The 144,179-nt window shown below is 40.1% G+C and overlaps 1 protein-coding gene across 2 annotated transcripts; it reads left to right on the forward strand.

Moving 5' to 3' along the window:
• The first annotated feature begins 8,031 nt into the window (after positions 1-8,031).
• On the forward strand, positions 8,032-101,548 carry LOC125102548 (uncharacterized). 2 transcript variants are annotated; one of them, XR_007128149.1, is made up of 6 exons: positions 8,553-10,161; positions 11,013-11,080; positions 12,037-12,122; positions 67,959-68,058; positions 68,405-68,542; positions 100,283-101,548. XR_007128149.1 is itself a non-coding variant. In XM_047733866.1 (4 exons), the coding sequence occupies exons 1-2, from the start codon at positions 8,375-8,377 to the stop codon at positions 10,039-10,041; spliced, it is 606 nt and encodes a 201-aa protein (XP_047589822.1). In that variant the 5' UTR covers positions 8,032-8,374; the 3' UTR covers positions 10,042-10,161; positions 11,013-11,080; positions 90,035-90,195. The 2 variants fall into 2 exon arrangements, 1 of the variants encoding a protein (XP_047589822.1); XM_047733866.1 differs by lacking the exons at positions 12,037-12,122; positions 67,959-68,058; positions 68,405-68,542; positions 100,283-101,548 and adding exons at positions 8,032-8,515; positions 90,035-90,195 and having other exon boundaries at positions 9,577-10,161.
• Positions 101,549-144,179: the final 42,631 nt, after the last annotated feature.

A 144,179-nucleotide genomic window follows, 5' to 3' on the forward strand; every position in this document is an offset into this window, starting at 1 on the left:
CACATCCCACTCCAGCCCAAGTCTCTAGTTTTCCTCACCCATTCCTAGGAAGGGTGAGGCTCCTCCTGGCTTTAAAGCGAGATATCACCAAGTTAGAATATCAAGAATCTTTCAAGAAACTTTAAACTCCAGTCCCACTCCTTTATCACTTTTTCTTTTCTTTTCTCATTTAAACATTCCCGCATTTAGTAGCGCCCACTCTGCCAAGAATGGCATTAGACTTGTTTATTTATTTAAGTTTCTGTTTTACTTAGTGGCTTTTTCTTGGGAAGCGTTTGGGAATTCACGGTATATTTAAATCCTTTATATTTAAGAGAGCAAAATTTTATATTATCGCTTAGTCCCTCATATTTACTAGTCTGTAAAAGCACACCCTTTTCAGAGCCTCCCTTTCCTTTCAAAGCATGATGATAATTTTAAAACGTTAAATCGTGGGATGTTACTTCTATATGTCTTCAACGATAAAGATTTAGCTTTAAATCTCCTAAAAACTTCGCAAGGTGAAATGTTTTAAGATACAATAAAATTTCTATTGCACTTTTTTTTAATGTCTCTGTGATTTAACCTAACTCCATATTTGTCCTCCTTTAAACAATTTGCCACTACTTTTCTCAAGCTTTTAAAGAGCCAACTTGTTTCTTTAAAGCAAAATTTAAAAAAAAAAGTTTTAATTGAATAACATCAATCATGCATCCATACAGTTTAGAGTTTCAACTCGATTTTTTTTGGGGGGGGGGTCAGGATTAACCCCCAAAATGGTTTTGGTGCAAAATATAGTGCAGAAGAAAATTCCTGATACATATTGTTCTTAGATTTTTGGTATAAAAGACAGGACAAGGGTTGTCTTTTTTCGCGCTCAATTCAACCTCCACAACTTGTTACCTCTGACTTCTCGCTAAGCTTTCAATGGGATGATAAGGAATAGCCTTGCCACTGTGATCTTTTTACCGTAGCTCCGGCGGAACGCCGGGTTCCTCCAAGGTAACGAGAAGAGCCGGGGGCAGAGCAGGAGGTGCCTAGACGTATCCACGGTCTAGCCTCCCGACTCGACCCCAGCAGCCTGAGTCAAAAACGCCTGGGTAACACCCTCAAGGAAGAGGGCTCTTTTAAACTCTTGAGAAACAGATTCAACTGGAAGGATATGTTTTGCATTTGTAAAAGAAGGCTTGCAAACAGTCTGGAGCGGGGCAGACCCCGGAGGGCGCCCCAGGCGGGTAATACAGCCTAAAATGTTAGCGCAAACCTGATTTCTGTAGGATAGCGGCAGGGGAAGCAAGCTTGGGAGAGCAAAGAAGCCACCTGGAGGGCTTGGGCTGGGAGTGGAGTGGATGGATTGGCGAGGGGGTCGGTTGCAAACATCGCTGGAGGCTGCAGCTAGAGCTCCGCGCGCTGGATGTATGAAACCCGCACCAGCAGCCTGCAAGGTCCCAGCGCCCGGCTGCAGGCCCAGACGCGAAGGAGCGAAGCAAAGCGCCTTGGGATAGCCTTTGAGACCTTGGAGAAAGCTGCGAAGCCAATGGGTGGAGTCACCAGGACCACAGGCCTGTACGGGTCCCGCCGCCCGAGAAGGAGCGGCTCATCCCGAGAAACCTGAGGCCGGCCGCCTGGGACGAACGCATTTTCCAGACGTGAAGCTTGCCTTGTAGGTGGGTTCTTGTCCATTTATATGCTCTGAAGCTCAATCTGATATAAAAGGGACTAGACGGCCTGCAACGGCGCCCTCAGGATCATGCAGCTCAAAGGTCTCCTCTGTCCCTCTGTCACTTCTTTCACCTTTACCCAGGGCAGAAGGGACCGAAGACCCCGGAGCTCACAGACACCAGAGTACTTATGTCCACATAGACTACAGGCTGGAAAACTGAGCCTCGCAGACACCCAGGATGTCAGATAGAACGTGACTCTTACGAATAATCCAGGTGTGTGCTAGGTGTCCAGGGCAGAAGGAAGCGTTGGTCCGTTTAGTACAGGTCCAGACTAGGCTTTGGGAACCCTGGCAATAGACCCGCACGGCCGCTCGCCGCCCCGGATTCGCGCTGAATCTGTCCAGGCTTCCGGACCTAACGAGACCAGCTGCACCCAACCCCGCAAAGCAGCTAGTCGAAGACCTCACCGCACTAGAACCCTTGCTCCAGGAGAGGGGGCGCCCCACCCCTCCCAGAAGCCTGAGGGAAGGGAGGCCAGAGTCCGCAGGCAGGAGGATTCCTGACCTTCGGTGTGAAGGCGAAGCCAACGCCTTTAGAAGGCGTTTTCTCAAAAGCGTGGCTTGCGCGTGTCAGGACCATTCCAGGGCCTTGCACTTTGCTTGTCGACAGAGCAAAAGAAACGGGACAGGACGCGAATTGGCAGAAGAAAAGCTCGGTGGAATACGTGTGCGCGTGTGCACATGTCTGTGCTTGTGTGCACGTGAGTACCCCCGTGCGCACTTGTCTGTGTGTGCACTTCTCAGTATGGGCCTGTGTGCGCGGATGCGCGTGTGTGCACCTGCGCACGTGTAAACGTGGAGGGGTGCCTAGGTACAGACAGCATGCGCCTCCTGTCACTTTAAGAGAGAAAATGTCTTTTCCCAGGTTGTGCTACATTAAGGAAATGGTTAAAACTAAATTAAGCTGTCAGCCCTCTGGCAAGACTAGCCAGGCTCTATTTCAAATAAAAGCCACCCAGGGAAGAACATTATCAGAGTAGGTCTGTCTCAGAGACTTGGCGAGAAGGGAAAGGGCATACAAGCCTTGCATATCCAGGTCTGGGAGAATGGTACCTAGTGGGCTGTATCCAAACAGATAGCAAAGTTAACTCTGGGGTAGGGCGTGGCGGGGAGGGAGGATTAAAAGGTATGTCTGGTTCCTCCTGTTTCTTTTTCTCTTTTTTCTTTCTTTCGCAGTTTAAAATTGGATTGTTAGAAAGATTCTTTTTTGAAGCTCATTCTTTCTGTAGACTCTATTATCTATGTTTAGATACAGCTTACTATTTCTTATCTAGGTTACTATTATTTATATTATTGTATTTTGTTTTCTATTTCCTATTTTTGTGTTTTGTTTATAAGCAATTGCTTATTTTTAATTCCAGATTTTAAAGTCCTATGTGCCAGGATTTCATTCTCTAAATAGACTAATTTTTCTTTTTTGTTTTTCTTTTTTCTTTTGCACTTGACAATCGCTGTAAATTTCCAAATTCCTGTTTGATTTCCCAGACTAACAATTCGACACAGGGAGGTTTACCCTGGCATACAGGAGGGTTTGTGTTTTGCTCCCTGAACTCGAGATGCACCATGTAGTTTCTGAATTTCCAAACAGGCAAGATCTGGACTTCCTTCCCACGCATAGAAAGACATTTTATTATTCGCTAAATACTAGCCTAGCAAGAAATAGAGTAATACATAGGAGAGTCGGGGTGAAGGAAGGCCCAAATCAAGCCCCAAGAGGGATACTTATTTGGCTGTGTTACTTTGTAACTTGATCTGGGAAGGAGCCATATCCTAATTGGGGGCCAGGGATGCCAGAAGCCGCCCCGAGTCACAGGACCGCACCACACACGTGGGCTAGGGCTCGCTGTCTCCTCCCGTTCCCTTCCTTCTTGTACATACTCTTCTTCGTGCCTCTCCCTCTGATTTGGGTTAATAAAAATAACAAATTATAATCTGCAAGATTCCAAAGTCTACAGGAGTAAATGCAGGCAGCCAGGGTCTGTCTGGCTGTGCTCTCACGGGCTTCTCTGCCGAGTCGCGGGCTCCAGCTGCAAACCCAGGCCCCGCGGAGAAAGCGATACAGAACCGCAATACCTCACTGCAGCTTCTGTCTCAAATAGCACACACAGACAGCACCTTCGCACGGGTTGGAGCCTGTTTACCATCTTCTCTTCAACAACCAGTCTGTTCCATAATTCTGATCATCTGAGACTTGAGTCCGTCTACAAAAGAACTCCACCAGCCTATGGAAGAGCCCTTCAGGGCTCCAGGAAACCCAGAGAGATTCTCCTGTAGTGTTGGTTTTCAAATCAAAGCTCATTTCTCATGAGTCTTAGAGGAGGTGCAAGTTTTGGTAAAGCCAAGGGAAAGTGTGCTCTGAGGTTAATCTTGTCTTCATTCCCCCTTCCACCAACCTCCAAGTTCTCCAGCTTGGAGAAGGGAAAGGAAGGAAGAGAAGAGAAGAGAAGGGGCCTCTGACCTACCAAAACCAGGGTTGAGAGGTGCCCAGAACAAAACTCACTGCACTGGGCTCATGAGCTTCCCCATTCATGTCCTATTTTCAGCAGCATCTGCTCTGCCTCCAGAATATACTGCAATTATTTTTCACCCTGTGCTGAAAAAAATCGCTGCTTCACTTCCTCATTCACTGACCCACACTCCTCCCACAGCCATACAGTTAGGGGTTAGTAATAGAAATGTCCAAGAAGGCCACACTTTTTCTATCACTAAAACCTGATTCAAATATAAGGTGGCTTGAAGGAAGTAATGGAATTAATATCCAGATGTAAATGAATACATAAGGGTACGTAGTTGGACCTCACTGATACCAACATTGCAACAGATTGATTTGGATATATATCAAACTGAGACAGTGAGTGGGGAGATTAAATTATATCCTCAAATAGTTAATGGACATTTTAGTAGCTTATGCTATATAAAATTATGTTTAAATTGATTTTTAAAATATGTACCTTCATGTTCTTTGAGTTGAACATGTAATACTATTTCCCTATAAACAAAGATTATCTTAGCCTGATGCTTTACTAAAATGAATTGAAAATGGAACTGAGCATCCCTAACTGTTCCATTTAAGATTACTAGCTAGGGTTTTTAACTTTTTATAAAACTTATTACATACTCTAATAGGCTGTAAATTGGCCCTGTTCTCATTTTTCACAACTGTAGATACCAAAGTTCTTAGACAGTGGAAATTTTGTGCACATTTATATAATCTGCTGAAAGTATAAACAATGAAGAATGTGACTGGGATTTATTCATATTTTTGTACTGACAGATGAGACATTTCAGTTTCAGCTGAATGAAAGGATTTTTAACAGTAATTTAAAGGTAGCACAGGAACTGCCCCAAAAGAAGTGGGCTATTGAAAAATAGTATTAGCAGTGGGAATGAACCCTGAATTTAAACACGTGGGCAAAAAATTTGACAACAAACTATGACGTTTCTGCATGAGTTCTGGTTTTGTTTTCTTTTCATTTTTAACTGCGTGGACTCTTTCATCCAGTAAGAAGTATATCATGAACAACTGAGATCAATGAAAAAATGAAGATCCAGTTCTTTTCCCTCTAAAAATAGAGGGAGAAATACAAAAATATTAAACTTTGTCTTAAATAAAATAATCTTCCCGGAATATATTTCCAACCCGGGTTTTCAGGAAGAGCCAAACTGAGAATCTTCAAGCAAAAGCCTAAAGAATGGTAATAACAAGAGGAACTCTACCCAAACATTTTGATGTTTCGGAAATGCTGCTTGTAAAGAATCTTTGGCATGTACAATACTGCATTTCCAAATCCAGCCTCATGAAGAAAGAGGGAGGGAAAAAACCCATCTCAGGCCATTTGTAATAGGTGATGTAAATTCAGATAACTAGCATTTCTAGAAAGACTTCTGCTTTTTTATGCTAACCTTTAGTCTTTGGTGTGGGTTCCTTCTCATATTACATAAAATGTACTTTAAGAAGCACTCACTACCTGCTACAGATGTACAGGAAAAACTGAATTATGATAGTCGGAAACATATGGCAGTTGCCTATTGCACAAGGAAGGTACATATGAAAGTTATAAATTTCTTTCTTTAAGTCAGCATTGTAAACGCATTTTATAGGGTTCACAGTATGTATTACATCTGTAGATTTAATTTTTGAAATATACGTTTTTGGAGATATTTGTGGTTTGGGATTCTAAGAGAAAGAACTCATCTTGATGTGTTAGAAATAAAGGGAAAACAAAAAACAAAAAAATAAACATGTGGAGAAGCAAATACATTTCCTTTAATTTCCCAGCTGGTTATACTGAAAAGGACATCAGACCTTCTACTGGCAAAGGATGACTCACAGCAGGGGTACTGCTCATCAGCAGAGCGTTCTAAATTTACTGACACCCCCCTTCCTAGAAGCAGAGATGTCAACTTGGGGAAATCCGGGTTGGGGCGGATATAAAAACCACCAAATTAAGAACTGGATCACAAATGTCAAAAATGCAGCAGTTCATTTTACTCTTGAGAAAGAAAAAAATGCCCAACTACTTGCTGATCTTTTCCCATCAAAAGCTTAGATTTAATTTAATTTCATTTAATACCTTTAAAACTACATTGATTGCAATCATAATATTATATATTCAGTATTATCAGTGGACACCAAGTATTATCAACTACCAAAGTATCATCCCTTAAGCCTTCAAAGTTATTTTAAAATAATCCCTCCTATTTTCTACCTGTAGCCCCCTGTGGTATCTTTAAATTTAATTTTAATTTGTGGATTTTAAAACTCACAGTTCTCTTGTTCAAGTTTATTTGGAGAAATGTAAAAAGCAAGTTATGAGAAAGGACTCGGTCAAAAAAGGAGTTTAAACGTACTTGTTTAAATACCCTAAAAGTGCCTGTAGTGCCTGTAGTTTAAATACCCTAAAAGTGCCTGTAGGCAAGTGCCTACAGGTAAGGTCACTGTGGGTCAGGTCAAGAAAACCATCCTCAGAATTTCACTGTGAAAGTGGAAGGCTGATCTACCCTTTGTTGTGCTAGAGTGAAATTTACTTGGGTGTAGAGATAATGCAAAATAAAGCAGACCTGCCCTTCCCATCATAAGTTTTATTTGGTTGTATTTTGAGTTTCCCTTTATGATCAACTGTTGAGTGGTCGCTTGGATTTTCTCTTCTCTTCCAGTTCCTGCCTTACCGAAGGCTAGTCACGGCTAGGTTTTAAACTACTTGGTCTGAGCGGGGGTGGTAAGAAATTGAGCTTTCATTACTAGGGGCTTCCCCATAGGGCGGGGGTGGGGAATCTGGAGGCGCAGAAAAGACAATCAGATTCTTTTCCATCTATTCACAGAATTTTGTGAACAAGGAGAGTGCCAGGGTAATTTCTGATTTCCTTCTTTTCCAAGTGTTAGGTCACTTCTGAACTCCCACCCAGTCCTTCCCAAACCGTTCTGCGCCCTCTCGTTAACATTTATAATTAGACCTCTATAAGGAGACCCCCAAAACAGCATTTATAATTCATTATTGTTTAGTAACAAAAACAGCAATAACGGTAAAAAGGTATAAAGATATCATTTCAGTTTCCGGGACACCCTAGAATTTCTGGGACGGATCCAGCTGGTAAAACATTTAGGAATTCACATTCCCGATGAGGTTCCACGCCTAAAATTAAAATCCAGGCTGGGTTTCTAACGCTCATTTTGCTTTGGTCAATATCTGCGTTTTCTTTCATTTTGTTTGCGTTCCCTTCGGGTTTGGTGCTTTTCCCCCCTCCTATTGCCGAAGACAATCTGATTTACAGTTTGACTGAGAGTTGCATTTCTGTTTAGAAGGTGAAATGTCCAAGTCAGTTAGCCAAATTACTCCCCGACGGCTCCAATATTGCGCCAGAGTCCCAGAGTCAGTTATTTTTATGTCTGACTGTATTTCAAATGTGCAGGGTGATAAATAAGACCCGCCTCGAGCTGCAAATTATCTCACTGTGTTGAAGAACAATTGACAAAAATTAACCCAGCCAAAGCGTTGGGGTTTTCGCGAGCCGCTGGAGCATAAATCAGCATCGCGGGCGGCTTCGGGAAGCAGCGCGCTCGGAGCCGCGCGCCCGCAGCCTGCCGCGGCGACTTTCAGCAGCCGCTGGGCTCGCCTGGCCCGAGTGAGTGGGCTTGGTCTCGGGGATCCGAGCAGGAACAGGACTCGGTCCCAGGTTCAGAGCATCCCAGAAGGGACACACTGGCGGAGAAAGGCACGGCTAAGCCTCAGCGACCCCCCAATTCACCTTCTCGAATTCTCCAGTGGGGTGTGTGTCTATTTGTGTATGTAAATATCAAAGAAGACTAAGGGAGGCTAACTTGGCACGGGTGTGTGGCGGGGAGTAACCTCGACTGTGTCTGGATCCCGGAAGAGTTTCTCTGCTCAAGTCACTTGAAAGGCATATTCGTCTTAGCTATTAACAATTAAACTCTTTTTACGGGAAATCAAGGGTGGGTGAAGCTCTGCGGCGGCGCCGCAGTTGCTCGGGGTCCAGAGCCCGCCTGCGCATTCACTTCCCAGTGCACACGCCCCATTCCAAAACCCCCGCTCCCGCCGAGCCCGCGCCCTCCTCGTCCGAGCATGGTGGCAGGCCCTGGCGCCCCCGGACCTGTAGATCAGGAAGGCCGGGGGCGCCCGGAGCAGGCGCCGCCAGCCCTCGCCACCTGTTGGAATGGTGAAGCCGGAGACCTCGCACTGCCGGTGGCGGCGACGCGCGGCTACGGGCGGACTCGCGCTCAGCGGCCGAAGTGAATCCCGGCCGCGGTTTCTGTTGATAAGTAGAAAGAACAACCCTCTCGGTGATAAGTGCACAGTAAGTGCGAACAATCAAGAGATCATTTCCTGGGGCGTCTGTTCTGAAAAGGCCCCCGCTGTTCAGTGGCCCCCGGGAGTTACTGATTAGCGTGTGCGACCGCGGCCCCGCGGCGCCTCCCCTTGGCTAAAGAGAACGGTGCGCAGCCTCGGCCATCGCCCCGCGCGGTGTCGGGCCCCTGCGAGGGAACGAATAATAAGGATCATTAAGCCCCTCTGAAACCTCCCCAGACCCTTAAAGCCGCACCACCCTACCCGGGCAGCCTTGGAGGCGAGGAGGACCCTAGGGTGAACAGCTATGGCTAGTGTGTCTGTGTACGTGCGCGCGCCCGTGAGCGCGCGCGCGAGCGTGCGTGTGTGGCTTCGTCTCAGGCTACCCATCTGGGTTACCGCAGTAGAGCCGAGGAGGGAATGGGGGTGGTAGGGGGAGAAGGCTATTCTTGTCTTCTATTTGAATTAAGAATTCAGTTTAAAAATTGGGATAAGGAGCAAAATGAGAAAAAAACCTAAACGCCCCTCCCACCCCCGCAGGGAGCTTTAATTCTGGGGCGGCGCAGACCACACTTCTCTGCGGACCGCGCCCGGGGGTTGGGCGCCCACCGCGCTTGCTGGCGAAGTTCTGCAGCCGCGTCTAGGAGAGCCTGGGCCTTGTGGCTCGGAGGCTCCGCGACGCACGCCCCTTCTCGCGCTCCGCCCCGCGGTCACGGGCCCACGCCGACCTCTGCAGCCGCGCCGCCCACCGCTTCCTCGCCCCGGGGCGTAAACCCGAAACCACCCGGTCCTGGGGCATCGGCCTGCGTCCTGGCCGGTGGCCCGTCCCTCCGGAGCATTCAGGGACGGGCTGGGGGGTGGCGGCCGACCGAGCTGCGCTCCCGACGCGTTGCCGCCTGTATTTGTTTCGTGACCTTGACCACGTCCCAGCCCTAACCTCCTCAAAGTCACAACTGGGATAGTAAACCTTGCGGGGTTCGCCCGCTGGGTGGTGGGGTAATATATTCCGGTGGGGAGGAAGGGGGCTTGGCGGAGAGACTGTCAACTATCCCGCTGTATGTCTGTTTTCAGCCCGCCCCAAATTTTGAGGTAATTCAGGCCCTGGCCTGCGACCTCCTCCAGGAAGGGGGCTCATGGGCGTTTAGGCTCCGCGGAGCCCGCCATACTGGAGGCGGGTGGGCGCAGGCGGAGCGCCAGGTGGGGACACAGGGCGCCTTTGGCAGCGTCGGCTGCACCGCCCCATCCCGGCCCGAGGAGGAGCAGCCTCGCCCGGCACGTCCCGCAGGCTCGGGCCCAGCTTCGGCCCCAGCTTCGGCCCCGCGCCCGGTACTCGGCTCAGAGCTGACCCCTCCACCTCGCTGCCGCGGGCAGGAGCCGCGGAACTCCAAAGACCCAGGCGGGAGCAGGAGCTGGGCGCCGGCCGACGCAACTCAGGCTGAGAGGGAAGTCGCTTATGTTGTCCGGATCTGCGGGCGCGACGAAGGCGACCCCGAGTCGCGCAGGGGACCCAGCCTCAGAGAAGGCATTGGCTTCTGAGTCTGTCAAACCTAAACGGAGAGGCTCTAAAGGAAGAAGTCTCCCAACCCTTCGCAAAAATAAAAACCATCTGGAAAAGAAAGCATCTACTGGATGGAAGGAGACAATTGCAAATGAAAGGTAATTAATTATAAGGAGGAATCTGAAAGGAAGAGCAGCACATGTTTTCTTTGCACTCAAGTGCAGGTAAACCCAAGTTTTAATTATATAAAGCAACCCTCAAACAGAAGGCTTACGTCTCCCCAAGCCCTGGGGCAGCCAGCAGAGATATCTCAGTCAGCTTCCCATGACCTCTTACCAGATACGGGTTAGGAACGCACTTCTCCCCCATTGTCATTGCCATTTAAAAGCCTAGAGTACACCATCTAATAACTTTCTTGATTTCGTTCATTAATAAGATTCTCTTTTGTTTTGTTTTGTTATTGCTGTTTAGAAAGTCATATTTCACAAGTTTTTAAGTAGGTCAGCTGTTTCAAACTGCCCCATCTTGAATCCTCACAGACCAAAAAATGAATGCAACCTAACCTGTGTATGGGGTAGTGATCTAAGATGGTTATGGGCTCTCAGTTGCATAGTGAATTCTAAAGAGACTTCATTTAAAAAAATGAAAAACATTTTGGGGCAGTTACAGTTACATTAGTACATATTGTGGAAATAAGCTTGCAGTTAGAGAAAAGCTATTAGAAACAGCTGCGATGTTAATGTTTCAAAACCCAGAGTACTCAGTATGCTCAGTATCTACTTTTCATCGTAATTTTTTCTTGGGCATTCACATAATGCACTACTCTCTGTGTATAATATAAGACACTTGTTTAATAAAGCAAGTGATTGTCTGTGTCGGGGAGATTTGGTCCTCTCTCCCTCTCCCAGTCCATGTGCAGAGCAGATCAAAGACCTGAATTACCTCTCTCTTTCCAAAGATAGCCAGATGGTGTCTTGATTTTTTTCTTCTTCTTTTTTTTTTTTTTCAGATTCGCTAGCAATAGAATTCAAAGGACTAAAGAATCTGTGTGATGCTACAGATGAAAGCTCTATCCAGGTAACATGTTTTAATTAATATCATGCCTACCTTATCTTATTCCACTTAAGTTTTGAGGAGTCTTGTGAGAATCCATCTAAGAAATAATATGAAAATGATGAATAAGTGATTAGAACAAGATAACCTAGAAATCACAATCTTGGGTCAAGAGCAGAAGAAAATAAGAACCCTGAGATGTATGTGGAGTACAAGACACCTATTAAAGAGGAACTTTAAATTTGTCTCTGAGCCTCCTAGGAGCAAAGTGAAACATGGCTCTCATTGAGCACAAGGAGAGATCATAGAAGTTCCTTACAATATGCAAAGTATTTTTCTCCAAGGTGGTGGTGGTGGTGGTGATGGTGATCACAATGATACTTGAATTTTCCATTTATTGTTGTTTTATCAAGATTTTATTTATTTGAGAGAGAGAGAGAGAATGCATGAGAAGTGGAGGGTCAGAGGGAGAAGCAGACTTCCTGCTGAGGAGGGAGCCGGATGGGGGACTTGATCCTGGGACTTCAGGATCATGACCTGAGCCGAAGGCAGTTGCTTAACCAACTGAGCCACCCAAGGCGCCCCTCAAATTTTCCACTTGTGAGACCAATTACCGCCCCCCCCCCACACACACACACTTGGGATATTTTTATTTTGTTACAGTTAAAATAAAGCTGTTTCTCTACATAGAGGCAGTTTGGTGTCTGGAAAGAACTTGGGAATCAGAAAGACCTGAATTCAATGCTGGCTTCTGCACTTAGGGTTCTGCTGTAACCCTTGACAAGGCACTTAATCCCTCTCTCTGAGAGCCAGTTTTCTTTATAAAACAAGGACAATCTATCCCATAGGCTTATAGAGAGGGTATTCCGGGGCCTGGCACTAAAGCGATTTCTTTTTTTAATAAGTGTTAGGTTATTACTACTGTTTTTTATTGTCATTAACATAAAACAAATGTTAGTTTCCTTCCTCCTTTTCCACAGCAATATAGTATTCAAGAGTACTACTACTTTTGGGCTTCAGATCAAGTAAGAATACCAAAGTTTGGACTTGAAGATCTGCTAGTACAGTTAAATGAACAAGGTCTCTGAGCTCCCTTGCCCTCCTTACTTGCCCATAGTGGTTAAATTTCTGGAAAGAGAAGAGGATGTTGGTAAGATAGGCCTTGCTCTACACCAGTAAGTGTAGGAGTGGGTTAGTCCCTGAGGCTGCAGGTCCTCTGGTGGGTTCTCTACAGCAGCCGCACTACAAATCACCAGTGAATGGCAACTGTCAGGATCACTTGATGTTGGGACAAGTCACTGCATGATTGAGTTCCAAGAGGAGGTAGATAGATCTCTGAGTATTATGTTGGAGGGGGATGGGAGCATGAAGGTTTTACAGGTCACTACGGAAAGTCAGTATTCTATTAAATATTGGGGGTTAGGGCCAGGAGCAAAATACCAAGTGACACTCAGCTTTCCCCCATCCTCCCTCACCCTGTCTCCTACGGTGTAGACCTTCTAAACTGAGTACTTGCTAAGAACCCAGCACGTGTTCTAGGTTTTACGGAGACAAGTTCTCTGTCCTGGACCCACCAACTAAGATTATCCAGCCAACTGGCCTCTGAGATCTTCTCTTTCTGTCCCTCTTCCTTCTTCCCTCTTTCATCTGCTCAATACCCACTAAACTGTCACACTTCTCCTCCTGCTAAATCTTGCAGGTTGTTAATGGGTTAAATATAATCAATCTAGTGTATCTAAGTGTCTGTGTTTTCTGAAGTTAGTTGTATCTTAGAAGAGTACGGAAATGTACATGTATGCGTTGGACCTGCTCTGCTAGATTATAAACTTGCCAAGCTCATGAACTTCCCCAAGTTGATGCATTGATTGGCTAAATCTAGAACAGCAGGTGATTTGTTTCAGGCAGCCCCTTGACTAAGCTGCCAAGAAGCAGTATGGCACAGCAGGGTGGGCAAATACTCAGATTTGGAAGTAAGGGGCTCAAGGCTTTGTTGGCTCTGTCACTGGCTCTATGAACTTGTGTCATCATCTAACATCCTTGGTTTTCACCTGAGGTATTTAGAGGACGTGATCTCAGTGATGCCACATGACTGATACTTTATGATTCTAAATCCAACTGCAAGTGATCTCATCTTCCTCTGAATGAGCCCTCACAGCATTTTGTTTCTCTACCTTTTGGACACATAACAGCCTTCCTGACATTAAACTTATTAGGAACTATTCCTTATCTCTCTATCATACCATAAGCCAGCTCCATGGGTGCAGGAGCAATGTCCACATCAGTGTTTCCAAAAGAGCTAATAATTATACTCGATAAATAAATTTACTCAATAAATAACTTTCCATTATGCATAACATCCACTACTTTGGTGTGAAAGAGGGAAAGCCAAACCTTTGGAAGGCTGGTGAACATAGGCCTCCTTCTCTGCCAATTCCTGCTGTCTTACCTTCGTGCCAGCCTGGGTGCACAGGGAGCTTTGTGTTTCTCATTTGTGGGGGTACAGGCCAAATGATCTAGAACAAATATCCAGCCCTTGTCCTTAGCAGAAGCACAGACTGTAACAGAAGGAAAACAGGCTTTATAATGACAAGAGCGAGAGGCATATGAGGAAGAATTTCTCCTCCTCATGATGAATGTAGGTAGCAGGTATGGAGCAATGTGGTAGGCAGCCAGCAATGTGGTCTGCCCGTCCCATGAAGTGGGGTTCAGCAAGGCCTGCTTCTTTCTGTGATTTTCTTGGCCATGTTTGCCAACTCCCTGAAGCTCTCCCAGGGAAAGGGAGGTGGGAAGGAGGGCTGAGAAGACAGCCACCTTCTGCTAGAATGTGTGCATCTGGATTCCTCTTCTGGGTTTAACGGATTCCAGAATATGGCTATAGGCAGAACCAGCAAGCTGTCTTCTAGAACAGTCCTGGTAGGAGAAGGATACAGTAAATTCTCACAATTTCCTTGAAACTTGCACTGTTTGGATCACTGGGCCTGCAGCCCTGCTCCTTCCTCAGTCCTCAAGGCTTACCTTAAACTGGAGCTTCTCCAAGCCACCCTTCACGCAGTGGCCCTCCCAGAGCCTCAGCCTGCCCCAGCTGGCTCAACATTCCTGCTCTTCCACCTTGGAAGTCTGGTGCTTCTGGAGCTTCTGCTGCTATTGCTCACTGCCCTCAAGTTACTGATAGGCTCTCCATGGTCATCCACACTTCTCATTGCCAGGACTGGGTACACTCTTAGGTTTTGCACGTTGGAGGCCCTGCTGATGTTTACCTTTTTACCTGTACTGAACTGAGCTATGGTGGTCCAGATGACTTGCCTTTTCCTCCTGCTGTGAATTCCCCTTCTTCCTTTTCCAGACCCACCTCCACACAGCAGTGAAAGTCCCTTTTCATAAGTTAGTGCACTCTGGCTATTCCTTCTAAAGGCCTCCTCCTTGATTGGCCAGTCCAAGGGTGCAGAATGGTACTTCCTGTGCACCTCTCCTCTTTTGGGCCTTTGCAGCTGCAAGAAGTCCTCGTTTATCCACATATAAAGTGTGGAATCTGTTCCCCTTTGGGCCAGTTAGGTTTCCTTGAGCTCAGTTGTGTGCATATTCATTGCCATCCATTTGTGGTACATTTATTATGTAAGCTCACACTTACTTATTTTAGAAAATTTCAACATTCTAGAAGTTGTTTATTAGTCACAGAAATGAACACTAACTGCAGTCTCAGACAATTCTGAATAACAGTGGGATAGGCCAATACTAGTTTATTTCTCACTTAAGATCCCCATGTGGGTGAGGTGGCATCTTTCTTCCAATTGGTGACTCAGGGACCTAGGCTGACCCCTTCTTGTAGCTGTGTCATTTAGAACTTGACTTCCAAGTTTGACGTGGAAAGGAAAGAAAGAATGTGTGGGGAAAGTATACCCATTCTTAATTACCTCAGCCTGGAAATGACACTTGTGACTTCCAGTCACATTCTGTTGGCTAGAAATCAATCTCATAACACTGTGTACCTGCAGAGGAATCTGGGAAATGTAGTATTTCCCTTTTTTTCAGGAACGTCTACTTGATCTCTAAGTAGCTTTTTCTTTGTCACAAGTTTTGAAGGGCAACTCCTCTCTTTTCTGGGCAAGAGAACTTCCAGACTAGTATGCCCCATACTCAAAGGACAAGGAAAATAGAAAACACCTTTTAATCAGGCATAAACACTAAGATGAATACCATAGGCCAATATTTGGATTTTGCTCTATGGAGCTAGTTCAAGGACAAAGTTCTCTTTGAGGTCAGGGAGAATTACATACTGTGAAATTGAAACCAGGTATCTGGAGGGAGATGGGGATGTAAGGAGCCAAAGGATATCCCTTTATTGTGGAAACAGCCATATCAGTGTGAAAAGCCCTAAATCCATCTATTACAGATTTCCATAGTCTTTTTATTACCAGAGTTGTTTCCAGTGACTTGGAACTTGGGAAGGTTTAGCCAACAATCTATGGTGATATTCCAAAGTCCAGGAATTAATCATGTCTTTTCTGGCCTTTTACTTTTAGGCCTAATCCATACTATCAGCACTCTCCCTTCCTTCTCCATCTTGGTTAACATTTTATTTGTATCTTTAATGATTTAACAGATGTCAAACTTTGTTATGGATTTGACAAGGGCTGACATTGCTCAAATGTCTTTGCCCAGGTCTGGCCCATTTATGAGGGGATAACAGACCACTGATGTCATTTTCATGTGCTTTGATGGAAGTTTTAGTGTCCCAACTCCCCTGTGGAAGGAGTTTTACACTTCTAAAGTGGCTTCAGCCTTATTGTTAAGTTCTTTTCCCAACACGCTTTTGTATTTTACCTTCTCACTGAACAGCTTTTGTAATACAATTTTAGGATATTTGGTTCAACACCACTCAGCTCAAATTTTTCCAGATGAGATGTATAGTTAAGAGAAGAAAACTTGAAATATTCATCTTCTAGGGGAGATGATGGACATTGTACATTGATCTGTATTTCTAGTCTTTAGAGCTTAGAAAAAAAAAAGAAAACCTTTGTGTTATCTGTCCTTAGAACAGTTGCGTTTATTATAGCCTGACATATTATTTTCATTCCTGAACTTACATGTGAGCAGGTCTTAGAAGTTCTGCCAGAACCTTAAAAAACCACTTGCTTAGTTAATATTCACCAGCCATGTTTAAAGCACCCAAGAAAGGTCTAGCCAAAGAGAGGAACTAAATGGAAATCCATTGAATACCAGAGACATGTTGTGAACTCTGCTGACCACAGAGAAGCCCTGGCCTTCACCTTCAAGAGTTTATAGCCACATGAACTGTGTGAAAAATTAAAAAAAAAAATTGTATTAAAAGGTCAGGAAAAGTATGGTCTGAGGTGAACCAATGAAAATACCTGAAGGAAACATAGGTAAAAGTATTTGGCTGATATTCTTTTAGGTGGAAGTATAAAATATGTCCAAGTAGGAGTCAGCGCCAAGTAAAGGAGTAAGAGTTGAGAGGTTGTTCCTGGTGCAGATCCTTTCACTAACTGCTTGTGTGACTTCGGGGAGGGGGGCAGTTCTTTAACTTTTATGAGCCTCCTTTGCCTCAGCTGAAAAATAGAGCATGGTGGCCCCTGGCAAAACCATTAACTGATGGTGTGGATCTGATGACACAGTGTATTTGAGAATGCGTTAAAATGGTGAGGTGCTCCTTCAAGTAAGGGCAAAAAGAGACCTTCATTCTGCATTCTCAACTCTCTCTTCTTCATCTGTCCCCCACCCATCGTCTACACCCAAACTGCCAGGACTCTTTATTGCAGCACAGGAAACAACACTTTTGGGTGGAAGTGGTATGGATGTCATAGTTTTTTGTAAGCTATTTGGCACCACAAGTATATGTAAAAAGCATAATTTGAGTAAAGACCTTTTTTTTCCCCTAAAAATTTGCTTCCAGATGCTGAAATCATTTACTGTGTGAACAGAAACACAATTTAGCTCCAGTAGTATGTGGCATTTGGTGGAGACACTAGATCATTTGTCTAAAAATCAATTTGCCACATTACCAATTGCAGGAAGCCAGCAGGCCTATATCCTTTACCCCGTGGAGGAGCATTGGTAAAGAGACTTTCCACTGGTACAGGTAGAGGCAGGGGCAGATTATTCACTTGCAGAAATAGGAAAGGCTGTAGAGTGTGTTTAAAAGGAAGCTCATCCATTCACATCTGAATTGAGCCTTAGAGAACTGCTTCAGCATCTGAGATATGACTCACATGAGAAGTTGATAAGTGAGCTACTTTATCAAATCATCTATGAAAACTACTGGTGTGAACAATCACCAAAACTAAACTTTCAAAAAAAAATTCAGCAATAGCTCAGTGAATTTAACAACTGGGTCAGACCGGTAGAGGGTGACCATCCATTGGTTTAAAAGAAAGTGGGTTGTGTCTGCATTGCTTTCCTCATTGTGTGTGTGTGTGTGTGTGTGTGTGTGTGTGTGTGTGTGTGTGAGAAAGAACATACTGCAGTAGTGATTTTTAGGCAATGGGGGTTTTCAAAGCTGGGTGAGAGTTAAGATCATAGTTTTCAATAGTGTATGCAGTTTGGAGCAGGATCCAGAATGGCTTTTGAGGCTAGGACAAGAATGGAGGCAAATGGTGGGTGTGAAATGGCCCACAGAAGCCAAGTGTATAGATTCCATGTCACGAATACTGTGGTCCAGACACAGAGAGGCTGGTCACATTTCAGAAGCACACACAGTAGGTTTAGACCTCTGCTAAGAAGTGGCTCTGGAGCTCCCCAATTGGTCAGAAATGGGGGTTGATGGCATCAGTGCCAGCATCTGAGAGCAGTGCAGGACCAAGGCAGTTGATGCTGGATTAGAAGCCAGGAACCTCTGGTTCTGGCCCCTGTGCTTCCTTTAAATTGATGTAGACCAGTGCTTTTCAAATTCTATATGAAGGACTCTTTTTTTTTTTTTTTCCATTTCAATCCGTTTAGGACTGACCCATGGTCTTGGTGTACATGACATACACTCAGCTTGTGCCACTTCTGACTTACCAGATAAATTAGGTGACACTTGAACTGGTCTACACTCAATTTAGCAAGATGACTATATCAATCCTGGGTTTGCACATCTCAGAAATGTCACAGTGTTGTAAATCTTAAAGTGTTTATTCTTGATTTTGATCATCTCTCTTTTTGAACTAATAAATAAGTTTAGGGACTATCACTAGAATAGGTATTTTCAAAGTTGTTTTCTAATTTGACATTTTACTGATGCAGATGTGGGAGGTTAACTCATCTTTCACATACTATGATGCTTCCTTTATGGGTCATGGGTAGAGGATGAGATTGTGAAACTGCATAATGGGCAATGCTTCAGAAAAGAGAAATTTAAAATGCTGGTTAAGAAGATACTGGTTGTCTTGCCATCTCCATTTGTCCTTCCCCTTTGGTGGTAGAACCACAGTCTCTAGCTGTGGAAGAGAAACTGCATTTCCCAGTTCTTTGTCATGGGGAGTGGTCATTTGTTAAGTTCTGGGCAGTAGCATGTAAGCAGAGATGGTGTGACACCTCCTGGGAAGCCTGAAAGGGAAAGAACCAGAATATGGACACAATTGCTAGGGCTCCATCATTGCTATGTGTATCTGCCTTGGGATTGGAAGCCCTGAAAAGCCCAGCAACAAGACAGCTAGAAACTATGTCCCTTTCTTCACGGACTCCATGTGCCACACTGGGCTGTAAGATCAGAACGGGTATGTAGGAAGGAAATAAGATTCTGTACCTTTTTTTTTTTTTTAAGTTTTATTTACTATTTATTTTTTAAGATTTTATTTATCTGAGAGAGAGAGCATGAGCAAGGGGAGGGGCAGAGGGAGAGGGACATGCAGACTCCCCACTGAGTGGGGATCCTGACCCGCGGCGAGATCCCAGGACCCTGAGATCATGACATGAGCCAAAGTCAGACACTTAACCGACTGAGCCACCCAGGCGCCCCAATAGATCTGTATATTTAAAGACTGTTATTTTGATATTTATTTGCTGAACCCAATCCTAAGCAATGTAACTACAATTTAAAAGTCCTAATATTTTTTATTTATTTAACAAACATAGCTTACTTTCTGAATTCTTTTTTTTTTTTAATTTTTTTTTTCAACATAACAGTATTCATTATTTTTGCACCACACCCAGTGCTCCATGCAATCCGTGCCCTCTCCAATACCCACCACCTGGTGCCCCCAACCTCCCACCCCCCACCCCTTCAAAATTCTCAGATCGTTTTTCAGAGTCCATAGTCTCTCATGGTTCACCTCCCCTTCCAATTTCCCTCAACTCCCTTCTCCTCTCCATCTCCCCTTGTCCTACATGCTATTTGTTATGCTCCACAAATAAGTGAAACCATATGATAATTGACTCTCTCTGCTTGACCTTATTTCACTCAGCATAATCTCTTCCAGTCCCATCCATGTTGCTACAAAACTTGGGGATTCATCCTTTCTTTCTTTCTTTTTTTTTTTTACAGCTTTATAAACATATATTTTTATCCCCAGGGGTACAGGTCTGCGAATCGCCAGGTTTACACACTTCACAACACTCACCATAGCACATACCCTCCCCGATATCCATAACCCCACCCCCTCTCCCAACCCCCTCGCCCCATCAACCCTCAGTTTGTTTTGTGAGATTAAGAGTCACTTATGGTTTGTCTCCCTCCCAATCCCATCTTGTTTCATTTACTCTTCTCCTATCCCCTCGACCCCCCATGTTGCATCTCCTCTCCCTCATATCAGGGAGATCATATGATAGTTGTCTTTCTCCGATTGACTTATTTCGCTAAGCATGATACCCTCTAGTTCCATCCACGTCGTCGCAAATGGCAAGATTTCATTTCTTTTGATGGCTGCATAGTATTCCATTGTGTATATATACCACATCTTCTTTATCCATTCGTCTGTAGATGGACATCTAGGTTCTTTCCATAGTTTGGCTATTGTAGACATTGCTGCTATAAACATTCGGGTGCATGTGCCCCATCGGATCACTATGTTTGTATCTTTAGGGTAAATACCCAGCAGTGCAATTGCAGGGTCATAGGGTAGTTCTATTTTCAACATTTTGAGGAACCTCCATGCTGTTTTCCAGAGTGGTTGCACCAGCTTGCATTCCCACCAACAGTGTAGGAGGGTTCCCCTTTCTCCGCATCCTCGCCAGCATCTGTCATTTCCTGACTTGTTAATTTTAGCCATTCTGACTGGTGTGAGGTGATATCTCATTATGGTTTTGATTTGTATTTCCCTGATGCCGAGTGATGTGGAGCACTTTTTCATGTGTCTGTTGGCCATCTGGATGTCTTCTTTGCAGAAATGTCTGTTCATGTCCTCTGCCCATTTCTTGATTGGATTATTTGTTCTTTGGGTGTTGAGTTTGCTAAGTTCTTTATAGATTTTGGACACTAGCCCTTTATCTGATATGTCATTTGCAAATATCTTCTCCCATTCTGTCAGTTGTCTTTTGGTTTTTTTAACTGTTTCCTTTGCTGTGCAAAAGCTTTTGATCTTGATAAAATCCCAAAAGTTCATTTTTGCCCTTGCTTCCCTTGCCTTTGGTGATGTTCCTAGGAAGATGTTGCTGTGGCTGACGTCGAAGAGGTTGCTGCCTGTGTTCTCCTCGAGGATTTTGATGGATTCCTTTCTCATATTGAGATCCTTCATCCATTTTGAGTCTATTTTCGTGTGTGGTGTAAGGAAATGATCCAATTTCATTTTTCTGCATGTGGCTGTCCAATTTTCCCAACACCATTTATTGAAGAGGCTGTCTTTGTTCCATTGGACATTCTTTCCTGCTTTGTCGAAGATGAGTTGACCATAGAGTTGAGGGTCCATTTCTGGGCTCTCTATTCTGTTCCATTGATCTATGTGTCTGTTTTTGTGCCAGTACCATGCTGTCTTGATGATGACAGCTTTGTAATAGAGCTTGAAGTCCGGAATTGTGATGCCACCAACTTTGGCTTTCTTTTTCAATATTCCTTTGGCTATTCGAGGTCTTTTCTGGTTCCATATAAATTTTAGGATTCTTTGTTCCATTTCTTTGAAAAAAATGGATGGTACTTTGATAGGAATTGCATTAAATGTGTAGATTGCTTTAGGTAGCATAGACATTTTCACAATATTTATTCTTCCAATCCAGGAGCATGGAACATTTTTCCATTTCTCTGTGTCTTCCTCCATTTCTTTCATGAGTACTTTATAGTTTTCTGAGTATAGATTCTTAGTCTCTTTGGTTAGGTTTATTCCTAGGTATCTTATAGTTTTGGGTGCAATTGTAAATGGGATGTACTCCTTAATTTCTCTTTCTTCTGTCTTGTTGTTGGTGTAGAGAAATGCAACTGATTTCTGTGCATTGATTTTATATCCTGACACTTTACTGAATTCCTGTACAAGTTCTAGCAGTTTTGGAGTGGAGTCTTTTGGGTTTTCCACATATAGTATCATATCATCTGCGAAGAGTGATAGTTTGACTTCTTCTTTGCTGATTTGGATGCCTTTAATTTCCTTTTGTTGTCTGATTGCTGAGGCTAGGACTTCTAGTACTATGTTGAATAGCAGTGGTGATAACGGACATCCCTGCCGTGTTCCTGACCTTAGCGGTTAGAAAAGCTTTCAGTTTTTCTCCATTGAGAATGATATTTGCGGTGGGTTTTTCATAGATGGCTTTGATAATATTGAGGTATGTGCCGTCTATCCCTACACTTTGAAGAGTTTTGATCAGGAAGGGATGCTGTACTTTGTCAAATGCTTTTTCAGCATCTATGGAGAGTATCATATGGTTCTTGTTCTTTCTTTTATTAATGTGTTGTATCACATTGATTGATTTGCGGATGTTGAACCAGCCTTGCAGCCCTGGAATAAATCCCACTTGGTCGTGGTGAATAATCCTTTTAATGTACTGTTGAATCCTATTGGCTAGTATTTTGGCGAGAATTTTTGCATCTGTGTTCATCAAGGATATTGGTCTGTAGTTCTCTTTTTTGTTGGGATCCTTGTCTGGTTTTGGGATCAAGGTGATGCTGGCCTCATAAAATGAGTTTGGAAGTTTTCCTTCTATTGCTATTTTTTGGAACAGTTTCAGGAGAATAGGAATTAGTTCTTCTTTAAATGTTTGGTAGAATTCCCCCGGGAAGCCATCTGGCCCTGGGCTTTTGTTTGTTTGGAGATTTTTGATGACTGTTTCAATCTCCTTACTGGTTATGGGTCTGTTCAGCCTTTCTATTTCTTCCTGGTTCAGTTGTGGTAGTTTATATGCCTCTAGGAATGCATCCATTTCTTCCAGATTGTCAAATTTGTTGGCGTAGAGTTGCTCATAGTATGTTCTTATAATTGTCTGTATTTCTTTGGTGTTCGTTGTGATCTCTCCTCTTTCATTCATGATTTTATTTATTTGGGTCCTCTCTCTTTTCTTTTTGATAAGTCTGGCCAGGGGTTTATCAATCTTATTAATTCTTTCAAAGAACCAGCTCCTAGTTTCGTTGATTTGTTCTATTGTTTTTTTGGTTTCTATTTCATTGATTTCTGCTCTGATCTTTATGATTTCTCTTCTCCTGCTGGGTTTAGGGTTTCTTTCTTGTTCTTTCTCCAGCTCCTTTAGGTGTAGGGTTAGGTTGTGTACCTGAGACCTTTCTTGTTTCTTGAGAAAGGCTTGTACCGCTATATATTTTCCTCTCAGGACTGCCTTTGTTGTGTCCCACAGATTCTGAACTGTTGTGTTTTCATTATCATTTGTTTCCATAAATTTTTTCAATTCTTCTTTGATTTCCTGGTTGACCCATTCATTCTTTAGAAGGATGCTGTTTAGTCTCCATGTATTTGGGCTCTTTCCAAATTTCCTCTTGTGATTGAGTTCTAGCTTTAGAGCATTGTGGTCTGAAAATATGCAGGGAATGATCCCAATCTTTTGATACCGGTTGAGACTTGATTTAGGACCAAGAATGTGATCTATTCTGGAGAATGTTCCATGTGCACTAGAGAAGAATGTGTATTCTCTTGCTTTGGGATGAAATGTTCTGAATATATCTGTGATGTCCATCTGGTCCAGTGTGTCATTTAAGGCCTTGATTTCCTTGTTGATCTTTTGCTTGGATGATCTGTCCATTTCAGTGAGGGGAGTGTTAAAATCCCCTACTATTATTGTATTCTTGTCGATGTGTTTCTTTGATTTTGTTATTAATTGGTTTATATAGTTGGCTGCTCCCACGTTAGGGGCATAGATATTTAAAATTGTTAGATCTTCTTGTTGGACAGTTCCTTTGAGTATGATATAGTGTCCTTCCTCATCTCTTATTATAGTCTTTGGCTTAAAATCTAATTGATCTGATATAAGGATTGCCACTCCTGCTTTCTTCTGATGTCCATTAGCATGGTAAATTCTTTTCCACCCCCTCACTTTAAACCTGGAGGTGTCTTCGGGTGTAAGATGAGTTTCTTGTAGGCAACATATAGATGGTTTTGGTTTTTTTATCCATTCTGATACCCTGTGTCTTTTGATTGGGGCATTTAGCCCATTAACATTCAGGGTAAGTATTGAGAGATATGAATTTAGTGCCATTGTATTGCCTGTAAGGTGACTGTTATTGTATATTGTCTCTGTTTCTTTCTGATCTACTACTTTGAGGGTCTCTCTTTGCTTAGAGGACCCCTTTCAATATTTCCTGTAGAGCTGGTTTGGTATTTGCAAATTCTTTCAGTTTTTGTTTGTCCTGGAAGCTTTTAATCTCTCCGTCTATTTTCAATGATAGCCTAGCTGGATATAGTATTCTTGGCTGCATGTTTTTCTCATTTAGTACTCTGAATATATCATGCCAGCTCTTTCTGGCCTGCCAGGTCTCTGTGGATAAGTCTGCTGCCAATCTAATATTTTTACCATTGTACGTTACAGACTTCTTTTCCCGGGCTGCTTTCAGGATCTTTTCTTTGTCACTAAGACTTGTCAATTTTACTATTAGGTGACGGGGTGAAGACCTATTCTTATTGATTTTGAGGGGGGTTCTCTGAACCTCCTGGATTTTGATGCTTGTTCCCTTTGCCATATTGGGGAAATTCTCTCCAATAATTCTCTCCAATATACCTTCTGCTCCCCTCTCTGTTTCCTCTTCTTCTGGAATCCCAATTATTCTAATGTTGTTTCGTCTTATGGTGTCACTTATCTCTCGAATTCTCCCCTCGTGGTCCAGTAGCTGTTTGTCCCTCTTTTGCTCAGCTTCTTTATTCTCTGTCATTTGGTCTTCTATATCGCTAATTCTTTCTTCTGCCTCATTTATCCTAGCAGTGAGAGCCTCCATTTTTGATTGCACCTCATTAATAGCTTTTTTGATTTCAACTTGGTTAGATTTTAGTTCTTTTATTTCTCCAGAAAGGGCTTTTATATCTCCCGAGAGGGTTGCTTTAATATCTTCCATGCCTTTTTCAAGCCCGGCTAGAACCTTGAGAATCATCATTCTGAACTCTATATCTGACATATTACCAATGTCTGTATTGATTAGGTCCCTAGCCTTTGGTATTGCCTCTTGTTCTTTTTTTTGTTGTGAATTTTTCCGCTTTGTCATTTTGTCCAGATAAGAGTTTATGAAGGAGCAAGTAAAATACTAAAAGGGTGGCAACAACCCCAGGAAAATATGCTTTAGCCAAATCAGAAGAGATCCTGAATGTGAGGGGGGAGAAAGGGGATAAAAAGGGGTTCAGAAAGAAAAAAAAAAAACTATTAAAAAAAAGAAAGCCGATAAAGAAAAAATATAAAAAGAGGAAAAAATATATATATATTAGATAAACTATTTAAAAAACGTTAAAAAAAAGAAAATGGTAAAAGTTAAAAAAATTTAGCAGAAGAAGAGAAAAAGAAAAAAAAATTGAAAAAGAAAAAAAAAATTAAATTAACTGCAAGGCTAAAAAATCATGGCGAGAAAGCCATGAGTTCCGTGCTTTGCTTTCTTCTCCTCTGGAATTCCGCCGTTCTCCTTGGTAGGTGAACTTGGTCCTGGCTGGGTTTCCCGTTGATCTTCTGGGGGAGGGGCCTGTTGTAGTGATTCTCAAGCGTCTTCGCCCCAGGCGGAGTTGCACCGCCCTTACCCGGGGCCGCGCTGAGTCATCCGCTCGGGTTCGCTTTCGGGAGCTTTTGTTCCCTGAGCGCTTTCCGTAGAGTCTGGAGGACGGGAATAAAGATGGCGGCCTCCCGGTCTCCGGCCCGGAGGAGCCGAGAGCCCGGGGCCCCACTCCTCAGTGCGCCCTCAGAGAACAGCGCCAAATGACTCCCGTCACCCTGGCCTCCGGCCGCGCTCCGAGCTGACCGAGCCTGCGACTGGTTCAAGGCAACCCTGAGCTGAGAGTCACTCCTCGGCTCTGTCTCTGCAGCCGGCTTCCCCGTTCTAATACCGGTAAGCTCTGCGACACTGAGACACCCCCGATCCTTCTGCGACCCTGCGGGACCTGAGGCCGCGCTTACCCCGCCTGGGCTTCACCCCAGTTAAGCCTCTGGAGCGATGTCCCTCAGCGAACAGACTTTTAAAAGTCCTGATTTTGCTCCGTTGCTCTGCCGCTCGCCGGGAGCCGGCCCCTCCCCCCGCGGTCTATCTTCCCGTCGCTTTGGATTCACTTCTCCGCCAGTCCTACCTTGCAGAAAGTGGTTGATTTTCTGTTTCTGGAATTGCTGTTCTTCTTCTCTTCAATCTCCCGTTGGATTTGTAGGTGTTTGCAATCTTTAGATAAGCTATTTAGCTGATCTCCCGCTACCCAAAGTAGTCTCAGCCTGCTACTTCTCCGCCATCTTGACTCCTCCCTAAATAAATAAAAATCTACTTTCTGAATTCTTAAGATGAGAATTTAAAATGTGATTTAATCTTTGTATGATTAATAAGAATCAGGACACCTGGCTGGCTCGGTAGTTTAGCCTCTTCCTTCAGCTCAAGTCATGATCCCAGGACTCTAGGATCAAGTCCTGCATTGGGCTCTCTGCTCACCAGTGTGTCGGCTTCTCCCTCTGCCTCTGCCTCTCTCCCTGCTCTTGCTCTCTCTCAAACAAATAAATAAAATCTTAAAAAAAAAAAACAAGGATCACCACAAAAAGCTATGATTGTATGTGCCAACATCTAGGAGATCACAACTACCTGCTTATTAGGACCGTGTTTATAGGATTGCTTACCTTGTTGGCTCCGCCTCTCCCTACTTTCAAAAGGCCTGCATCTAGAAGGTAGAGCAATCTGTTTCACAACTTTTCCTGCCTCCAGATAGCTGCAACATGGAAATCAAACATATTAAAACTGGGTAGATCAATTCCACATCCATTTATTAAACACTTGCTAATGCGCCGAGTACTGAGCTAGATGCCAGGCATACACAGATAAATCAGTAAAATTCTTGCTCCCGAGTTGTTTAAAATCCAGTGGGACATTGTTAATGATATCAACAAAGTATTACAGGAGCATGAAAGAGGGAGCTACTACTTTGTCTGGTGTTGGAGTGGGGCTGTTAGGAGAAGTGGGGAAGGCTTCATGGAGAAGGTGACATTGGACCTGGGTCCTGATGTGGGATACTACCACAGGCAGAAGTGCTGATCAAGTCACTTGTAGGGACGCAGCTCAGGAGAGTCATGGCAGAGTAACTTGGCAGAGCATATTGGGACAGTAGCACAGGAAAGCTGGAACATGTAGCTAGAAAGGGAATCTGAAGCCACATTTAGAAGGACTTCAAATGTTTTATTTGAAGATTTTGGTCTTTGTGGGAAGTTGGAAGCATTGAAGTGTGTTATTTGTTTATTTGTGTGATTCTTTTTTGTAATTTTCATTTTAATTAAATTAATTAACATATAATGTGTTATTGGTTTCAGAGGTAAAGGTCAGTGATTCATCAGTCTTATATAACACCCAGTGCTCATTACATCATGTGCCCTCCTTAATGTCCATCCCCCCACCTCCACGCCCTCCAGCAACCCTCAGTTTGCTATGATTAAGAGTCTCTTATGGTTATTTGTGTGATTCTTAGCTGAACACTCTAATCTTAGGGAAATAAATCAGACAACACTGTGAAAAGATATATTGAATGGGAAAGAATCATAGGAATCTACTGCAGTTTATTATATACTATGATTATATACTATAATCTACTACAATATCAATGAGAACAGGACTCAAAATATTGGCCATGAGGGAGAGAGATGCTTGTGAGATACGTTTTTAAAGAAACATGAAGACTTGGAGGGTGTTGGTTATATGTGTGGGATGAGGGAAAGAGAGGAGTCCGTTCCAATGTGGGTAATGATACTGATATCAGACTCAAAAGGAAAATCAATTTTAGAGAGAAGGGTAACTTTAGTGCATCAGAGCATGTTAGGATAATGCCTAAGAGACATCAAAGTTTAATGTTTTTTTCCTCTGCTATACTTAGCAAATGGTGCTCAGTGATGCTCAGTAGTGCTCAGTATAGTGGCTTCTGCATAGTAACAAAAGTATGCTGAATTAATGACTAAAGAATTTGACTACTAGAAAGGTCTAGGGAGGAGATAGGAATTTGTAGGAGATAGCAGCATCTGTGAGGCTTGAACCTGTGGGAGTTGATGGAATGAATAATCAAAAGCATGAACAGAAGTGAAAAGAGAATTTAGGAACCTTGGGAAATCTTACTAAGGAATAAAGAGGAGAGCTAGTGAGGATATCTCAGAAACAGTGATCAGATAAAAATGTGTTCTAGAAAACAAAATAAGACAGTTTCAAGATTAAGATAGTGGTGATTTCTACTAAGTGTCACCAAAGAGGAAAGTTTCCTGAGGACTAAGGTCAACAAATTTGGAATTAAGAATGACAGTGATCATATCGATCAACTTCTACAGAGTGATCTCTGTAGAGCAATTTCTATAGCCACATAGCCCCACCTTCATTTCTGATTCAGTTGGTGAGGAATATTTACATTTTTAGCAAGTTTGCAGGTAATACTACTGCTGCCAATCCAAGTCCATACTTGGAGAACCACTACTATAGCATACCAGAGAGAGAAAAAATTGGATTATTTGAGGATGAAAGAGAAATCGTTTCCTCCTAAACTAAAAGTGACCGAAAAGTGGGAAAAAGGGAGGGGGGCATTCTACTCACTAATTAAGACTTCATCACCTCCTGGTGGAGAAATAACAGAATAGATTTTCCTTAAATATTTGAAGCTGAAGAATTTTTGTCAAGACGTGTGACTTCTTTAAATTTCTGTTTTCTGTTTCGTATATAATAAAAGTAATAATAAACCAACCTTTGTGCATTGTTATTGGGAATAAATGAAATAATATGACAGTGATATGATAGCATTCAGCTCACTGTTCGGTGCTCCAATAAGAAATTGTTGAGTCGGAGCATATACATTATTTTTCCAAAAGCAAAATAGCCTGTAGATACATTAATGTATCTGGTTATAATTAAAATTGACTATACGAATTTCTAGCAGCCCTCCAAAATATGTTTCTGTAATTGGCTCTCCATTGCTATCTATAAATTATAAATAGAGCAAGCATAAGGGGCTTGATGTCTGTTTTCAGGGACAGTGGAATTTAATACTACATACCACAAAGCTTTTTCCTTCTTTCTCTTTGACCATGTGCTGTTCCAAAACTTCTGTCTCCCGAAATATTTTCATATGGCCACTTTTTAAAATAAACCTTTAAGTTAATCATTTAACATTTATTTCACTTAAGTGATGAGTGAATATAAATCACTAAAATGTGTTTAGTAAAGACTGTGAAAATCTATATAAATAAAAAATGTGAATGTTCGCTGAAGAATTTAATAGGAAGCCAAAACAAATACTGTCAATATTCTTTATTAAACAAATGAAGTATTCCTTTAAGTCATACTGTGTTTAAGTAATGAATTCACAAGACCAGGTAAATAAACCAAGATCATGAGAAACAAAATTTAAATATGTCTTACAGATATTCTAATCTAGTACTTTTCTTTAAGTAGGCAATAGTTATTGAATGTGCTTCTTTTGATTATATAACAATGATATTTTAAAATTGTATATGCATATTAAGAGAAGGAAAATATCAATGATAATATCAACTTCATATAGTTGTTCTGAAGATTAAATTAAAGGATATTTATAAAATATATACATTACTTGGAACAAAGTAAACATGATAATAACAACAATAATAAACATAATAGCTGTTGATATTTTTGTCTGAAGTTATGGTTAAGTCATTACTACATTTGCCTAATTTAATCACTATCACTTTACCATAATACATATATGTATTATCCTTAACCTCATTTTACAGATGAGGGAAATTAAGACTTAGTGAGGTGAAGTAACATCCTAAGTAACATAACTAGAAAGTAGTGGAACCAGTATTAGAACCCAGAACTTCTAGCCCCAGAGCTATCCCCTCCTACCCATTACCACCACAATATAGCTTGTCCCTGTGATGGCTGTGTACAGTATGCATGAATCTAATAGAAATGTTAATAAGAGACTAATACTAAATATGCATCCAATGCATTTAATTTGAAGTATTTAATCACAAAGCATGCTTGAAGTTAACTTGAATATAGAAAATGTGTCTAAAAAGAGATGGTGATCATGTAGATAGATACTAAAACTGGCCAAATAAAATGGTACACACATTTATCAAATCATGTATCTGATAAGAGGCTTGTATCAAGAATAGATAAAGAACTCTAATAACTCAATAACAAAAAGAAAATCCAATTAAAACTGGGCAAAGAATCTGAACAGACATATAAATGGCCAGTAAGCACAAGAAAAGGTGCCTAATATCATTAGCCATCAGGAAGATGCAAATCAAAAGCACCATAAGATACCATTTCATATTTACTAGGATGGCTAGAATCAAAATGTCAGAAAATAACAAGAGATGGTAAGGATGAGAAAAAATTGGAACTTTTATAAACAGCTGGCAGGAATGTAAAAGAGCACATAGCCACTTTGGAAAACTATCTGTCAATTCCTTCAATGATTACACAAGAGTTAACATATGACCCAGCAATTCTACTCCTAGATATGTACCAAGGAGAAATGAAAACATAACTCATCCAGAAACTCGTATACAAATGTTTATAGCAGCATTATAATGGCCAAAAGGTGGCAATAATCCAAATTTCAATTTATTGATGATTGAATAAAAAGGGTAGATCCACACAGTGGAATATTATTTGGCTGTGAAAAGAAATTAAGTTCTGATACATGCTACAACATTGATGAAACTTGAAAACATCATATTAAGTGAAAGAAGACACACAAAAATTTGTTTCTATACATGAACAATGAACTATCTGAAAAAGAAATGAAGTCCATTCATTGTAGTATCAAAAACAATAAAATACTTAGGGATAAATTTAACCCAGGAGGTGAAAAAATAAATAAATTTAACCAAGGAGTTTTGTGTATGCTGAAATCTGAATGACATTGATGAAAGAAATGGAAAAAGACATCAATAAATGGAAAGGTACCCTGTGTTCATGGATTGGAAGAATTGATATTGTTAAAATGTCCATACTACCCAAAACCACCTACAGATTCAATGCATCCCTATCAAAATTCCAGTGACATTCCATATATAATGGAATATTACTCAGCCATAAAAAAGAAGAGGATCCTGCCATTTGTGACCACAAGAATGTACCAGGAGGGCATTAAGCTTAGTGATATAAGTTAAACCTAGAAAGAAATATACTGAATAATTTCACTTGTATGTGGAATCTAAAAAAGCTGAACTCAACAGGAAAAAAAGAATAGGTTGATGGTTTCCAGGGGCTTGTGGAGGAGGGGAAGTGGGGGAAGTGTTAGTCAAAGGGAACAGACTTCTAGATATAAAATGAGTAAGTTCTGGGGATTTAATGTATAAAATGGTGACTATACTTAACAGTACTGTATGGTATACTTGAAAGTTGCAGAGAGAGTAGATTTTAAATATTCTCACTCCTGCCCACACACACAGAGGTAACTATATGAGGTGATTGATGTAATTAACCTTATTGTGGCAATCATTTCATAATATTTACATATATCAAATCATCATGTTGTACACTTTGAACTTACACAATGTTATATGTCATTTATATATCAATGAAGCTGGAAAAAAAGAAACCAGTCAAAAAGACCATGTATTACATGCTTCTGTTCATATGAAATGTGCAGAACAGGAGTATCTGTAGTGACAGAAATCAGATTAGTAGTTGACTAGGGTCAGAACGTTGAGGGGTTGGTGACTTGTTAGGGAGATGACAGCTAAGAACATGGGTTTCTTTTTGGAGTGATTAAAAGGTTCTAAAATTGACTCTGATGATAATTGCCCATATTTGTGAATATGCTAAAACACATTGAGTTATACACTTTATATGGGTGAGCTGTATGCAAACTGTATCTCAGTAAAGTTGTTAAAAAATATTTGAAACACTATTTGTGTAGGTGTATGTGTGTGTATATTTAAAAATATGTTGAGCTGGGGCACCTGGGAGGCTCAGTGGGTTAAAGCCTCTTCGGCTCCAGTCATGATCCCAGAGTCCTGGGATCAAGCCCTGCATCGGGCTCTCTGCTCAGTGGAGAGCCTGCTTCCTCCTCTCTCTCTGCCTGCCTCTCTGCCTACTTGTGATCTTCATCTGTCAAATAAATAAATAAAATATTTAAAAAAATATGTTGAGTATAAGTAGACAGCACTAGACAGTGCCAAAGATTTGACCACAATATTATTAAAACACTAAATATTGGTAAAATAATTTTTAGAATAACAGGATAGAGTAAAAATCCAAAACCTGATATTTTTACATATAAAACTTAAAATATACTTCAGTCTTACAAAATAATGGGTAATGAGGGAATATTTCATAAAGATAATATTTCATTAATTAAGATTTAGAAGAAGAATTCAGAGCCACACTCGAACAAAATAAGCTTCAGGTGGAAAACAACACTATAAATGGAAAAATAAGCAGCAAATATGGCTATTTATCAGATTTTTAGAAAAATAACTGAAAGCAATAGAATTTAAATTAAAAGCAATAGAATAAATAAAATAAAACATAATGCAATAAATTTGATCCTATAAAATGAAACCCTTCCTTAAAATAAACAATTCATTCTTCTTATGGCTGAATAATATTCCACTGTGTATTTTTGCCACATCCTCTTTATCCATTCATAAATCAGTGGAACCTTTGGCAGCTTCCATATCCTGGCTACTGTTAATAATGCTATTATAAAGGTAAGGGTGCATGTAACCCTTTGAATTAGTGTTCTTATATTCTTTGGGTAAATACCCAGTAGTATGATGGCTGGATCGTAAGGTAGTTCTACCTTTCTTTTTTTTATTTATTTATTTGACAGAGATCACAAGCAGGCAGAGAGAGATGGAGAAGCAGGCTCCCTGCAGAGCAGAGAGCCCCATGCGGGGCTCGATCCCAGGACCCTGAGATCATGACCCGAGCCGAAGGCAGAGGCTTAACCCACTGAGTCACCCAGGCGCCCCCTACTTTTAACTTTCTGAGAAACGTCACTGTTTCTGCAGTGGCTGCACCAGCTTGCATTCCCAACACCAGTGCACGAGGGTTCCCTTTTCCCCCACGTCCTCTCCAACACCTGCTGTTTCTTACGTTGTTGATGTTAGCCATGCTGACAGAGTTCTTGAGTGAGACCAGAGATGGTACGTAAAACTGAAGAAGTGGATAAGCTCATGTGTGGATGCTGAGCCCAGCAAGCCTGGAGACGGGACCAGAGGGCTGTAAAACCAAAGATGCCAAAGTCAGATGTGGAACCAGAAATAAGGGCAAGGGCAAGAAAGCCAGAAGCAACCATCTTGCTTCATAATCATCTGAGATGATTATGTATATGGAGTACATAGAGCAATAGAAAGAGATTCTCTCTCAACCTTAAAACAACCACACACACATAAAGTTAACATGAAAAAAATCAGTTTTTATGAAGCTATCACAAATCTGAGATCACAGGGCAACCAATTAATCCAAACCCTAAGGAAACACAGGTACCTCTAAGGAGAGACAGCACAGGGGCAATTAGGTTTCACTAATGCAGATCTTAGCAGACACTGCACAAGCTGGTAAGAAAAAGTCTGCCAAAATCTTCAACAAATTGCTTAAGGCCAAGTATGGGAAAGCATGAGAATACAGGATGCCTGGAAACAGAAGAAAACAGTGGAAGTAGCACTGCTTTCAGACTCTGCTCCATAGACCTCAAGATGTGCTCACCGAAACAGTGACAGCCAAGTGAGTCCTGATAGAAGCCAATCTGGGGCCTGGGGAAGGGGAAGAGCAGCCACAGTAGAAAGGTCATGAGGACCTGGCTGGGTCCTTCTTTTCTATTTCGTTTCTAAGGAACGGAACTCTGAAGCTGCTGGAGAGGGCAGCAACCCTGATTGCACTTTAGGGTATAGTGAAGACCCATTACAGCTGGTGGAAGGGAATGAAGAAATCTCTCTGAGGGAGGGGCAAGAACACTTCTATCCTAGACCATTACAGAGGTCTTCCACAGCTGGGAGCTGGGTCTTCTTCATCACCAAGAAGACCCCACCCTTGCAATCCAGTGACTCAGTTCATGCCTAAAACTGAGGCTTAATTTTAGAGCAAGAGTAAACATTTCTCTCAACCCCTAAAACGCAGCCTAAAAATCAACAGCTAGTAGCAGTCCACTGCCTGGAGAGGGGCAAGGGTAAGCAGAAAGGAAAAAGGAAAGACCTAAAGGTGAGGGTGAGGAAGAGCTTCTGGCAAACTAGCCACCACCCTAAATACAACGTCCTTCTATGGGAATTTGAAACACATGGTGCACGGAGTGTGACCTTAGCAATAACATCCTCCACAGCTATTTAAATTTCTGACTAAATTCGCTCAGTGCCCCCCCCCCCCGCAACTAAAGGCCTAGCAGAATAAAAAGGTATGCCCATTTCCATGCATAAAATCTACTTCCTTAGGTTTCGACAAAAACTACAGGGCCTACAAAAAAGTGAGAGAAAATACAACATGATTTCAGAAGACAAAATAATGGACAGACTAGACTAAGATATAACAAAGATGTTGGAACTATTGGGCAGGAAATTTAAAATGATGAATATGTCAAAGGATCTAGCGGAAAAGGTGTATAATATGCGTGATAAGATGGGTAATATTAGGAGAGAGATGGAAACTAAAAGAATGAAATGGAAATGCTAAGAAAAAAAAATCACTTCAAGAGAGATGAAGGATGCCTCCAATGTCTGCTTGAGTCATCAGTAGAATCAATACAGCCATGGGAGAAATCAATGTACTTGAAGATAGATAGATAAAAATCACCCAAACTGAAAAAGGAGGACAAAGAAGAGGGAAAGGGGAAGCAGAACAGAGCACTTAAGATCTGTGGAACAATAACAAAAGTCTAACATATGTGTAATTGGAATCCCAGCAGAGAAGAAAGTGAGTAGGACCCAAAATACCTGTTCTTAAGAAGAAATAAAGACGAGGGTGCCTGGGTGGCTCAGTCAGTTAAGCATGTGACTTTTTAATTTCAGTTCAGATCATGCATGATGTCAGGGTCATGAGATCGAGCCCCAGGTGGGCTCCACACTCACTGGGGAGTCTGCTGGAGATTCTCTCTTTAGAAAGAATATTATTAATATTAATATTTTATTATTATTGCTAATAATCATATATTAAAACTCTCAGTCAAATGGAGGAATAAACCAAATACATTTTCAAACATTCAGGCTCTGAACAATTGTATCCTGCATATGTTCTTTGTCAGGGAGATATGGAAGAAGGTGTTCTATCAAACCAAGAAGCACACCATGAAATAGGGAATACTGAATCCAGCTAACAGATCCAATAATAGAGGGAGGGAGGATCCCCTTTTAACCCAGAAGAAGAACAGTGCCTAGTAAAGTAACTAGTAAAGATTAGAGCGGGTCAGAAGGCTCTGGGATACAATTCTGGTAGAAAGTGTGATGTGTTTTAATGTATTAAAAGGAGAATTTGACATTTGGGAACAGATAAGCTCTCCTGAAATAACATTTATATGGTCATAATAATGTAACTGACTATGGATCTAACTAAAATATGATATAAGTAGACTGCTTGCTTGCATTCTCTCTCTCTCAAATAAATAAATCTTTAAAAAAAAAGAAATAATGGCCAATAATTTTCCAAAATTAATCAAAGATTCCAGTCGACAGATCCAAGAAACTCAGAGGATATCAATCAGGTTAAAAACAAATACACTGAGTACCTGAGTGGTTCAGTCTGTTGAGCCTCCGACTCTATGATTTTGGCTCAGGTCATGATCTCAGGGTTGTAGGATTGAGCCTGGCATTGGGCTTCCCACTCAGTGTTGGATCTGCTTGTCCCTCTCCCTCTGCTCCTCCCTCAACTTGCATGAGCTCTCTCTCTCTCTCTCAAATAAATAAATAAAATATTTTTTTTTTTAAATGCACAAAATACCCAAATATAAGTGCATTATATTCAAACTACTGGAAACCATGGGCAAAGAGAAAATCTTCTAGGCAGCCAGAGAAACAAAAGAAAGATTATCTACAGAGGAACAAATCTAAGAATAACAGGAGATTTTTATCAGAAACTGCAAATCATGAGGTAAAATGAGTCATATTTTTTAAATGTTGGAAGAAAAAAAAACCTATCAGAATTTTGTACACACACTAATTTCTTTAAAATATGAAGAAGAATTAATGACTTTTCCAGAAAATAAAAAATAAGAAAATGTGTTGCCAGAGGTCTGTGCTAAAATAAATCCTAAGGAATGCTATTCAAGCAGAAGGAATGTGACACCAGACAAAAATTTGGATATACATAAAGAAGAGTGCTGGAAATGAAATAAATGACGAAAAATATAATTCACTTTTCTTAATTCCTTTAAGACATAAATCATGGCCTAAAGCAAGAACAGTGGCAATATACTATATGTATTATTTAAAAGTATCATATAAAATTTAAAATGTATGACAAAAAGAACACCGAGGATGGAAGCTTTAGCCAAACAATACTGTTGAGAGTGGACTCTGATTAGCTAAATATCTAAATTTTAAACCCTATGGAAAAAGCATTTTATAAAGAGGTATAAAGAAAAAGTCAATAGTGAAGATGAAAAGGGAATCACAAAAAATATTCAATTAATATAAAGGAACAGAGAAAAAATGGAAATAAGAACAAATGAAACAAAAAGTGGCTAGTAGGCTGGCAGACTATAATCCAACCATAGCAAAGATTGTATAAATATAAGTCATTTAATTATACCAATTAAAAGACAGGATTCTCATATTGGATACAAAGCAAGATTCAGTTCTATGCAGTCTATAAGAAACCTACTTTAAACAGAAAACATAGATTGAGAGTGAAAGAATGAGAAAAGATAGACTGCACAAACTCTAATCAAAAGAAAAAGAGTGGGGGCACCTGTGTGGCTCAGTGAGTAGAGCATGCAGCTCTTGATTTCTGGGTCATGAGTTTGAGCCCTATGTTGGGGATAGAGTTTACTTTAAAAAAAAGAAGAAGCTGGAATAGTTATATATACATATATATTTAAAAAGTAATCTCTACAACAAACATGGGGCTTGAACTCATGACAATGAATTAAACAGTTGCATGCTCTACCAGCTAAGCCAGTCAGGCACCCCTGGAGTAGCTATCTAATATCAGAGTAGATTTGAGAACAAGTAATAGTATCAGGGATAAAGAGAAATGGTTCTTGATAATAAATTAAGGGTCACTTCATTAAGAGGACATAATAATGATCAATGTTTATATACTCAATAACAAAGCTTCAAAATCCATACAGCAAAAACTGATAAAACTGAAAGAAGAAGTAAACATTTACAATTATAGTTGAAGACTTGACACTTTTCTTTCAATAATTAACATAACAAGTAGGTAGAAAATCAGTAAGGATATAGATCTGAACAATAGTAAAGACTAACTTGTCTTAATTGACTTTAAAAAAAAAACACTCCATCAACATCAGCAAAATGCAGTCAACTACACTTAGAATATTTACCAAGATTGACTATGTTCTGGATCATAAATCAAATCTTAAACAGATTTAACAAAATTGACATTAGGCAAATTATGATCTCAGACCATAAGGAATTAACTAGAAATCAGTAACAAAAGATTTTTTAAATGATAGTAAATTCTAATCCTTGCTTTGCTTGTTAGAATTTTGTCATCTTACCTCATTCCTACTTCTTTTATATTTTAAAACTATTGGTTGAGTAAGGTAGAGTCATCCACTTTATAATGAGGAAGTCAACAACAGTTGGTTGGAAGGATTCCTGGTGTGGATGGAACAGTCGGTGATCAAGGACAAGCAGTTACATTTGGTCAGATAGAGCAACAGTTCAGATATCCAGACAGAGGAGGAAAGGATTAAAAAGCATCATCAACTAGAGTTCAGAGCTAGAAAGTCAGGACTTAAAATGCTAAGACCAAAGCCTGTGGCTTTTTAAGGTTAAAAAGCAAGGTCAACCAACAGATCATCTTAGGGCTTTCAATTGGATTCTGAGGCAATGATTTACCACGTGTCCTACTTTTCCTTAGTGGGAAAAAAAACTGGTCTCAGAGCTTGGTTTATTTGTCATGCAGCAGTTAATACCATTGGAAGGGAGAAAGTTTGCCTTCTTTTATTATAAATGAAAAGATTAGTACCTTCTGGAAGTTTTGGTCTTAAAGAATAAACAAACTTTGGGTAGAAGCTTGGACACAATAAATTGCAAGGGTAGAGTAAGAGAATTTTGAATAGTGTGTTCTTCTTATGGGCAAAGGGTCAAGTTGCCCAGAGCAGCTAATGGGTTGATAAAGAGAAAACTGATCCTTGTGGGTTCTCTTCCTCCAAGTAAGTCTTCCAGTCCCTCTTCCATTTCATTATATGTGAATCACCTGGGATCGCCACCATTAAGAGACATCTAAACATGCTTAGGATCCTAGAATGGCTTCCCAGTGTCTGCAGAATAATGTCCAACCTGTGACCTGTACCTCACATTCCCATGCAAACATCTCATCACTTCTTCACCAATGCCTGTATCACTGTCACACCAAAACTTAACACTTTGTTAAAAAGACTGTGCTCGTTTAAGCCTCTATATCCTTCTGACCTGCTATTCCCTTTAACTCATATTCTTTCAACCACTTTTTACCCACCAAACTTGTATTTATCTTCAAATTGTTATCGATTGCCAGTTTTCTATGAGTGTCATTGCTGCCCCTTCTCCCCAACAGCAATCATTCACTGTTCCTTAGATCTTTGTCCATAACTTATTACACTACATGCTTTTTAGATTTCAGATTTTTATATTCAGTTTTAATTTTTATAAAAGTGAGAAAAGCACATGAGTCAAAGATGCAATAGCTCTACAGAATAGTATGAAAATAGCAATTCACTGTTTTCACTATTTCTAATTCCCCAGTAGAAAAATTTCAATTTTGGGGCTGATTACTTTGTACTTGCCTTCATCCTGCTAATTCTTTTTTTTTTTTTTTAAGGCATTACCCATTGTTCTTCAGAGTAGAAGATGAGAAATTAGGTCTCTATCATACCTCTCCCTTCTCACACTTGCACTCTTTACATCTCCACTCCTCAGAATATAGTTATATCATAATTTTAGATCCATAGTCAGTTACATTATTATGACCATATAAATATTATTTTAAGTGAGCTTATCTGTTCCTAAATGTCAAATTCTCCTACACTTTCTACCAGATTTGTATCCCAGAGCCTTCTGACCTGCTCTGATCTTTACTAGTTACTCTCTAGGCACTGTTCTTATTCTGGGTTAAAAGAGAATCCTTCCTCCCTCTATTATTGGATCTGTTAGCTGGATTCAGTATTCCCTATTTCATGGTGTGCTTCTTGGTTTGATGGAACACCTTCTTCCATATCTCCCTGACAAAGAACATATGCAGGATAAAATTGTTCAGAGCCTGAATGTTTGAAAATGTATCTGGTTTATTCCTTCATTTAACTGAGAGTTTTGCTTAATATATTTCAGACTGGAGGGGCACCTGATTGGCTCAGTAGTTTAAGCATCCAACTCTTGATTTCCCCTAAGCTCATGATCTCAGGGGCCTGGGGTTGAGCCCAGAACTGGGCTCTCTACTGGTTGTGGAGTCTGCTTGAGATTCTCTTTCCTCTCCCTCTGCCTCTCCCCTGCTCGCTCTCTCTCAAATAAATAAATCTTTAAAATATATATATATGTACTTTTATGTATTTCAGATAGGAAACAAATTTTCCTCGAAATCTGTTATACCCATTGTATCCATTATTTATATCCATTTTCTTCTCTTTTCCATGTTACTCTTGATAAATCTAACTTCTTGATTTTTGATCCTTTGGGTGCAATCTCTCTTTTCCCACTGGAAATTCTGTAATGTTTTTATTCCCAGTGTTCTGAAATTTCATGGTTACTTTGGTGTAGGGTTTTTTTTTTTCATGTTGAACATTAGATTGACTTTTTCAATGGAGAAGCTCTAGTCCTTTAGATATGAAAATTTTTCTTGATTGCTTTATGGATTTCCACCTTACCTTTATGTCCTTTTTGAGGGATAATTTTCTGAAATTCCTTCTGTATGATAGTTGAACCTCCTAAACTGACCTTTTAACTTTTTCTCATCTTTTACTTCAGTTAATCCTTATGCTCTACTTTCTTGGAAATTTTCTAAATTTTATTTTCCATCTCTCCTATGTGATTTTTATTTCTGCTATTATATTTTAATTGCCAAAAGTTCTTTACTTTTTCTCTAAATATGGTTCTTTTAAAAATCCTTCTGTTTTGGTGTATGAATTAACCATCTCCTATTTCTTTTTTTTTTTTTTTAAGATTGCATTTATTTATTTGACAGAGAGATCACAAGTAGGCAGACAGGCAAGCAGAGGGAGAGGGGGAAGTAGGCTCCCGGCTGAGCAGAGAGCATGATGCAGGGCTCGATCCCAGGACCCTGAGATCATGACCTGGGCCGAAGGCAGAGGCTTAACCCACTGAGGCACCCAGGCATGCCCCATCTCCTATTTCTTATCTTGTTGTAGAATAGTAGTTATCTTCTCTGTGACTGTTAATAATCAATTTTTTCCTAAAGTTTTCATCTCACTGTATTGTTTCTTCTAAGATGCTTTTTCCCCCTGGGTTTACATCTGCTATGGAGGGAATTATGTCCCCCTAAAATTTATATGTTGAAGCATTAATCCCCAATGGGACTATATTTGGCTTTTAGGTAATTAAATTTAAATGAGGTCATAAGGGTGGGGCTCTAATCCAATGGAACTGATGTTCTTATAACAAGACACATCAAGAGAGTTTACTTTCTCTCTGTGCCATGTGAGGACACAGCTAGGTGACTGTCTGCAAGCCCGGAAGAGAGCTCTCACCAGGAACCGAATTGGCCAACACTCTAACCTTGGACTTCCCAGCCTCTAGAACTCTGAAAAATAAATCTCTATTACTTAAACTACCATTTTATGGTATTTTGTTATGGCAGCCAGAGCAGACTAAGACAGCATATTTCATAACAGAAATTTTTCTTGGGTATTTGGTAATCCTTGACTGCTCCAGCACCCAGATATGGTCTAATGGGACTTGATGCTCTGGCTTCCCAAGTAGCTGCACGGAAGGACCTGATAATATATCCAAAGGTGCTGAAAAGTTAACAGCTCTTAGGGCACTCTCTGACCAATGGAAGACAAGAAACAGAAATGAACCAGCACATAAATTGCTCACTTTTCTCCCTCTTTCCTCTCAATAACAGACTCTTCCAAGTTGATGTGGTTCCATGTAGACTCTGGAGAAATACCATGTGACCAATTATCCAGCCTGTACTTTCTTGAGAAGTTGTGATGAATTGGCAATGCACCTCCTTGCGCTTGCTTTCTTTTTTCTCTGCCTCTTTCCTTCTCCCTTTTTTGTTTTTTTCAGTGGGATTATACTCTCCGAAAATGTGGCAGCATAGTACCTTTGCTTCAGGATCTGTTTTAGGTTAGAGCAAAGGTCTTCACATGTTAGTGTTCATAAGAATTACCTGGGGAATTCAATAAAATTCATTTCTGATTCAGTATTCTTGGGGTGGGGCCTCAGGTTCTGCATTTCTAGCAAGCTCCCCAGTGATGCCAATGCTTCTGGTCCATGACCAGATTTTGAGTCACAAAGCCATAGAAAGCACAGGATAAAGCACCTGCTCTGAGAAATGTTGTAACAACCTCTGGTATGCTGTGGCATTAAAATTATTAAATCTTTCATTTCTTGTTAATTGGGCTAAGGTGCAGGTAGATGACATAGCGTTAGGACATTGTGTCTCCTATACTTTAACATTATGGGAACAATCCATAATTATAAGGATTGTGGTTTGCGTGGCTGCTTTTGACATCATCAGAAGCCTTGCAAAAAAAATTATAGGCTAAAGACAATTTTTAACCTATGTCGTGCTGTGATAGCCAGAGGACCTTATGGCAGCTTTAGAGAAACTTTCATCTCCTGCAGCTGTAGGAGTGACTAGGCTGAAAATTGGGCCTTTGATATGAGTATAAGGGTAGCAAGAATGCAAAGAAAACTCAATAGTTTTTCTATATCTAAATCTGAGGCCTGATAGAGAAAGAATTGGAATCCTGAGAACTGGAATGAGAATGTTCATGTGAATGAGCCTGAGGTCTATTAAGTCCCAATTTCTCTGAATGCCCTGGCCATCAGAAGCAAGTCCTTACTTCTTGCCAGAGGCCAGGAGCCTCCTCTTCCCTGGACAGTATGCGAAGACCTCACCTTACAGATAATACCTCAGAAGATGATGCTGGTTGTCATTAAGGTCAACCCCCTACCATATTTCATTGCCTCCAGCTAAGAATCTGAGCTAGATCTCAGCACAGCCTGAGCAGGGAAGTACAAGGCTGCTTCAGGAAGAAGCATTCACATGCCAAATGCACCATAGATAGCCACAGATACCAGCAGGAGCATGGAAATACATGTAGGATTTCTAGGGGACTAACTAGGAGAAGGCACAGTATGTAAATGGGTAAGACAGAGTTCATTGTCATGGCAATCTCACATATGACTCAGGATTCAGTGTTTTGGTAAGTATGCCTATCGCTGGTCTTAGTTTGCTGAGATGGCTCCTGAGAGATTGGGCATGGCAATGGCTTATCATGAACAAGGTATCAATGCTAGAACAAAGATCATGTCTCAAATCAATGCTCACCAAACTTATTCCATGGAAGGGCCAGATAATAAAAATTTCATAGGCTATAAGGTCTCTGTTGCAACCGCTCAAGTTTGGTGCCCTAGCAAGAAAGCAGTCACAGATAATACATAAAGGATTGTGCATAGCTGTATGCTAATCAAACTTTATTAACAGAAGCAAGCTATAGACTAGATTTTGAGCCCAGGCCTTAGTTTGCTGAACCCTGTATTATATGAAATTAAAAGCAGCATGTGATAGAAAGAGCTTGAGTTTTACAGAAAGGTAGATCTGATTTCATTCCTAGTTCTACTTGCTACTGTGTAATTGTGCAAGTCATTCTATTTCTCAAGCCTCAATGTTCTCATTTGTTAAAGTGCGCCTTGTAACCTTTTGTATTTTTGTGATAATTAAATGAGATGGTGAGATCATTTTTTGCAAAATATTTGACATAGTATAAATTGAAGAATTATTTTATCTTTTTTTTTTCCTTTTCTTTCTGAACAGCACCAGGCACATAACCCAGAACATTTTAGATATTCAGTCAGTGCTGTTTAAAGAAAAGAGAAAATCAGCAAACTGCTTTCTGCTCATGAGGGACTTTCCTAATATCTTTCCTCTCCTTCCTATAAATTCACAGATCATCTGTGTATGAACTGTATAATGTACTTCTAATAGTAAATCATTAAATTAGGAGTTGCCATAAATCAGTCCCATGGCTTTTTTTTTTTTAAGATTTTATTTATTTATTTGACAGATAGAGATCGCAAGTAGGCAGAGAGGCAGGCAGAGAGAGGAGGAAGCAGGCTCCCCACTGAGCAGAGAGCCCAATGTGGGGCTCAATCCCAGGACCCTGGGATCATGACCTGAGCTGAAGGCAGAGGCTTTAACCCACTGAGCCACCCAGGTGCCCCCAGTCCCATGGCTTTCAATCAAGTGAGTCAGTTTTCCAAAAGTCTGATCACAAAAGAAGTTGATCACTAACTTTCTGCTTGGAGCTCTGTTGCTCAAAGGTATCAGGCTGCCTGAAGATCTTCCCTAGGTCTTCTCTGAGTTTGGGAGAGTCTGGGCTATTTTTGAAGTTTGTGGTATATTAAACAATAAGGAAATGCCAAATGGAGTTAAAATAATGTGATACAATGTATTTTAAATATTTGCGTGGAATAAAGCTTTTAACTCTCAAAATTAAATGTATTACATCCCCTTTTTAGTGTAGACTGTCACGGGTCTGAATATGATGTCCATGAAGACTGTGGGACTGGGGCATATCAGCTTCAGGATTCCACTTCCCTGAGCTTGACCCTGCTCAACTCGTAAGACTTCTAACTTGTTGGCACTTCAAAGCATTTTCAACAACTGTTTTATGCTTCTGAGAAATAGTTCCCCACTTCCATAAAGTGCATCTGGAAATATTGGTGCTTTTTGGGTAATAGCTTTCATATTTCAAAATTAGATCTGATAACTTACTCTATGGTGGAATGAGAAAAACAGAAGCTCAGCCAGAAGAAATACTATAAAATGCAGTTCAGGTTGATAGACCTAAATCTATGCATAGATAATAAGTATCATCCCACTTGGAGAAAGATGTTTTAGAAATAAATGCTACTCCTTTTATGAAGTTTGAAGAAATGATATATACACAGGCAGCATTAAAAGAAAATATCAGCGGTATTTTTTTTTAATGTGGGTTGGCATAAATTATCCTGGGAGTCCTCCAGAACTAAAATGCTTTGCAATAATCTTTATGAGTGTGTTCATGCCCTCAAAACTGAGTAATAAAGACTAGGGGGACCCAGGCACAGAACCTTGTTGTATACAAGGCGTTCAAGAGATGGCCAAGGAATGTGTCTCCCTTATGGTTACATACGCTGAACATCCTTCTGGCTATCAGAATTCTAATTCTATCAACAACTATTTTTAGAGGATTGTATTGTGTCAGATACCCTCATGAATGTTCATTTAAGGTCCTTGACCTTTAGAAGGGTTACTGTTTCTTATTTATCGCTGCAGCTATACTGCTGAGGACACAAGTAAGAGCTTGCTAATTATTTGTGGAATGATTTTGAAGGCATATGCTATTTTATTTGATTCTCACATCAACCCTGTATGAGATACATGTTATAAACCCAATTTTATAGAGTAAAGTGGAATTAGCTAGTAAGTAGTGAAGATTTCATTTGGTACGAACTGTACTGAGAGGTCAGAAAGGCAGAGTATTGTGATACAAGCATCTGTGAAGCAGGAGAGCGAAGCTCTTATCTCATGGAGGAGTCTCAAGGACCAAGAATGAGTCTCAAGGACCAAGAAGAGTGAGTAAAGCCTCCTTTGTACCTCTCCACTGATAATTCTCTGCCCTGTAGAGATCCAGATCTACATCTCAGGCTGATTCTGTGTTCAGAGTGGCTTGGTAGGTATCTAGCTAAATTCAGGGGACCAAATAGAAAGGAGTCTCCAACTCCTCTGCCATCTTGAAACTTTAGGTTTTTATTAAGTGAGGATACAGGAAAAACTCTCAGGAGGGAGAGAGGTCCCAGCAGGGTTGCCAACGTGGGCCCCCCACTGACAGTCTTTTATTTAGAACTGACCAGGGAGCTTTTGGCCTTAACATTCTTGTGACATGGTGGTTTGAGTAAGAACTGATGATAACATCGTTAATGGCTTACTTCTCTTTAGGGTCTGGTTATTCTTTGTTGGTCATAGGTGACTGTCATAAAAATAAGACCCCTCCTTCCTCCTGACACCTGGGGCACGGTGGTCTGGTTTGTTCCCTTATCTCTGGTTTCCTTATACCTCCCCACCTTGGAGATTTCTGTGAGTCTGATGACTAACCCCCTACCTATCTCACCCCCACAGGCCCCTTACTCATATGGAATTGGCTTGATGGGGCTTTCTTTGCATATAAAAAAGCACAGTATCAACAAGGGGGAGCCTGCCTCATATGAACATATGAACATATGAACAGATGAACAGAAGGATGAGTAAGTGGGTAGCTTTGATCCAATTGAACTTAAATGGTCATGATATTGTTATTCCATAGTTATGTATTCTGTATCAGACACTGGGATAGACAGCGGCTTTTATGTTGTCTCTAACTCTTGTACCTGTGATGTTTTCCTGGAAACTTGGGCCAAGATTTCAATGAGCAACCTGAAGTGTTTAGATTGTATTTTAATTATTTGTTTTTCTGTCATATTTTTCCTTTTAAAGCCATATATTCAAGGGCAAAGACCATGTTTTTTAATTTAATTTTATTTATTTTATTTATTTGACAGAGAGAAATCACAAGTAGGCAGAGAGGCAGGCAGAGAGAAAGGAGGAAGCAGGCTCCCCGTAGAGCAGAGAGCCTGATGCGGGGCTCGATCCGAGGACCCTGGGATCATGACCTGAGCCAAAGGCAGAGGCTTTAACCCACTGAGCCACCCAGGAACCCCAAGACCATGTTTTTTAATGAGAAGCAGCATGATATGATCGAAGGAGGTGAGGTTTTGCAGTTAAATACATTGTCCCATTTTATGGGCAATGAAACCTAGGATGAATCAGATGGAGTAATTTGTCTAGTCACTGTAAAGCGGCGAAGCCTGGATGAGAATCCTGGTTAGCATAATTCAATAGCTCATAGCATTCCCTTCCTTCATATTCCTGAGCAATGACAAAGGATCAAATTATGTGATGGTAATGTTGTTTGGTGCTAATATATAGTTGGATCCTTTCTGCACTGGTCACAACATACATCTAGATTTATTGATGTCTCATATTCTTATACTTCAGATCTGGGAAGAATAAATCAGACAGTGAAGCACATTCAAAAGAATAACCAACAGATTAGTTGCTGTGTACAAATGCTTGAGGTTCACTCATGTTAATTGTACTGTAAAGCTTGACTTTCTGTAAGTGGTGTGCTCAAATCCCTGTTGTAGCTTTGACTGAAGCAGGTCCTACTTCCAGATGGTAAAATCAGGCTTGTGTGGTTTGAGAAGTCCTGCAAAAATCTGACCTACGATACTTTCTAATCAGGTTGAGCTATGACTGATCATACTATCTGAAAGCTTTCTTTACTTTTTTTTTTAAATGACTTTATTTATTTATTTGACAATGAGAAAGAGAGAGAGAGCACAAGCAGGGGGAGCAGCAAACAGGGAGAGGGAGAAGCAGGCTCCCTGCTGAGCAGGGATTCCCTCTGAGGGCTCAATCCCAGGACCCTGAAATCATGACCTGAGCTGAGCCACCCATGCACCTCTGAGAGCTTTCTTTTCTTTTCTTTCTTTCTTTCTTTTTTTTATGATTATTTATTTATTTTTTTGACAGAGAGAGAGAGAGATCACCAGTAGGCAGAGAGGCAGGCAGAAAGAGATGCGGAAGGAATCTCCCTGCTGAGCAGAGAATCCGATGCAGGGCTTGATCCCAGGACCCTGAGATCATGACCTGAGCCAAAGGCAGAGGCTTAACCCTCTGAGCCACCCAGGCGCTCTCTATGAGAGCTTCTTTTCTCAGGGACATGGCAGGCACGGTTTTGTGGAACCTGGTAAAGGGATGCTTTAGGCTGACATGGAAGAGCCACACCAGCTAAAGGAGACCTTTGGCAGACTAGGCCCTTCTGCGGCAAGCAAGCCAGGTGTGGGGTACCCCCTGCGAGTACTCTAGATCAGTAATTCTGCTGTTGATTACTTTTCTGACCTTCTGTGGAGATGATGTGTGCAAGAATTCTACCCCGAGCAGACCAAAGGCTAATGTTTCAATCTTGTTGTGGAGCACTGACCACAGACCTGGGTCCTTGCTGGGTGATCTGGAACAGTATTCTTCCAGTTCAAAAGAATGAATTGGAAATTTGTCTGCATACACATTCATGAAGCAGTCTAATGTGTTCTGGCAGAACTTACTCATAAAGGGCTTCATTTGGGAAAGCTAATAGAAAACCCAACATCCAACCAGAATATTTAAATTTATTTAGCCATTTATTCTTTCATTAAACAAGTATTTATGGGCTGGCAACCATGTGCCAGGTGCTATTCTGAACCATCTCAAAGATGAATGAGATACAGTCCCTGCCCTCAAGCTGCTCACAGTCCAGTGAGGAGACAGATATATTAACAGGCAGTTCTAAAACAAGGCAGGATATTATCGGCAAACAGAAAACTGGAGGAGATGTTATGGGAGCACCAAGAAAGGATCTCTAAACAAGCCTGGTGTGCAGATGGGGTTTCAGGGAGACTTCTTGGAAAAAGTGGCTCTTAATTTGTCTTAAATTTGATGCTGTACTATACCTAGCCAAATATAAGGAGAAGACTGGTCCATGTAGAAAAGCCTGGAGCAATTAAGCACCAAGCAGCAATGTGCCTTTTTTGAAAATGTCATGGAGTTTATTGTTGCTGGAGCCCAGTTAGGATGATTATAATATGCCCAGAAGACATAGTATCTTCTTTTATTTAAATTCATAGCCATATCCGTCCCTCTTAAGTTCTAATCTGGTGTGATCTACAGGTATTCATAACTTGAATGATAAATCAGAGTACAAATAATGAAATTTGAGTGTTCAATAATCATTACCACAAAATAACTTGTGCTCTGTTTCTGGATAAAGATGCCTAAAGCTTGATAGGCCCCATCTGGTTTCTGCAGGGGCCAGAGTGCTGAATTAAAGAGAGATATAACTGAAACCACCATCCCTGCATCTTTTAGGTTTTAGGGATGGTACTAATTTTCACCATCCCTGCTGGTATGTGATACTGTTTTTGATTTACTATCTTGGTCCATGAAACAAGAGCAGTTTCAAAGGTTTCCATTTGGTTTTCTCCACTATGATAGCTCTTGCTCCAAAAGCCAAGAACCCAACATGGGGATTACTCAAACTCCCTAATGTGTCAATTCCAAAGATAAGGTAGGGAACTGAGGAAATGGCTACTTGGTGGGTCCATGGAACTTGAAAGTCAGACTTCGGCCATCACATAGCATTTATTACCTGGCATCTAACATGGGGACCATGATGATGTTCTGAGTCTCTGGGACTCAATGTCACTTGAGACTCTGAATCCAGTAGCCTTGATAAGTTGGTACTTCCCTCTGCTCAGTGTACTCAGTCATCCAAGTATATGACCATAGATCCCACTGGGGAAGAACTGGGGAAAATCACTACAATATGTACTTTTCAGGGTGTTACAGTGTTCTTCCTTGTAGGGACCCTTTCAGGTCAGGGGATTCTGGATCTGAAAACTGAGCAAGGAATTGTAACTTTTTTTCCTGATTGTAGAAGTTAGGCACCACCCATGTTGACTGGCCCATTTTGTCCCTACGGGTGCCATTAACCATCTCCATATAGATCAAGACCCCTTGGAAACTCCTTTAGTCTTGCATGTCATTATCATTATGGTAACTTTTTTTTTTTTTTTTAGTGAAGTGTAGTTGACACCTAATGTTACATTAATTTCAGGCGTACAATGTGGTGATTTGATGACTCTATATGTGATAATATGCTCACTCTAAGTATTACTGCTGATCTGTTACCACAGAATGCTCTTACAATACCATTGACTGTATTCCCTATGCTGTACCTTTTATGTCATGACTTACTTATTCATACCCGGAAGACTGTATCTACCAGTCCCCTTCACCCATTCTGCCTATCCCCTTCACTCCTCCTCCCCTTTGGCAATCATCAGTTTGTTCTCTGTATTTATGGGTCTGTTTCTTTTTATTTGTTCGTTTGTTTTTTTTAGATTTCAAATATAAGTGGAATCATATGGTATCTGACCTATTTCACTTAGCATAATAGTCTCTATGTTGCCACATGTTGCCACAAATGGCAGTGATCTCATCTTTTTAATGGCTGAATAATATTCCATCGAATATATATATCACAACTTCTTTATCCATTCATCTGTCAATGAACACTTGGCTTGCTTCATCATCTTGGCTAAATAATGCTGCAGTAAACATTATGGTGTGTATTTCTTTTTGAATTAGTGTTTTTGTTTTCTTTTGGTAAATACCCAGTAGTGGAATTACTGGATCATATAGTGTTTCTGTCTTTAATTTTTTAAGGAAACTCCACACAGTTTTTTTTCCACAGTAGCTGTACCAGTTTATAGTCCCACCAGCAGTGCATAAGAGTTCCTTTTTCTCCTTGACCTTGCCAGTACTTGTTATTTCTTGTCTTCCTGTTTCCAGCCATTCTCACAGGTATAAGGTGATAGCTCATGTAGTTTTGATTTGCATTTTGCTGAGTGTTAGTGATGTTGAGCATCTTTTCATGTGTTTGTATGTCTTCTTTGAAGAAAATTTTTAGTTAGACTATTATTATTATTTTTTTTTTTTTTTGGGTGTTGAGTTGTATAAGTTCTTTTTATTTTTTGGATATTAAGCCTTATCAGATATATTGTTTGCAAATATGTTTCCCCGTTCAGTAGGCTGCCTTTTGATTTTATTGATGATTTCCTTCATTATGCAAAAGCTTTTTTATTTTGATGTAGTCCCAGTGTTTATTTTTGCTTTTGTTTCCCTTGCCTCAGGAGACATATCTGGAAAGACATTGCTCAGGCTAATGTCAGAGCCTGTCTATGTTTTCTGTCTATGTTTTCTTCTAAGAATTTTGTGGTTCCAGGTCTCTCATTTAGGTCTTTAATCAATCCATTCTGAGTTTATTTTTGTATGTGGTGTAAAAAAGTGGTCTAGTTTCATTCTTTTACATATAGCTGTCTAGTTTCCCAGCATCATTTATTGAAAAGACTGTCTTTTCTCCATTGTATATTCTTGCCTCCTTTGTCATAATTGATTGACCATATATGCATGGGTTTATTTCTGGGCTCTCTATTCTGTTCTACTGATCTATGTGTCTGTTTTTGTACCAGTACTATGCTGTCTTGATTATTATACCTTAGTAGTATGTCTTGAAATCTGGGATTTTGACACCTCCCGCTTTGTTCTTCTTTCTCAATATTGCTTTGGCTATTTGGAATCTTCATTGTGTAATTGCAACATCTTGGTTTTTGATGGTTAAATACCTAGCCTCCAGTACTTTAAAGCTTCGTTATCTCCCATAAATATTAATGAGCTCAGTTCTGTGATTACCTCTACTTCAATCAGCCGCAGCATACAGAGGAGAGCTACCATGAATTCCTAGTGATGGTCATGCCCCTTCAACCACACATTTTTAATGGCCTTAGTAAATGATATGTTCTCTAGAATACTGTCTTCTGGCCTTCTGATATATTCATTCTAGCACGCCCACTTCCCCAAAATGAGAAGAGACACAGTTTCAACAGTCTCAAGAGGGCGCTGCAGAGGCAATATCCTCTGATGCATCCATCCAGATGGCTCTAACCCATATTTCAGGGTCTCAGTTTTTCCCAAGCAGGGTCATTAGCATAACAGACTTGTCCCGGGTAAGCATTCAAGCCATCTCCGAAACTCTGATATTCAACTATCAGAGCTCCAGGATGCTGCTCAGCTGTGACTGCTCTTCCACTCCGGGAAATAAGGGCCTCTTGGTAAGCTACCAGAGATATGCTCTGGCTCTCATACTTGGCTTTTAACTGCCTTCTAATGGATCCCAGTTTCTCATCATTCCTCTCTAGGATGTCAAAACAATCTAGCAGTAAGTGATCACCTCCTTAATTCTTGTAGTTACTGCTACCTCACATCTTTCAAATGCCTGGATTGTTTCTTCTGCAAGGTGTTTACTTCCACTCATTTTCCCAGATAACCACTAGTGAATTTTTAGCAATTGAGCTGCTAACCAGTTCAGGGACTATCTGTGCCCTATTTATTAAAGAGGGCACTTGTTGTGATGAGTACTGGGTATTGGATATAAGCGATGAGTCACTGAATTCTACTCTAGAAACCAATATCAAACTAAAATTTACATTTTAAAAAGGAAAGTATGGCATCCTCTTTGCCCCCAGGTGACAAATAAGCCAGGATCCATTTCTCATCTCACCACCTGTTTTCTCAGACCCCCTCAGTACCATTTACATTAGTTCATGCCTATTGAAAGCAGATGCCAGGATGGAATTAGACATGCAAGAGATTTATTGGGAGAAACTGGAGAAGGTGGAGAGAGGCTTCAGACCACATGCAGGTCTGACATCTATGGAATGAAAGAAGGAAGAGAGAGAAGGAAATTGGACTGGAAAAGAGGAGTCTTGAACTAATGAAGCTAATGAGGAGTCCTCAAGCAACATCACCCCTGGGGAATCCCCACCTCTTGCTGGGTTGGGCCTTCTTGAGTACCCCCACTGTGTTCAGTCATCATCAGGGAGGAACCCATGGGAAGTGTGTTCTTGGTGTAAAAACAGCCCAAAGAGCCAACAGTGGAAGGAAGGGCATCAGCCAGTCATGCTCCCAGCAGTAGTAGGTTTGAACAGTGCATTTTTGTTCCTACCTTGGGGAATCTGTTCCACAAAGCAAACTTCCTAGCAGTCATCAAGGAGGTGGTTGATGAATCAGGGCATTAAGAGTTTGAGGAAACACTAGCTGTTTGGGTTTGAAGTAGCTCAAGTAGCAGGCAAGATAAAGAAGGGATGGGGCTCAGCAGGATCACAGGACTAATGATGTCCTGATTTACCCCAGGAGAACTACAGCAGACGTTAGTGGTGGTTGATGAGCCATCAAAGGTGGGCTTAAGGGCCCAGTACCAGCAGGTCTGCCCAGATTTGCATTTTGCCTTCACCCAGTGATGAGTGGTTCTATGTCCTGAATAAGTTACTGTGCTGCATAAACCCCAATTGCCCCTCCAATCTATTCTCCATTCCACTCTGCTCTGTATCCTAGAGGCTGGCCTCTAGGGACTATATCACCAAGTGCTCTTGCCCTCTGGTTTTCCATTCGGGTCAGCCAAAGGAAAATGCTTTAGGAGATCAGAGAGAGGGAAGAGAGAGGTCAGGGTATTTATTTCCAGCCACCTGCCTGCCAGGTCACAGATTGAGCATGATTGTGTCTTTCTATCAAAGGCTTCAGTTTCTGCTGGCTGGCCTTATAATATTCCAGCCAGGGATAGTAAAATCTTCCTGATAGGGTTAGGCCCTTACCATTATTTAACTTTGCTCACAATTTTGTCAATAACCTCTTTATTAAACTCTATTCGCCCCTTTTGAGGACGCCATCTTTCCCTGCTTGGAAGGATCTTAACTGGTACAATCCTTTTTTATCTCTAAATCTGTTTCCTCATTTATAAAACAGTGACAATAATAGCACCTATATCACAGAAGTTAAGTGAGGTAATGTAGGTAAAATTCTTGGCGGAGCACGTAACACATAGTAAGTGCTCGATGAATGTTAGCTGTCTTTATCATTATATTATCATTGTAATTATTGTTTTTATTCAGGACCCAGTCATTGGGACCAAGATAAGAATGCTGAAAGTTGGAGTTTCCCACCCAAAGCTCCACTCGAGTCAGGATACTTGGCAACGTATAAGTGCAACAAAAGTTTGGGTCCCATTAGACCCATTATGTGATAAATCCTTCTTTGCCAGTATCTCTGTGACTGATAAAACTCCCAGCAGGATCGTTCCGATCATTATTTCTGAGTGCATTTGTAAGGCCAAAGGTTAGTACTCCTCCCATTTATTAATCCCTTGCTGCAAATTAAGCTAATTTAGAGAAGGAATTCTTTTTTTTTTTTAAGATTTTATCCATTTATTTGACAGACAGAGATCACAAGTAAGCAGAGAGGCGGGCAGAGAAAGAGAGGGAAGCAGGTTCCCTGCTGAGCAGAGAGCCTGATGCGGGGCTCAATCCTAGGATCCTGGGATCATGACCTGAGCTGAAGGCAGAGGCTTTAACCTACTGAGCCACCCAGGTGCCCCTAGAGAAGGAATTCTTAATCAGTAGCAAGAGATAGAGGAAAAAACTCCTAAGAATATAAAAAGGCACTACTGCAACTTAGGGAAGCATGGCTTATTTCATCCTAAATACTTTATAATTCCCAAATATGGAATATACGACAGTGGAAAGAAAGCACTATTTAAAAGAAATGCTGCAATTTGTATAATTATTCTCATAGCCTCTGTGGCTTAGATCAGTTAATTTATTTGGTCATTTAAGAGATAACAGCCTTCATGAAGCTGGGTTACAGATTATATCTCCACATCGGCCTCCTAGCACAGAGGAACATTCTTCTGCATGATTGAAATCTGTACTCATTGCCTGATGTTCCAACTTGCACATGAATGATGATGATCATAAGAACAATGGAAAGTGGGGGAATGTTTGGTACCAATCAATTCACACAAGAAGAAGAAAAATCCAAGTGCATGGTTTGCTCTGAGTGGGTAAATAGTATTATTTTCCTATACAAAAGGCTGTTTTTTATTTTTTTTAAAGATTTTTATTTATTTGACAGACAGAGATCACAAGCAGGCAGAGAGGCAGGCAGAGAGAGGAGGGGAAGCAGGCTCCCTGCTGAGCAGAGAGCCCCATGTGGGGCTCCATCCCAGGACCCTGGGATCATGGCATGAGCCGAAGGCAGAGGCTTTAACCCACGGAGCCACCCAGGCGCCCCGAAAAGGCTGTTTTTTAAAATGTGATTGGACTAAATTGTCATGTGAAGAAAGAGCAATTTAACAAACATACAAGTTCTAGTGATGTACCATTAATGTTTGTATTAGTTTCTTAGAGCTACCCCAAACTGGGTGGCTTAAAACAACAAAATCCTATTATCCCACAGTTTTGGAGGCTTGAAGTCCAAAATCAAGGTGTCAGCAAGACTATGTTCTCCCTGAAGTTTCCAGTGGAGCATCCTTCCTTGCCTTTTCTTATCTTCCACTGGTTGCCAGCAATCTTTGCCTTTCCTTGGTTGTGTCAGTCTAAATCCAGTCTCTGCCTCTGTCTTCATGTGGCCATCATTCCCGTATGTCCAAATTTCCCTCTTTTTATAAGGACACCAGTCATACTGGATATGGGCTCACCTTACTCTCTATGACCTCATCTTCCTTGATTCTATCTGCAAAGACTCTGTTTCCAAATAAGGTCATGTTCATAGGGTTCTGGGTGGACATGAATTTTAGGGGGACGCTACTCAATCCATTGCAGTGTCTGTTATGCTAACTACTCAAGAGTTGGTTCACCTCTAAGTGGCTGTTTTAAGCTTTTTTTTTTTTTCTTTTCTTCTTTGATAGTTAATTTCTATCTTTTTAAGCCCCTCTTCTTTTCCTTATTTGACTTGCTCATCTGGGGAGAGAAATTTAAGTTACATCATTTTGGCAATTATACAGCAGGCAGGCTTTGTCTGTGGGACTAGTGGTTTGTCACTCCCCACCCCTACCCCATGTGGTATAAAGTGATATTTTCACTGTCTCTTTGCTACATGGGGGATATGGGTTATTGAGGAGAGGAGATTGCTGTGAATGATGAGCCATCAGCAAGCTTCTCCACTTAGTGTTTTATAGTCCATAGACCTCAATGAGATGCCCTGCCCAGTAATTCCCAGTTCTTTGTTGCCTACCCCACAACTACCTCCTTCCTTGCATTCTCTTCCTTGAAGTTACTCCTCAGAGGACATCCTTGGCAAACAGACTTCCTTTCAGCCCCACCTAATATATCACTTTAAAAGAATCCCACAGTTCTTTCCCATTTCCCAGCAGATGTATATTTACCATAAACGAACATGTAGGATGGATGGTTTATTGGGCAGAGAGGAAACATGGAAGCAGAGAGCAGTAGAATCTTACACATTTCCAGCCCCTGCCTGCTCAGCCTCATCCCTACCTTTCCCCAAGTAAGGAAGAGTTGCTCAGCTGATTGTTTGGTCTGAGTTGACTAACTGGTGGTCTAATGATCAGAGTTCTTGTGTTCAGGCTTATACACTCATAGGCTCTCTTCTGTGGCCCTCCGTTGTGCTGCTGGTACAGTGAGCAGGCCAGATGCTCTCTTGCTGCTCCATCAAATCGTGCCTCTACTTGTCAGACATTACTTTGATTTCTGGACCAGATCACTGGTCAGAAGATGCTATGAGCCTAATGCGGGTTAGGGGTTGGGAATAAGAAGAAGCTCTACTCAGTTGCTCAGAGGATGCTGCCTACACCCTCCAACCTAAGTGTATCTTCACTTTGCACTGGACGTAATTGGCTAAGCCGATGAAAACCAACACCCCTAGCGTTTTGCACTTGGCTTTCCGGTTACATATGTGCATGCTAGCACTCATGTCTCAGCAGGAGGAGCGATTGTTGGAGAAGAATATGCATATTTTGGATCCTTTAGCCAAGTTATCCCAAACAACCCAGCAACACCTCTCTAACAAGTCTGTTACAGACAATGTCTAAAATAAGAGAGCTGTATTGTTGAGTTAATGTACCTAGGCCATTTATTAGTTCAAATGATTGGGAACTGGCCACATTGTGGTAGCCCACGCGTGTTCCCAGGTAGGCCATTGCAAAGGTGAAACTGTGTTCATCGGTTATTAAAGATATGCAGCATGTACTTTGGAAGCAGCTTTGCATTAATCTATTGCATGGATGTACAGCAAAAGAGAATATCATTCTTTTTTTTTTTTTTTTATAAACATATATTTTTATCCCCAGGGGTACAGGTCTGCAAATCGCCAAGTTTACACACTTCACAGCACTCACCATAGCACATACCCTCCCCAATATCCATAACACCACCCCCCCTCTCCCAAACCCCCTCCCCCATCAACCCTCAGTTTGTTTTGTGAGATTAAGAGTCACTTATGGTTTATCTCCCTCCCAAACCCATTTTGTTTCATTTACTCTTCTCCTACTCCCTTAAACCCCCATGTTGCATCTCCTCTCCCTCATATCAGGGAGATCATATGATAGTTGTCTTTCTCCAATTGACTGATTTCACTAAGCATGATACCCTCTAGTTCCATCCACGTCGTCGCAAATGGCAAGATTTCATTTCTTTTGATGGCTGCATAGTATTCCATTGTGTATATATACCACATCTTCTTTATCCATTCATCTGTAGATGGACATCTAGGTTCTTTCCATAGTTTGGCTATTGTAGACATTGCTGCTATAAACATTCGGGTGCACGTGCCCCTTCGGATCACTACGTTTGTATCTTTAGGGTAAATACCCAGCAGTGCAATTGCAGGGTCATAGGGTAGTTCTATTTTCAACATTTTGAGGAACCTCCATGCTGTTTTTCAGAGTGCTTGCACCAGCTTGCATTCCCGCCAACAGTGTAGGAGGGTTCCCCTTTCTCCGCATCCTCACCAGCATCTGTCATTTCCTGACTTGTTAATTTTAGCCATTCTGACTGGTGTGAGGTGATATCTCATGGTGGTTTTGATTTGTATTTCCCTGATGCCGAGTGATGTGGAGCACTTTTTCATGTGTCTGTTGGCCATCTGGATGTCTTCTTTGCAGAAATGTCTGTTCATGTCCTCTGCCCATTTCTTGATTGGATTATTTGTTCTTTGGGTGTTGAGTTTGCTAAGTTCTTTATAGATTTTGGACACTAGCCCTTTATCTGATATGTCATTTGCAAATATCTTCTCCCATTCTGTCAGTTGTCTTTTGGTTTTTTTAACTGTTTCCTTTGCTGTGCAAAAGCTTTTGATCTTGATAAAATCCCAATAGTTCATTTTTGCCCTTGCTTCCCTTGCCTTTGGTGATGTTCCTAGGAAGATGTTGCTGTGGCTGAGGTCAAAGAGGTTGTTGCCTGTGTTCTCCTTGAGGATTTTGATGGATTCCTTTCTCACATTGAGATCCTTCATCCATTTTGAGTCTATTTTTATGTGTGGTGTAAGGAAATGATCCAATTTCATTTTTCTGCATGTGGCTGTCCAATTTTCCCAACACCATTTATCGAAGAGGCTGTCTTTGTTCCATTGGACATTCTTTCCTGCTTTGTCGAAGATGAGTTGACCATAGAGTCGAGGGTCTATTTCTGGGCTCTCTATTCTGTTCCATTGATCTATGTGTCTGTTTTTGTGCCAGTACCATGCTGTCTTGATGATGACAGCTTTGTAATAGAGCTTGAAGTCCGGAATTGTGATGCCACCAACTTTGGCTTTCTTTTTCAATATTCCTTTGGCTATTCGAGGTCTTTTCTGGTTCCATATAAATTTTAGGATTATTTGTTCCATTTCTTTGAAAAAAAAATGGATGGTACTTTGATAGGAATTGCATTAAATGTGTAGATTGCTTTAGGTAGCATAGACATTTTCACAATATTTATTCTTCCAATCCAGGAGCATGGAACACTTTTCCATTTCTTTGTGTCTTCCTCAAATTCTTTCATGAGTACTTTATAGTTTTCTGAGTATAGATTCTTAGTCTCTTTGGTTAGGTTTATTCCTAGGTTTCTTATAGTTTTGGGTGCAATTGTAAATGGGATGGACTCCTTAATTTCTCTTTCTTCTGTCTTGTTGTTGGTGTAGAGAAATGCAACTGATTTCTGTGCATTGATTTTATATCCTGACACTTTACTGAATTCCTGTACAAGTTCTAGCAGTTTTGGAGTGGAGTCTTTTGGGTTTTCCACATATAGTATCATATCATCTGCAAAGAGTGATAGTTTGACTTCTTCTTTACCGATTTGGATGCCTTTAATTTCCTTTTGTTGTCTGATTGCTGAGGCTAGGACTTCTAGTACTATGTTGAATAGCAGTGGTGATAACGGACATCCCTGTCGTGTTCCTGACCTTAGCGGAAAAGCTTTCAGTTTTTCTCCATTGAGAATGATATTTGCGGTGGGTTTTTCATAGATGGCTTTGATAATATTGAGGTATGTGCCGTCTATCCCTACACTTTGAAGAGTTTTGATCAGGAAGGGATGCTGTACTTTGTCAAATGCTTTTTCAGCATCTATGGAGAGTATCCTATGGTTCTTGTTCTTTCTTTTATTAATGTGTTGTATCACATTGATTGATTTGCGGATGTTGAACCAACCTTGCAGCCCTGGAATAAATCCCACTTGGTCGTGGTGAATAATTCTTTTAATGTACTGTTGAATCCTATTGGCTAGTATTTTGGCGAGAATTTTTGCATCTGTGTTCATCAAGGATATTGGTCTGTAGTTCTCTTTTTTGATGGGATCCTTGTCTGGTTTGGGGATCAAGGTGATGCTGGCCTCATAAAATGAGTTTCGAAGTTTTCCTTCCATTTCTATTTTTTGGAACAGTTTCAGAAAAATAGGAATTAGTTCTTCTTTAAATGTTTGGTAGAATTCCCCCGGGAAGCCATCTGGCCCTGGGCTTTTGTTTGTTTGGAGATTTTTGATGACTGTTTCAATCTCCTTACTGGTTATGGGTCTGTTCAGGCTTTCTAGTTCTTCCTGGTTCAGTTGTGGTAGTTTATATGTCTCTAGGAATGCATCCATTTCTTCCAGATTGTCAAATTTGTTGGCGTAGAGTTGCTCATAGTATGTTCTTATAATTGTCTGTATTTCTTTGGTGTTCGTTGTGATCTCTCCTCTTTCATTCATGATTTTATTTATTTGGGTCCTTTCTCTTTTCTTTTTGATAAGTCTGGCCAGGGGTTTATCAATCTTATTAATTCTTTCAAAGAACCAGCTCCTAGTTTCGTTGATTTGTTCCATTGTTTTTTTGGTTTCTATTTCATTGATTTCTGCTCTGATCTTTATGATTTCTCTTCTCCTGCTGGGTTTAGGGTTTCTTTCTTGTTCTTTCTCCAGCTCCTTTAGGTGTAGGGTTAGGTTGTGTACCTGAGACCTTTCTTGTTTCTTGAGAAAGGCTTGTACCGCTATATATTTTCCTCTCAGGACTGCCTTTGTTGTGTCCCACAGATTCTGAACTGTTGTGTTTTCATTATCATTTGTTTCCATAAATTTTTTCAATTCTTCTTTGATTTCCTGGTTGACCCATTCATTCTTTAGAAGGATGCTGTTTAGTCTCCATGTATTTGGGCTCTTTCCAAATTTCCTCTTGTGATTGAGTTCTAGCTTTAGAGCATTGTGGTCTGAAAATATGCAGGGAATGATCCCAATCTTTTGATACCGGTTGAGACTTGATTTAGGACCAAGAATGTGATCTATTCTGGAGAATGTTCCATGTGCACTAGAGAAGAATGTGTATTCTGTTGCTTTGGGATGAAATGTTCTGAATATATCTGTGATGTCCATCTGGTCCAGTGTGTCATTTAAGGCCTTGATTTCCTTGTTGATCTTTTGCTTGGATGATCTGTCCATTTCAGTGAGGGGAGTGTTAAAATCCCCTACTATTATTGTATTCTTGTCGATGTGTTTCTTTGATTTTGTAATTAATTGGTTTATATAGTTGGCTGCTCCCACGTTAGGGGCATAGATATTTAAAATTGTTAGATCTTCTTGTTGGACAGTTCCTTTGAGTATGATATAGTGTCCTTCCTCATCTCTTATTATAGTCTTTGGCTTAAAATCTAATTGATCTGATATAAGGATTGCCACTCCTGCTTTCTTCTGATGTCCATTAGCATGGTAAATTCTTTTCCACCCCCTCACTTTAAACCTGGAGGTGTCTTCGGGTGTAAGATGAGTTTCTTGTAGGCAACATATAGATGGTTTTGGTTTTTTTATCCATTCTGATACCCTGTGTCTTTTGATTGGGGCATTTAGCCCATTAACATTCAGGGTAAGTATTGAGAGATATGAATTTAGTGCCATTGTATTGCCTGTAAGGTGACTGTTATTGTATATTGTCTCTGTTTCTTTCTGATCTACTACTTTGAGGGTCTCTCTTTGCTTAGAGGACCCCTTTCAATATTTCCTGTAGAGCTGGTTTGGTATTTGCAAATTCTTTCAGTTTTTGTTTGTCCTGGAAGCTTTTAATCTCTCCGTCTATTTTCAATGATAGCCTAGCTGGATATAGTATTCTTGGCTGCATGTTTTTCTCATTTAGTACTCTGAATATATCATGCCAGCTCTTTCTGGCCTGCCAGGTCTCTGTGGATAAGTCTGCTGCCAATCTAATATTTTTACCATTGTACGTTACAGACTTCTTTTCCCGGGCTGCTTTCAGGATCTTTTCTTTGTCACTAAGACTTGTCAATTTTACTATTAGGTGACGGGGTGTAGACCTATTCTTATTGATTTTGAGGGGGGTTCTCTGAACCTCCTGGATTTTGATGCTTGTTCCCTTTGCCATATTGGGGAAATTCTCTCCAATAATTCTCTCCAATATACCTTCTGCTCCCCTCTCTGTTTCCTCTTCTTCTGGAATCCCAATTATTCTAATGTTGTTTCGTCTTATGGTGTCACTTATCTCTCGAATTCTCCCCTCGTGGTCCAGTAGCTGTTTGTCCCTCTTTTGCTCAGCTTCTTTATTCTCTGTCATTTGGTCTTCTATATCGCTAATTCTTTCTTCTGCCTCATTTATCCTAGCAGTGAGAGCCTCCATTTTTGATTGTACCTCATTAATAGCTTTTTTGATTTCAACTTGGTTAGATTTTAGTTCTTTTGTTTCTCCAGAAAGGGCTTTTATATCTCCCGAGAGGGTTGCTTTAATATCTTCCATGCCTTTTTCAAGCCCGGCTAGAACCTTGAGAATCGTCATTCTGAACTCTATATCAGACATGTTACCAATGTCTGTATTGATTAGGTCCCTAGCCTTTGGTACTGCTTCCTGTTCTTTTTTTTGTTGTGAATTTTTCCGCCTTGTCATTTTGTCCAGATAAGAGTATATGAAGGAGCAAGTAAAATACTAAAAGGGTGGCAACAACCCCAGGAAAATATGCTTTAGCCAAATCAGAAGAGATCCCAAATCGTGAGGGGGTAGAAAGGGGATTAAAAGGGGTTCAGAAAGAAAAAAAAAAAGAACCTTTTAAAAAAAGAAAGCCAATAAAGAAAAAAATATAAAAAGGAAAAATATACATATATATTAGATAAACTATTCAAAAAACGTTAAAAAAGAAAACGGTAAAAGTTAAAAAAATTTAGCAGAAGAAGAGAAAAAAAATTGAAAAAGAAAAAAAATATTAAATTAACTGCAAGGCTAAAGAATCATGGGGAGAAAGCCATGAGTTCCATGCTTTGCTTTCTTCTCCTCTGGAATTCCGCCGTTCTCCTTGGTATAGAAACTGCACTCCTTGGTAGGTAAACTTGGTCCTGGCTGGGTTTCTCGTTGATCTTCTGGGGGAGGGGCCTGTTGTAGTGATTCTCTAGTGTCTTTGCCCCAGGCGGAGTTGCACCGCCCTTACCCGGGGCCGGGCTGGGTAATCTGCTCGGGTTTGCTGGGTTTGCTTTCGGGAGCTTTTGTTCCCTGAGCGCGCTTTCCGTAGAGTTCTTTCAGATAGTGGTTGATTTTTTGTTTCTAGAATTGCTGTTCTTCTCTTCAATCTCCCGTTGGATTTGTAGGTGTTTGCAATGTTTAGATAAGCTATTTAGCTGATCTCCTGCTACCTGAAGTAGTCTCAGCTGCTACTTCTCCGCCATCTTGACTCCTCCCCCACCGAGAATATCATTCTTCATGGCTCAGGCTAATGTGTTACTAAGTGGTTATTAGACACTAGTGCTTATGTCTCTGTATAAAACTTCATTTTTACAGGATACCGTAAGTTTTTATTAAACTTATTCAGTGACAAGTTTGGAAATTGTGGCAATATTTTAGATCCTGTCATTAATTGTCTATATATAGGAATCTAGTTATTTGTCTTATCAAAGAGAAAGGTTATTATAATTGTGAAGACTATCATTTATGAAAGGTCTGTTACAGGATCATTGGCTAAATCAGAATTTAGAAATGAGGCTCACAGGGCGCCTGGGTGGCTCAGTGGGTTAAGCCGCTGCCTTCAGCTCAGGTCATGATCCCAAGTCCTGGGTTCAAGCCCCACATCGGGCTTTCTGCTCAGCAGGGAGCCTGCTTCCTCCTCTCTCTCTGCCTGCCTCTCTGCCTACTTGTGATTTCTCTCTGTCAAATAAATAAATAAAATCTTTTAAAAAAATAAATAATAAATAAAAAAAATAAATAGAAATGAGGCTCACTTTTTTTTAAGATTTATTTATTTATTTGTTTGTTTGTTTATTTATTTGTCAGACAGAGATCACAAGTAGTCAGAGAGGCAGGCAGAGAGGGGGGGGGGAAGCAGGCTCCCCGCTGAGCAGAAAGCCCGATGTGGGGCTTAATCCCAGGACCCAGAGATCATGACCGGAGCCCAAGGCAGAGGCTTAACCTACTGGGCCACCCAGGTGCCTCAGAAATGAGGCTCACTTTAAGTTAAGCTAAAATATATATTTAACTGCAGAAGCCATTAAAACCAGCAGGATTATTAACCATCTTAAATGGATTGGCTGAACAAACCTAAATTTAAAAAATCTTGGGGAGTCTGGGTAGCTCAGTGGGTTAAAGCCTCTGCCTTCAGCTCAGGTTATGATCCCAGGGTCCTGGGATCGAGCCCCACATCGGGCTCTCTGCTCAGTGGGGAGCCTGCTTCCCCTGCTCTCTCTCTGCCTGCCTCTCTGCCTACTTCTGATCTCTGTCTGTCAAATAAATAAATAAAATCTTTAAATTTAAAAATCTCTATATACAACTTTGACCTAATAAAATAATTGTTTGCTCTATTTAATAAGAATAAGAGTATTTATATATATATATATATATATATATATATATGATTTTTTAAAATTCTATTTATTTATTTGACACAGAGAGAGACATCATAAGTAGGCTGAGAGGCAGGCAGAGAGAGGAGGGAAGCAGGTTCCCTGCCGAGCAGAAAGCCCAATGCAGGGCTCGATCCCAGGACCCTGAGATCATGACCTGGGCCGAAGGCAGAGGTTTAACCCACTGAGCCACCCAGGCACCCCAAGAGTATATATTTTTAAAAAATTAAAATTTTACTTATATCTAAGTTAGCCAGTTGGTTACTCTTTTAACATTTCTTTTGTTCCAATATGATATAAATAAAGATTAAAAAAATATATAAACAAAACTATTAGAAATATTTTGTCACAGATAACATACAATTATTATTATTATCATGGCTGACAGACACAATATAGGTAAAAATTTCCAGTAAATTCAGAAGGAAGAGATAACTGTGATTTCGTGGGGCCATTGTTCCAGAACTTAAGTGTACTCTTTGATGGGACAAACTGCTACTTGTTTTTACCTACAGGACATTAAGATTCATTGCTCTGAAATTGTTAGTAAAAGTGCATTAGTAATTGCTTATCTATAAGGTTATCTTTGCTGCGACAGACAGCAAAGTTCTTATGTAGCTTTTATTTACAAATATACATGCGACTCCCACAATGTGTAAAAGGCAGCATATCTTTAAGTAATTTTGCTTCTTTATGACTTTGTCAGTGAACTTTCAGGAAATGGCAGAGTAGCTTCCTTTTGAGCCCGAGGAAGCAATGCCTGTAATCAGAGGCCAAGGAGAGTCCACTGGGGGGAAACTAAAGCCCGCAAAAATTAAATACTTATCCAGGCGACCCAGAAAAATCATTAAGCACAAATCCTCTGACTCCCAAGACAAGCTCTTTTTGACCCTCATTTATGATGTCACATGCCTCCCTATGGCACTTTCCGAACACGCCTCTCCTGGTGTATGCTTCGGCACAGCTAGCTTTATTGAGGCTGTTAACCAGGCCTTGAAATGTGTGTTCCACTTGGCGGTGTTAGGCAGTTTCAGATGTAGGATCTGAACCAGGTCCTTACCACCACATAGCGACTTCAGTCCTTTTGGACAACTTCAATGGAACAACACTAGAAAATCCTTGCACGGATCATGAGCAACGTGTGACCCCCAACCTCTTCTCAGTTCATGTAATCTTTCATCTCTTCCAGGGTATCTGGACTGGATTGTTGTTCCCATTTATGCTGCCTCATCTCTCAGTGGTTTAAAGAAATAGTTAACTATGCAAACATGAAGATTGCAACTGAGAAATATTCAAAAAGTGTTTGTATTGCTTGCTTTTTTTTTTTTTTTTAATTTGGCTTAATTGCTCAAGGTGAATTAACAAGATGGCTACCAACTCACTGCGAATGAGATCGTGTGAAATCTGTCAACCTACTCCAATCTTGCTTCTGGATCCTGTGTTACTAGAGTTCTTCCCATGGCCGAGGCATCGTTCTTTCTTGTATCCATGGCTGTGTCTGTTAAGACCTTTCATACAATAGCCTCAGAACTCTGGTTGCAATTAGGGTTTTGATTAGCTGTCAGTGATGTCATAGCCATGGTTATTTTAAATCCACTGTGCTAAGTGTTTTCCTTTTCTTAATGTACTGTAGAAATTCCATTGCTTGACAGCAATAAGACACTTCAGGCACTACATTTCAGGGCCAATATTGCACTTCTCATGGAGTTAAGACACTTGGCCTTCAGCCTCGTGACTTATAACACAATCTGAGTTATGCTATAATCACCCAGATATATACATGGCCTGTTGTGTTTTATGGCTTAAATGGAACCTGTCCCAGCGCCTCATCAACTGACAAGGTGGGAATATAGCCCCGAATGACTGTTCAGATTCCCACTGGGAGTTGCTTTTGGTCAGATCTCCTTTTGCTATTCAGGGGTTACACTGAAACTATAGAGGCCTTCGGTATATTTACCACACAACAGAAATCAAAACTTCCAGCATCTCAGGTCTCGCTGCCAGACTGCCCAACTTAGGTTGCCAAATATCTCCCTCTCAACACATTTATTGAACTTTAAAACGGCAGAACACCATTGAATGAAGTCCAGTAATTTTTATAGGATATATTTAAGTCACTAGACTTTGAAGACTATTCCAACATTAATTAGAAAGTTTCTGTGTCTGGATAACATATTGTTAACAGTTATTTTGCAAGTGCTAATGGCAAGATGGAAGATTTCCAATAATTTTATTGAGGAAGTAGCAATTAAAATGTTGAGCACTACAGGGTACATACAAAATAAAAATAATTTTGCAAACATGGCACTGTATTTCATGACAGAGATGGAGATGTACTCTTTCTTTTCACACAGATATAACGATTTTGCCTTTCCACCTGTTTTTATTCAGAGAAGATCAAGAGGTCTCTTTTTTGTTTGTTTGTTAATATTTAAAGGCAGTGTGAAATGCCAGCGCTCCAGGCTGGCTTGATATTATTTACCACAACATCATGAAATGATTTTAAGACAAGTTGTTATCCATATTTCTTTCAATAACAAATATCATTAAAATGAGCTCATTGGCTTTGTGTGACAATTTATGACTCTGGAAACGCATGAGCTGTCTTTTCTAAAGACTTTCAAAGACCTCATCTAGCATGGTTTTCCTCCAGAGCTCTCTTGGGTGACCACCCAGCTTCCAGACTCACCCTACCACAGTCAGCCAGCATCTTCAGGTCATTAGCCTGTCAGAACCCTGACAGCAGAATGATGGACAGCAGGACGTGGCAGGTGGGAGGGAGAGCCCTCGAGTACATATGGTGTCAGGGGCAAGACCTAGAGGATTAAAAGAACTTGCCCATGGTCACACAGCTGGGGAGCAGTAGACAGTACATGTAGACTTGGTCCAGGAGTGTGCCATCTTTACCACATTGCTTCCAATCATTTTAAATTTAGAGTGAGAATTGTCAATTGTACAATCAAGACAGAATAAAAATAAACTAATTTTCTGTCAGTTTGGTGACATTATATTTTGAAAGGGATTTTAGACCAAGAGCACAGCTGCTTTCCAACTTTACTTGATCACCACTTTCTTTTTTAGGCATATTCTGATTGCTGTATAACTTGGACCCAGGTTTCCCTCATTCATTTGGTAAAATAATTCTTTTACCTGTATTTTTAATTTTGGTTTAGATCTATAGTTGGAATGCTTATCAGGACTGGCTGATGATATCAACACTATGCTATGCTGTAATATCACTAAAGGAAGTTTCCTGCTAAAATATTTTATTAAGGTTCTGCTTTTGGGGGATTGATATGTACTTCCCTTGGTTTTCCTTTGTGGATCATTTCTTAAAAACACCTTTTCTCTGAAGGATCACACAAGAGCAGTAGGATCAGGAATCAGTTTTTCTTTTTTCACTCAAGAAAAATAAGCATACAGAAACCGAAGTTATCTAAGAATTTTTCACGCATTTTTGCTAAATCAGGGATTTTTGGAAACATTTTTATGAGTCAGTCCTCGGAAAGAGAGTAGTTCTTATTAATGGGGTTTCCTCTGTTTTAGCTTATATACTTATGGAATTCTTATATTCTCATATTACTTTATTTACTCAGTCTTACGAATTCTAAATATTAAAGTAGATTATTAGATTTATAATTAATTTTCTTAACTATTTCGTTTAATAACCTATCAATATCAAGGGCATATGAATATCAGTTGAGTAATGCCTTCCTAGAGATTCATAATCCAAACTAAAATACTAAAATACAACCTAAAATACTTCTTTATGTTGCCATCCTATAAGAAGATTGATCATTAGTTGCTTTATTGCCTCTTATGAGAGGATTTACTATTTGTTATTTATTCCTTAGTAGATATTCTTGGTTCATAGTGAGTGAATATATGACCACCCCACCTTTGCCTCACAAGGGACAAATATGTCCTTTCTTCTTATGCTCAATGTGTTATGATCTCTTCACTTAATGGATGTTCAAAAAACTTCTCACAATCAGGTGGGCAGCTGAAGATATGTATTTAATTCATGTATTTTTTTCTTCAAGAAAATCAATCCCGATTCTTGAGTCACAGAGACCCTTGTGTTTAGAAAAAAAAATATATTATTGATTATACACAGATGACATTGAATATTTTTCTGATTTTTCCAAGTGATTTTTGAAACTTCCAGACCATGAAAGAGAGTGAGGCTTCTGCTTAAGAACCAATATCAGGAATAGATAGTAAATGTTCAGTGAATTTCAGCATTAAAATGTCGCTCTTCTATTTTGCTAATATACCTCAAAGAACATGTACAAAATTGATTTTGAAAGACAAGTTTTTAATGCTAGAAATAAAACTTTTATAATAGAATTTGGTTATAAAGGTGACCCTAGAAAATAAATAATCTTCCTGTTAGTGGTTGGGCCCCCTGGGAACCAATTAGTGAAATCTTGGTGAAAATTTTGTGTCAGGTTCTGAAACAGTTAACGTCTGAAAGGTGTACATTTATCCCCAGGATGGATGTAAGTGCATTTGATGGGATGAGTGTCGTTAAAAAGAACTTGGAATAATTGTTACCTATACAGGAATCACTGGAAAAAACACAAGTTACCTGTAACTGAAAGCTTTTATGACCAATACTCCAGAATTCTTGCTTCTTTCCTCTAGATTTTGTTTCATGTCCTCATGATGCTATAGCTGTTCTATCAGATGTTAAGCACCAGAGTTTGGACTAGACCCAGTGTAGCCAATGAGAGGCAGTATCCTCTAGAATTTGATGGTCTGGGCTTTGAAGACTGACAGATGTGGGTTTGGTTACTGTTTCTGCTTTCCAGTCTGTGTGAAGTTGGAAAATCCAAGTGTATATGACTTCCTCTTACTATATTGCTTCTAACCAGAATGGTAAGACAATTACAGGGACTGAAAGGGCAAACACTTTCAGAATATATTAAAAATATGCATTTTTTTAATGGAAAGGGCTCTTTATTTCAATAACCCACCAGTCTTGTGATCTTGTCAAATTATCTATGAAGACAGTTTTTGATGATGTTCTTATTGAAAGAAGGCTAGCAGTGGTGAAGACTTCTAGATGATCAGCCAAAGCTTTTCTTTCCTTTCCAGCGCACATAGCCAGATGACGCTTCCCAGACTGTCTTATACTAAAGTGTAGCCAGGTGACTGGGTTTTAGTCAGTGGATGGAATAGCAGTGATCTGTAGTATTTCTGAGCTTGGTGCATAAAAAACCTCCCATGATAGATAGATTCTCTGTGCTCTTTTCCTTCACAGGAATTGATGTAGAGGAGTATGGCAACATCGGAAGTTGTGTGTTAAAGCTGGTGGAGCCACAACATGGAAGGAGCCTAGGATCCTGAATCAGTGCCCAGAGGTGAGCCACGGTTAATCAGGAATACTCATTTTGACTGTGCATGAATGAGAAATAAGTGCATGAGGCATTAGAAGCTTTGTTTTTGTTTTTTTTTCTTAATACTAGTGTGTATTACCTTAACTAATATTCTGTATAATTAATATCTCACATAGAATTTATTTTCTTTCATAATTTATTACACGTTAATATTAGGAGTTCTGCTTATCAGCTTTCAATGATGTCATTGCAGATGAGTGAAACAGTTCACATTGAATAACTATGTTTATCCATTGGACGATATCATCACTATACTTACTTTTACTGTTTTTTTTTTGTCATCCCTGAATTTACAAAAATACATGAGAAGCTTGTCCAATTTCAGTTTTTCTTTTACTGAGGCCATGGATCCCCCCCATCCCCACCTTGACACCGGAATTCTGCCTAAAATGAAACAGCAACAGAACAGAGGTCAAGAACTTAGAAAGATTCATATGGAAGAAACCAGGTACAGCTTGATTTAATATCAGTATTTCATGTGTTCAGAGAGTGGAGTTTCAGGCTACAAGATAACAGCCCATCATTTTTATGCCCTTCCATCTGTGAAAAGCTGTTCCTCAATGCACAGTGTATGAACAACCTAGCAGCTTTTCATTTTAGGCACTATATTTTGAAAAAAAGAGAGAGAGAGAGTAAGAGAGATCTTTTGATGCATAACCAAGAACACTTGAAATCTATGGAGTTTTAGGGCCAGACTCACAAAGAATTCAGACTTGCCCCTGAAACATATTTGTAGAGAAAGGTACAGAACACAAATCTTTAAAACGTTGCCTGCTGCATATACAAAACAAAGGTTATGCCCTATACCATCCACCAGTGAAGAAACAAGTGTGTGCATTAAGAGATAATAGAATAGGAGGAGCCACAGGAATAGAATAAGCATTTTAAAGGAGGTTGGCAGGGGGAGGAATAAATAGATGGAACATAAGATTTTTAAGGCAGTGAAAATACTCCGTATGATATTACGAGGGATACGTGCCATTATAGATTTGTCCAGACCCGTAGGCATAATACCAAGACTGAATCCTAATGTAAGCTATGGACTTTTGGTGATTATGTGCCAATGTAGGCTTCGTCACTTATAACAAATGTACCACTCTGGTGGGGGAGACTGTTAATGGTGCAGGCTATGCATGTGTGGGTGTAGGGAGTAGATGGGAAACTTCTGTACCTTTTCTTAATTGAACGTAAAATTGCTCTTTAAAAAAGTCTTTAGGGGGCACCTGGGTGGCTCAGTGGGTTAAAGCCACAGCCTTCGGCCCAGGTCATGATCCCAGGGTCCTGGGATCAAGTCCCACATTGGGCTCTCTGCTCAGCGGGGAGCCTGCTTCCCTTCCTCTCTCTCTGCCTGCCTCTCTGCCTGCCTGTGATCTCTCTGTCTGTCAAATAAATAAATAAAATCTTTAAAAAAAAAAGTCTTTAAAATTTTTAAAGAAAAATCCAAGATGTAATGTATTAACATTTACAGGGTGAGGTTTTGTTTAAAAAGTATGAATAATAATAATAATACAGATAAATCCCATTAAAACAAGTCCCATTGTAAAGCATAAAATAAGAGGGACCCATATTCTCATATTTCTAACAGAACTCCTGGAATAATGCAAGGCAGTAGAAAAACCAGAGGTTTCTATCCCTATCTGTCTTCCTCTCACTCCTGTTGTATTGTACACATCAGTGCAAACCTTGGACTAGGGTTCTTAGGTACCATCCCAGGTTAGGGAGTCATTAGGCAGGGACCTAGCCTCCCATTAAGGTATCCAATAGTACCCATAAGCTATAAAACACTGAAGGACACTGTGGCAACAAAAAGACCAATTAGTCTGAGGATGGCTCTCTCTCTCTCTCTTTTTTTTTTTTTAAAGATTTTATTTATTTACTTATTTGAGTAAGAGAGAGCACGAGCAGTGGGGGAAGGGACAGAGGGAGAGGAGAAGCAGACTCCCCGCTGAGCAGGGAGCCCAACGTGGGACTGGATCCCAGGATCCTGGGATCATGACCTGAGTTGAAGGCAGACGCCTAACTGACTGAACCACCCAGGTTCCCCCAATGGCTCTAATAGCTCCAAGCCTAAAGACAGGATTGTTGCCCCTTTTAACGCACTTTTGTAGTCAAATTTTTCCATGGGAAGGCCTTTCTCTGTGAACTCTTTAGGAGTCATAGGAGCAACTTTTCAGAAAATTAGCACTTTTGTTGAGTCATACCTAAATCATAACAACATGAAAATTCCAACAAGTATAGCTTTTTAACTGAACCACCTTTATCCCAAAGATGATTCTATCACATCTCTTCTGTCCCATCTCTCAGTGTAGGAATTGCAAGCCTCTTCAACACGTGATTCAAGTGAATCATGATATGTATTTTTTTTTAAAAAGATTTTATTTATCTGACAGAGAGAGATCACAAGTGGGCAGACAGGCAAGCAGAGAGAGAGAGAGGAGGAAGCAGGCTCCCTGCAGAGCAGAGAGCCCGATGTGGGACTCGATCCCAGGACCCTGAGATCATGACCTGAGCTGAAGGCAGAGGCTTAACCACTGAGCCACCCAGGTGCCCCATGATATGTATTTTTTTAAAAAACTTTTAAAGTGTAAAGAGATGTGTCTCTGAGATGGTCTTTTGAGCTGCCATTCATTCATTCATTCATTCATTCCACTTTAACTAAACACCTGCTATGTTCTAGGCCCTAAGTACTGTAAAGCCTTAAGGAATACATAAACAAAAAACAATCAATTAAAAACCAAAGCATCCAACAGTTCTTGGGTGTTTTGAAATGAAGTGTTGAATGTCCATCATTTTACTTCATCCTCCCAATAAGCCTACAAAGGAGGTACTAGTAGGATCCTTATTTTCCAGAGGAGCAAACAGGTATAGAGTTGTTAAGTTGCCCACCCAAACTGGAAAAGGGCAAGAGCCCAGGTTTGTTCTACCCTAGCATGTGTGCTTCAATCTCCAAACAATAATGTCTCCCATGGACTCTACTCTGGGATACTATTGTATATTCTACTGATGGGGATACATGTGCAAGCAAGTAATTTTAACACATCAAGGATACACAATGTGATACCAGAGCACAGCAGGGAAAGAGAATAAATGTGCACTGGGGAAGTGGGAAAAAGAAGTGCGATGACATGGGAGTTGCAGGATGGAGATTCAGGGACAGGCACTCTAAGCAGAGGGGAATTGTGTTCAAACCCAACAAGGCATGAGATGGTTGAACGCGGATGAGATTCTCAGCATGGAGGTGAGGCTGAGCAGGTAGAGGCCATATTATTAAGAATTCTAATTGTACCAATAAGCACTGGGTGATGTATGGAATTGTTGAGTCATTATATTGCACTCTTAAAACTAGTATAACACTGTATGTTAACTATACTGGAATTGATATTTTTAAAAAAAGAATCTAAATGCATAGTATGTTGAAAAGGCCCCTAAGCAGAAATATTAGGTGGATGGCTTCCCTCACTGCCCCTGCCCCCTGCAAACTTTTTGTACTGATGGAAATGGACAGAATAGGGCAGTGCTGATGGGTCGACAGAAAGATGACCTTTGTACTTTCATTTTTTGTTTTCATTTCTGAGGACTTTATTTTAGATCAAGGAGTGAGATTTATGTCTTGTAGAAGGAGTCATATATACATAAATCCTGATGACATCTTCCATGGCTTCCATGGGATTCTACGAACTAGTTGCTATGTTGGAAACTTTGCATATATTATTTTATTAATCCTCAAAAACAATTTTTTAAAGATTTTATTTATTTGTTTGACTGAGAGAGAGATCACAAGTAGGCAGAGAGGCAGGCAGAGAGAGGGGGGAAGCAGACTCCCCACTGAGCAGAGAGCCTGATGCTGGGTTTGATCCCAGGGCCCTGAGATCATGACCTGAGCCGAAGATAGAGGCTTAATCCCCTGAGCCACCCAGGTACCCCAATCCTCAAAAAGATTTTTGAAATGATGCTGCATTTGCATTCTACTGGTAGATATCTATGGGACAAATCTCCATTTCATTAATGGGAAAATAGAGGCTCTGAGACTTTAAAACAGTTGCCCAAGATAATAGGACTATATGTAGCAAGGAAAAAGAAAAAGGAGTACCGGTAAGCATGTCTGTGTGTTTTTTTTTTAGAAAGTTTCAGTACTTCTGTAATCACACTTAATATTTTCAGTCTCCTCACTAAAGAAAAATAAATTTGCAATTAGACTATGAGCTCTAAGGGAAAAATACCATGGGCAAACACAAAACAACTCTCTTGGATTAATAGCAATTTACATAGCAAATCTAAAGAGATTGTGCAGTACTATCAGATAAATACTTTTTTTTTTTTTTGTATTGTTGTCTGGAACCATACACTGACTGCTTGCCATTCTCTGCAGTGGGAGTTCAGGCAGCATCCAGCCAAAGTAAAATAGATTTTATAAAATCAAATTGATTTTTTTTTTTAAATTTTTGCTGTTTGCCCTCAACGTAGCACCATTTCTCATATACTTGAGGCTGACCTAAGGTTGGGAAATTTGCCAATCAATTGTTCAGACTTCTTTCTTTATTTTATAATCCATAGGATACTATTGACCAACACAGAAAAACATCTGTTATAAAGAAAGCCAAAAGCTACTAAGAACTTAATAATAGATGGTCACCTTGTCCTTTTTGTAGGCACTCCAGAGTTGGATATTAATTTCAATCAACCCAGTTATCTTTAATTAATTACATTCTTCTAGAGGTTGATGCCTCACGTTGTCCAACTTTTTACAAGGTAAATAGGATAATTTGCCTAACAATTCCAGCATTTGGAGTAGAGCTGGGGAGGGAGTTAGCAGATACAGCACCACTCATTTTCACTCCTTAGCCGAGGGTTGAAGTTCAGCCAGAGGTCTTGTAGAATAGGAGTTTTTAGAGGATATTTAGTGAGGTCCCCATTGGAACATTATCTATATTGCAGACAACCGTACATCATTTGGTAATCATGGGCAAGTTTCAGCTTGGGAAAGACCTCATGTTCATTAGCTTTATGTAAAATGGAGAGGTCCCAATTTTGAGAATGCCAGCATACTTCTAGCCTATCAAATCCCTCATGTCAGGCAGGATTATCTAGTGGAGGAGTAGAGGTAGGGGAAAGGGAAAGGAGCTCTTGGGCCATGCCTGGACACCAGGAAGTTTTCACACACCCTTCTTGGCAAGGATATCAAATGAGGGTTCCATGGCTTCCAAAGTCTCTTAAAGCTTTAACACACTCTGCTCCTAAGCTCTGTCATTTGATTTCTCAGTTGAAAGCAGGGCTTTAGCTGTCTAACCTGCATGGTAGGGGAGAGAGAGGTCCCAAAAGAGCTACCCGCTGCTGTTGTCATGAATTCTCCCTGCTCCTTACATTCGGGTTCAGCCAATGGGAGCTCAGGAAGCAGTCACGTGTTCTGCTAGCCAAAGAACTTTTTTTTTAAAAAAAAATATTTTATTTATTTATTTGTCAGAGAGAAAGAGGGAGAGGGAGAGAGAGCACAAGTAGGGGGAATCAGCAGGCAGAGGGAGAAGCAGGCTCCCCAAGGAGCAGGAAGCCCCACGCGGGACTCGGTCCCAGGATCCTGGGATCATGATCTGAGCTGAAGGCAGACGCTTAACCTACTGAGCCACCCAGGCATCCCCAGAACACTTGTACAAATGGCCTGACCCTCCAAGCTGGGCTATAACTACCCGTTTCTATTACTTCAGATCTTGTAGCAAATCCTCCTTGCCCTGCTCATTCACTGGCTTTCAAACTCCTGGGGACACAAACCCATAGTAAAAACCAAAAGACATTTGATACATAACTACACACAAACATACAACTTATACAAAAATTTCATTAATAAAAGTCAGGCAGGAATGCGGACAATAGTCTTAGCTGCAGTTTTATTGTAAATCTGCATATCATTAGCAGAGGAATGTACATTGACAGGTAAGCTTTGTCCAATGAGAATGCATTAATATAGACGAGAAAGGGATTTGGAGAGAGAGGTATTGAGGAACACATGAGAAAACTGGATCCTAGCTCAACTCACAGATTTGAATGACACCCACTGTGGAGAAGCTCAGAAATTTTACTTTCTGGAGGGGTTGCTTCAAGGGTTCAATCATTAAAACAAACTTCATTTTACCAATGGCTCTTGAGGCATTGAAGACAGGGCAGATGAAGTCTTGCTGGAATTTCATGCAAGTTACCGTCTGACTTCTCTGGTGCTGTCTCAGTATAACAATGAGAAGACAGAGAGAAACAGAAAACATTCACACAGATCTTGCTGGAAGAATGCTCACCCAGCTAAAAGACTGATTCACTGGGAGCTCAAATAGCCAGCCCAGGACGATATGCCGAAATAAATCTCTGTGGGGAAATGGAAACTGGCTATCTGATGCATTTACAGTGTACAATTCTGTCTCTTTATTGGAAGAAATTCATAAAACTCCATTAGAAGGCTCAGAAATAGGGATCTGCTTTAGCTTAAATCTTAAACAATATCAGTAACATGGAGAGTTATTAAAGAATGCTTACCTTCCAAAGAAAATAAATGGGTTGCTTGACACTAAAGTCAAACGCTTGAAACAATATGAAGAAACTCAAATTTTGTAGTAATAAAAATTTTAATTTCCAGTAACAGCTAGCAGCTACTCTCTAGCTTAATAGGATTATTATTATTACCACGAATGACCAGTTTGAGTGGAGACTCTGGGACATGGATATTCATGCTTATCTTGCCTTTTCATGGGTGAGTTAACCACCTGTACCTACATAAAGATGTTTATTCCCATTCTTGCAGCATTTCAGCTTCTAAGAATGTATTTAACCCGAGCATATAACCACAAATGTGTTCAAACATTGATCTATGAAGATGTTTCTTGCAGCATGGCTTGTAATAGAAATAGTACAAAAAAGAAGAAGAACAAATTTTACTTGGGAAGGGGCTTATATGGCTACTCTCACACCTTTACCTGGTGGATACCAGCCCACTGCATCCACCTTAGCTCTGAGGTGCTCCCCACCATCATCTCTTACCTGAACTACTGTCACATACCCTAACTGGTATTGGGGTTGTCCTCCTCCAAGACATTCTTCGACAGCAGCAACACTGATCTTAAACCATAAATCAGATCAATGTCATTCCACTGCTTAAACGGTCTTGGGGCTTTCTGCTGTGCTTGAAATAAAATCTAAACTTGTACCATGTCTTCAAAGTCCCTGCAGGAAATGGTCCCATCTGTTCTTACTTGTGTTTGTGCCTCCTTTGTTGTTTGGTTTTCATTTCATATTGAAATATAACTTAGAGTAAATGCACAGACAGGTGTGGATAACTTGAATTTTGACAAATGTATTCACACCTGTATCATGATATAGAACAATTCTGATACCCCAGAAAAATACCTTTCTCATTTAACCCCTGACATACTCCCTTACAAGGGACTGTTATCAAGATTTCTATCAAGATAGATGAATTTTGTCTATTCTAGAATTTCATATAAATAGAAGTGTATGGAATCATCTCTTTTGTGTCTGGTTTCTTGCAAGCCACATAATGACTTTGAGATTCATCTATGTTGTTGGTTCTAGGAGTCCGTTCATTTTTATTGCTGAGTAGTATTTCATTATATACCCCCAAGGTGTTAATTTCCTGGCTACCTTTGATAATAGCCTATGATACTCTTGCCTGTACTCATCCATCTCCAGCCATGCTGATCTTTGCTCTCTTGAACAAGCTTCTTTTGAATCATTAGGGTCTTTGCATCAGGCGTTCCTTTTGCATAGAATGCTCTTCCCTCATTCTTGGCATGGCTGTTTTCTTCTCATTTCAGGTCTCCGCTGAAGTCCTCCCTTCCCAGAGAGGCTTTCTCTGGCTGGCCTTTATAAAGCACCTCATGTGAGTTTTTTCTATTATTCCTTTTTTTTCTGGTATAACACTGATCATAATTTGCAATTGTTTTATTTATTTTCCTAGTCACTAGTTCTTTGTCTTCCCTTCCAGAATTTAAGCTCTCTAAAAGCAGATACAAGGTCTCTTCTTCATTACTTGTCCCCAGCGCTTATTGAAGTATCTGGCATATGGAAAGCATTCAATAAATTTTGGGTAAGAGCAACTTGATTCAAATAAATATTAATTATTTAAATTTGAATTATTATTTCAATAGCCAGTAATACCCTTGAGGAAAAATATATGTTATAGAATATTTAGGTTAGAAGGCAGTTCAATAGGTAAGTTACATAACAGTATGCATGGCATAAACTCATTTTGATAAAAATAAAATTTATATGTGTCCGTCTATAATTAAAACATTTACTCTTTATCTCTAAAAAAATAAATAAATCTTGAAAAAAGGGGCACTCTGGATGACTCAGTTGGTTGAGCGATGGACTCTTGGTTTTGGCTCAGGTCATGATCTCGGGGTCCTGAGAGTGAGCCCCACATAGGGCTCTGTGCTCAGCAGAGTGTCTGCTTGAGATTCTCTCTCTCCTTCTCCCTCTGCTCCTCCCCCAACACTAGAGTACACTCTCTCTCTCTAAAAATAAGTAAACAATCTTTTAAAAAAATACCTAGTGGTGTAATTTTTATCTTCTTCATCACGCTTTTTATATTTTCCAGAGTCTATGCAATGAATATGAATGATTTCAATACTTGCAATAAACAATCTTTAATCAGCGGCTTTCATCTCTAGTTCAGTGCCCTGTTGACCCCTGTGTCTTCCTGGGCCTGGATTGCGTTAGGCAGGCACAGGTTGAGTCCTGACTAGAGGGAGTTCATTCTCGGTATTTTGTGAGAGTTAGAGGGTGGCCTTTTCAGAAACAGAGAAGTCTGAAAGCAGCTCCAGGTTAAATATTCTCTTCTGTCTAGTGAAGGGGGTCACCCCTTTTATGGAAAAGACCAGATAGTAAATATTTTAGGCTTTGTGGGACATTCAGTCCCTGTGGCAATGAGTCTGTTGTGCCTTAGTGTGAAAATAGCCAGAGAAAAAAATGTAATTGAATGGGTGTGGCTGTGTTTCAATAAAACTTTATTTCCAAAGACAGCTAGATTTGGCCCAGCGGTCCTGGTTGGCTGACACCTGATCTAGTGTAACATCTCAAACTTCACTTCTTCATCTGTTCTGTCTGGCAGAGTCTAACCATCAGGCTGTGCTATTCGCAGGCATGAGCTCTGCTGAGCATATTACTTAGGTTTCACGTAAGTTTCGGTTTTCATGCTATAACAAGGATAACACTGGTACTTATCTCAGAGAAGCTTTTGGATACTTAGATAAAGTAATCCACCTAAAGCACCTAGCCCAGAGCCTGGCATACAGGAAGTGCTGGTTCTGTTACTGTTCACCCCCATGTCCATCCTCAGTCCTGCTCTGCCCGGTGCCTGCAGCTGGCGTCTCCTGACCCCTCTCGCTGCCTGGCCCCCACCTAGTAGCCCAATGGGAGGTACGGGCTGGAGATTGCAGAGCAGGAGGAAAGAGAGGGTTTGAGGTATGCTTTCCCTCTCCCTCCTGATTTCAACACTGCTTTTCTGTCAGCAGCTGGGTTTCTCCCCATGCATGGCTCCCATGGCCCCAGCTCTTTCTCAGTGAGCTCCAGCAACACCATTTCCTTCCCTTGACCTTTCAGACTTCTCACTGTTGCTAGTCTCTGGATGCCTTCACACCCTTTGCTTATTCCCAGCGCCTAGATAAAAAGTACCTTCGTGAAAGTGTGTTTATTTGAACCTTGCAAGTGAATTGTCATTTGAACCAGTTCTGTTCTCAGCTGACACCCTGGCTAAAATCCTGCTTTTGGTTAGGGACAAGGAGGGGAGTGTTAACAATGGCGATTACTGTGGCATTGTTATAATTATCGACTACTTCAAAACTTTTTTCAAGTCCAAGTCTTTGAATTTCTGGTTTTCAGTATACTATCCATTGTCCTGCTTCTGAGTCTTCCCAGTGTATCTTCTACCAACTAACACTGTGATGTTTGGTACTTGGTTCCTGAGGCTCGGAGAAACCTTGAGAGGTTGACTAGTTTATTTCCTTGCTTCAAGGTATGAAACCTGTTTCAAGGGCAGACAGGAACCTACACTCTATGCCTTTCATCCTCTTCATGTAGGGTGAACTAAAATACAGTAACATAAGCCCAAAAGTCAGTTTTCCAGCAGTATTAAAATCACTCATCATGTACAGTGACATACCTATTCTCATGTCACTCTTCTTCCAAGTGATGGACAGGAATAGGGTAATGGACAAGGGTCGGATAACAAATCCTTGTAATGCAAGACTTTTTAGAGCTAGAAATCCCTGACCAGGTGTTTAAGGAAGTAGTCACAGGTCTGGGGAGGCTAGCCTATCTGTGGATTGGGCCCCGGTATAGAGGCTCTGAACTTGGATTATCCAGGAGGCTTCTCCCTGCTACCTTCCTGAAACAGGGCTGACTACCATCGTGGCTCCTTGGGGCTATCTATATCTGACTTCTCTTAATTAGCTCCAGATATTTTGAGTTGGGTTTTTTACCACTGTGTTACTTCTATTTTTCAAAGTAAGTCTAAGAGAAACTATATTTTCAAAACTATGCATTTAAATAACAGAATATAGGACGTAACTGAATTTGACTTTTGCTTCAAATCACACTGTTGACCACATCTGCAAACTGGCCAATAGGTGTCAAGAAAATCATAGTATTTTAAGGTTATAAAATGAAACCTACATGATCATATATATGCCCACATACATATGCACACACACGCATATTTATTTTGTCAGCTGTGTTTTCTTGGAAAGGATTGTCCTTTACTCTGAGATATCTTCTGCTTCTTTGGTGTTAAAATCATCTTTCTTCAAAAAAAATCATCTTTCTTTTATGAAGTTATAATAATGAGTGTAATAACCACACGTGCCAGGCACTGTGCTAAGTGCTTTGCCTGTAGTGTAGCCGGTAATTCATCTGTAATTTTTAGGAGAAGCCTCTGAGTGGAGTACAGCTGTCATCCCCATTGTAAAGAGACTCTAGATGAAGCACAGAGTAGAGAATTGTCTTGTGCATGTGTTGTTAAGTGGCTGATTTGGTTACAACATAGATGGTGTGGCTCTAAGGTACTGTTTTCTGATATTAGGTTGCAGTTGTTTTTTGTTAATGTTCTTATTTGGGAAAGCTTACTTGTCTTGAAAAACCCAAAGTCTAGGAGCCACTAGACTCTCCTCTCCATTCACCAATACGGGCTCCAGTACCGCTTTGCATGTAGCCCTGGCAGAAGGGGATAGTGTTGGGGGACGCTGGGGAAGCCATGTCTGGATCTCTGTTTTCCCAAGGGGTCAGCACAAGGACTGCAAAACTAGGCGAGATTCTGATAGGACCACAGAGCTGCAGGAACAAAAGGGCTGACGAGACAGGCTTTGTGGCTTTCATGACACCATGGTGGGGTGTTTTACCTTGGGCTGTCACCATCCCCATTGCAAAGAACACCACCATCACCATAAGAAAGCAAACCTTACTGAAGCAGCACATGCTGAGAAAATGTGGCCATGGTCCAGGAAGCTGTTTCTAGAAACCACACCCAGCTGAGAGCCCTCACCCCAGCTGGAAAGTCTGGTTATTGTTTGGATCAGCTCATAAGGTCCCTGTGGGACTCCTTTGCTCTGTCTGATGGTAGCCGGAGAGCACAGGCTCTGGGAAGTGGGGTCTCTCATGCTGCTACGTCCCTCACCTACTATGGGGCGATGTACTCTTGCCAGGTGTGATGTTGTGAGTATGAAAGGTTACATTGTCTCAATTTGTCTGGGCGTACCCCCAGAGTTTACCCTAATAGAGGAAAGATATTCTAAGTGAAGCTTTTCCTAGAGTTGGGGATCGAGGGGAATTTGGAAGCCACCTCCTCCATCCTGCCAGAGCAGAGAAGTACATCTACACTAAACCACAAATAAATGAACTAAAATCCAGGCAGAATGTTGGTTCTCTAGTTACATAGAAACATGAATCATCAGACCAAACAGTATAATACATAGCGCAGAAAATTCTGCTTTTCAGTCATCGTCCACGTGGGTCACCAAAAGGGCAAATATATACATTGAGCAAATGCATACATTGTATGTGAAGACAGCTCTTGGGTTTCCAGCGCTGCACTCTCACCCGGGAACGTACATCCCCTTATTCAGATCTAGCCATGCTCTTTTTATTGGCACAGCAATAACGCACTGCTCAGAGCTGTTCTTTGGTGTTTGCTTTTATTCCACACCAATAATGCAATGCTTGAAGCTGTACTTTAATGGACCTTTTTTATTAATAGTAGCTGCCATTGACCGAGCTCCTGCTTTGTGCCAGCACCATTCCGAGGAATTTACACTCACTATCACATTTATTTATTATAACAGCTCCAGGCTACAGGAACTGTATTCCCATTTTAAAATAAAGAAATGAAGCTGAGAAGTTATAATTTCTCTAAGGTCGTGAGGTCAGGACCACAGCTGGGATTTAAACTAAGCAGGTCTTGCTTAGCTCCACTCTCTTTCTACTACACGAAGCCACTCTCTTTTCAAGCCATTATTCTCCAATCTGTGTGAAATGATTTTCTTTTCTTCACAGTACAGCTATGAAGGTATCCTGAGATGTCTCTGCCCCACGAGTCCTGTGCAGCCTATGGGCTGGGTCACAGGACCAAGCCTGGACTCTGGCTGCTCAGCAGATATTGGTTAAGATTCCAGATCCAAAGCCTTAGAGATCTGGTTCTGCCAGTTAGTGACAAGTAGGTGTTGGCAAAATTGTTTTTATGATTGCTTAAAGAAACGCGTTTTCTCATTTCTCAACCAAAGAGAAAGTTAGTTGATAGAACTTTGGTTTGAGAACAACTATGTCACATGGAAAGCATCTTGATTTTGATGCTTTAGTTTTATGTCAGTTCCCTATTGGGAAGGCCGATCTTACGATAGTGGAGTTAGGCTCCAGATCTAAACCGAAGGAAAATTGGGATATGTGATGGGTTTCAGTGAGTCAGGTTGATCTTGGTCTCCTTCCACAGTACAAATTTGTTTTTCTGAAACGGTCCATGCCTTTGGTCATACAGCAGATAATCTAGATAATAGGCTTGAGAATTTTTGATGATGCTTATGTCATGCTTAAATGGAAGATTTTACTTTAATTTGGAAATATAACCTAAAAGCAGACAGGGAACAAAATTGATAATAGTTCCTATGCTCATGGAGTTTATAGCCTGTTGCAGGAAGATAGACAATAAGCAAATACTTAAAATACATGGTATATCGAATGGTGCAAATACTATGAAGAAAAGAAAAGCAGGAAAATGTGGAAAGGAGCGATGGGGTGGAAGGGATATTGCAATTTTTTAGTGGGTTATCAGTGAAGGCCTCACTGAGAGGGTGACCCTTGAGCCAAGACATGCAAGAGCAGAAGGAGTGAGCCGTGTGGATATCGGAAGGGTATTCCAGACAGAGAGAACAAAAGTACCCAGGCCCAGAGAGGGTGGCTGGCATGTTGGACAGTTGGCAGGACGGCCAGGATAAACTGGGCAATGAGAGAGTAATAGGTCAGTGAGAGAGGCAATGGGTCTATGTGGCTTTGTGAACCATGGTATAAACTTTGGCTTTTGCTTTGTGCTGAGGAAGCCACTGAAGGGTTTTAAATAGAGAAAGTATTTAAATATTAATAGGATTCTCTGGCTGCTGTGTTGAGAATAGATATTTATGGGGAATAGAGGGCAATCAGTGTATTAATTTAATATGCTATATAACAAATTGCCACCAAGTTACTGGCTTGGAGTAACATGTATTTATGACCTTATCTGTGAGTCAGGAGTGGGCAAGTCCAGCTGGGTTCTCTCCAGGCTGCAGTAAGATGGCAGCTAAGTCTGGGTTCCCATGTGGAGGCTCTGCTAGGGAAGGGTCTATTTTCAAGCTCCCTCAGGTTGTTGACAGAATTCACTCTCAGTTATAGGATTCATGTAGTTGTCTTCTTCAAAGCCAGTCATGGAGGAAAAAAGAGGGAGTGAGCAAGGTAGACAGACAGACAGACTCTAGAGCAATGTCCACTAGCAGTATAGAGTCTTATATAACATAATATGAACATGGCAGTGACATCCCCTTACCTTGTAAAATTCACTGGTCAGGAGCAAGTCATAGGCCCTGCCTATACTCAGGAGGAGATTACACAAAAGTGTGAATGCCAGGAAGTAGGGGAGAATGGAAGCTACCTTACAGTCTGTCATCACAATTAATAAAAACCAATTAGGAGGCTCTGTGAACACCCCAGGCAAGAAATGTAAGAATTTGACTAGATTAACTAAAGGATCCATTTTATAATCTTTACTGATTCCTCTGGTGCTGATAATGGCTTGGACTGAACAAGACTAATTTGGATGTGATAAGGTTTAATGAGATACTTCTGCAGTGTTGACAAATGAAACAGAGTCCTTTCTCATTCCCACTCCGCCATGTCTTCTGAATTCATCTTCATGCAAAATCACATCATTTTTCCACACTCTGGTCTAAAGTTCCATTGTAAATCTGAGGGTGCTTATTTGATTAGGTCACTCAATAGCACAACACAAAAACTTTGGGCCCAACCTTGCCTGTAGATATGTGAGGTAACTGGAATATCTCTATCAGTACCTCAGTCAGGGCCAGAATTGTTACAAAGCCACCTGGCTTTTTTCTCTGTAGCCTCTTGCCTTTCCACATAAAATGAGTGGTGATTTTAATGTTTCTGGAATTTTGTGATATTTCTACAGGGCTTTCTTTCTTGGGGAAATATACATGACTCTATTCATTAGCACTTCTGGTCAAGACATTTTAGTTAGTCAGCCAGCAAGTCTGTCAGATCCGTTTACCCTCTCTCCTCTTCTGTCTGTCTTCTCAAGTTCTTCACACCTTTAAAGTTTCTTAGAAATATTTTTTGATTCACCTCATCCACAGATCTAATTGCTTCATGCCCACACAACCTAGAATGTTTGCATGGAGACAGCTCTCTCTTGTAAGAACTTCCCACAGCTGGGGGCGCCTGGGTGGCTCAGTGGGTTAAAGCCTCTGCCTTCGGCTCAGGTCATGATCCCAGGGTCCTGGGATTGAGCCCCGCATCGGGCTCTCTGCTCTGCAGGGAGCCTGCTTCCTCCTCTCTCTCTCTCTGCCTGCCTCTCTGCCTACTTGTGATCTCTCTCTGTCAAATAAATAAATAAAATCTTTAAAAAAAAAGAAAAAAAAAGAACTTCCCACAGCTTGTAGCTCCTTATCTTCCATAGTCAAGAAAATCCCTCTGACCCCACACTTTTATATCCCCCAGCTCTCAGTCTGTTATCCACAATCACCAATCAAATGATTATTTAATATTTCCCATAAACATACAAGGCTCAGTGGAATAGACTGTGCCAAAACCTCTATGAAATCAGTGTCCTGAAGATTTCCCATTCTGATGTCTCTCTGGTTGTTATAAACACATTAGGACGATAACTCCACGTTGGTGCCACAGAAAAGTACCGTCCAAGAGGGCAGCATTGCTTCCAGACTTTTTAGAAGGGGCTGTTTTAGTCATGTAGCTCATGTGAGTCAGAATTCAGACCCTTCATGGAACAGTCTACACCAAGCAGATCTGCCCCGACACACTGCAGCTCTCCTTTAAGCCAAGGAGCGCCTCTGGGCTGTGTGAGTCATTCTTTTCCAGGTTCTTAAGGCTTAGATAGAGATTTGATAAAAGACAGTCTAAGTTGCTATAGCTGGTTCACTTAACCCTTCATTTGGAAGTCTATCACTGCAGAGTTTTCTAGCTCTTGCCAGAAAGACATCCCAGCAAAGCACCTGGATATCTTACTGGAGATGTAACCAGGCATTCAAATAGTACTGGATGAGAAAAGGGAAATTTTGCAATTGTTTCCTCAAGTAGCTTGAGAGAAAGAATAAAATAAAAGGTGTGAGTTTTGGGGCTCCTGGGTGGCTCAGTTAAGCATCTGCCTTTGGCTCCAGTCATGACGTCAGGGTCTTGGGATCGAGCCCAGCATCGGGCTCCCTGATCGGCAGGAAGCCTGTCTTTCCCTCTTCCACAATCCCTGCTTGTGTTTCCTCCCTCACTGTGTTTCTCTCTGTCAAATAAATAAATAAAATCTTAAAAAAAAAAAAAGAGTGTGAGCTTTCTAGACAGTCAGACTGACATTGGAATCATAGGTTACTATGGGCAAGTTTCTCATTTTCTCTAAGTCTCCATTTCATTTGTGTAAAATGGGGATAATAATACACCGCCTATCATTCTTGATAGAACTAACTATGAACCACACCCTTGCAGAGTCCAGACACCTCAGAAAGCATTTGCCACTTGTGACGTAGGTGATGATACTTCTACAATCAGAGCTCATCTGCTAGCCTGCTTACATGAATGCTTCATATTTGAGCAGAGTCAACATGCTTGTGTCAGTGGCCTTGCCCCTGGGAGTCATACAGATTCAGAATTTGTCCTGCTGTCTTCCGCTTCCTCCAGTCTTGGATAAAAGAAGGCAATAATACTTAAAATCAGTTTTAAACCTGCTCATAAAATGTGGAAACATTCTGGAACTGGAAGATTCTTAAATCTGTTGGGAACTAAGATGGAGGCAGCAAAGATAATTAAAAAAAAAAATGCACAACTTAGCTTAGAAGCCACCAATATGGTCAAACCTGACTCGTTCATTCTTATGTAAGAAGAATCCAACAGATAATGTCCAGGAAGGCGGGGCAGGATTTGGGGCTGGATATTTTAGGTTTTCTGGGCCATGCCAGTCTTCTCAGTTTTCTCTCTCTATACTTTCTTGCATTGAGAAGCTGATGTCAGGAAGGAGTGTGTGGTGTGTGTGTGTTGTGGGGGCTGGGGCTGGCAGTGTATTTCATTTAAGAAACAGTAAGGTGTAAGACAGAATTAATGATTCATTGCTTTGTATCTTATTCAGTGCTTAAGCAGTCCATATTTTCTGCAATATTGTCATGTTACCTTGGAATTACAATCTAAAGAACTTGAATTGTGCCCCATATACTGTATCTTTAGTTAACTAAATATTATATGACCAACTACAAGAGAAATATGGAAAATCACTGTCATTGATTGTTGATTTTTTTTTTAACCAAGAAGTAAACAAACAATCTTAAAATAATCTGAACTGTGTCTGGATCTCACTTTGGTATACAAGTATTTTTTAACAGGTTATTTAAAGGCAGCTATCAACTGGGTGGTCTTTTTATTGTATTTTCTTTTCCAAAGTTAATTGGCTATAAATTCACTTTTAAAAATCTTGCTATATATTTAGCCTTAGCATAGGGAAAAAAAAAAAAGAAAGAAAGAACCTGCTATCTGACATTATGTCACATTATTAAGATTCATGACTGGTCAAACTCTACTCATATCTGAAACTTATAAGTCCTACTGTCATTTCTAAACAGTTGCACATGAATGTACAAGATTAGCAGCTTGCTCTTAAAAGGAGAGAGCTTTCCAAAGAAGACACTTAGGTGGCCAAGAGACACATGAATAGATGTTCAACATCATTAATCCTCAGGGAAAAGCAAATCAAAACCACAGTGAGATGTCACCTCACACCAGTTAGAATGGTTAGAATCAAAAGGTAAGAAATAACAAGTGTTGATGGGGACGTGAAGAAAACCCTAGTGGCCCATTGGTGGGAATGTAAATTGGTGCAGCTACTATAGAAACCAGTTGAGACATTCCTCAAAAAATTAAAAATAGGAATATCACATGATCTAGTAATTCCACCACTTGGTATTTACCCAAAGGAAATGAAAATACTAATACACAAAAAAAAACCCACCCCTACCTTTATTGCAGCATTATTTACAGCCACCAACATATGGATGCAGCCCAAGTGCCCATCGATAAATCAATAGATAAATGGGTAAAGAAGATGTATGATAGTATATATATATACTATCTCATATTTATGTATGTATATATGTCTCATACATATAATATATATACACAATGCGTATATACATATATAATGTATATATGTGTGTCTGTGTATAGATACAATGGCATATTACTCAGCCATAAAAAGGAATGGAATCTTGCCATTTGTGACAGCACAGATGGACCTGGAGAGCATTATGATAAGTGAAATAAGTCAGTCAGAGAAAAACAAATATATGATTTCACTTCTAGGTAAATTCTAACAAAACAAAACAAATGCATAAACACATAAATAAAAAAAAAACCCAGATTCTTAAATACAGAAAACAAACTGGTGACTGCCAGAGGGGAGGTGGGTCGGGGGAGGGTGAAATAGACAAACTTCCAATTTTAAAATAAATAAGTGATGGAGATGAAAAGTACATATATAGTCAATAATATTGTAATCCTATTGTATGGCGACAGATGGTGACTACACTTATAGCGAGCACTAAGTAATATACAGAATTGTTGAATCGATATGCTGTACACCTGAAACTAATATAGCATTGCATGTTAATTATACCTCAATGAAAAAAGAGTGAAAGAGCTTTATACTGATTCTGTTTTATTGTTAAGCATCTAAATGACACATGAGGTATAAGACAAATTCCACGATATTTGTAACAGCTTCAGATATTAAATGAGCTAACATTTTGGGTGGTTCTAACTACTGATGTACGTTTTTGAGTCAATTAGAAAAGTATTGCTATTTCTATTTTAAAGAATGTGTCATTAGAATTGATTTTTAAAATGGGGTCACAGATGATGGCTCTTCGGTTACAATGAACATAAACCCAGACAACAGCCAAGAGCAAACAGATTACCAGCCCGTGCCCCCAAAGTGGTTGTTCTCTTTATGACCGTCTTGAAAAATCTGGTGTTGAGGGTCAGAAATGTTAGAATTGGGAGAAAATAAACCCATCAGGTAAAGGAACAAACTAGAAACCTGAAACCTAGAACCCATGGTTTGGACAGGGGAGGATTGTGATTTTAAAATAGCAGACAATATTTTTTTTTAAAGTTAAGAATAAAAACCTGGAGTAGATGTGTGGCCATTCTATGTTCAGCTTCAGACTTCATCATTAAAGAAAGGAGTAAGAGAGGATGTAAGGGCGATCTGGCTATAACATCCATCACCCCATTGATGGCTAGGGTTGACTTGGCTGATCTGGCTGGCCAGGCGGGTGTCTCCTCCCTCCCTCACCGCTCCATGTATGTCGCTCCTGAGGCTGTGTGCTCAGTGGAAGGGGATGACTGTTCCTCAGTCAAGGGTACAGGAGTGGCTGTACACCCCTGCTAGAATCTCCAAACAAGCTCTCCAAGTCCGTGTGTAGGAGAACATAGGGTAGTCAGGCTTCCAACACTCCAGACACATCCAAATGAGCTACTGCATGTCTGCCTTTCTTAAAAAAGGAAGAAAATAAAAGCCAAAAACAAACAAAAAGAAGAAGAGAATTTTAGGAAGAAGTCATGAAAAATGGATCCCAGATTCTTCTCTAGCCTCATACCAGGACGAATGCCGTAGACATCGTCCCCATTTAAATCCTCCTGGGTAGCAAGTCACAATAACTCTTTAAGTTACTCCCTGCAATATTAAGTAACTCTTACTGTCAGAAAGTTCTTCCTTATAGCTAACCTCCTTTCTCATGGTGTGTGTTAGAAACCATTTTCTCTTGCGTAGTTTCAGTGGAAATAAAATAGGCCAGATTCTAACCTCCATGGGATAAGGAGAAAGGACTGAAGGGGAAACAAAGTTTAAATGTTGTTGAGAAGGGTGCCTGGGTGGCTCAGTGGGTTAAGCCTCTGCTTTCAGCTCGGGTCATGATCTCAGGGTCCTGGGATCGAGCCCCGCATCGGGCTCTCTGCTCAGCGGGAAGCCTGCTTCCCCCTCTCCCTCTGGCTGCCTTTCTGCCTACTTGTGATCTCTCTCTCTGTCAAATAAATAAATAAAGTCTTTTAAAAATAAATAAATAAATAAATGTTGTTGAGAGTGTATTTCCATATGTGATGAGCTTATTCCAAACATTCTTGGTAGTGTCCTTCATAATGGATTCAGAGCAAAGATAATGGCTTTGGACCATAGGATTTAGTCCTGTGTCTCAAGAATTACCTGGGTGTCTGACAATCACTTAGTGTACTTGTGTATAAGCTGGCAAATTCAAGGCTGTGCATTAAGCAACACCTTCATAGATTTTATTCAATCAATGTGAACTTTTATTTATTTGATGCCTACAACCAAGTGAGAATGTTTAACTGGAAGCATGCGATTATTCAGATGCTCAACCTTAGTGTAAAAATATATATATATGGAGTAGGTATGTGCTAATAAGGTAGGCTTGGGGTTCTTCAAGGTCCAGAACTATTGGTTAACTGGGGGAGATACCATAAATCAAAGGGAAAAAAGAAAGTACTTATGGGTGGCTTCAGGGTCCTGTGTTCTGGAATGGCTTTGTCTATATGCTAACATTATACTGGGATAAATGCTTTACATCTGCTGCTACCTCACTGTCATATTCAGAAGAGGAACAGTGCTTTCTATAAGTATTTCAGTTCCTACAGAAAACACCACATAAATATATGGTAATGTATTATTATCATTATATAGAGCAGAGGCCAAAAACATCTTGCCAAAGTGATCCTCTAAAATTTTACACCTATTTCATGCATTAAAAAAAAGAAATGTGCAGCATATGCTTTCACTTATTTTACGATTAGCTCATCAAATTTGTGTTCTGTGAGGACACAAAGCCAAAAAGCCTGTGTCTCTCAAGACCTACCCCCGCCCCTATGCTTGCCTCCCTCCTCATCCAGCATTGTTTTTTTTAAAAGATCCGGTCTCACAGGTCCTCAGAAGCAAAATTAAATTCAAACAAAATAATAATAACTTGCATTTGTGTTGATCTTTAAAGTTTACAAAGAGCTTTCGCATAATCTCATTTGATGCTCACAAGTGCTCTCTAGGGTTTGCAGGGCAGGGAATAATAGTCCCATTTTATACTTGTGGAAACTGATACAGAGAAGAAAGCCTCATGGCTTGCTTCAAATGATGCAGTTAATAACCAGCAGAACTGGGTCTTAAACCCAAGTCATCTGGACAAATCAGTATTACCTTCTCTACTCTGACCAGGCTGCTGTGGTAGATGGAACTCTCAAATGACCCTTAATGGGGCGCCTGACTGGCTCAGTTGCTTAGGTGTCTGACTCTTGATCCTGGCTTAACGCATGATCTCGGGGTTGTGAGCTGGAGCCCTGCGTCAGGCCCCATTACAGCATGGAGATTCTCTCTCTTGAAAAAAGTAAATAATAAAAATAAATGAAATGAAATGATCTTTAATGACCCTCACCTTTATAAAGTCCCCTCTCCTAGAGCATCCATGGAACCTGGAAATAATATTGCTCCAGTGACTATGTTACTTTCTATGCGAAAGGGGTTTTGCAGTTGTAATAATATCCCAAATCAGCTGACAGGAAGATATGGAAATTGTCTGGGTGGGCCTGACCTAAACATAGGAGCCCTTGAGATATGGATCTAGAGGTAAGAGATGGAAAAAGTCAGAGAGATTTGTAGCATAAAAATGATCTGATGGGGTGCCTGGGTGGCTCAGTGGGTTAAGCCTCTGCCTTCGGCTCAGGTCATGATCTCAGGGTCCTGGGATCCAGCCCCACATCGGGCTCTCTGCTCAGCAGGGAGCCTGCTTCCCCCTCTCTCTCTGCCTGCCTCTCTGCCTACTTGTGATCTCTCTCTGTCTGTCTCAAATAAATTAAAATATAAAAAAATTATTTAAAAAAAAAAGATCTGATGCGTGGGAGATTTCTCGGTTGCCGGCTTTGAAGAAACTTTCCTCCATGAGCTGGAATTCTAGCAGCTTCCAGGAGCTGAGAGACCCCGCTGATAGCCAGCATGAAAATGGGGACCTCAGGTTTTCAACTGGAAGGAACTGAACTCCATCAATAGCCTAAATGAGCTTGGCAGTGAATTCTCTGAAGCCACTAGATGAGAAACCAGGCTGGCCAACGTCATGATTTTAGCCTCATATGCCGTGAACAGAGAACCCAGTTACATCAGGCTGAACTTTGGATCTACGGAACTGACATCAGATCTACGTCAGATCTACAGAACTACAGACATCAGAAATGGGTGTGGTTTTAAGCTGCTAAACATATGCTAATTTGTTACACAGCAATAGAAAACTAATAACCTGCCACTCATAAGTATTTACTGGATGCTTATTACATCCAAAGCAGTCATTTTTATTTCAGATCATTTTATTTTATGTCTCTGTTGAGAGCTCAGTTTAGACAAAACCAAACAAACAAAAATCCCAGACTTTCTGTGGTAATATTAATATTTCTCCTTACTTGTGGGAATATCAAGAATTGCAGTCCGCTTGAGGGTAAGCAGGCCTGTGTCCCTTATTCTGTCCATGGAGGAAAATGGACATAGATATCTCTTCCAGGACAATGGCTTCAATTCTCCATGTTCTCTTTCCCTGCTGCAGCAAACCCAGAAGCTCTGGATGAGCAGGAAGTGTTCTATGACGAGGAGCACCTGTCTGCCTGGGTCTGGGGAACAGAACTTCCCAACAATTAGCTCTGAGCATATGGAGCAGCTGAGATATAAACGTTTGTTCTTTCCAGCCTCTGTGATGGCTTCATTGTTTGCTTGTGTAACACGACCTCTCCTATCCTGATTGACACGTTTGCCTTGACGGTACTGGACGAACCTGAAATACTGAACCTCACAAACCCTGACGACCATCTTGCTACATTAGCAATGGAAGCCAAGTCAGCCGTTCTCAGGACCTTCTGCTGAATATATTTTGGGTAAAGAAAAAATAGAGCTGTATGTACCACCGTTTTTCCCTCCAAGTAGGTGAGAAGTGAGGAAAGGGACAGGAGAAGTGGGATAAGACCTAGGAGAAAAGGAAATCAAGAAACAGCATGTGGCTCTCTGACCAAGCAACTGACTGGCTACAGTTAGACTCTCTGAGGTCCCCCAATATCCATTAAGACAGACCCACTTTCCATAAGTCATTGAAACAAGTCAGCCATTAGCGTAACAATGGGTTAAAATAAAGAAATCATTTTATTGATTAAATGAAGAAATATTTTCAGATAGATTTGTTCTCTAGATTTGCTGGAACACACTATCCTGAGTTGGGAGAAAGAAAGCAGGACTGTAAGCAATCTTTTATGTGGGTTTTCATACTTCATATTTCTAGGTTTTATTTTTGCAGAAGCCCTACAGTATAGGTCTGTAAATAGCTAAGTTGAAGAAGCAGCTTTTATATTCCTATCAGAACACAGTCACTAACAAAGGTAACAAAAGTCTTATCATTTTGTTCGCAACTATTCTTATAATCATTCATCAGCTATCTTTGTTTTTTAAGCAGAAGGGTTAGATAAAATATTTCCTTCTTATTATTAATGTTTAAGATCATTAATGTTTAAGAATTTTAAGTGAAGAAGTTGGTCTTCTTAACCATACACAACAAACTTATTTTGAAAATAACTTTTTTGGGGGTAAATTCCATATGACTGCTAATAAGTAGAGGTCAAAGTAAGCATCCGTCAAAAACATTATTTCAAGAAGTTTTGATATGAAGCAGGAAAACTCTACATAATGTTTAAGCTCTTGGTTTCCAGGCTCATTTCATTATCACTATTTCCCATTTATTCACTAAACAGATTAATCAACTCTGTAAGGAGTTTTTTCATCTGTTTGTGAAGTTTCATTTTTTCTTTTTTAAAGATTTTATTTATTTGACACAGAGAGATCACAAGTAGGCAGAGAGACAGGCAAAGAGAGAGAGATGGAAGCAGGCTCTTTGCTGAGCAGAGAGCCTGATGTGGGACTCAATCCCAGGACCCTGTGATCATGACCTGAGCCAAAGGCAGAGGCTTTAACCCATTGAGCCACCCAGGCACCCCTGTTTGTCAAGTTTTTCAAATAGATTTTTCTTTTTTCTTTCTTTTTTTTAAAGATTGTATTTATTTATTTATTTATTTATCTGAGAGAGAATGAGAGAGAGAGAGAGCATGAGAGGGGGAAGGCCAGAAGGAGAAACAGATTCCCTGCTGAGCAGGGAGCCTGATGTAGGACTCGATCCCTGGACTCCAGGATCATGACCTGAGGCAAAGTCAGTCACGTAACCAACTGCGCCACCCAGGCACCCCTCAAATAGATTTTTCAAACTAAAAGAGAATTTCTTTAGAGACTTGAGAAACTCTTTTAAAACTGTTGATTCTGGGAACCCAAAACAAATAGACTATTTTTCTTTTAGTTACTTTTTTTTTTCTTAAGGTAGAAAAAAAGAGAAAGATAGTCTCAAAAGCATGGTTTGATTTTCCATACCTTTGTGAATCAATTTTTTATATATCAATGTAATTCTGAAAAAATTAAAAGTTGAATATCCTTCAAGATCTCTCTCTCTAATATTACAAAACTAGCATCTGCAATGGAAGATATGACTTCCATGGTATAATAAATGGGTATAGATTTTGAATTCTGAGGACACTCTCAACTCCAAATGCAGTGAACATTTGGAGTAAGGAATGAGCCTTACCAAATCCAGTTTTTGGCCTAAGGAGGGGGAAGAGTACATCAGAAGGATGAAGGAGAGCAAGACTGCATACATTTAGTATCTGGTACCTTATGAAGTTTCCCATACTTTCCCCACTGCAATGTTCGAGTTCTTCATCAATATGGGAATTTCAAACTAACAGATGATTTTTCCTTAAATGATCAAAATCTCCATTCGGAAAATACGTGCAATAACTAACCCTAATCTGTCCACAAAACAAGAGTACCATAGAAGGCATAAAGGGCCAAGCTTTTAAGTGTGAGTTTTTTCCTTTCCTCCACAAAAGAAACATACATTTAGTATTTCTTTATTTAAAGACATGCCTGCCCACAAACATCTGAGAAACATCTGTAGACAAAATGCCAAAATGCATAGTCGAATTTTGACTCACACCTCACCACCCACCAAGACCCCTGTCAACTCACAATAAACACCTTTCTAGCATCTGCCCCAGAGAAAGAAACGCCACATTACCCAAAGGTCAGAGCAAACAGATGTCACTTATTGCAGACCCTAATCATATCCATATCCAACCTTAGGAGGTCTGTAGTGAAAGCCGACTTCAGGAGCAGAGGTTCCTTCAGCTCGAGACACTCATCTCTCTGTCCTCCCTCCCTCCCTCTCACTGGAGCAAGGGGGCCTTAGAAGCAATTGTCTCTGGGGCTGTCCCGCACCCTGATGACGCATCCCATGATTGAGCACAGAGGTAAGAGAAGCAGCAGGAAATTCTTCATGGTTGGCCAGCGCCTTAGCAGTCTTCCTCCTTCTCATTTTGACCTATCTGGAATACTCTTTCAGGGGAAGGTCCTGCATCAACCTCTCTGATTCCCTGTGGCAGACTTAGGACGGCTCTTCACTTCACTGTTCTCACAGCCTTTTGTATACATCTCTATACCTCCATTTAAAGCCTTCATCCTATGAATAGCATCAGTTTACATCTGTGACCCCCATGAGACTGAGTCTCAGTTGGGGGAAGAAAGAAGGGAAGGAAGCAAGCAAGCAAGCAAAGGGAGGATAAAGGATTTATATGAAGAGGCTTAATGAAGAGACAATGTCAGCAGTACAGTTTAGTGGATGTTTTTTGTTTTGTCTTTATAAACCAGTAAAGCATAAAGCTCAATTCAACAATGATATGTGCAGTATCTGTAAGAGATATTTATTTATCTATTTATTTATTTCAAGATTTTATTTTTTTAATTAAGCTCCACACCCATGGTGGGACTTGAACTCACAACCCCAAGTTCCAGAGTCACATGCTCCACCCACTAAGCCAGGTGGATGTCCTCTGTAAGAGATTTTTAAAAGAAGACAAATGTGGATAATTTTTTTTCTCCTTTTGTCTTCTGGTTTCTGGTTGAATTTGGCCAATGAGAGACAATGGGAGGAAGTTAGAGGGTAGAAGGCATGGAGGAAATGAGATCAGGATATAGCTTCTGCTTTAGTTGCTAGCAAACCTCTACTAAAGGCCACAGTCTCTATCAGATGACCCCTACTCTCTCCTTCCCTTGTCTCTTTAGCCCTATGAGTGGTACCAGCTTCCCAACATTGCTAGTCCCCGAGTACTGACACTGTCCCTTATTGATTTTCCTCAACCTTGCTCATATCTTTGTAAATAGCCCTTTATTTCATTTGACTCCATTATTTGCTTGAGAGTGCCATTTGCTTTCTTATGGGACCCTGACTGAGATAGTAAGACACATTCTCTACCCTAAGAGTTATTTGAGTAGGCCAGTGAAGTTAAATGCACAAGTCAGGATCTTCAAGCAGAAATACAATGAGGAATCATAAATAATTTAGAAATTAGAAGACATGGAAGTTCAAATCTCATTATGTAAGTCTGTACTTGAAAGAATTGAAGAATTCCTTCTCATGACTGCAAGTAAGAATCTGGAAAAGGTTTATCGTTGAATGTGATACAAAGATAAAGCAAAAAAATTGAGAAACATAGCTCACTTTTCGCAACAACTTTCAGTCTGCCAGTCTCAAGCTCAGGTGGATGCAGACACAATATGGCTATAGCCTGGTGAGTCAGCTCTTCCCAGTTTTTGAGACAACTTGTCCACATCTGTCCATACACAAGGTGTTCCATTCTAGTGACTAAGATCTGGAGGCAGTTATGCTGTCATAAACCTAGTACCTGGTGATCCTGGACTGGCTTCTGTGCTCCCGGAAATCTTCTCTCTATCCTTATGACTGAACATCTGTTTTCTATGTGTTTGTGTACCAGCTTTTCCCTACTTGGACTAAAACCTGAGTCTGACCCTTAGACCAAAGATTGAGGCCTTCCAGGAAAGTCTTGTTGACTTCCCTCCCTGTGAGACAGAACAGTGCTCTAACAATGGGCTGTGCTCCCACAATGAGAGCAACCACTTCTACTTATTATCTATTTTTGCCAGGGGCTCCTTTTATATTATTGGTAAGTCTCACCAAAACCATCCACGGTAGGTAGCATCTTTCTGTTTTGCAGATAAATCACAATTCAGAATTAGAGATATCTAATGACTTAACCAAAGCTAAATGGCTAACAAGTAGAAAAGGCAGGTGTCTCTTATTCTAGAATTTATGATATTCCCACTCTATTTCACTGCCTCCTGTCTGGAACTTTGACACTATTCATTCACTACCACATGGGATAGTCAGAGATCAATGCCAGACCAGACTAGACCTGGCTTGGGACAATAGGGGAAGAAGCAGACTTTGCTCCATTGTCCCAACTCCAACTAGAACAGCTTTATTCTCCTTGCAGACATTAAGATTTCACTTTAGATCATACAGTATTTTTATGACAATCCTATAAAGCTCCAGCATTATCCCAAGGGCTTCTTTAAATACATTTTAAAATAGATGCACAAAAATGTAGGTTTTTAGGGATGTTTTTTCATACAAACATAAGAACCCTGAAAGCTCATTAATGTTGATTTTTAGAGAAGTTCAATTTCATGCCTGATCACCAGAATTTATAAAAGTGAAGTATAATATCCCTGAGAGCTTGAAAATTTTATTTAATTGTAAGCAACTCTTGTTTGCTCGAATTAAATGATCCCATTGAGGGATCATGGGGCTTCTTGATTTTCTTTCCCTTGCCTTCTGAGTTTTTCAAGTAAAATCTATCATATAAAAATAATTATCCAGGGGCACCTGGGTGGCACAGTCAGTTAAGCATCTGCCTTCAGCTCAGGTCATGTGGGATCGAGCCCCCTGTCGGGCTTCCTACTCAGCAGGGAACCTGCTTCTCCTTCTTCCTCCCCCTCCCTGCTTGAGTTCCCTCTCTAGCTGTCTCTCCGTCAAATAAATAAATAAAATCTTAAAAAATATAATTATCCAAGGGGGGAGAGTTGTAAAAAAATCACTGTGTACATAGTATTTCTATGTACATAGAAATATGTACATAGTATTGGTCTTCACACAGTATATCCAATTTTCAAATATCCAGAAGTTGTTTTTATGACTCTTGAGTTGTTTGTTGATTATTTGGAAAAATAAGAGATGTCTTTTCTGAATGCAAGTTTCTTTAAAAGAGTTGATGAAGGGTCTCCTTGTTCCTTCACATCTCTTTTCTTCAGGTCTCTATGTAAAAGTTATTTCCAGGTTTGCCCATTTGTATGGACTTCTCTGAGTCCTTTCAGTATGAGGAAAGACCTATTACCATCATACACAGGCAATACTGTATACAGGCAAAGCAATGTAGCAGCTATAACAAAGAGCCAACATGTATGATGGTTCAAATACAACAGAAGTTTATTTCTCATTGACATAAATTCCAAAATAGATGTGTCTGACTGGCAGATGCCTTTCTTTTTTTTTTCAAGGGCCAACATAGGGGCCCAGGACCATTTTTTCTGTCCCTCCGTCATATTCAAAATATCAAAGGTGTCCACACATATTTGCCTCAAAGCAATAGTGTAAAAGAGGGTACTGCAAGGAAATGGTAAAATCCTGTTTACGTCCCAGTGCCTGGAACTTGGTCATAAGGCCATATCTAAATACCAGGGAGGCTGGGAAATACAGTCTAGCTGTGGGTCCAGAAAAAAGGGGAAATGGGTTTATTGAGTCTACAATGTAGATTCAGAGTCAGACCAGGGTGCAAATTCTAGCTCTGCAAATACTTCTTATGTAAGTCTTCATGCCTCAATTTCCTTACCTTTTAAGGGATAATAAAACCTATTTCAGCAATTGTTGCTAAGCTTAAATAAAATAATACATCTACAATGATTAGCACATAGTATTTTTAGTGGCGTCTGAAAGGCCGAGATACATTTTGTATTATGGTGATACAGATCTGTAAATTTATGGATTTTTACCTGCTCCCCAACAAGCTTTGTGATATCAGAAGGCCCTCCTTAATATTTTGAAAATTCAGCAATATGTTACAAATGCATCCATGTTACCTAGTAACCTCTAATTAAACACTAAAGAAATACCATAAATTATTGGTAACGTATCTTGTATTGATTATCCATATTTCAAGTTACCCCTACCAATATTTTATAAATTATACTGAGAAATTGACTTTTTTTCTATTTCACCATAATTGTTTTGGTGAATGGATACAGATTGGGGGAAATACAAATAATGGTCACAATTTAGTTCAATCATGATGATGGCTTTTAAACCCTGTGACCACAGTAAGGGCATAACCTTTTAAAATTCTCTTCAAAGGTGAAAAGTTTGCCAGTCTTAAGTGTTAAACTGTCACATATAATCCAGGTTCAGAAAGCATTTTGCCATTTCAAAATCAGAAATCACCCAATAACCAAAACTTTAGCATAAATGGAAAGAATTATTAGAATTACTTTTTGATCGGCTGTGCAAATCATATATATCCACCCACCCTTTATTCCCTAGATAAATTTTATCTTTTATGTTTCTTTATCTTATAATTTCTTTTCTTCTCCTTCTTCTTCTACTTTTTTTTTTTTGGTACCAGCAGCAGTGGGATTTTTGCCAGAACTGAACTCAGCCGCTTCTCTGGGAATGTTGTCCAGTTGCTAATTTCACTACCGGAACTGTGTTCCTTTGCGTCCTGGCCTATTTCCATGCATGCCTCCACTGGAATAAAGGGTCTGACAGTTCTGTGGATAATGGTAAACATATGTAGCCAATGCTGTGCAGTTCTTTTAGAGCCAGAAAGCATTAGTAGGTATTTCAACTGCTGGCAACAACAACAAAAAACCAACGTAAAGCACTTCATCAAACACCAGAACCCAAAGAAAACTACACATCAATGATTTTAATACACAGCAAGTTTCTTCTTTCATTCTTCCTTTTCTAAATAACTAGTTAATTAAAAATGAAAGTCAGACTATTATGACAACCTAATTCCAAACTGTAAAACTACAGGGGGAAAGGCTGGGTTGAGGGGGAAAGAGAATATTACTTGTTTATTTTGGATACTATTCCCATTTCAAGTTAGGCTTTTTGATTCTTTAAGTGTACAAGAGAACTTTGACTTTCCTGAGTACACAAGGGAAAAATCACATATTGTGATGTCATTGCCTTGAGGATTTCCCATACCACTGAGTACATTAGTCACACTGTCAATGTTCAGGAGATATAAAAGAAAAAGGGGAAAAATATCTTCCTATGAGAATTAGTAATATTTTTTCTTTGGATACATTTATTCCAAATTGTTTCCTAAATTCCAGTGGAATTTAAGAGAGCTATCTTAAAATACATCATGACATCTGTAGTAGGTAATCTCGTGGTATTATTTTACCAGCTTGATAAAAACATTACTATGTGATGGTAAATAAGAATTAAAGGAAGACTGCTTTGGGTGGTGTCCTATTTGCTATATAGCTCTGACCCTTTCAGTTGTTTTATTATTCTATATTGTGTATTGGTGATTGAAGGAAGACATATTCTTCTAATTATACTAAAAAATGGTAATCCTCCAGGGCGCCTGGGTGGCTCAGTGGGTTAAAGCCTCTGCCTTCAGCTCAGGTCATGATCCCAGGGTCCTGGGATGGAGCCAGCATAGGGCTCTCTGCTCAGCCGGGAGCCTGCTTCCCTTCCTCTCTCTCTGCCTGCCTCTCTGCCTGCTTGTGATCTCTGTCTGTCAAATAAATAAATAAAATCTTAAAAAGAAAATGGTAATCCTCCAAGGTTCTTATCTATGGTATTAAATGGATATGTGTGTCCCTGGCCCCTTGATTGTTTGCTCTTGTCATTCCAGCTTAGCAGCTGCCTCCTCATTTGCCTAGAAAACCATCTGATGCCCCTCACTGTCTGCTTTGTTTCCTGACTTCTGGCTGCCTAGAGTCCCTTCCAATATAATGGAGGACCTGTCTGATCGAATGGTTTTAAGAGATGGGGTATGGTGATTCAACCTTAAGCATGGGCTTTTCTAAACTTAGAATAAATCACCCGAATCAGACCAAAAGGTGAGGAACCAATTGTAGAGACCCAATGAAAAGAAAATCAGAGATATTTATTCGACCAAGAAGAATTCTACTCTGCTGCAGTTGAATCCAACATTAAAATGCTCAGTTGGCTCAATTCCCTGGAGACCGACAGAGTGTAAATAGAGAGACTTACGTACACCTATTCAAACTTTTTGATACAATGGTGTAAAGCAAGTCAGAAACTTGAATTTCATTCTAATCACCAGTTAACCCTGGATACCCAAGTGGGATGGAGAATAAGCTTCAAAAACGTTGAACCATTTCACAGTTGCCCAATATTGAGTTAGATGGGGGTTTCTCAATCTTGGCACTATTGATATCGAGGCCAGATAATTCTTTGTTGTTGGGGATGAAGAGCTGCCCTGTGCATTGTAGGGTGTTGAGCAGCAAACCTGGCCTTTCCCCACAAGCTGACGGTAGGACCTTCACCCTCATTGTGACAATCAAAAATATCTCCAGATATTGCCACGTGTCGCCGGGAGAAGGAGAACAAAATGGTCCGTGGTTGAGAAACACTGAATTGGACATGTCTGTGTCTGGAGTCTTTGATCGGAGTGTCCAGGGACTGGCCTTTTGCTTAAGCAACAGTTTCAAACTGTAGGAGTAGTGACCAGAATGCTTGACCATTGGGAAAAGAGAGAGAGGCTGTGAACTCCTTAGAATGGGGCCACTCACAAAATAAACAAGCAAACCAACTGTTTCCCTTACTCCTTTTGACCTACCTCTTCCCCCAAATAAAATGACTAGTTTTCCCTGGAATAGAAATATTCTGGCGATAATAAGCGCATCTATTTAATTCTTACACATTCCATCTCTCTAGAGCCACAGTCACATAGATACAGGTATAGGTCGGCAGACACAAAAAGTTCCTGAAGTACTTTCCTCCACAACCTTAAGTGATTCTCTCAACTACCTATTAAGTCAGACAGGCTGGTGATCTGGTGACTCTCATTTCTCCTCCAAGGAAACCAAGTCTCAGAGAGTTTAGGTAAGTTCTTCTAGATTGTAGAGAAGAGTTTGTTTCAAATCCCTGATTTCTACTGTTCCGTCTTCTTTAAAAAATGAAGGTTAAATAGAAACAGGGGGCATATGCTTGGGCCATAAATATATCTAGTTATGTATCCCACGACCAGAGGAAGAAAAGCATCTCTTTCCCTGTGAGGGAGGAAGAAGTTTCAGTGCGTATTGCCTAAGGTTACCCTTGGATTATGTACTCGGTGGAATTCACATCAAATATTTATCCGTGGGGCTCTGGGAGCATGTTCTACCAGGAATAAATAAAATAATACCTAATTCTCTCTCCCTCAGCATCCAGAATTTGGATCGAATTTGAAGAAAAGGAATCATTTTCTCAACTGTGACAATGCTTGAAACAACTTCTTGAACTCATTTAGCTGTCGCTGCCACTGATCCTATTGTTTTGTTTTTTACATCATCAGATTTTGATCAAAGGGTTCACAAAAATTAGAAATACAGAGAGCAGAACACGCTGTGCGTCAGCTGCTGTAGAGAACAGATGAAACAAACCCCGGGGTTTATCGCGGGCCTGGGACTAACCCAGCCAGCAGCTTCCAATAGAGCAAAGTCGCAAATAATTTCAAATCCTTTTTTTGAGCTTTTGTGAAAATAAAGCTGGGTGCACACTAGATCAACAAGCACTCTCCAAGATGCAGGACAACCCAAAGAAGACCCTGTTATCTGGCTAGATCAAATGCTGCTGTTTCAACATTAGATTGTATAATAAATGTAAGCGACAAAATAAGGAATGAACTTTTTCATGAGTTCTGAAATGATTCTACTTGTGTCCTTTTCTACCATGATTATCAAGGAGTGTGGTCATCTCATTTGTAGAGGTTTTACAAGCGTTTTTGGTACAACTAATGCCTGTTCTTTTTTTTTTCTTTTGAAAACGGACAATACAGAGAAGCAATTAGAAACTGTTGATGACCTTTGTCTCTAAGAATGTATATTGCTAATTTTGAGATATTCTATTCTGGTATTTTTACTATAGATTGTCATATACAGTTAACGTTAAACATAAGTATGTACTATCTGATATTTAAGAAGCATGTAAGCCATGAGGTGTAATAATAAAATGCATCCCTGAAAATAAACTCAAACCAGGGACCAAAGAGTCATTGCTAATTTGGCACTTTCCCCTGGATTCCTCCCCTACTATTTGCCTGCTTTGCTACCTAGTCCTAAACCTAAGGGTAACCTTTATCCAGAGGTTCCCATTTGGCGATAATTTTATCTCTCAAGAGACTTTCTGCAATTTTGGACACATTTTTGGTTTTCGAAAGAGGAGTGGGGTTTACAACCTGCGTCTAATGAGTAGAGACCTGGGCTGTCGCTGAACATCCAACAAGGCATAGGTCAATCACTGACAACCAGGTTACCACTTCTGTTGTCAATGGGACTAACGTGGAGAAACCCTGTCTCTTCCTGTGTGTTGGATTTATCACGACCCTGCTTAAAACAATAGTTTTGTCACACAAATGATCTAAGTAATTTATCATTTAATTTTGCTGGTTTGGGGGGCACCTGGGTGGCTCAGTCGTTAAGTGTCTGCCTTTGGCTCAGGTCCTGGGATGGAGCCCCACATCAGGCTCCCTGCTCAGCGGGAAGCCTGCTTCTCCCTCTGCCCCTCCTCCTCCTTGTGCGCTCTCACGTGCTCTCTCTCTCTCTGTGTCAAATAAATAAATAAAATCTTAAAAAAAATTTTTTTGCTGGTTTGGGATTTTATAAAAATAGTATCATACTGTATGTAGTATTCTGTGACTGCTTTTTTTCTCAACAGTTTTCTTTAGTTTTCATTTATAATTTTACCCATTTATTTTCACTGGTGTATACTACTTCATTGTGCGAAGATGCCACAATGTATTTTTTATTCTGTCATCAATGAGTATGTTGTTTTGCTTGTTCATTGCATATATGAACAATGCTTCTAAAACATTTTCACACAAATCCCCTTAAGCACATATGGAACAATTTCAGTGAAGTGTGTATCTAGGATTCAAAACTCTAGGTTGTAGGGGATGTAACCATTAAATGTAAAGGATAATGCAAATTTCGATGGGACTATTCTGATTTATATTCTCAGCGGCAAGGTTCATGATTTTGCCTTGCTCTACATTTCTCCAATATTTGGTATGTTTTGCTAGTTTTTGCCAATTTAAGGAGTATTGAAAGGTAAATCAATGTGGCCTCAATTTACATCTCCTGAATTACTGGTGAGATTAAACATCTCTTTATATGTGTAGTCACATGTCTGTTTCTTCTCTGAGGATCTTGCTTTTCTCTGAAGTTTATTAGTGTTTTCCATCTTATTTGTCAGATGAAAAAGCCTTCCCCATTGGCTTATGACATTTCCTTTATTGTGGAATATGTTCTTCTATATACTAGTCTGTTCTAAAGTTATCCATTTTGTTTCATTTATCTGTCACTTCTTTGCCAATATCATATGGTTTTAATCACCAGAATTCTATATTACATTTTATTATATGGTAGTGTGAGTGCGACTTCAATATTTCCTTTTTCAGGATTTTATAACCCATTGTTATATCTCTACTTTTATGGCCTAGTTTAATATTAAAATCATTTTTGATAAGCTAAAAATATCTATACATTTTTTATTGGTAAGTAATTTATCTTGAATATTTAGTCTCATTCAGAAACATGACATGTCTTTCTCTTCTTTCATATCTTTTGAATTACTTCTGTGGTTTACTTCATAAAAGTCACACTTTTTGCTAGTTTTTTCCCCTAACTATTTCATGTTGTAGGTTACTATCATGAATGGAATTTTCTAACTAGTTATTACTCACATAAAGAAAATTTATTTTGGGGGTGCCTGGGTGGCTCAGTGGGTTAGGCCACTGCCTTCGGCTCAGGTCATGATCTCGGAGTCCTGGGATCGAGCCCCGCATCGGGCTCTCTGCTTTCTCGGGGAGCCTGCTTCCTCCTCTCTCTCTGCCTGCCTCTCTGCCTGCTTGTGATCTCTCTGTCAAATTAAAAAAAAAAAAAGAAAGAAAATTTATTTTGGATATTTATCTCATACTTCACCACTATGCTGAATTGTCTTCCTTATTTCAAGAATTTTAGGGGTGCCTGGATGACTCAGTTAAGATTTCTACTATTGATTTCTGCTCAGGTCATGATCTCAGGGTCCTGAGATCGAGCCCCGCATCTGCTTGGGATTCCCTTCCTCTCCCTCTGACCCTCCGCCCCTCATGTGTGCTCTCTTGCTCTCTCTCTCTCTCTCTCTTTCGCTCTCTCAAAATAAATAAATAGCATCTTTTTTAAAAAAAGAATTTTTAGCTAAGTCCCTTCAGTTTTAAGCCTAAAACAATCAACACGCACATGATAATTTTTCTCTTCTCTTTAGGCATGCCTTCTATTTCTCAGAGTTGTCTTATTGCATCAGCCGGAAACTTAAACCCAAGTTTACCAGTAGTAACAGGGAGCAGGGTCTGGTTTTTTCTGGTGATTCTTGGGCCCCCTGCCATTGTTTCACCATTAAGTATGGTATTAGCTATAGAACTAATGTAGATTTTTTTTTTATCTTGTTGATATTTCTATCCCATTCGTAGTTTTCTAATTAGAAACGAGTGAAGAACATGATTGGTTACTTTATATATGTCAATGATTCTGGTATATTTCACAGAAATGACTCAATAACTCTACAGCGGGTCAAGTAAGAGAGAATATTTAAGATACGGTATGGCAAAAGCAGATACGTGTATTTCCAATCTGCTAAAAGACATTTCAGTTTCTCTGGAAACTACCTGCAATGGCTACATGCTCCACTTTTCTAGCTCAGCACTCAAGATGTCCTCAGGACTTTCCGGTATTGACCTTGGCTAGCCAACAGCCACTCCCTCTTCTTCCAGTCCTACCTCGTGGTTACTTGATTGTACTTGGTGTTATCCAGGACTAATCCTGCATATTCATAGTCTCAAAAAAATCTCAGCCAGAAATAACATGATGCAATAGTCCAAAACAATTCAAACAGAGATCAAAAGCTGAGGTTTAAAAATTATTTCTATAACATCGTTTCAGTTTGAAGTGCTGAATCTATCTGGTTCAGGTAATTCACCATTTACTTCCCTTTAAAAAAATAAAATATAAAGGCAGGTTTCTCCTTATGCCCTATAACACAGCCTTTTATATTATTATTTAATAAAAGAAATAAAGAATAATGCTTGTTGTATATCGTACTGTTTCTACTTCTTATTTAAGTCTCATTCCATGTAACAATCTTATTAAATCTATCATAAATTGAATTACAGGGAAAAAATGCCCATATTATGTTAGATACATTAGTAGGATGCTAATATGTATCTCATAATAATTCCTCTTCATCGAAAGATACATTATTTTGGGGGCACCTGGGTGGCTCAATCAGTTAAGCATCTGTATTCGGCTCAAGTTATGATCCCTGGATCCTGGGATTGAGCCCAGTGTCGGGCTCCCTACTCAGCTGGAAGCCTGCTTCTCCCTCTCCCTCTGCCGCCCCCCCTGCTTGTTCTCCCTCTCTCTCTCTCTGTCAAATAAATAAGTAAATAAATAAAATCTTAAAAGCAAACAGAAAGATTCATTATTTTTATACAAGAGGTACATTTTTTTGCACCATTCTTTTTGCATAACGTCTCATTTTCTGTGTCGTGTGGGTATCTAATTTTCTCCCTTAAATGAGAGAAGAGATGTCCAGCCTAGGAATTTACTGTATCGAATGATAACTTTATTCAACCTTCTTTTTAGTTTTGAAAATTCAGCCTGTGTTTGACCACCAATTTTCAATTTCTAACATCCTGAGACTATGCACAAGGGGCTCAAACATGATGTTTTCATTTTGCATTTAATAAGTGACATTTAAAAGAAAATTTCCCCTTTTTTATGATTTCCTCCCTCCGACCCCCAAACAAAACTTCTTACCAACCATTCTCATTTCTTGTTCTCTCTCCCTCACTTCCTCTCTCTCTTTCTCTCTCTGTCTCGCGCGCCTCCCCCATGCACACACTTGCATGCGTACTTACTGAATAGTTCCAAACCCTGTTGACCAGTTTTGACTCCATGTCACTTTAGACAGCAGTTAAGAATACAGTGCATGAGTCATGTTCGGAAGGCACTGGGTCAGAGCGCTAGATGGCAAATCCTAGCTCCTCCCCCTACAATGCTTCCTATCCCCTCTGTGCTTCATTTCCATAAACTTAAAATGGAGCCTTGATTTTGTTAAATATTTGTAAGAGGAATCACTCTGAATAATTTTTCTGATGATCAGGTAAATTGACTTGCTAAATATTCAAAACATTGATCAGTACGGCAAATGCCTAACAAGTGTGGTTTATTTGCATGATAACGTCATACTAAAGAAATGCCTTTGAAGGAAAGGAGGACAGGGATAGTTTCGTCTTTTGAATGTCTTTAAGACAAGTGCCTGCCACTGGAAGCCAACCATGTATCCATGTGCCAGAAACCATGTGCCAGAAATAAAGTGCTGACGGACACGATCTCTTGAAGCCACGTGAGAATGGTTACATTAATGTCCGTCCCTAGAAAACCAGCAACATGTATGGATAGAGATAAGATGTACAGTCATCCCACTGATAAATTTTGTTGTTAGGACATACAAAATGTAGAAACAACATTGGCGTAGTCTCCGCTTAGTTGGGGGGAAATTATCTGCCACCCATTAATGGTTCTTACCAGCCATCTGGCTGTAAGGTAAGTTAAGGATGACGTTCAGCTCTATGTAACATAAACCCCAAATATAGTAGCTTGGCCACTGAAGGATTTATCTTTTCCTCAGATGATAAGCAAGATGGTCTTACCGCCAGACTGGCGACAAGCAGTCTGGCAATAGACCATCCTGGGCTGGGCGGGGGCTCCACTGGGCAGCAGCGTCCTTAGCTTCATATTTTTGCTCTCCCATCTGTAGCATACAGCTTTCATCCTCATGGTCGCAATATGGTGGCTTCCCCTCCAGACTCACACTAAAGTTCCAGGCAAGAGGAAGGAGGACAGACAGGTACCAGTAGCAAGAGAGCCAAAATCCGCTCAGACATCCTGACAGACTTCTGCTGAGATTTTTTTCTTTTAAGTCAGAGCTACACTATGCCACAGGACACCCTTCATTGTGGGGGCATCTGAAAATGTATTTGGCCAGGCATAGTGCCCCTTTTAACAAAATGGGGTATCTGTTAAGGAGGGGGAAGGAGAGAATGAACACTGGGCATATTCCTAGATGGAGCTGCTGCCCGTGTCTTCCCTCTCGCATAGATGTCAACATCCCGAGGTCACCGTTAAGAAAACCATGAGGCTTAGAGGGTTGTACAAATATAAAACCATAGGCACACGCTGGAATTTAGGTCTGACTGAGGCTAAAAGTAATGCTCTGGAATAAGTGGATCAGGCCATGCCTCAGCAATGAGCTCACACAGACTCAGGTCCCATGGCAGCCCCTCAATTACCATTGTGGAGGCAATGCCAGCCCAAGAGCTTGGGCCACCCCAACCTGAACGAAGGAGCTGACCCACCAGGAGAGGCAAAGGCCCTGCCTTTTTGTCCTTAGTCATAGTGTCAAGAACCAAGCCCCCAACCCTATACTTTACCTTGTGCTAGAGCAAAATTTGTTTAAAGGAGCTCCTCTTTTCAGATTTGTGACTTAGCTAGCATGTTTTCTCTACCATACTTTCTTTACCCTCCTCTCTCTTTTTAATTAGTGGAAGACAGCATGGAACCATTGAATAGTGTCTAGGCTCTAGGGTCGTGTTACTAGGGTTCAAACTCCAGCCCTGCCACTGGCTCACTGTGCAACTTCGGGCAATTTTCTTCCACTATAGGCCTCACAGTCTGTATCTGTAAAACTGATACAATAAAATCTCCTTGAGATACCACCAGGACTGAATTAATTTGTAGGTATAAAGTTCTAAAAAGTGCCTGGAACATTAAGTTTTGTTGTTTTTTTAAAACAAATTTTAAAATGCACATTTTTGTGCATTTATGAACATTTATGAACATTATGAAGTTGTTACATTAAACAAAGTGTACAGAGTAAAAGTGTTCAGATTGGTTTGCCCACTCATAGGTATTACTTCAAACAACACACAGAACGTTTCTGTCTTCCCTGGGGTTTCCCTCATGTGCCTTTTCTGTCATGCTCTCACTCCTCTCCCAGAGGGGACCACTGACACCGGAGATGACTAGAGTAGCTTTGCCTGTCCTTAGACTCCAGATAAAAAGAATGACACACAGTGTACAAATCTTCTGTGTCTAGGATCTGTAGTTCAACACAAGTTTGCAGGCTTCATCCATGGTGTTGAGTATACTGGTTTTCCATTCTTTTTTATTACTGAGTACTCTGCTACTGTGTGGTCACATTGCAGGGTTTTTTGTTTTGTTTTGTTTTGTTTTCATTCTCCTATGAATGGAAATTCAGAATGTTTCCAGCTTTTAGGAAGTCTGAATAAGATAGTTAGGAACATTGCTGTGTCAATCACTTTGTGGAGGACCACTTTTATTTTTTCCTGGACAAGTGGCTGGGAGTGGAATTGGTAGGTGATGGGATAAATGTAAATGTCCCTTTCCAACTATTCTCCAAAGTGGTCATATGATTTCATACTTCCACCAGCTGCGTCTGAGAGTTCTGGTTATCCAGTAACCTCACCAGTACATGGTTTTGCCAGTCTTGGATGTTTTAACCATTCTCAAGAGCAGGAAATGGTGTCTATTAATTTAAAACTTTGAAACTCTGGATTCAGCTGGCTTCACTTGTACACTCTATCAAACATGCAAGGAACGTCCCTCCCCCTCCACTTTTTATTTAGAGAGAGGAGGAGCAATGGGAGGACAGGGCAGAGGGAGAGAGAGAGACAGAATCTTAAGCAGGCTCTATGTCTAGCCCACAAAGCCTGACACGGGTCTTGATCTCATGACCCTGAGATAATAACCTGAGCTGAAATCAAGAGTCAGAACCTTTTCTTTTCTTTTCCTTTAAGATTTATTTATTTATTTATTTGAGAGAGAGAGAAAGAGAGAGAGGACGATTAGGAGGGGCAGAGGGAGAGGAAAAGAGAATCTTTAACTCCATGCTGAGCACAGAACCTGAGGCTGGGCTCGATCTCACAACCCTAAGATCAGGACCTGAGCTGAAACCAAGATTCCTAGGCTTAACCAACTGCTACCCAGGCACCCTAAACATGCAAGGAACTCTTAACTGTTCAGGAAAATAGAGAGAGAGAGAACACTGGTGGGGCACGGCGGGGATCTGAACATCTGTTTCTCAGTAGAATTCACCCCACCCTCCCTCCCTCACTCCCCACCCAGAGATTTCTGGTGAAGTCCTGAGACTTTGGACCTTTCTGGGGTGTTAATTAGTTGTCAGTAGGTTCCCCAGTGTTAGCTTAGGTTGCAGCGTTCCAGAAGAGCCCAGAATGCTCAGTCCCACTCATCCTTTCACTTTCCTGCTTCCTCAATTTTGTTGCTGTCATTTCATTTCCCATTTTCCCCTCTTTCTGGCTTTGTCTTTAAGAGAAATCCCTTTACAGCGGTTTTTATTGGGATTGAGGCGGAGAGTGAAGGTAGTTACTTGGTTCTGCCTTTGCCCAGACATCTCTCCCTTGGTCTTCGGTGGCCTCTGCAGCCCCGCCCAGCGGTGAGATTCTGAACTTGTCAAAGAGGCTCCAACACGCGCTCTGCAGGAGGACCGGCTTCACACTTCCCTGGCCACTTATAGAGGGTGTGGTTTGGGGTGAGTTCCTTTCCTCCTGTCTGTTTCTTCATATGTGAAATAGAGACAAGAACAGTACATACTGCATGTAACTGAAGGAGTCACTGGCACGTACATGAACCCCCCACAATGGGCAACGCAGTGTGTCCTTCATCGATAGGAGACATCACAGCTGCTGTTCCGATTAGTGTGTGAGAAGGTGAGTTTCCCTTAGAGGATAAATAGTGGCAGTGATGAATGTAACCCAGGTCGAGCTTTTAAAAACTGTTTGCAGGTCTGTGTATGAAAATATGTATTGCAAGATTCGTTTATTAATTCTGTGTGTGCTTATTGGAAACAAGTTTAGCTTTACCCTACATTTAAGTAAGGATTTAACAAACGATATTGCGAAGATTGCTTATTCATTCTGTTTGTGGTTGATCCTTATGTGTCTGACAAGTAAATATTTTGTAAACAATTTAACAGCGTAGGAAAAGATTTCAAAGGACCCGTTTAGCTTTAGAGAACACAGTGCTACTGATTTGCTTTATGTTTTAGCGCAGCAATTATGTGGAAACAGATGAACTTAGTTGCCTTTTTTAGACTGCTTAGCAAATGGCACAGCTTAGTGTATGTGTGAGTGTGTACAAGGGGTGTTTAACAAGGTGAGAAGCAATATGGCAAGACTCAGGTCAGCAGCAAGGTGAGAAGGATATGAGCTGTTGGAGGGGACCTGGGCAGGAATATCCTTGAGGTCAGGTAGAGGAAGAAGAGTTTCAAGGTCAAGAACCCTGCATCAGCTGGTGAGTAGCTACTTTTACACAGGGAGTATACAGGGGTCATCAAGCTGAAATCAAGGTCTAAAGGATGGGCAAAGGGAGGGAAACCGGGAACCAAGAGAAAACTGTGTTCGTCTTTGTTCAGATGTATTCTGAATCTCCGTGGCCTGGCCCCAACGTTGTCGCTTCTGTCGATCAGAGCAGATAGCATTTGGCACCTGGGAGCAAGAACCTGATGTAAGCAATATTGTCACATGTGATTCTGTGGGCTTGATGGTGGTCTTTCAGCTGTGGCCATGAGAGGAGACACGGGAGAGAGCCAGGGAAACAGAACCTACTAGACTTATAAGTCCGAGAGCTGGGAGGCAAGCCACACGGGACCACATCAGGAAACATCAGTGGTGGTCAGGAGGCCGGGGGTGGCCAGAGAGAGAAGGGAGTCTAAGCCGCAGTCTTTGTAGGAATTTCTGTGGGAAAGACAAGGCAGGGCAGGGTAAATAGTTTAGGATTGGCTAGTTTAACTAATTTCTGCAGGCTCTAAATTCTAGTAGGGGTCTCTAGTTGTCTGGCACCTGGCTCTGGGATGATGAAGGCAAAGGAATATTGCCTCTAGGAGTACACAGGCCAGATACAGGACGGATGAGTTTTGAGTGGTTTGTTTGTACATCAAAAGCATGTTCCCAGCTGGCCTTATGCTATTTCTAAGAATTGGCTAGCCCTAGAGGGGCAGTTTCTTCCCAGACAGGTTTTTCAAATATCAAAACATCACAACATACAGAGAATTAAAAATAAATAAATAAATAAATAAAGTTTACGCATTCAACTCTTCAGCTAACACAGGATTGTTCCCTTGCAAAGAATTACATGAATAAATGTGGGAATTGTCCTCAATCGTAAAAATTAACTCCTGTTCAATCAAGAGTTAGGGCATCTATATAATTATAAAGGGCACAGCTGGTTACAAACTTGCTTATGTATCACCCCATTTTATCACTGTTTACTCATGTATATAATGAACTGATGACCATAAACTGTTTTAAGATCACTTTCTGGGGAAATTTGGTCATTACCATTTTTGTAAGCTTCAAGCTGGTATTTCCTGCCTCATCTCTCTAGAGATTATGGGGCGTTTCACATGTTCCATCCTTTCCTTAAGGAAAAAAAAAAAGTGTTTTCGAAACTCAAAATACTCTAGTCTTATATATTTTTTTCTAAAGGAAAATAAATTGTCTGGGAAACAAACCAGGTTTGTGATAAATAGATTCTATTTCCGTAAAGAGTTGTACTCCAAAGCTACTTCTTGCATTTTATGAGACTTGGATTTTGATTTTTGGTAAAATTTTACCCAAACTGAAAAAAAAAATAGATATGAGCATAGTTTCTGGGCAATGAATCTGCACCTGAGTCCACGTCCCAGATGGTGGGGGATTGCTGTAGTCTCCAGGCAGCCTGTGACTGGGCTCCACAGTGAAGAACCAACAGCTAGACAAGTGCATGCCAAAATAGTCCAGTGTGATTTTAAAACAGAATAGAGGCAACAAATTCCATACCTGATTGACTTTTTGGATTATGGGGGTGGGGTGGGGTGGCAGAGGGCTGTATCCCTTTTCGCACAATATGCAAGAATCATTTGGTCTCTATGAAGTGTCTTCTATTTCCCACATCCTATGACCATTCACCAACTCTTTTCCCTGAACTCAATGTTTCAAAGAAAGTGGAAGAGTTCATACTGGAGTGATCAAACCCACAGCACACCTTAAAACTCCCTGAATTGCTTTTAGTATAATCTGGTGTGAACCCCGGTTGTTCCACTGTCCTTCCTCCCAGCTTCTCGATCTGCCAGCCTTGTCCCCACGGATGGGCATGGGAAGATGACATTATACTGGTACTTCTGAATGTACATTTACTAATAAAAAATAAAATAATAAAAATAAAAATAACTATCATTTCTGGGGCACCCAAGACGTGCCTGGGATTTTACCTTTGTTAACTCTCCCTCTGCCAATGATCCTATTGGTAAGTAAATAATATGAGAATGTGAATGATACTCATGAAGAGGCATTATAGTAAAACTGTTTTAAAAAATCAGTCCTTTTTTTTGTGCTAAAACTTTTAAATACATAATCCCAATATAGTCTCACAATGAGCACACAGTGAGCTCACAATGAGCATGAATTTTGTTTCCATTGCACTAGTGTTGACAATGAGGTTGAGAGAGTCTAAGCAACTTGCCCGTGGTCACAACCCGTGGTCTGGGGGAGCCAGGACTCTAACCCAGACTGTTGACTCCAGGTCTCGGTGTTCTCCTAAACACCATACTGGGTCATCTGGATCTGCCCTTCCACGCATGAGCAGAGCCACAGACCAAAGTTCCCACCTACACCCTAAATTTCTTACAGGTCAGGACTCTCTATTATTTAACTCTGTATCGTCCAGGGAGTCCAGTAATGCATATTAGGAGAAATAAGTTCTGAGAAAGCTCAAGATACCGGCCAAAGCACAATGATTAAGTCTGGGCACACTGCCTTTGAACCTCAGTGCCATCCCTCACCAACTGTGTGCCCTTAGAGGTAATGTCTCTAGAATTTTTATCAGGAAGAGCTTGTTCATAGGGAGTAAAGATGTTTGAGAGTTTGTCTCACATGGTGTAGCAAGCACAGAGGAGGTCCAGTGGGCAGCCATATTAATGCTCCTCTAAGCAATCCTCTGACGCCATCTTGGCTGCGGTTCTCTCCCCGAGACTCAGTCTGTCAACCGTCAAAGCTGGATAATCACACCAACCTCACGGGCTCACTGTGAGGGCTCAGCACTTTAATGGGTACAAAACACTTAGCACAACTAGTGTTGAATCCCTTCTCTCAGGACGTTGCCCACTGTGGCTAAGCATTTGAAGACTATGCTATCTACCTCCCAGGACAGACAGAAATGATGAAGAGCCATACTTTTCAAACTTCAGTGAGTATCAGAATTCCCTCAAGGACTTGTTCAAACAAAGATTACTGAACCCCATTTAGCATACTGCAAGTCTGGGGTGAGGTCTGAGAATCTGCACTTCTAACCACCACCCATAGAGAATCACCAGGTTAGAGGACAGAAGAGAGGAGGGAGAAAGTACACGGCCAAATATAATGGAAGTTTATCTGAATATCCTCACAGTAGGCATGGAAAGTATAAAAATGGAAAGCATGAAGAATTCCAGGACAAGTTATTAGGACAGAGAGTCACGTATAAGAGGGTCAAAGAAAATCTGATCAAAAGGCATGGCACAGGGGTGCTCTTCAGATGTCCCATTTACAAAATGGACCCAGAAGATGTGGCCCGTGTGGAAGAGGTAAAATTATGATGCACGAGTAAATACACACAAACACACACACACACGCACACACACACTATGCCTGTGAGCTCTTAACCTACTTCTAAAATAAAGGTCATTGGTGCAGAAGCCAATGCTTCTGCTCTTTCGAATGTGAACAGCATCTCTGCCAGCTCCAGTTGAAGTCTATGCCATCCTCTTCTCCAACAATGCTTCTACTGTTTCCTTTGGAAGGAAATCCAACTGGTTGGCCACCAGATCCTGGGCTGTGTCTGGAGCCATGTGAAAGGTTTTGCATATTAAAAGCAAAACTGGCAAACCTAGGCTTTTTGACAGCTTTGTGAAGTGTGAAAAAAAATCATATTTTTCTGGCACAGTTTTATGAATTTTGTCTTGAGCAAGAGGAAAGCTTTGCCTGTGAAAATGGAAAAAGGGTCAGACCAATGACCTAAGCACTGGCAACCTGACTGGAGGTCCAATGAACTCTGAAACTGAAAAATTTCACCAAAATTCTCGGATTTTCTGTGCAACTTCAGAGGCACTGCTCTGTGCCCTGAGGCACCGAACCCCACTCTTTGCTCTATTACTTGCAGCATACATCCCCGAAAACCCACTTCTAGGGGTCTGCCTAAAATGCTGCTGAAAAAGAGTAGCCAACCATGACTAATTACTATACAGGGCAGGGCAGTCTTTCTGGCAAGGATTCTTCCAGAAAGTACTATATATGTGCAAAAAGATCCCGTGGCTAGACAGAAAACATAACCTAAGGGCCTGGGGAAGGCTCATGAGAAAGAAACACTGTCTACAGATTGCAGTAGTGGTGTTAACAAGAGGATGGGAAGACAGAAAATCTAACCAGATAAGTATCCATTCTTTCTCTATTATTTTAGTCAGGCCTTTTCACACACAGTCAATCTCATGTAAACCTCAGCGCCCCAACCTACTGGGCCCTCCAGTGAGGCCTGACCCATGTGATCAGATGATATGTGTTTTGGAATTTGTCACCCACTTACAGTTTTTTTTTTTTTAAAGATTTTATTTATTTATTTGACAGAGAGATCACAAGCAGGCAGAGAGGCAGGCAGAGAGAGAGGAGGAAGCAGGCTCCCTGCTGAGCAGAGAGCCCGATGTGGGGCTCGATCCTAGGACTCTGAGATCATGACCTGAGCCGAAGGCAGCGGCTTAACCCATTGAGCCACCCAGGCGCCCCCCACTTACAGTTTTAAAATGTGTTGTGATCGCTTGTCTTTTTCTATAAATATTCACTTTCTTACCTCTTCTTTTTCCTGAAGAAGACTCTCCAAAATTATATCCACCTCAGACCTTTCAAAACCTGAATCTTCTCTCCATTCTGTCTATTTCTGACAAAGTTCCCTGAGTTTAAAAAAAAATAAGTAGACTTAGAAAATAATATTTCCTGGACTAGGTGACTATATGAGTCTGCTAGGGCTGCCATAGCAAATACCACAGACTGGGTGGCTTGAACAACAGAAACTTATTTCTCACAGTTCTGGAGGTTGGAAATTTGAGATCAAGGTGTTGGCAGGATGAGTTTCTTCTGAGGCCTCTCTCCTTTAGGCTTGCAGATGGTATCTTCATGCCGTGTCCTCATGTGGTCTTTCTTCTATGTGTGCACAGGTCTGTGTCCTAGTCTCCTCTTCTTATAAGGGCACCGGTCAAATTGGATTAGGGCCAACCTCTGTAAAGGCCCTATCTCCAAATACAGTCACATTCTGGGGTACTGGAGGTTAGGATTTTAGCATGTGAAATTTGGGGGACACAGTTTAACCCATAACACTCTACCCTCTAGCTCACCAAAAATCATGGAGTTTTCACATACAAATATATTCACCCCATCCCAACTGTCCGAAAGTCTTAACCAATTCTATCATCAACTGGAAGTCAAAGATCTTACTTGTCTTGTCACTATGAGTTCAGCTTTGCCTTTGTGATAGTAAAACTCTGGGCAAAATCCTTGTTACTTCCATTCACCCAGACCCCCAAGCCTGGAGCTGCTCCTTGCTGCTGACCTAACAGGAAGAGGCGGGCTCAGGCGCTGTTGGCAGTTAAAAGAGCAACTCACTGCTGAACAATTTAACTCAACATTTGAAGCTTACACAATTATATTTTCCTCTAAGAATTTAATTGGCTTGGTTTATGACTCTATGCCAGCCCCAGAGGGCCGATTTCACAAGCTGGGTCATTACTTAGTCCCTACCCCACATCAGCAGGAATCTTAGATATGCCAGTTCATTTTCCACCAGAGGGTCTCCACATGCCTGAGGACCCTGAGGGTCCTTCATGTTTATCCAGCTTAGTCTCTACCTCCAACATCGCTATGTTTAATGTCCAACAGCCCAACCCACAGACTGCCCCCGAAGATCAAGGAAACCAAAAAAGACTTTTGGGTGAGGCAATTAAAATGGCAAATCTCACTTGGAGTTGGCTAGATGAGTCACCAAAACATGAGTGGAGACTTTGATGTTTCTATATTTCTGTATTTTAGCTCCCATTCTTATGACTTGACTTTAGAGATGGTGTGTGTGTGGAGGGGGCAGCAAGTGGATTGTGGTAAAGGAACAGAAAATTGTGAGTGGGTATAATAAAGGTAGAAAAGTAAGACCTAACTCTAGAATTTCCAGGTGACAGTGAAGGCTATCTCATCATTAGACCACCCACCCCACATATATATGGAGTCACGTATTTACACATACACACACACACACACACACACTATTTGTTGCAAGCCAAAGCAAAACAAACAAAACCCTTCATTTTGAACATCATAAGCCCGCTGTGACTCATGAATCCTAAAGAATATACCTGTGCAAAACTGTGACCCATGGTGACTATTGGGCTATTTAGTTCTTTTTATTTACATCGTGGATCCTAGGGCCTTGGTTGTTTGTTCATTCATTCAACAAACATGTATTGAGCAATATCCATGTGCCAAGAACCCTGCGATGTACCAAGGATTCAAAGATGAGTAAGAATGGAAGACGGCCATAACTGTGTCACCTGAGGAACAGGCAGTTACAGAGGTTATTTTAGAACATACGATTGAGAGAGGGCACAGGAAGGACCTGAGTGCAGGCTGGCCTGAAGGAATCAGGAAAACGGGGCGGCACTAGAATTGGGTGCTAGAGGGGTTTCGGGAGAGAGTAGCTAAGGGGCTCATCCTGAAAGCGGCAAGGTCGTATACAAAGGTACCAAGTCATAAAGCAGAAATTAGAGGAGAGACTTGGGCTTCCGGGTAGACGCTGAGTACAGGGGACAACTGGGCTCAAAATCCTTCCGGGAGTTGGGGTGACTTTTAGGTAAACCTTTCCCTCCTGTTTCTGTTATCCTCCTAAAGGGATTGAAAAGCCTTTGGGCTGATCTGAGTATGGTTCACCCTAAAAATAAGATCAGAAACCACACACCACTTGGGGACTATTTCTGACAGAAATGAATTTGAAAGGAAATTCTTATAGCAAGTCTATATTTCGGATGTGGCTTATTTCACCAACTGTAGGTGAGCAAACCTGGACACGACATCCTGTGTGTTGTGTTTATGTATAGGTAGGTTTAAGCTTTGAAGAAATTTTTTTTTTAAAGATTTTATTTATTTATTTGAGAGAGAGACAGTGAGAGAGAGCATGAGCGAGGAGAAGGTCAGAGGGAGAAGCAGACTCCCCATGGAGCTGGGAGCCCGATGTGGGACTCGATCCCGGGACCCGGGGATCATGACCTGAGCCGAAGGCAGTCGTCCAACCAACTGAGCCACCCAGGCGTCCCTTTAAAGAAATTTTTTACACTGCTGATACCAACATGGTCACTGGTCAGATGAGGAAAGATAATCTCTTATCCTGTCCAGGTAACTTAGGTAACGTGCACACAGGAACTCCAGACTTTGGGGAGGCAGCAGGCCCAACCAGCGGGACACAGTCAGTACCAAGGAGATTTTGTGGCTGCCTCTTACATCCACACAAAAATTTAGCATCTTTTATCCAGAAACACTTCAACAGGAGAGTTCCGAGTAGTCCAGTATGTCGAGTAATCCAAATTTTGGGAGTGTGGGCTGAAATGATGTCCATAAGGCCACCCGAGGCCTGGCACATGGCACTGACTTAATAATGGGCTTAATGTAGGTATTTGATTCGTGACTTGATTCCAGGTACCCATGTACCTATTCTCGTAAAAGGGAAAGTGATTCCTCTAAAGCCCTTTTCTGAGCATGAAGTTAAATTCAAGTGCTGGTCTTCTCTTAAAAGGCTCTAAACCACATATGTACATTGACATTTTTTTTTTAAGATTTTATTTATTTATTTGACAGACAGAGATCACAAGCAGGCAGAGGGGCAGGCAGAGAGAGAGGGAGAAGCAGGCTCCCCGCTGAGCAGAGAGCCCGATGCGGGGCTCGATCCCAGGACCCTGGGATCATGACCTGAGCTGAAGGCAGAGGCTTTAACCCACTGAGCCACCCAGGTGCCCCTGTACATTGACATTTTGAATTAATGGAGTTAGATTTCAGGGATGGAACACAAAGAGTTCTTGAAGGCCCTTCTAACCACATTGCATTTAGATTGGATTTTTATTTTGGATTGGATTTTTAGATTTCATTTAATTGGATTTTTATTTGGCCCCACACAGAACATATGTTTCAGGCGGTCCCCTTCTGTTTTCCTGCAGAGAACATGTCAACTCTGTTTCCACGCTTTTGTTCAATTGAGTCCCTCATCTGAAAGGCCCTTCCTGGCTTCTCTCTGAATATCGAAAGCCTATTCATTCTCCCAGGCCTGGCTCAGTTCTGGATGCCTCAGTGCCTCTGGTTCCCCCCAGCCCCAAGGGCATCCAACTATATTTTTTCCTGCCTGTGACTTCTGGCTGGCTGTACCAATCTTTAAACTGGAATCCAGATACCCTTCAAGATAGAACTTCCCAAGGGACACACAGTTGAGGATAGCTTTAATGAAATCAATTTCCAGGTCCTTGATTTCCATGTGTACTCCTGCATAGCACTGATCAGCATGAGAACTCATCCAGCATAAAGGTGTTCCTTTAACAACCAGCCCTCTCCCAGTTTGCAGAAGTATGGCACACCTCTTGCCCAACCAAAATCCTACAAAATTGTAAATACCCTCACAGTGCCACATCTAGGAAAATTTCAAAATATTGATGTAAATGCAAAGAAAGTGAAATGACAAGCTTTTGCAAGTCAAGTGGTTTTAAATTTTTTGCTTTCATAAAAATTGAGAGAGGGCCCCATTGGGTTTAGGTCTCTGAAGGAATTGGAAGACCTAAGCTATATTGTTTATGTAACTATCTTATACTCTATCTTGTGATTTATTCAAAAAAAGTTAGCTGGTACTTTATAAAAACAAAAAATTGGACAGAAATGATCGAATTTTGTCTCATTTGGCAATGAATAATTAGAAAAGAAACAACTAAATGAAAAAAGAACTGCTCCATCTAGTTCATCAAATTATGCATGTCTAATAAATGTTCATTTTTAGTTTATTTATAAAATTTATTGCATTTTAATATTGCCTTTGATCAATTTGTGCTACTTACAATAATAATCAATACAGAAGAAATGTTTTACTATTTAGAGCCTTATGTCATAGAATATAGAACATATTTAAATTTAAATTTATATATACATATTTGTTGCGAAGAAAACAACAAAAGACTTTGAATCTTGAAAATATACTATACTAGGATGGGATTCTGTGGAGGAAGTAGGATAAAAAAACAGGTCAAAGGAAGAAAAGGAACAATGTAAAATTTCCAACTAGTCTGTTTTTTAACAACACTTTTTTTTAAAAGATTTTATTTATTTGAGAGAGAGGGAGAGCATGTGCCTGTTTGCCCATGCATGTGCATGACTGAACTGGGGGAGGGGCAGAGGGAGGACAGGGAATCTCAGGCAGACTCCGCACTGAACACGGAGGCCCATGCAGGGCTCGGTCTCACAACCCCGAGATCCTGACCTAAGCAAAATCTAGAGTGGGACACTTAACCAACTGAACCAACCAGGCGCACTTTAACAGCTTTTTTGAGATATAATTTATATGCCACAAAATTCACCCATTGTAATTGTGCAATTGCAGATTTTTGTAAGTTTATGCAATTGCGCAGTATCCCCACAATTCCACTTCAGACCATTTCCATCATCCCAGAGGTACTCTGGAGCCCATTTGCAATTTGTTAGCATATTTTTAAAATAGATGATGATGGTATCAAATTGCTACGGTATTTAGAGTTTATTAAAGATGTCTAAAAGAGTGAAAATGTTGATATTTACAATGCACCAGAGATTGCATCCTATGTAACTGTGTAAAACAATAATAAAAATTTTTAGAAAATAACATAAGAATTTGGGGGGCATATTAAAAAAATTTAGGGGTTACCCAAGCAAAAATGAGTGAGGATCAATAACCTGTGCCATATCACTGACCATTAATTATATAATAGTTTACTCTGTCGTGTTGAGTTTCTATTTCTATTATATTTGACAAAATAGACACATTCTGATCACTTATACTTGTTGGGTTGATTGAAGAAGTTCATTGTAGTTTTGATTTTGATCCAAACAAGTAGGTTCCAAACACATTTTTCTTTCAAAAAGATGCAACACCTTGGTCTGTATCACAGAAAGAGCAATAAAATACTTCTGCCGTATTTAGAATGACACAAGAGAGATTTACCAAGTTGTAAGATAAGGCCATTTAATCTTTGGATAACAACAACAAAGAGGGCAAAAAAAAAAAAAATGCCTGAACAACAGCTAATGCCGTGTTTATACTTTGGATCTTTTGGCAATATTTCTGTTGACATAGGTGTCCCAGGATTCTCTTGGTTTTTTTTTTTTTTAAATTTTCAGCATAACAGTATTCATTGTTTTTGCACACACCCAGTGCTCCATGCAATCCATGCCCTCTCTAATACCCACCACCTGGTTCCCCCAACCTCACCGCGCCCCCCCCCCCCCCCCCCCGCTCCTTCAAACCCTTCATTGATCCAGTTATTTCTGGTGGTAACAAATTTTCACTGGATAAAAGTTTTAGATTTTCTTTCTTTTTTTAAAATATATTTTTTAAAGATTTTATTTATTTATTTGACAGACAGAGAGATCACAAGTAGGCAGAGAGGCAGGCAGAGAGGCAGGCAGAGAAAGAGGGGGAAGCAGGCTCCCCACTGAGCAAAGAGCCTGATGCAGGGCTCGATCCCAGGACCCTGAGATCATGACCTGAGCCAAAGGCAGAGGCTTTAACCCACTGAGCCACCCAGGCGCCCCAGTCTTAGACTTTCTTACTACCAGGTAAATAATATACATCTACTTCTCTCTTTGATTTAATAAATTAGACTTCAAATCTCATTTTTTAAATTAAGTTCCATATAAATGCTTTATGTACACACACACACACACATATGTATACAGACACACATACACATATAAATGCACTCTCATGGACACATAGGTGTGTGTAAAAGTAGATTTTTAAAGGATAGTTTTGGGCTCCATCCTCACATCTTTCTCTGAGAGCATGAATAAATACATTTTTTTTTAAATCAGGAACAAAACTTGCTTTAATGCATAAAAATAAAAGGTGGATTTGTTTTATTTGTCACTGACTTGCCCCCTCCGTATTCGTCACAAATTTAAAGAAGTCCTTTAATTACCAACGAGAGTCAACTGTAAGGGTCTGCGTCAGCATGATAAAGGTTTCTGTGATTAAGGTTCCAATCTCATGACACGTGGAATAATCTATGTAATTATATTCCCCTTAGTGCTACAGAAAAGTCCAAGTGACTGTAATACATGCTAACTTAATCTTAGCCACAGAAAATGTGTTTCTAATTTTCAAATTCGGCAATTTTTCAATAAAAGTTGTTGCACTTCGTCTGATCTATTCTCAAAATACGGAAGTGCTTGAAGCCCGACCACCTGCAATAACAGATTACTGGCTCTCTAAAATATTACCATACACCTACAATGTGGAGGCGCAAAGCTTTGCTAAAAAAGATCTTTGTTGTTTTTTCTAAAAGAAAGAAGCGATCCCAAAGCAAAGCTGGTTTTCAGCAGCCTCTCTGCTCCCAAATGCGACTGGCATCAAAGTCTAATGAAAACCTGTTTGCGGACACTGGACCCAATCCAAGGTACACCATTGGCATATTCTAGACCCCTTGGGACATGACTCATATAAAAAACACAGGGCTGTCATCGGATGGCTGGTGGCTCAAATAAATCAAATTTACTTTGAAAACTGAGGCATACCAAAATTTTATTAGGTGAAACTTTGGCATTTCTTATAGCCAACTTGCACATATATATTTTTATTACTTACAGCAGTTAAAAGGTATGCTACCAATCATATGCAAAACAAGAAAAGATTGCAGAGTACATTTTTTACTGGGTGGTAGTAGGAACTACCTCTTTTTTTTTTTTTTTTTTTTTTTTTTTTTTTTTGTCTAAGAAGGAAAGAAAGGAACTCCAAATATAAGTTAGTAATAGGTGGCGTCAAAGAATGCAGCCCAGTGTCTGCGTGATTCACAAGCCCTATGGTGCAAACTTCTCCTCTGTACTTCCATTTAGCACACCCCATGGCTGGCCCACAAGAATGACTTTTACCCCAAAGCGATTTCTTGCTCACTAAAACTATCAACTGTACCACACTTCATGCGATGATGACAGATAGTGTTTATAATGTGCATTTATGAGAAACAGACATGAACATATTCAGGTTCCTGACAATCTAAAAAGGATTAAACTTTAAGCTTCAAAGGCCTACTACTGCTTATATTCCAACTTGTGCACCAAGTTAGTTTCAAATTCCGGATTAGCGAAGTTTAGTCTTTTCTTCAGTTAAATATTAGAAAAGTCTTTTTTTTTTTAAGTCTCATATATACTTACCTTTTAAATATGTTAATTGGTAATCAAAGTCATATCAGAGAAAAAGGCCCTTGTCCAATGAGTAACATCTTTCCAAATTAATATTTACTTTTAAGGCCAGATCTATCACATTTTTAAAAAGTGGTGGCAGTTTATTTTCCTTAAGTGGCAACTGCTTCGAGAGTTTTATGTGGTGACATGTGTACTGATGTGTGTATATTTTCATACTGCCTTCCCCCTCACACACATACCAATTTTACCAGGTAGGACGTTGCTTTCCACCAGCAAACCTGGACCAGAATCTCTCAAAAGATTTTAGTGCACCTACAATATTCACTTTTAAAAGACCGAGTTTTGGATAGAATTCATATTGCTGTTTCAAAATTATAAAACGATGATAGGTCACATACCATTGTAAATAAATTCAGAAGATGTATTTCATCTGTTAAAATTGTAAAATTGTGTGTCTTTTTAAAAGATGTTTTAGAAACATTTTTGAATGTATCCTTGCGTGTAGCTTCTTTGGGTATTTTAGTATTCTTCTGGGAGAGACCTCCTGCCCTTTTCCCTAACAATTCCCTAGGCAAGCAGTGTCTGGCACCACAGGAAAACCCAGGTTTCTCTGGGTTGTAGTGTGCTCTCACTCATGCAGAACACACTAGGTCAACTCGAAGGCTTGAAGCAACCATTTTGACTGAACTTACCCATCACTTAAGGAAGTCACTTACTCCGAATACAGGTTTGACGAGTAATTTGTCAGAACAGAAATCATTTTATTTAAAATGGCTCAGTAACTTTCACACATAGATGTAGTCGCAATAAAATCTGTGAGAAAGGAACAACAGAGAGATCTGGCCATGGAAGGCTGAGAGGGAGCACATCTGTACTCAATGAACAAGTAATTGTTCAAGGCTTATTACCTGCTGAGCACAGTGCTAGAACCATGAAGAATGGAAAAGAAACATAAAAAGTGTTCCTGTCCTTAAATTGCTTGCAGTCTGGTTGAGAATTCATGAACAATTACAGGAATTAGCCCAGGAGCAGCACAAGACAGTCCATTGATCCATGCCAAGTGGTGGAGTAAGACACGTTACTTCACGGAAATGGGCTCAGTTTGGGGCTTGGAAGGACAGGGTCTTGATGCGGAGAGAAGACAGGAGTGGCCGAGGCCAGCCCTGTGGGAACGAGCCTCACTCATGACTACAGATGCTTACTCCTCTTTTCTTCCTTGGCCTGAAGAGACTTTTTCCTCTGAACAGATAACTGGCATTGAATTTATAATTTACTTTTTAATTTTCTTTAGAAAAAAATTTAAAGGAAAGATACACACTGGGAAAAAGATGTGCCCCATCTCTGGAAAAAGGTTAAGATTTAAGAGCAATTTGTGGGGCGCCTGGGTGGCTCAGTGTGTTGGGCCTCTGCCTTTGGCTCAGGTCGTGGTCTTGGGGTCCTGGGATCGAGCCCCGCATCGGGGTCTCTGCTCGGCGGAGAGCCTGCTTCCCCCTCTCTCTCTGCCTGCCTCTCTGCCTACTTGTAATCTCTGTCAAATAAATAAATAAAATCTAAAAAAAAAAAAAGAGCAATTAGCCATCAGGATGTTCAGACAAACACACTGATAGAAATATGAATGAGCAGAAGACCACAAGAAGGCAACCGGACAGAAGAGGTACCATGGGCCAGCTACAAATGTGACAAAATATTTAACTTTATTGATAATTAAAGTGGTAGACATTAAAATCATAAAGGAATACAATTTTTGCCAATTTAATTGCCAAAGAGTAATTAAAAATTGTAACACTTGAGATTGTTAAAGACTGGAAAAATGGAGAAAAGAAATGGAGAAAAGGAGAAATGGGGACGTTTGTTCACAGACAATGAGAGGATATGTTGTGTAACAATTTTGGAAGGCACTTTGGTGATATGTATTAGAAGCCTTAAAATATGTAACCATCTTTGACCCCGAAATTCCATTTCTGGGACATTTTCTTAAGGGAATAGTTATGGATGTGTTCAAAGTCTTACAGATAAGGATTGATTACAGCATTGTTTGAGATAACAAAACAGGGAAAACAAAAACTTGAAAATGATACAAAGATCCAGTAACAGAGGACTGACTGTTCACAGCAAGTAAAGTCTAAAACTACCTTGTGAAATAATATTTAGTGATATTGAAATATGTTCTATACACAAGTGTACAGAGTGGATTACAAAACATTATATGGAATACATTTCACATTTTAGGATATATCAGGAAAAAACATCTGGAAAGAGATACATTACTACATAACTAGTGTAATAGTAATTCTCTGGGTGATGGGAATACAGGTTGCCTTATCTTAGTTTATTTTTTAATTAAAAAAATACTATTTTTGCTATTTGAGGAAGTCTATTCACAAAACAGTACTACAAGGAAGAGTTTGAGGCTAAAGCTACTTGTATGTATTGAAAATGGTTTTCTTAGGCTATGGTACTGAGGCTTGTTGTGCAGTGCTTAGAAATTCTTCTGGAACTTCTAAAAATACGCATTTCCAACAGGGATTTATTGTCATGTCATTTTCTTTTCACTGCCGCTTCAGCAAGAGGGAGCATTTAATAATTGTATAGGGTAATGTTAATGTACTTTTAAAGTCATCTTTAGGAATTTCTTTTTTAAAATGCTCCATTTGCACTGGTTTCATCGAAATGACAACTAGCAGTTAAATTTTTAGAATTGTGATCAATAGATATAAAAATGAAACATTAAAAATGTGTATAATTGCATACGGTTTTATAGATGTTTATTGATGGATTTAAGAGACTATTTTCTAAAATGTTCTTGGGTTTGGAAAACTGGAATCAAGAAGATATTTGCTTAATGTTCTTCCTGTAGGACTTACCTCATCAGAATTGAAGGGCAACACAAAACGCCAAGATTTCACCAAACTTTGCTTCATGGCTTTACATACAACTTATTCTTGACTACCTTAATTAACAGAAGAATTAGTAGAGATGATCACATACAGTAAATAGTAAAAAACTTTCTATTATTACCTTTGCAACTTGCAACACATGATGTAATTTTTCAACAAATGTGCCATATATATATATATATATATATATATATATATACATATCTATATATATGTATATATATATATAAAATTGTTTTTGACCACTGAAAATAGGATGAGTTTGTGGGGGGCACATAGAAATATATTGGATATCTGAAGGAAGTCAATTTGAATTTTTAATAATTCTGAGGATAAATAAGATAGATCATAGATCAAAAAAAGGTTGTGCCATGTTGGCCTTGCCAGTTTGGCTCCCAACTTTAACTTGAAACATAAGGATATGATTAACTTGCAGAAACTATTTCTTCTGGAAGAGTGAAAGTTTATTCTCACCCATACTTATTCTGGAAATGGAAGGGCTTTCCCAGACTGTTTCCGTGTGACAGATTTTCTTTAGTTTGAATCAGACCTTTGGGCCAAAGTCCTTTATCAACCAGTCAACATCAAATCTTTTCTCAGTCATGAAAAATGATTTTTTCTCTTTTATAAGCATTCTCAGGAATAGTGGGAGTTTTCTTCAGGTTGAATTTATAAGTTAGAGGAACATGGCTTCCATGAATAGAATGGTTTTGTTTGTTTTCCATATATTAAAAACAATAACACGAACATTCTCTGAGGTTTTTAATGAAGGAGCTGAGGAAGAATAACCTGAGTTGTGTTGACTCAAGGAAACAGGACCCAGTGGTGATAAAACGGGATCTTTTGCTGAGGGAATTCTCCTTTGTAAAGTAGACTCGACATCAAGTGATTCCAAATCCTGTTCCCAAACTTGTCACCAACTTGACCCCACATCCAAACTCATGAGTCAAGCGAAACTCCTTCTGGTGAAAATTTGGAGCAAACTGTGTAAGTACAAGAACTGGGTATTAGAAGGCTTTTGCTCTGTAGCCTGACTTGCAACTACAATTCTCTGTAAACCTCACACAGCTTCTTTTTCTGATGGTTCTCTGGTATTAATCTCTCCTCCACAGCTGCTTTCCCCTCCTCATTAAATATTTAAGAGCAGCTAACTATGGAGAGGTGTTCTATGGCTGAGGTTTTATTAGTTTCGTAAAAGACAGTGTGGCAAACTCATGCTCCAAGGATTACAAATACAACTAGAATGCCACTAGCAAAATTAAAGAAAGAAAGGTGTGGAAAACACTATCCCAGGCATCAGGACACCTACATTCTTCCATCTTCTCATCCATGAGTCTGGTCATTAAACTGGTGATTTAAAGAAAATTTTTTGTCCGTCCATTTCCTTCTCTGAAAGAAATAAAACAGTTGTGCTAGGTGTGCTCTTTCAATCTTTAGTGGTCTACAAATCTAAATATGTTCACAAAAAGATCTTTAAAAATTATTATTTTTCTTCTTCACTAAGATAATTTTTTTTGGTCAGTGATATCAATATAATTTGCCATGAGACTTGTCATTAAATCTCTTCATAAAAATATTCTTGAAGACGACTTCACAAAGCCTACATGCTAGTACTTTTGACTGCCTTCTGCACAGGAAGGAAAACCAAATTTCTCCAAATGTAAGGATGCGTTTATTTTATTTTATTTTATTTTTCCAGGGGGCTCATATTATAGAACTGAGTACTAAGTAGTGGTAAATTCATTTACAACCTCCCAAGAAGGTAAAATCGAAGTTGAAATCATACATCTAGTGTTGTTACAATAAAACAACACAGACTCACTCTGTTTGGCTTTCCTGCTCCTTAGAATAAGCAACTTATCTGACACAGTTGTCAAGTCGAATATGGTATTTGCAGCCATTGTTTTGATACATACTCAAAATCAATATTAAATATCAGGAATAAAACAATTATTAGTTTCTGATAAAATCCAGAGTGTAATTCTTTTACCTTCTTCATGGAAAATTTTTGAGCATTTGGGTTGTGATTCAGAATCTACCTTTGATGACCAACAATTTCACAAATGTTTTCTCAAACTTGATATGTGTAAAATTGGTTTGCATGCAAACTATGATCTTTCTGAAGTTTGCACTAATTTTGTAGCAGACAATTTTAATTGCCATTAAATAGATTCACATTTTATTTTGAGAATAAAGATTTTCTGCTTTTTCTCAAATTGTTTTCATTATTGTTATTAAACTTGTGGAATGCCAGATATTTTCTCCAAAAAAGGAAGTAAATTTCCCCTCTTATGGTTGTTAAGAAGTCCCAGTTGCTTTAAATACCATTTCCTTAACAGATAAACTGCCCAAAATATGTTTGGCTATTTTAATAAAATACATAAAAATTTGGTTTAATTAAGTATTACAAACAAATTTTATTTGATTCAATAAGTATGTAGTAAGGCTCTTATTATGAAAAAAACATTGTATCAGGGACTAGGTGACATATGAAAAGCAATTCATTAAGGGTTATACCTTGGTATAACAAAAAAAAAAAAAAATACATAGTTGGAGATAAACCAAGGAAACCAAAATAGATATAGCACAAGCAGAATTCAATAAATGTCAAAACACAACATCCTGGGAATCAAAGAAAGAAGTACAATACCTGGCTGGTTGATTAGGTAGGACTCCCTGGAAGAAGTTATTTGAAATTAACTGTTAATACTTCCTTTCAGAGGTTGCTATGGGGACAAAGTATTCCAAATGTCTGAAGTCTGGCTAAGTAAGGATGTATTAGAAACATTGAAATTGACCCAAATTCTGCCAGTGTTAATGTCTTTAGAATTCTTTTTCCCCATATCACTTGCTACTAGGGATACTTTTCCTACAAGGATTCAAACAAAAATTACTGAACTTACCTATGTGAAGAGCAGATATGGAGGAACAACAAGAATCCAGGCTAGCAAGGTAAATTGGATCCACAGTACAGAGGGTCCAGGCTAAGCGCAGCGCTAACCCTACGGACAAAAGAGAGGCCTCCGAACCATCTGGAGTTGCCCTGTGATCAGCTTTTTGTTTATTTATTTATTTATTTATAAGATTCTACTGATTTATTTATTTATTTATTTATTTATTTATATATCTAAGAGAGAGAGCATGAGCAGGACAGAGAAAGAGGGAGAAGCAGACTCTCTGCTAAGCCGGGAGTGGGGCTGGATCCCAGGACGCTGGGATCATGACCTAAGCTGAAGGCAGAGACCCAACTGACTGAGCAACCCAGGCACCCCTGCCCTATGATCAGCTTTAACCCCAGACTGACAGAAACACATAGGATGGTGTGACCCTGGGAGTCTTCTTGGGATTCAAGAACAACGTGTGAGACTTTGAATACTTGACCTTAGGTGATAGTGGTGGGAAGAGTAGAGAAGGAGGAGAGGTCAAAGAAGACACAGAAGGAGAAAATCAGTAACTTCAAATATATAAGAAACACTTCTCAATTATTTAATAACATAATGGCTCTTGGAATTTTCTATTTATGAAAAATAGAACCAATAAATTCTCTATAGCTCAGGGGTAACTGAGGAGAAGGCCAAGGAAAGGATTCAGTGATTTTGTTAATTTTCTCAGTTCTTTTTCTTTAACTTTTTCATTGGCTTTTAGTGTTAACAATTGACTGAGAACTTATATTTTAAATGGATTTCACAATGAATTATTCTCTGCTTTTAGAAATAAAAAATGTTTATTTCTTTAAAAAATGTTAAAAATCATTCTATCAAATCAATTTAAGGGGATTCTAGAATTTACAGTTTCAGAAAAATCAAACTTTCAAAAGTGTTTTGTTCTATATTAGAGTGACAATTGTACTTTTAACTTTTAGAATTTTAGTTATAGAATTAAATGAAATTAATGTTTTATTACTTGAAATGTATTTTGAGAAATCAAACATGAATCATAAAGACACATAGTCAAAAATTTTATATTTAAATCAATTTACTTTTTACAGCTATATTCATTTTATATCAAACGCACAACTAGTCAAACATATCATCACATGCATAAAACAAACCAAGTAGTCCAAGTAAAAGTTTAAGTTACTAAATCAACAAGAAAGTTATTATTTTAAATATAGATTCATACACTTTGGTAAATTTTCTCTTTCTCAGCCTAAATATTTTGTTTACCTAGAAAAATTACCAAATGGAATGACAGAGCCAATATAACAAAACTCTAACATTTTAGTGTAAAAGCTTCATCCTGACACAGAAAACAAATTGAACTTTTTAAGATGAAAATGAGACACATGATTTATAAAAAGAGATTAATTATAAGAGTAGCAACAAGCTGAACTCAAAAACCCACTTACAAGGTGGCACAATTAGCAACCAAAGTCCAATTATCTCACACAATCACAGAATTATCATTCGTTTTACCACAATGCTTGAGACATAACCGTGCTGTGTGTGGAGCCAATAAGATAAAGGAACCCAGGGGGGCCTACATTTGAACAATAACAATTTGTAGACTCATTGATAGCATGTTAGGTGACTTCGAGGCAACACTGTCCCACAAGATTGTAAATCAAGAAAGTTCTCTTGCTGAGTAATACCAATAGTAATGACACCTGTTGGAACCCTGAAGAAAAATACTTGGAAGGACAGTATTTACTCTGCAGTTGCAATAGTCATTAGAAGTAATATGTTGGGATAGCACTGTAGGAAGACTTTACATCAAGAATTCCTTCTGGAGTCAAGATGGCGGAGAAGTAGCAGGCTGAGACTACTTCAGATAGCGGGAGATCAGCTAGATAGCTTATCTAAAGATTGCAAACACCTACAAATCCAACGGGATATCGAAGAGAAGAAGAACAGCAACTCTAGAAACAGAAAATCAACCACTTTCTGAAAGGTAGGACTGGCGGAGAAGTGAATCCAAAGCGACGGGAAGATAGACCGCGGGGGGAGGGGCCGGCTCCTGGTGAGCGGCGGAGCAACGGAGCACAAAATCGGGACTTTTAAAAGTCTGTTCCGCTGAGGGACATCGCTCCAGAGGCTTAAACGGGGTGAAGCCCGCACGGGGTCAGCATGGCCTCAGGTCCCGCAGGGTCACAGAAGGATCGGGGGTGTCTGAGTGTCGCAGAGCTTACAAGTATTAGAACTGGGAAGCCAGCTACAGAGACAGAGCTGAGGAGTGAGCTCTAAACTCGGGGTTACCTTGAACCGGTCGCAGGCTCGGTCAGCTCGCAGCACAGCCGGAGGCCAGGGTGAAGGGAGCAATTGGGAGCTGTACTCTGAGGGCGCACTGAGGAGTGGGACCCCGGGCTCTCGGCTCCTCCGAGCCGGAGACTGGGAGGCCGCCATCTTCATTCCTGTCCTACAGAACTCTACGGAAAGCGCTCAGGGAACAAAAGCTCCCAAAAGCAAACCCGAGCGGATTACTCAGCCCGGCCCCGGGTAAGGGTGGTGCAACTCCGCTGGGGCAAAGACGCTTGAGAATCACTACAACAGGTCCCTCCCCAAGAAGAGCAACAAGAAAGCCAGCTAGGACCAAGTTCATCTACCAAGGAGTGCAGTTTCAATACCAAGGAGAGCGGCGGAATTCCAGAGGAGAAGAAAGCAAAGCATGGAACTCATGGCTTTCTCCCCATGATTCTTTAGCCTTGCAGTTAATTTTTTTTTCTTTTTCATTTTTTTTCTCTTCTTCTGCTAAAGTTTTTAAACTTTTACCCTTTTCTTTTTTAACGTTTTTTAACTAGTTTATCTAATATATTTTTTCCTTTTTATATACTTTATTCATTTTTTCTTTTAATTGTTTCATTTTTTTTTCTTTCTGAACCTCTTTTTATCCCCTTTCTCCCGCCTCATGATTTGGTTAAAGCATATTTTCCTGGGGTTGTTGCCACCCTTCTAGTATTTTACTTGCTCCTTCATAACTCTTATCTGGACAAAATGACAAGGCAGAAAAATTCACAACAAAAAAAAAGAACAAGAGGCAGTACCAAAGGCTAGGGACGTAATCAATACAGACATTGGTAATATGTCAGATCTAGAGTTCAGAATGACAATTCTCAAGGTTCTAGCGGGGCTTGAAAAAGGCATGGAAGATATTAGAGAAAACATCTCGGGAGATATAAAAGCCCTTTCTGGAGAAATAAAAGAACTAAAATCTAACCAAGTTGAAATTTAAAAAGCTATTAATGAGGTGCAATCAAAAATGGAGGTTCTCACTGCTAGGATAAATGAGGCAGAAGAAAGAGTTAGCGATATAGAAGACCAAATGACAGAGAAGAAAGAAGCTGAGCAAAAGAGGGACAAACAGCTACTGGGCCATGAGGGGAGAATTCGAGAGATAAGTGACACCATAAGACGAAACAACATTAGAATAATTGGGATTCCAGAAGAAGAAGAAAGAGGGGAGCAGAAGGTATATTGGAGAGAATTATTGGAGAGAATTTCCCCAATATGGCAAAGGGAACAAGCATCAAAATCCAGGAGGTTCAGAGAACGCCCCTCAAAATCAATAAGAATAGGTCCACACCCCGTCACATAACAGTAAAATTTACAAGTCTTAGTGACAAAGAGAAAATCCTGAAAGCAGCCTAGGAAAAGAAGTCTGTAACATACAATGGTAAAAATATTAGATTGGCAGCAGACTTATCCACAGAGACCTGGCAGGCCAGAAAGAGCTGGCATGATATATTCAGAGCACTAAACGAGAAAAACATGCAGCCAAGAATACTATATCCAGCTAGGCTATCATTGAAAGTAGAAGGAGAGATTAAAAGCTTCCAGGACAAACAAAAACTGAAAGAATTTTCAAACACCAAACCAGCTCTACAGGAAATATTGAAAGGGGTCCTCTAAGCAAAGAGAGACCCTAAAAGTAGTTCAGAAAGGAACAGAAACAATATACAATAACAGTCACCTTACAGGCAATACAATGGCACTAAATTCATATCTCTCAATAGTTACCCTGAATGTCAATGGGCTAAATGCCCCAATCAAAAGACACAGGGTATCAGAATGGATAAAAAACAAAACCCATCTATATATTGCCTACAAGAAACTCATCTTAAACCCGAAGACACCTCCAGATTTAAAGTGAGGGGGTGGAAAAGAATTTACCATGCTAATGGACATCAGAAGAAAGCAGGAGTGGCAATCCTTATATCAGATCAATTAGATTTTAAGCCAAAGACTATAATAAGAGATGAGGAAGGATACTATATCATACTCAAAGGATCTGTCCAACAAGAAGATCTAACAATTTTAAATATCTATGCCCCTAACGTGGGAGCAGCCAACTATATAAACCAATTAATAACAAAATCAAAGAAACACATCAACAATAATACAATAATAGTAGGGGACTTTAACACTCCCCTCACTGAAATGGACAGATCATCCAAGCAAAAGATCAACAAGGAAATAAAGGCCTTAAATGACACACTGGACCAGATGGACATCACAGATATATTCAGAACATTTCATCCCAAAGCAATAGAATACACATTCTTCTCTAGTGCACATGGAACATTCTCCAGAATAGATCACATCCTCGGTCCTAAATCAGGTCTCAACCGGTATCAAAAGATTGGGATCATTCCCTGCATATTTTCTGACCACAATGCTCTGAAGCTAGAACTCAATCACAAGAGGAAATCTGGAAAGAACCCAAATACAAGGAGACTAAACAGCATCCGTCTAAAGAATGAATGGGTCAACCAGGAAATTAAAGAAGAATTGAAAAAATTCATGGAAACAAATGATAATGAAAACACAATGGTTCAAAATCTGTGGGACACAACAACGGCAGTCCTGAGAGGAAAATATATAGCAGTACAAGCCTTTCTCAAGAAACAAGAAAGGTCTCAGGTACACAACCGAACCCTACACCTAAAGGAGCTGGAGAAAGAACAAGAAAGAAAGCCTAAACCCAGCAGGAGAAGAGAAATCATAAAGATCAGAGCAGAAATCAATGAAATAGAAACCAAAAGAACAATAGAACAAATCAACAAAACTAGGAGCTGGTTCTTTGAAAGAATTAATAAGATCGATAAACCCCTGGCCAGACTTATCAAAAAGAAAAGAGAAAGGACCCAAATAAATAAAATCATGAATGAAAGAGGAGAGATCACAACGAACACCAAAGAAATACAGACAATTATTAGAACATACTATGAGCAACTCTAAGCCAACAAATTTGACAATCTGGAAGAAATGGATGCATTCCTAGAGACATATAAACTACCACAACTGAACCAGGAAGAAATAGAAAGCCTGAACAGACCCATAACCAGTAAGGAATTGAAACAGTCATCAAAAATCTCCAAACAAACAAAAGCCCAGGGCCAGACGGCTTCCCGGGGGAATTCTACCAAACATTTAAAGAAGAACTAATCCCTATTCTCCTGAAACTGTTCCAAAAAATAGAAATGGAAGGAAAACTTCCAAACTCATTTTATGAGGCCAGCATCACCTTGAACCCAAAACCAGACAAGGATCCCATCAAAAAGGAGAACTACAGACCAATATCCTTGATGAACACTGATGCAAAAATTCTCACCAAAATACTAGCCAATAGGATTCAACAGTACATTAAAAGGATTATTCACCACGACCAAGTGGGATTTATTCCAGGGCTGCAAGGTTGGTTCAACATCCGCAAATCAATCAATGTGATACAACACATTAATAAAACAAAGAACAAGGACCATATGATACTCTCCATAGATGCTGAAAAAGCATTTGACAAAGTACAGCATCCCTTCCTGATCAAAACTCTTCAAAGTGTAGGGATAGACGGCACATACCTCAATATTATCAAAGCCATCTATGAATAACCCACCGCAAATATCATTCTCAATGGAGAAAAACTGAAAGCTTTTCCGCTAAGGTCAGGAACACGGCAGGGATGTCCATTATCACCACTGCTATTCAACATAGTACTAGAAGTCCTAGCCTCAGCAATCAGACAACAAAAGGAAATTAAAGGCATCCAAATCGGCAAAGAAGAAGTCAAACTATCACTCTTCGCAGATGATATGATACTATATGTGGAAAACCCAAAAGACTCCACTCCAAAACTGCTAGAACTTGTACAGGAATTCAGTAAAGTGTCAGGATATAAAATCACTGCACAGAAATCAGTTGCATTTCTCTACACCAACAACAAGACAGAAGAAAGAGAAATTAAGGAGTCCATCCCATTTACAATTGCACCCAAAACTATAAGATACCTAGGAATAAACCTAACCAAAGAGACTAAGAATCTATACTCAGAAAACTATAAAGTACTCATGAAAGAAATTGAGGAAGACACAAGGAAATGGAAAAATGTTCCATGCTCCTGGATTGGAAGAATAAATATTGTGAAAATGTCCATGCTACCTAAAGCAATCTACACATTTAATGCAATTCCTATCAAAGTACCATCCATTTTTTTTCAAAGAAATGGAACAAAGAATCCTAAAATTTATATGGAACCAGAAAAGACCTCAAATAGCCAAAGGAATATTGAAAAAGAAAGCCAAAGTTGGTGGCATCACAATTCCGGACTTCAAGCTCTATTACAAAGCTGTCATCATCAAGACAGCATGGTACTGGCACAAAAACAGACACATAGATCAATGGAACAGAATAGAGAGCCCAGAAATAGACCCTCAACTCTATGGTCAACTCATCTTTGACAAAGCAGGAAAGAATGTCCAATGGAACAAAGACAGCCTCTTCAATAAATGGTGTTGGGAAAATTGGACAGCCACATGCAGAAAAATGAAATTGGATCATTTCCTTACACCACACACGAAAATAGACTCAAAATGGATGAAGGACCTCAATGTGAGAAAGGAATCCATCAAAATCCTTGAGAAGAACACAGGCAGCAACCTCTTCGACCTCAGCCGCAGCAACATCTTCCTAGGAACATCACCAAAGGCAAGGGAAGCAAGGGCAAAAATGAACTATTGGGATTTTATCAAGATCAAAAGCTTTGGGGCACATGGGTGGCTCAATGGTTGAGCCTCTGCCTTCGGCTCAGGTCATGATCTCAGGGTCCTGGGATCGAGTCCCGCATCAGGCTTTCCCGTCTGCGGGGAGCCTGCTTCCTCCTCTCTCTCTCTCTCTCTCTCTCTCTGCTTGCCTCTCTGCCTTCTTGTGATCTCTCTCGGTCAAATAAACAAAAATCTTTAAAAAAAAAAAAAAAGCTTTTGCACAGCAAAGGAAACAGTTAACAAAACCAGAAGACAACTGACAGAATGGGAGAAGATATTTGCAAATGACATATCAGATAATGGGCTAGTGTCCAAAATCTATAAAGAACTTAGCAAACTCAACACCCAAAGAACAAATAATCCAATCAAGAAATGGGCAGAGGACATGAACAGACATTTCTGCAAAGAAGACATCCAGATGGCCAACAGACACATGAAAAAGTGCTCCACATCACTAGGCATCAGGGAAATACAAATCAAAACCATAATGAGATATCACCTCACACCAGTCAGAATGGCTAAAATTAAGTCAGGAAATGACAGATGCTGGCGAGGATGCAGAGAAAGGGGAACCCTCCTACACTGTTGGTGGGAATGCAAGCTGGTGCAACCACTCTGGAAAACAGCATAGAGGTTCCTCAAAATGTTGAAAATAGAACTACCCTATGACCCAGCAATTGCACTGCTGGGTATTTACCCAAAAGATACAAACGTAGTGATCCGAAGGGGCACGTGCACCCGAATGTTTATAGCAGCAATGTCTACAATAGCCAAACTATGGAAAGAACCTAGATGTCCATCAACAGACGAATGGATAAAGAAGATGTCGTATATATACACAATGGAATACTATGCAGCCATCAAAAGAAATGAAATCTTGCCATTCGCGACAACGTAGATGGAACTAGAGGGTATCATGCTTAGCGAAATAAGTCTATCGGAGAAAGACAACTATCATATGATCTCCCTGATATGAGGGAGAGGAGATGCAACATGGGGGGTTAAGGGGGTAGAAGAAGAATAAATGAAACAAGATGGGATTGGGAGGGAGACAAACCATAGTGACTCTTAATCTCACAAAACCAACTGAGGGTTGATGGGGGGAGGGGGTTTGGGAGAGGGGGGTGGGGTTATGGACATTGGGGAGGGTATGTGCTATGGTGAGTGCTGTGAAATTTGTAAACCTGGTGATTCACCAACCTGTACCCCTGGGCATAAAAAGATATTTTATGTTTAAAAATAAAAAAAAAAAAAGAATTCCTTCTGAATATGTAGAGATTTAGTGATATATTGTTTTACTCAGAAAGATGCTTTCAGGTATAAATGTCAATCTATAATCTGAATTACATGTATTATCAAAATAGCAATCTAAAAAAAAAATCCAAGCCTCCACCATCCTATCTATTTTCAGATATTTGTAAAAAATTTTCAGATCTTTGTAAGAAGACCCCTTTCTTCTGTTCCATACTTAGTTACACTGGCTGTCCAAAGAAAGAATTTTGTCAAGAGTTTATAAACTAAAAGAAAAGTTGAAAAAAATGGTTGTTTTTCACTTTGCAGATTTGTTGAAATATAGTTTTTGTCTTCAAAATGGCTTACTTAATGAAATTTGAAAAGATTATTGGAAAATCCATTAATATGTAATGACAGAGCACAATTTTCAATTTTAGAAAATTAAGGTTAAAATAATTTACTAGTGATGTTGATCAATGTAATGATTTGGATATTTAAAAAAAAACAAAACTTACTGGGATGCCTGGGTGACTCAGTCGGTTAAGCCTCTGCCTTTGGTTCAGATCATGATTCCAGGGTCCTGGGTTTGAGCCCTACATCGTATTCCCTGCTCATGGGGGAGCCTGCTTCTCCCTCTCGTCCCCGCTTGTGTTCTCGCTCACTCTCTCTCTCTCTCTCAAATAAATGAACAAAATATTTAATAAAATAAAATAAAATAAAATAAAATGAACTTCGTTAAGATCGAGTAGCATCTGTGTATGGTTGAGGAAAATCTTCAGTATTTTGAAGTACTTGATTTAAAAAATATATCATTTGGAAACTTCTGTTGTATAACAAAATTCAAATCTATTTTTCAGTGAATGAAAGAGAAGAGCTGTTAGATATTAAATATGAATGTACTACTTATGTTTAATTTAGAGTTTGAATTATTTGAGTTCTGTTTGATGGATATGAAGAAGTCTGTCAAATAGAGAAAAAGTGATACATTTTTACTATTTACTACTTCCTACTCATGTGACCAAGTTTTCTCACAGATGATTTCTATCCAGACTGTGACAAGATCATCAGTAAAGAAATCTTGATTGAGATATATATGTAGTCAATTAAGTCATAAAACTGTATAATAAAATGTTATGTGTACTAAAGCAAATTTTCCCACTTAAAAATTTAAAACTTTACTCAGAAGTTGTGCATAAATTCAAATATGTAATATCCTCCTGAACATTTGTGTTTTATGTTTCTTAACATACTATATATAATATAAAGAAAATATAATAATTTTTTTTCACCAAGCCCCATGTAGAAACTCCAAAATCCTCTCCAGTTTAGTCTGGTATGCTATATAAATAAAATCATTTTATGTGTGACTTGATATGATATGAAAGAGTTTGGGAATAACCAACTGCCTGTGAGAAATGAATTTAACTGACTGCTAAGCAAAGTACAGGGAAGCAGTGAGAAATATGTCCAAGTTTACCCAAAAGTCAAAAATATCACCAAGGAGAAAAATCTGTTAATGTTCGTTCCAGTTTTTTCTTATGTATGAGATTTAAAGAAGCTATGAGAGGAAACATGTTGTCTTCTCAGACATTAGAGCATAGAGATATTCCAAAAGGCGAAGCAGTGACCCCCTCTGAGTTTCTCCGAAGGAACTCCTTATGTGCTAATGATAGAAACGCGTATGGGTGTCAGTTGTGGTTTCTCGTTAAGACCATGTACAGATTCTCTGAAGCTATAGTCAGTGACTACATCTTACACAACTTGAAAGAGTTTCGATATTTGGGAAAAGAGCTTCAAAGCTTCACTCTTCTGGGGACTATCTGGGAACAGGAAGGGAAGAAGCATGTATATTCTCTTAAAATAACGTACATCAATAAATCAACATTTGTATTAAATTCCTCAGCTGAGTGGTGATGCCTACCAGAATTTCTGTTTTAACTGTAGAGACACAAAGAATCTTTTTAAAAATACACTATTTTAAAATTCCATACAGGAATAGGTCTGAAGTTTTAAATATGTGTTCCAATAAGTCATATTTCTTAGGGCTACTGTACTTTTTATCTCATCTCCCATTTGAGGATTTTCCACTTTCAATACCGTTTGCATCAAATTACTCCATATTCCTGTATATTTCAGAAAGTCTGAAGAAACAAAATAAAATAGTTTCCTTTTGATCCAAAATGGCATTTCCTATATAACAACAAAAAACCACAAGAAAGTCTTAAGGCTCCTACAATTAATGTATTCAAAACCTGTGCAGCTTAAAAATGAGCATGATTTCCAGTGAGAGATTCCTAAGCCTACTGGAAAAGGCTGAGTCAAGAGGCATGTCTATGTGCTTACAAAGAGAAGCATGAGTCTATACTGGACTATGAATAAAAATGCAAGAGTTATTGAAGGCATGAGAATAACTTGTAAAAGGCAACTGTAAACCATTTTGTAAAATATTATTGCGAATCAAATGTTAGATGATGACAACAGAAGTTCTTCAGGGACAGCTAAAAAGCGAACCCTGTTGGAAGAGGAACTGTAAGGGAAAAGGAAAGGAAACAGAGCGGATATAAAGACCTCGTAAATTTAAGAGAGAAAAAAAGACAACTGTGAGTGATAAAAGGAAAAGGCTTACCAATTTTATGTCCAATTCCATCAGAATAAATAGCTCATCTTTACTTTCAGGGGACTCAAGCCCAATGGGAGAGGCAAAGTGAATCTCTTAAATGTTTATAGAGACAGTTTTCACACATAGAAGCAAATAGAGACAAAATGGGTACTAGTGTGCTCTAATACAAGCTTTATACTATAACTGAATTACTTTTAGAGAAAGTAAGAAAGATTTCTGCACAGTCTTAATAAAATAACCACAACAAAGCAGCTTTTAAGAAAGACAGAAAGAAAAGATGTTCTGCGATCTTTTCTGTTCACTCGGGATCTTTGGGAAAATGCCCTGATAATCAAATCCTGTTTCCTAAGAACTGAACTTTATAATAATAATAATAATAATAATAATAATAATAATAATAATAAGAAGAAGAAGAAGAAGAAGAAGAAGGCAGAGGAGGAGGAGAAGGAAGAAAAGGAGGGAAAGAGGAAGAGGAAAAAGAAGTACCCAGTAGAGTACATTTAATTCTTGCACTTTCTTTTAGAGCTGTAAAACCAGTTTCATGGGGAATGCTTTCTGAAACTGGTATATTTAATCAAAATGAGGAATAAAGAGAGGGTCCTTATGTAAACCAAGTGCAGGTTTTCCCCGTTCTGTAGGATGGATTTCTGTCTCTTTCACTGCCCTATTTGACACCTATATGTTCTTAATTATTGCTGCATGGTTTCTCGGGGGAGGAGGGGGTAAAACGTGAATGACGGTGGAGAGTTTTCTGGCTTTCTAACAATAATGAGTAGGTTTTAAAAAAATATATTAAAGTAATAGGACTAGGGTTAAAAAATAATTTGAGTGTCCCTGTTTTGCAGGAGTGTTTTTATCCATTTTACAGTGATCATCCTCCAGGAAGCAAGACTTACAGCCCATAGCTCAAGAGAGCCAGTTTCTGCGGAATCGGGGGCTCACCCAGTGGTTAGGTCGTGAATTCAATTTCTTCATGTTATAGCCAGCTCACTTTTGTCTCCTCTGTCGGGCCTGGGTTATCTTGTTTAGCTTTATATTGGTTACATTTAAGGGTGACTACCAAGTCGTCATTTCCCACCTGCTATGAAGAAAGAATGATAAGAAGAAATAGAAGGGAAAATGAAAGCGGCGGATGAACGTAAGAGAGAGAAACATAAAGAATCAAAAGAGATTTCCTCCTACACAGTCTGCCCCTGAAGAAAACATCTGCCTGAGTGCTTTACTCTGGAATGACCTGTTAACATAATCCAAACTTAGAGGGAGTGGGGAGGGAGTAAGGGCGTACCTTCTGAAAATTGAGAACAAAAGTGAATGGATGAAATTATTGTACTTAAAAAGCACACTAGGTAAATGTTATCACTATCAAAGTGAAAAACAAACGCACGTAAGCATAACTTACAAAGATCAGGGTTCGGATTTAAAGAAATGTGAACTAACTGAAAAGCCATCAGTCCATGTTGGGGAGCACCAGGGAAGAGGCAGGGACAAAGCAAATAAGGAAAGTCTGATGTTTCGGCACCATTATCCCATGGAATACATTTGTTTGATTCAGTTCAGAGATAATCTCAGCCCATTTTCTTGGACTTACTAGGACAACGCTTTGTAGAATTACAAATGAAGTCCTGCCTTAGTATTCCTGGACCTTTCCTGGCTCTGGTGCTCTTCATCTCCATAGTGATGTCTGAGGACCTGAAGCTTGGACCGTGCTGCCTAGGAAGGCTCCCCCCACCAGCCCTGCCTTGTGACAGGACGACATGTAAGTCACCCCCGGTGTGGCTCTGGGACTTGAGGAAGTGCTCTGGAGCCAAGGCCATACATACCATACCAAAGCAGCTCCTTTAGAGCTGCCAACGGCCCTTTCAATCTGGATGACTATTTTTCATAAAAGAAAAATATTCATCTGATTTCTGGGGAGAAAAATGGATCCATTCAGTGAATGAGAGCTAAGGAGAACATGGATTCATGAGTCAGAGGGAATCCTTGATGAGCTGAAAATGGCCAAATAAATTACAAATTAGCAAAGGAGAGTTATATATCAGAGAGGATTTCAGGCTGCCTTTAGGCCAGGTAGCAGGGACAGTGACCACAGAAGAGTTTATTTAACTCACAAGATGGAATTCCAGCTATAAAAAAGGATAATGTTATTCAAGAGTAGATAAACTGAAGGAAAAAATGGGGATGGGGAACAAATTACTATCTCAAATAACCAATAATCTCCACTGCATCCAAGGAAAACCCTTCTGGAACCATCTACTCTTCCCTCAGCCTGAGGCTGAGCCCACTAAAGCTCTCCAGCAGAGAGGCTACCCTGGTGACCTTAGAAATCTGCTTCAAACCTTGCAGTTAAAATTGTAGGTAGTTATTATATCCAAATGTACCTTCTCTGCTGCCTTTTCTCAGCATTCTCAATGAAAACAGCACTGTGGGTTCACCAAGCTTTTCAGGACAACACATCTTACCCAGAACCACCAAGTCAAACATTTGTCTAGAAAATATTGTCTTAGTTTATACTTTATAGGAATAATAACATTTCAAAAGACAATGGCCTCCTTCAACTAGGAGAATTGACATGGAAGACATTGGGAGATGGAGAGGAAAAGTAAGTTGGGGAAAATCAGAGGGGGAGACAAACCATGAGAGACTATGGGCTCTGAGAAACAAACAGAGGGTTTTAGAGGGGAGGGGGTGGGGAGGGTTGGGTGAGCCTGGTGGTGGGTATTAAGGAGGGCGTGTATTGCATGGAGCACTGGGTGTGGTACATAAACAATGAATTTTGGCACACTGAAAAAAAATTAAATTAAATTAAAAAAACTAGAAGAATTGTTTGGTTCTTCCACAACTATTTACTGAACCAAGCACATTCATTCAAGACGGCTACTAACGGGGCTCAGAGATCACAGAGCTCAGGAGAGCATCCTGGGGGCACCTAAACTTCAATTTCTGTGTTTGCAGAGTAGACTATCCATTCTGTTCTCAAAGAGCTGCAGTCCCCTCCTGTTTCTGAAGGTTTCAAAAATATAACAGTAGCTGTTGTGTTCTTTACCTTCCAGGTCAAGAAAGTGGGAACTAAAACCAAAGGCAGAGAAGTCTTTATATACAAGGAATCTTGGTGATTTCTAGTAGGGGAGGATGGCCAGTCAATTCATTTGAGGATGAAAGAAAACCCTGGAGCTAACTTGATGGTAAAGTTAATTTTTTACGCTTTTTATTTTTTTCAAAGTAATATGGGACTGATGTATGGAAATAATCTAAGGTAGTTTTTTTTTTAATACTTTTTTTTTTTTAAAAGATTTTTTATTTATTTATTTATTTGACAGAGAGAGATCACAAGTAGACGGAGAGGAAGGCAGAGAGAGAGAGAGAGAGAGGGAAGCAGGCTTCTTGCTGAGCAGAGAGCCCGATGTGGGACTCGATCCCAGGACCCTGTGATCATGACCTGAGCCGAAGGCAGCGGCTTAACCCACTGAGCCACTCAGGCGCCCCTTTTTAATACTTTTTTTTTTTTAAAGATTTTTTATTTATTTATTTATTAATCTAAGGTAGTTTTTAAGAGTCACCTAAGTCTATTCACTTTTTATTGATTAACCCCACCACTTGTGTTTCACCCAGAAGTTTACAACCCAGCCAAGGTACCCAAGGAGCCTACACTCTTGTTGGGGAGTCTGAACTTAGTCTTGAGATACGATGAAAGAAGAATCCAGGAAGATAATTTAATCAAACATGTGTGGGTGGTATTAAGATTTAATACGTGTGATCTCTCTGTGCTTTTTTTTTTTAAGATTTTATTTATTTGACAGAGAGAGATCACAAGTAGGCAGAGAGGCAAGCAGAGAGAGAGAGAGGAGGAAGCAGGCTCCCTGCCAAGCAGAGAGCCCAATGCGGGACTCGATCCCAGAACCCTGAGATCATAACCCAAGTGGAAGGCAGAGGCTCAACCCACTGAGCCACCCAGGCACCCCTCTCTGTGCTTTCTTATCCAGAAAAGAACTCCTTCAACATTTCCTCTCAAGATCAAAGCTCATATGCCCTGAAATAGTCTTGAGATGCTTGTGTTTTTTTTTTTCCATTTCCAGCGCTTTTAGACTATATTGATTTACATTATACTAAATGAGGGCTCACTTATGCTACATTAGAGATCTTCCATACTAATAATTAGTATTAATATTCATTGAGCATGTAGTACATGCAAAGCACTGTCTTGAAAAAGGTGCAATTAAGCAAAATCCTATCTTTTAGGTATTAAAATCATTCCCATTTTGTAGATGAAAATTGGAGGTAGTTCAGTCACCTGTCCACGTTCACAAAGCAAGTAGATCATTGAGCTGGGGAGCTAATGTAGGCAGAAAACCTCCTAAGCGCACTAGCTTAATCACAATACTGTACTGCTGACCTTTGTGTAATGATGATAGCCCAGTCATTTGAAATGATCTGTAAGGAATGAAGGAGATTGGTAGTGCCTAAGTTTTACCAGACCTGATCGTTCTTTTCAGTTTAAGTGTTGATGAGATGCCAGGCATTTGATCAGATGCTGGACATACAGAAAGAACAAAATGCAGTCAGTCACTATTCTTCTGAACCTCAAAGCCCTGAAAGATCCTCCCACCTGGAATGAGAACATGGATGAGTGTAGGCACAAGGCTGCGTGACAGGGAATGTGCAGTGGTGAAGTCCTCAGATACCCAACAATGGCGTGTTTCCAGGGAAATCTGCCTCAGCCTTCTCCCTGCAAGTAGACGACCTAAATCTTGCAATCATGTAGGCACTCCCCGCAGATAAGAACTACCCCTCTCTTTGCGAGCTTGCTGATCATTCTAGAGCTAAAATACAGCCTCTCAAGAATGTTTCAGATTTATACATAGACCAATTTGACCAGTCAGAAAAAAAGCAGCATCATCTGTATTCAGTCAATCCAGATGGAATTTACTGGAAGTATGAAAATATTAGGAAAACTTTCTACCAATGATGAACAAACATTTCAGCAGAATAAAAATTTATGAACAAAGCATTGGGAGCAAAGGGATAAGGAGGTGAGGTGGAGATTAAAGTCAATCCAAAGTATGGATGGGTCTTTGTATTAGAAGTAAAGAAAATCAGTGTGATGTAGTTCGTGGAGAGACGATGAAAACAAAATCGTCCCTTCTGTTATCTACTTTTGAATTTTCTGTTCTTTATTGCTATCTGGTGATTTACAACCAGAGAGAGGCAATGGAGAAATTGAGAATCATTAGGATGTAATGATGTGTTTCAAAGACAGCCTTAATGAAAAGCAGAAAATTTAGAAAATAAAAAACCCCAAATCACATTTGTTTAAAATCTCTAATGATTCCCTGATTCTTTTGAAGTCCACGGAGTTACAGTATATGCTGCTGCATTGGCTGCATACACTGGCTTACTTCGGCTGCTGGATTATGACTTAAAGTTATGCAGTATTTAAGAGGTAAATATTTGTTAATTTATATGGAAAAAATTAATTGTGCAATAGAAAAATGAAAACACAAAATAGTCTTCATTATAATTTACTGTATTGCTACATGAGAAAAAGAATATACACATAGCTTCATTTATTCAACTTGGATAAAATATATGTGAACAAAATACACCAAAATGTCAAGAGAGTTATCTCTGTGATGTGACTGTAGGCATTTTTTTCTTTTTTTCTCTATACTTTGCTCAGTCTTATATATACAGTTTGTACAGTGAGGTGGCACAACTTTTGTAATTAGAAAAATTAGAAAAATTATTTTAAAATAAATTTGCATCTATGTGTTAGAAAAAGTTGGGTTATTATATGATG

The sequence above is a fragment of the Lutra lutra genome, chromosome 6 (assembly GCF_902655055.1).
Source record: "Lutra lutra chromosome 6, mLutLut1.2, whole genome shotgun sequence".
Taxonomy (NCBI): Eukaryota; Metazoa; Chordata; class Mammalia; order Carnivora; family Mustelidae; genus Lutra; species Lutra lutra.

What these genes read in the sequence shown, in the direction of transcription:
- LOC125102548 (XM_047733866.1), top strand. Translation starts at nt 8,375, where the DNA reads ATGGTGAAGCCGGAGACCTCGCACTGCCGGTGGCGGCGACGCGCGGCT. An exon ending in CTCTCGGTGATAAGTGCACA is followed by an intron (nt 8,516 to 9,576) that starts GTAAGTGCGAAC and finishes GTCTGTTTTCAG; the next exon opens with CCCGCCCCAAATTTTGAGGT.